At 36.2% G+C, this 119,211-nt stretch overlaps 4 protein-coding genes across 8 annotated transcripts; 3 read left to right on the forward strand and 1 right to left on the reverse strand.

Annotated features, from left to right (window-relative positions):
• Positions 1–367: 367 nt before the first annotated feature.
• Positions 368–72,776, forward strand: LOC106081228 (potassium channel subfamily K member 4). 5 transcript variants are annotated; one of them, XM_013243055.2, is made up of 4 exons: positions 368–1,301; positions 13,384–13,481; positions 13,578–13,749; positions 71,592–72,776. In XM_013243055.2, exons 1-4 carry the CDS (start codon positions 869–871, stop codon positions 72,566–72,568), a joined length of 1,680 nt encoding a protein of 559 aa, XP_013098509.1. In that variant the 5' UTR covers positions 368–868; the 3' UTR covers positions 72,569–72,776. The 5 variants fall into 5 exon arrangements, with proteins under 5 accessions (XP_013098509.1, XP_013098507.2, XP_013098504.2 ...); XM_013243053.2 differs by lacking the exons at positions 368–1,301; positions 13,384–13,481; positions 13,578–13,749 and adding exons at positions 60,384–60,411; positions 63,621–65,985; positions 66,064–66,221 and having other exon boundaries at positions 71,592–72,775; XM_013243050.2 differs by lacking the exons at positions 368–1,301; positions 13,384–13,481; positions 13,578–13,749 and adding exons at positions 60,386–60,409; positions 63,557–65,985; positions 66,064–66,221 and having other exon boundaries at positions 71,592–72,775.
• LOC106081233 (uncharacterized) lies at positions 28,675–29,374 on the forward strand. Its single transcript, XM_013243061.2, has 2 exons — positions 28,675–28,802; positions 28,867–29,374. The coding sequence occupies exons 1-2, from the start codon at positions 28,752–28,754 to the stop codon at positions 29,269–29,271; spliced, it is 456 nt and encodes a 151-aa protein (XP_013098515.2). The 5' UTR covers positions 28,675–28,751; the 3' UTR covers positions 29,272–29,374.
• LOC106081232 (uncharacterized) lies at positions 33,362–34,222 on the reverse strand. The gene is made up of 2 exons (XM_013243060.2): positions 34,099–34,222; positions 33,362–34,040 (listed from the first exon to the last, which is right to left on the reverse strand). Exons 1-2 carry the CDS (start codon positions 34,144–34,146, stop codon positions 33,615–33,617), a joined length of 474 nt encoding a protein of 157 aa, XP_013098514.2. The 5' UTR covers positions 34,147–34,222; the 3' UTR covers positions 33,362–33,614.
• Positions 40,188–48,674, forward strand: LOC131997757 (uncharacterized). Its single transcript, XM_059369277.1, has 2 exons — positions 40,188–40,735; positions 47,398–48,674. The coding sequence occupies exon 2, from the start codon at positions 47,404–47,406 to the stop codon at positions 48,289–48,291; it is 888 nt and encodes a 295-aa protein (XP_059225260.1). The 5' UTR covers positions 40,188–40,735; positions 47,398–47,403; the 3' UTR covers positions 48,292–48,674.
• Positions 72,777–119,211: the final 46,435 nt, after the last annotated feature.

Below are 119,211 nucleotides of genomic sequence, written 5' to 3' on the forward strand. Positions count from 1 at the left end.
AAAAGGCGGGGGAGAGGCCTTTTCATTTTTGACGAAATTTACTATGAGGCATTGGGAGCACACGCTTCACAGATTTTGGCATCATCGTCATTATCATCCCCACGACCAATGAAGATGTTAGACAAGCATTTTCATCTATAACGTCATTGCTTTTGGCTTTCGTGAACGCACATAGCAAGAGCATCAGCCAAAAAGAAAAAAATAAAGAAAATCTCCATTGGCCAGCCGATGTTTCGATATTTCGACGTTGCGTCGTCATCATATCCTCATCATCATCATCATCGGCTAAGGCGATGGCAGCAGCATCCACAGCGCCAGCCAGCCAGCCAGCCAAACTTTGGCGAGTGGAGGCTTTGTTTCAGTTTGATTTTCATTTAAGAACGAAACGGACGAAACGCAAAATTAATGTCGATAAACCAAACGCCGCCAAAAAAAGCCACAAAAAAAAATCGCAACACGAAAGAAATCAAAATCTGACAGCTCTTAATGTGAACATTAGCGACTGAAGCGAGAAATATTCCAATTTTTTTAAGTTCTTGAATATTTAATCCAAAAAAAAAAAAGAAAAGGAAACAAAAATTATGGACGTGTGAAATTTTAAATTAAATAAAGAAAAAAAATTGAGAAAAAATACGGCCAAGAAAAAAAAATTGTGCAATCAAGCGAGTGTTGAAATTATTATAAATCATGAGAAAATTCCCATTGAGATGGCGTTTTGAATGAACGCCTTGTTATTCCAAACACTCACACACATACAGAGTAAACCATAAAAGTGCAAATTTATTACAAAAAAATTTAAACATAATATTTTAAATAAAAAACACAAGCATTTATTATAGTCAAGCAAACTCAAAATAATTCCTACAAAATGTCTCAGTCCACCATAACACCCCCACCCGCGCCTCATCCACCCTCGCGTTTTCCCAATCGTCCTCCCCGCATTTTTATACGCAATCCACACAGCAACAATGGCTCAGCCGTGGGCTCCATGCCGCCTACAGCAGCCACCGCAGCTCCCTACACCGCCCAGACCAACAATACCTTGGGCGCCAATTCGGCTGCCGGCGCTCCCTATTGGCCACAATATGCTAATCCTTTTGCGGCCGGCAATTTTATGGCCAAGGGCTTTGAGGGATTCGTTGACTTCACCAAATCAGGCATGAGTTTTGGCGAAAAATTCACCTACAACATGTACAACAAACTGAGTAAATGGTCCAAGAAATGGTTCACCCACATATTCCTGCTAACCGTGGTGGCCCTTTACACAGTGGGTGGTGCTCTTCTCTTCAAAGCGGTTGAAAGTAAGTAGTCCTAGGTGATGCTAAGAAAAATGATAGCCAAGCAACAGGTCATGGGAAAATGAATTCCTATTTAGCAGATAGGAAAGTGAAAATTGTTTTAGCCTAGCACTCAGTATTAACAAGTTAAAAGCTTTTTTATGATCGCAAATAAAAAGAAATTTCATTTGCATATAAAAGTGTGCAATAATTTACCAGTTATAATAAATGTTTACCATAATAGGTTCATAGAAACAAATTTGGGAAAAATTGGATTCCAAGAAATTCCAAGAAAAATTTAATAAAAACGAATTAAAACAGCAAATATATTGGGTTGCCCAAAAAGTAATTGCGGATTTTTCATATAGTCGGCGTTGACAAATTTTTTCACAGCTTGTGACTCTGTAATTGCATTCTTTCTTCTGTCAGTTATCAGCTGTTACTTTTAGCTTGCTTTAGAAAAAAAGTGCAAAAAAAGTATATTTGATTAAAGTTCATTCTAAGTTTTATTAAAAATGCATTTACTTTCTTTTAAAAAATCCGCAATTACTTTTTGGGCAACCCAATAGAAGAAACACCTACTAAGGTGTTGAATTGAAAATGCAAATTTGCCCATGAACATTCCATTAGGGAACGGGGGCAAACTTCTCTCATATCAATGTGTGTTGACCGAAGCAAATTTTAAGCTCCTAAAAAGTAGATATATTTCCAATCGCCGTAACGTTCTAAGACAATTTCACGATATCCTTGCCTCTGTGTGTCCGTCTGTTGTCTGACTTCATAAACTGAGATATTGAGCTGAAATTTGCCACAAATCCATATTTTTTTCCATACGCAGGTTAAGTTGAACGGTCCAAATCGGAGTATATTTGGATATGGCAGCCAAATACACCGATTTCCCGATTGGAGTTCTTGAGCCCATTGAAGGCGCATTTATTTTCCAATTTTACTGAAACTTCAAACGGTGATTTCCTCTAAACCCATTGACATTCTTGCTTTACATGGTCCTGATCGGACTATATTTGGATACAGTTGCCATACGTTGCCATACTCTGTGTGTTCGTCTGTTGTCTGATTTCATAAACTGAGATATTGAGCTGAAATTTGCCACAAATCCATATTTTTATACCCTCCACCATAAGATGGGGGGTATACTAATATCGTCATTCTGTTTGTAACTACTCGAAATATTCGTCTGATTTTATGTCGATCTAGCCATGTCCGTCCGTCCGTCTGTCCGTCCGTCCGTCTGTCTGTCGAAAGCACGCTAACTTCCGAAGGAGTAAAGCTAGCCGCTTGAAATTTTGCACAAATACTTCTTATTAGTGTAGGTCGGTTGGTATTGTAAATGGGCCATATCGGTCCATGTTTTGATATAGCTGCCATATAAACCGATCTTGGGTCTTGACTTCTTGAGCCAATAGAATGCGCAATTCTTATCCGATTCGAATGAAATTTTGCACGACGTGTTTTGTTATGATATCCAACAACTTTGCTAAGTATGGTTCAAATCGGTTCATAACCTGATATAGCTGCCATATAAACCGATCTTGGATCTTGACTTCTTGAGCCTCTAGAGTGCGCAATTCTTACCCGATTGGAATGAAATTTTGCACGACGTGTTTTGTTATGATATCCAACAATTGTGCCAAGTATGGTTCAAATCGGTTAATAACCTGATATAGCTGCCATATAAACCGATCTGGGATCTTGACTTCTTGAGCCTCTAGAGGTTGCAATTATTATCCGATTTGGCTGAAATTTTGTGCGACGTATCCATGTCATGACCATCAACATACGTGTTTATTATGATCTGAATCGGTCTATAGCCCGATACAGCTCCCATATAAATCGATCTCTCTATTTTACTTCTTGAGCCCCCAAAGGGCGCAATTCTTATTCGAATTGGCTGACATTTTACACAGGTCTCCAACATGTAATAATAATAGCAGAGCAAATCTTTTCTTATATCCTTTTTTGCCTAAGAAGAGATGCCGGGAAAAGAACTCGGCAAATGCGATCCATGGTGGAGGGTATGTAAGATTCGGCCCGGCCGAACTTAGCACGCTTTTACTTGTTTTCCATAGGCAGGTAAAGTCGAAGTCGAAAGTTTACATGGTCCCGATCGGACTATATTTGGATACAGTTGTCATACAGACCGATCTGCTGAAAAAGGGTCTTCCAGCCATAATAAGCGCATTTATTACTCGATTTCGCTAAAATTTGAAACAGTGAGTTGTATTAAATCTCCCAATATCCAAACCGAATATGGCTCAGATCGAACCCTCTTTAGGTATATTGGGTTGCCCAAAAAGTAATTGCGGATTTTAAAAAAAAAAAATTAAATGCATTTTTAATAAAACTTAGAGTGAACTTTAATAAAATATACAATTGCCATTTTGTTCGATAACCTTTTGCCATCTTCCTGGCAAATTTAGTATTCCACGCTCATAGAACTTCTGGCCTTTATCTGCAAAAAACTGAACCAAGTGCGATTTTATAGCCTCATCATTGCCGAAAGTTTTACCATTTAAGGAGTTCTGCAAAGATCGAAATAAATGGTAGTCTGATGGTGTAAAGTCAGGGCTGTATGGTGGATGCATCAAAAGTTCCCAGCCAAGCTCACTCAGTTTTTGGCGAGTGACCAAAGATGTGTGCGGTCTAGCTATGTCCTGATGGAATATGACACCTTTACGATTGACTAATTCTGGTCGCTTCTCCATGATGGCTGTTTTCAATTTGTCCAATAGTTGACAGTAAACATCCGAATTAATCGTTTGGTACCTTGGAAACAGCTCAAAGTATACCACACCCTTCCAATCCCACCAAACAGACAGCATAACCTTCTTTTGGTGGATATCAGCCTTTGAAGTGGTCTGAGCTGGTTCACCATGCTTGGACCATGATCGTTTTCGACTAACGTTGTTGTAAACAATCCATTTTTCATCTCCAGTTAAGATTCGTTTTAAAAACGGATCGAATCCATTGCGTTTAAGGTTCATATCACAAGCGTTGATTCGGTTTGTTAAATGAATTGTAAACAAATGTAAACAAAATTTCGCGCACTTTTTTTCTAAAGCATGCTAAAAGTAACAGCTGATAACTGACAGAAGAAAGAATGCAATTACAGAGTCACAAGCCGTTGAAAAAATTTGTCAACGCCGACTATATTACTACTGTATTACCGACAATTACTTTTTGGGCAACCCAATAGCTGTCATATAGATCGGATTGTCAATTCAGGGTCTCAATGATTAGGGACCTCCTTTTTATAGCCGTGTCCGAACGGCGTGCCCCACCTTTTTGGGAAGAAGTTTTTCCATGGCAAAGTACCTCACAAAAGTCGCCAGCATTAGGAGAGGATAACCACCGCTGAAAAAATATTTCTGATGTTCATGCCAGGATTCGATCCAAGGAGTTCAGTGCCACAGGCGGATGTGCTAACCTCTATGCTTCGTTGGCTTCCCCATTTTGTTTACCCTAATAAATTTCATTTGTATCCCATATTGTCGTGATTGATCTATACATCCATTTGGGGAGTTTTGGGGGGGATGAAACCGTAGGCACCCCACCGGAACAATGGATACGAAATTTTTGTTTTTAGGTTAAATAAGAGTGTATAAATATTAAGCTTGCTTGGGCTTTCAATCTCCGATATCAGGCGTTTTTTTAAATTAGGGTAATAAGGAGTTAAACAGACATTTCGTCTTAAATATGCAAATCAAATTCGTGCTCTACTCTCAAATATCTTTAATTTGAGGCCCATTCTCATTGTGGGTAAATATGTATGATTTGTGGGTGTTTGGATATCTGGATATATGATTCGTTTCTACTCTCAAATACTATTCATTTGAGTTCCATATTGACATGATAGGTCAATCAACCTATTTTAAGTGATATTAGAAGTTAAATCGCCTTCTAAGACACAAATTTTAATGTCATATTCCTTACCTACTTCTAAGTAACCTTAGCCGGGTTCGGCTAATATGCCTATTTTGGAGGTAGGGGTTTGATTTTTATGCCATATTCGTAATCTACTTCTCAATACCTTTCATTTGAGCCCCATATTGACATGAACTCTAATATGTCTATTTGAAGGAGTTTTGGGGTTGGAGCGTCCCCCAGGGTACTTCAACCCAAGTTTCAATATCATAAACGTATTACACACTCTAATACCTTTCATTTGACATCCGTATTGTCTCGATAGGTTCACTTTTGTTTTTGGGTAATGTTTTTGGGTTCTTTTTAACTTTAACTTTTTAAAAACTCTCCATTTCGAGTAATTTTTTGGTATTTTTTTCTGCAAAGATCACTTTGGTAACTTTGGCAACCATTACTAAAAATTTGTTGAAGAAGTAGATTTGAAACTAAATCCATTTCGACTTTTTTCTAATATTTGATGTTTTTGATGTTTCGACTTTCCTAACTTTTATGGATTCTTTTTGACCTTTTTCTAACTTTTTCAATTTTTTTTGACTTTATCGACTTTTGATTTTTTTTTGATGTTTCGACTTTTCTAACTTTTATGGATTCTTTTTGACCTTTTTCTAACTTTTTCAATTTTTTTTTCGACTTTATCGACTTTTGATTTTTTTGATGTTTCAACTTTTCTAACTTTTATGGATTCTTTTTGACTTTTTCTAACTTTTTCAATTTTTTTTTTTTTGACTTTATCGACTTTTGATTTATTTTCAATTTATTGACTTTTCGACTCTTTTTGATTTTTAAGTGGTGGTTATCCCCTCCTTATGTTGGCGACATTTGTGAGTGACTATGCTCTGCATGGAAGTCATGTAAAAAGGAGGTCCTTAATCATTGAACTTTAACTTGAATCGGACAGGAATCATTGATATGTGTTAAATTGGCCGCTGTTCTTTAATGAAATGGTTATGGGAAAATTTTGATCTACTCCCTTATTCCTTTCGGGAGTGCTAAACTGTCAAATACTTTTTGTTTGAGCCCCATATTACCTCAGTCGGTAAATATTGGGTTGCCCAAAAAGTAATTGCGGATTTTTTAAAAGAAAGTAAATGCATTTTTAATAAAACTTAGAATGAACTTTAATCAAATATACTTTTTTGCACTTTTTTTCTAAAGCAAGCTAAAAGTAACAGCTGATAACTGACAGAAGAAAGAATGCAATTACAGAGTCACAAGCTGTGAAAAAATTTTTCAACGCCGACTGTATGAAAAATTCGCAATTACTTTTTGGGCAACCCAATAAGTCCTGTTTCATTTGAGCACTATATTGTCGTGATTGGTCTATATATCCATTTGACGGGGAGTGTTTTTTGGAGGTGAGATGGTGCCTCAGACATTCCGCCCAAATTTGGATGCCAAATTCGTGCTCTACTCTCAACTATCTTTCATTTAAGTCCAAAATTGCCATGGTTGATAAATATCTACGGATTGGCGCGCGTTTTGGGGCTGGGTCTGGCACTCCACCATTTTGCCCCAAAAGAGAGGTATCAAATTCGTTCTTTACTCCCAAAAATCCTTTCATTGGAGTCAAATATATCCATGATTGGCTAATATGCTCATTTGGGAAGTTTTTTGGGTGTAGACACCTGCCATTACATGGACTTCATTTATTGACAGTTTCGAAATCTATTCCCAAATACCTTTTATTTGAGTCCCATATTGACATGAACGTCCAATATGGGTGTTTAGGGGAGTTTTGGGGTTGGGGCGGCTCCCTGGGTACTTAGACTCAATTTTTAATACCATACTCGTATTTTACCCTCTAATAACTTCATTCCGATTGGTCCACTTTTGATTTTGGGGTAAGGAGGAGGGTGGGCTTCTCCTTACCCCATAGGCCATATCGAAGAATTATATGGCCTATTTTTCCTACCGGATCAACCTACACAATCTGTGAAAATTTCGAGAAAAACGGTTCTGCTGTTTTTGAGTCTGTACGGAACAAACATAAAAACCCAAAAAGTCCCATATAATCGTGATATGCCCATTTAGGGCGTTTTTGTGGGGGTAAGGTGACCCCCTATACTTCGACCAGATTTTGTATGCCACATTCATGATCTACTCCTGAATACCTTTCATTTAAGCCCCATATTGATAGGAGCGTTCAATTTTTCTGCTTAGAGGAATTTTGAAGTAGGGCGAATTCCTGGGTACCTGTAACAAAATTTTAATACCATATTCGTATTCTAAACTTCGATAACTTTTATTTGAAACCCATATTGTTCTATGCGGTCCACTTTTGATTTTGGGTGGTGTTATTTGGGGTAACGGGGTGGGTCCAGTTCAGATATCAACAAATTATAAAGCCTATTACTCCTTTCTGACCATATTCGTAATTTACTCCCGAATGCCTTTCATTTGATGATCGTTAAATAAACTTATTTTAGGGGGTTAGAGGGCGGGCGCGGCCCACCCCAGTTACTTGGACCCAATTTTTAATATGATATTCGTTTTCTAGTCTCCAATACCTCTCATTTGAGTCTCATATTGTCCTGATCGGTACATTTGTATTTTTGGGTAGTACTTTTGGAGGCCGACGTAGCGCAGAGGTTAGCATGTCCGCCTATGACGCTAAAAGCCTGGGTTCGAATCCTGGCGGGAACATCAGAAAAAAAATTTCAGCTTTGGTTTTCTCCTCCTTATGCTGGCAACATTTGTAAGGTACTATGCCATGTAAAAGCTTCTCTCCAAAAAGGTGTCACACTGCGGCACGCCGTTCGGACTCGGTTATAAAAAGGAGGTCCCTTGTTATTGAGCTTAAACTTGAATCGAATTGCACTCATTGATATGTGAGAAGTTTGCCCCTGTTCCTTAGTGGAATATTAATGAGCAATATTTTCATTTGTATTTTTTGGGTAAGGGGGAGGGTCCCCCCCCCCCCCCCCCTCCGATATCAAAAAATTATATAGTCTATGTTTCCTTCTAGACCAACCTACAAAATCTTGGAAAATTTCAAGGTAATTGGTTCAGCCTTTTTTTGAGTCTGTACGGAACAAATTCATTTTATTGGGTTGCCCAAAAAGTAATTGCGGATTTTTTAAAAGAAAGTAAATGCATTTTTAATAAAACTTGGAATGAACTTTAATCAAATATACTTTTTTAACACTTTTTTTCTAAAGCAAGCTAAAAGTAACAGCTGATAACTGACAGAAGAAAGAATGCAATTACAGAGTCACAAGCTGTGAAAAAATTTGTCAACGCCGACTATATATATGAAAAATCCGCAATCACTTTTTGGGCAACCCAATACATATAAAGAATATTTGTTTTAAATTTTCAAAACCAAGCAGTCATTTGGGCATGGGCAAAGCTATGGTAATGAACAATAAAGTCTAGCCACCTTTCGAAACGGAACGTATACCAAGAGCTGCTATGTCTGTGTCCAAGGAACTCTTGACCAGACCATTTCTTTTCAGTAACTTTTCAAGAATCAAATCCGCTTAATCTTATTCTCATGGTCTTTAAACTTGACTCAACTTTGGAGAAAAAACGACAAATTTTTTTTTTTGGAATTTATTCTTTGTTAACACTTTCAGCTTTTGTTTATTAAAAAACTTTATTAGAAAAAATTGAAAAAAAAAATTACAACTATTTTTCAAAAAAACTCTCCATTTTCGTAGAAATAAGATTTTTGTCACAAATTTTGTCAACATGTTATCTTATTAAAAAAATTTTAAAACTGGTTATTAATTGTCAAAATTTTATTTTTTTAAAAATCTGGAATGTCTCCCCTCAACTTACATTGTTTAATCCTACTTATCAATCTGAAGAACAAAAGTCGCTTCATAGGGTCAGAGAACCCTTGAATGCACTTTATCTCTTAATTTTATAAACTCATGTTTGCAGCTTCCCGTTTTCGCTTTAAGTTAAGTTGAAGTTTCTTGTTTTATCTTTTAACCTTGACCCTCTGGCAATTGATGTGCTGTAATAATAAATCACAACTACAAGTACGAATACTATATATTAAAATGCTTTTTTTTGTTGTTGTTGTTCACTTAAAGCCTCTGACATCATAGGGAAATAGTGTATGGGAAAAATAAAAATCTTTATGGAATTAAATGCTTTTTTGGCACATGAAATGGGATGCTGGAAGAAGAAAGGCGATTAAAAAAATTCGAATGAAACAAACTATAAAAATAAAGATTTTAGAGAATGTATAGCTACAATTATGCAGTTGAATATGAGATATGAGTATAAAAACATTGAACGTAATTGAATTAATTGTTAATTCAAAACTAGCAAAAACGCATTAAGTTTGGTCATGTCGAACTTTGTGCACCTAAGTAATTTTTTTCGGGTAAGAGTGTCGAGGTGACCAAAACTATTCATTATTCTAAATTTTGTCAATATCGAGTAATAAAAGTCGCTTTATTCAGCCCATGACCAAAATTGGAAGATCGGCTTATATGGCAGATCTATCCAAATACAACTGTTTGTTCCAAACTTCAGCGGCAGATCGGTTTATTATATTGGGTTGCCCAAAAAGTAATTGCGGATTTTTCATATAGTCGGCGTTGACAAATTTTTTCACAGCTTGTGACTCTGTAATTGCATTCTTTCTTCTGTCATTTATCAGCTGCTACTTTTAGCTTGCTTTAAAAAAAAAGTGTAAAAAAAGTATATTTGATTAAAGTTCATTCTAAGTTTTATTAAAAATGCATTTACTTTCTTTTAAAAAATCCGCAATTACTTTTTGGGCAACCCAATAATACTAGAAGTCGGTGCCCACAGGATCAATGCAGGGACGGGCAGACAAACAGACAGACGAACAGTCTGCCGTCGAAAAGGACGTTGCCAGATCGATTAAATGTCATAGCAAAGAAGAATGCCGAAGGTCGCTATATCAAAGTTTTGCAAACGGAATAACGAACTTAGTATACCCTCCATCCTAAAGGAGAGGGTATTATAAATAAAATTTGTTAAATTTGAATAATGAAAAATTTGAAAAATCGACCAAATAATCTAAACCGTTATAAATGTGAAACAATTAGGATGTGTTGATATAATAATGCTTTAAACATGCAAACAAATAATTAATCACAACGGATTTGGTCTATACTATGTAGTGGTTGAGCTATTACAAATTTTGTTATGATCACTGGACATTCATTTGAATTAAAATTTGAATTTGAAATCCATACGGAATACCTTAGAATAGTGGAATCCAATGCATGTGCGTATGGGAGTGATTGATTTGTGTATTTCCACAAGCGTTTTGTTTGCTTTCAGAGCCAATTGCCGTCGATTTGAACATCATCATTAATTAAACATTTCTCAGGGGTTTCTCTAAGCAAATCACAAGTAATTTGTTTGCAACTGTGGCGGTGTTTCCGTCCTTCATTACGTCTATCCGTCTGTCTATCTGTCTGTCCGTGTATTTGTTCGCACTTTTAGTGTTAATTTTTAGAGTTCAACAATTTATGCTGCGTTGTGTGATTTCCGCTGAGAAAAAAAAAAATGTTTTGTTTTGTATTTTTATACAATTCCACATTGTTTTTATTACAGAAATCTAAAAATATCACAAGTGTCCAAAATTGGAAAAACAAAATTTATGTTATGAATATCATAAAATTAATTTGTAGAATTTTTATGAGTTTTTTATATGATAAAGCGGAAATCTAAGAAAAAAATATATATTTTTTATTTAGGTAAGGCTAGGTTTAAGTGGCAGACTCACTTAGACGTTTTCGTCCATTGTGATTCACAGGAACAGAAGAAGAAGGAAGATGCCTTCTAGTTTTGTCCGTTTAACCATGCAGATCGCCTTAAAAACCCCAATTACTTGCGAATGTTCATATCCGCTAAATCAGACAGGTTCTCAAAGAAATGAGAACCTAAAGTGGAACTCCTTCTGACTGCTAGTGCGGAAAACACACACCCAGAAGGTGTTCTATAGTTTCTTCTTCTTCGATGACCTGGCAGCTTCCTCAAAAGTCGTTGCTGGCAACCTTCAGTTTTCTGATTAGACAGTTACCTGTCATGACGGACACATTACTGAGACGTCTTTTCTAGCCAATGACAGCAAAGCAGTAGACCTCTTCAAATCTAGATTAGGCCACATAGTATTGGAATGCTCACAGCCTCCTCTTCTTTCCATCTATCACTCTTTTTCCTTCGGGCCTGCTACTGAAAACTTAGCTTACATGCCACTAGAGGCATACCCAAAGATTCCACTATCTCTGGAAAGTGTAGGGTAGTTCCTAGTCTCGCAAGCTCGTCTGTATGGCCCGGCACCCAGAATAGGTAAATTTTGAACAGTTCAGCCCATCGTTGAGAAATCTACGACAGTCGAGATCGTTTTTTTTCAGAAATGCGTTCTTCAGGGATTTAATGGCTGCCTGGCTGTCTGAGAAGATATATATGTCAATCGTCGTAATGCCATTATATGTTAACCATTCCACCACTTCCTTAATAGCAAGGATCTCCGCTTGATACACACTGCAATAAACAGTTAATCTTTTCGATACGACTAGTTCTAGATCCTTAGAGCACACCCCCAAGCCCACCTGGTCGTTTAGTTTGGAACCATCCGCATAGAAGCCTATGTAACTTCTGTTACCAGGGATATCGTAGTTCCAATCGGTTCTATCAGGAATAGTGGTACAGTACTTTTTATCAAAAACCGGCTCAGATAGGGCATAATCCACACTGCCTGGAACATCGGATATTATATCAAGGATAACACAGTGTCCGTAGCCCCCACATGACCAATGAGTAAGCTGCCTTAATCTGACGGCAGTGATCGTTGCAATTTGGGCAGCCACAATGTCCAGAGGCAAATTCTGTGTATCAGATGGTGTCGTCCTCAGTGTGGCTGTGATGCACAAACAAGCCATCCTTTGGATCCGATTAAGTATTGAACAGTAGGTGGACTTTTGGAGCGACGTCCACCAGACCACAACACCATATAGCATTATAGGTCCGACAACTGCAGTATATACCCAATGCATGACACGCATTTTAAGCCCCCAGCTTTTGCCAATGGCTCTCTTACAGGTGTATAGGGCAAGAGTCTTTCTTGCTCTTCCAAAAATGTTGGATTTGAAGTTCAATTTCCTGTGAGGTATTTTGAGCTTTCTGTAAATGGAACATTCCCTCCTCCCAAGGAGACAGGTTCCACTGCAGATAATTTGTATCTCCTGCTGAAAAGAAATACTTCTTTCTTGCACGGATTTATACCTAGACCACTTTCGGTAGCCCACTTTGCTGTTGCACGTAGAGTTTCCTAAAGTATATCTCTTAGAGTCATCACGCCACGTCATCAGCAAACGCGACCACTTTTACACCATTTTCTTTCAGAGACAATAATATATTGCTAATGGCTATATTTCAAAGTAGAGGAGACAGTATACCTCCTTGAGGTGTTCCTCTACTGACCCATTTAGATCCACAAATCCCAAGCCTGCCATAATGCATCTTTTAGTAAGAAAGTTATTAAGAAACTTTCTTACGGTAGATTTGATGCTTAGTAACTCCAACTTCTTCATGATTGACGTCGGTTTTACATTATTGAAAGCACCTACAATGTCAAGAAATTCTATCATTATACATACCTTGACAGCGAGAGAACCCTCTACTTAGCCGAGTAGGTCGTGAAGGGCTGTGTCAGTGGATTTGCCTTTACTATATGCATGCTGCTGCTGCGTCAGGCGATATCCAGGCATCTTTGCCCTAAGATATGTTTTTATCAACCTCTCAAGAGTCTTCAGCATTAAGGATAACATATTAACCGGACGAAAATCTTTCGCCTTAGTGTGGTAGGGCTTTCCTGCTTTCGGAATGAAAATGACCTTCGTGTCCCTCCATCCTACGGGTATATATAAGACATTCTGATACAAGCAGAGTATATCTCCCTAAGCCAGGGAACCAATCTATCAGACATAGCTTGTAATTCAACCGGTGATACATCATCAGAACCTGGCAACTTAAAGGAGACGAAACTTCTTATCGCCCAAAGGATTTTCAGTTCAGACACAATTTCCCTAATTTATTTAACAAAAAAAAAAACAAAGAAAATAATTTAAAAATAATTATTGTTTATTCATTATTATTCGTATTTTATTTTATTATAATTTTTTTTTATTATTTTTATTTTATATAAGTTTTCATATTATTATTTTTTCAGGTCGCCAAGAGCAAACGGAACACATCAATACACATGATGAACAAAAGAAATTATTTGCTGCTCTAAAAACTTTAGCCGAAGATCATGAACTAAGAAAGGTAATATTTTCCCAAATCTTCGATTAGGAATTTGCACGAAAATAAAGAAAAAAAAAAAACTGCCAGCTTCAACTCATGTGAAAACATTTCTTATAGTACAGTCCAGGAGAGTTTGATGGCAAAGTGATTCGTACCCTAAGAAATCATCAGTCAGGTGTTGAATCCTTATTGAATAACAACAAAACAATGGAAGAATTGGCTGCACCCACAACCAAATGGTCCTTTTGGAATGCCATGTTTTTCTGTAGCACCATCTATACGACAATAGGTAAGTGGCATCACCAGAGTGAAAATAGAAAATGTTTCATTTTTTCTTCAATTTTTGCTCTAAGAGGAAAATATGGTCATAAATATTTGATAAAATTAATTGACAATAGCCATAATCTTATTATTATTAATGTGATTATGGTCATGATGATGACGTTGATTATATGAAAGTCGTATGGTTCTATAGCCACACGCATATTGTGACTTAAAGATATCAAGGGCATTGTTGAACTGTGGGGAAACTGAAGCATTTGTTTAGGATTTTTTTTTAGAAAAAATATGTAGAATTTAGAGTTTGTTGAAATTTAAAATTCCTTATCTAAGTCCTACGATTTCATCATTAAGGTAATAAGTAGGTTAGGTCAGGTTGAAAAGAGGGTGCAGATATTAAGTAAGTAATCAGCTTGTTGTGCGCTCTAAAAACCAAAAAGTAGCTATGAAAAAGAAAATTTTAAGTTAGGAATTCCATGCTACTTACAAAATCCTTAATTGTTGCCTATACCTCTCCCTTAAGTTGGTTCATGTCTCGTATCGTGTCCCCAACTAAGTACTGGTGTCAGTTAGCCGCGAAACCGGGCAATGACATAGAACATGCTCCAACGTATCATCATCTCCCTCACATGCCCTACACATCGATTTTGCATAAGTAAGCTCGTAGTCCTATGAGTCCCGTTATGATAACGAAAGCTTTACTGACCTCCTTCTTACTTCCTTTCAGTAATAGACTCGCCCTCTCATGTTCCGGATCCTCCAAAGGATTTTAGCCGTCCTACCGAAACAATGTGAAACAGCGTTTATCGCTCACACCCTTAAATCGGAATGCGTCGACCCGAAAGGCTTTGGGTTAACCAAGTTTATCGACGGCAGTTCTTTGGTGTTCATTGCCAAATCGTCTGCCCTTTCAGTTCCCCTTACTCTGTTATGGACCGGCAACCAAACGTTGCGAATTGTGCCATCCTCAGACACCGCTAGGCTGTTCGTGACCTTACCCTCCTGGTTGTTATTTCCCCTATGGCCATTTTACTGTCCTTATAGATGTTTGAACTCGACGTCCTCGCGTTAGTACCGCACCACCTCACGCATTCCGTGATCTCTGGTCAGGCAGTCTAAACCAGATCTCAGTGCTTGGGTTCTCAATGTAGACCCCCAGGTCCACTCTGTCCCCTAGCTTTAATCCATCCGTGTAACATGATCTTCCAGACGGCAATACTAGGGTTCCGTCAGTCCAAGATTGTGCCGCTAATAGTAAACTAAGGACCCTTTTTTTTGGTCCGGAAAATGCATTTCTGCATGCAGAGTTGGTATTCTACTGGCTAAATTCCCAATGCGTGGGTATTTATTGGGTATTTACTCAATAGAGACCTTTCTTGGGTATTTATAAATTTTGAGATTTTTTGAAAACATTTTGTACCAATTTTTTATAATTTCTTATTCTTTGTGTATAAACCTGACCTTTTGATCTCATAAAATCGGACTATAGTTATATAGCCGCTATCTAGACCAATCTCCTGACTTAAAGTTTTGAGGCAACAAGTTGCTCATTTTCATCCTCATAGGGTATTAGGCCAAAAAAACATCCATTTATTACCCGAGTTCGATGAAATTTGGGACAGTGAGTTTTGGAAAGCCCGTTCCCATTCCTGTTAGATGTGGTCCAAATCGGACTATATTTTGATATAGATGCCATATAGGCCGTTCTCCTGATATAGAGTATTTTTCAAACGATTATAATGAAATTTGGCACAGTGAGTTTGGCAGACCTTAACACCTTTTTGTTGAATGTTGTCCAGATCGGACCATCTTTGGATATAGCTGCCATATAAACCGATCTGCTGATATAGAGTTTTGAATCTTAAAGAGGAGCTTTTTTCATCTGATTTCGATGCAATTTGGCACAGTTAGTTCCGAACCACATTTGCCAATGGGTAGGGATCTTCCATAGAAATTGGGTAAATGGACATTCACATAAAAAGGTGTTGAGGTCTGCCAAACTCACTGTTCCAAATTTCATCGAAATGGTATAAAATATGCTCCTTTTATAGGGTCAACACTCTATATTGGGAGATCGGTCTATATGGCACCTACATACAAATATTGTCCGATCTGGGCCACATTTGACAGGAATAGGTAGGGGTCTTCCAGAACTCACTGTGCCAAATTTCAGTGAAATCGGATGAAAAATGCTCGAATGAAAAATGCTCTTTTGGTGGGCTCAACCCTCTATATCGGGAGATCGGTCTATATGGCAGATATGTCCAAATGTGGTCTGATCTGGACCACACCTCACAGGAATGAGAAGGGGTCTAGCAGAACTCACTGTGCCAAATTTCATCGAAATCGGATAGCTTACGTCCATGCTCCCATCGTTGAGATCACTTTTGCCACTCCAAGATCAGTTTTCATTCCCCTTAGGACGTCCAGTTGTCAATGCTTGTCGACAACATTTTCTTCAGTTATTCATCCGATCTGGCCTTCAAGGTACGCTCGTAGTTCATTCTATCATGTGCAGTGGAAGAAAGTATTTTCAGCATCATCCAAGTGTTCTTCATCTGCGAGGAGGCAAAAAGGAGTGCCACATTTTGTGCAAATATTTCCCAAAATATCCATGTCCGGAAGCTTAGCGTTATGTAAATGTTTACATCCCTATCCCTATCCCCTATCTCCTTTATACTAAGTTCTTGATATCTGGGAAGGCTATCTGCCCAGATTTCGCATCCGTAGAAGCGGATGCAGTTACAAGCTTCCATTAACAGTTTCCTCATTTTGGGTAGGGGCTCTCCTATGTATCGAATTTTGGGTTCAGCTGAGCTGTTTGGAACCCGTTTATGGGAGGCAGATGCGCTTGCTTTCCCTGTCTCGCACCACTAGCTAGCCGGGAGGCAGCTTTGCTTTGTGACACGGGTTACTCTATCTTCTCTTACCATGTGGCCAACTGCGAATCTTTGGGTATTTAAAGAGTGATCAAGAGATCCATTCCTTGTCTTTCTCGACAGCGGATCCGGAGACTTGTGGAGAATCTTACGGTGATCGGAGTATTTTCGATTTCCTTACGATGATTGTGGAGAATCTTACGGTGATCGAAGTACTTTCGATTTCCTTACGAAGATCGATTCCATCTCTACTGCTGCTTTGTTCCATGGTATATCCAGTTGCATTGGGTCCCAACTTAAAGCCGTTATCTGTGTCCGAAAATATAGTCGTCGCCCTTCATATTGACCCCGAAGGTGCCTTTGCAAGCAGTGAGGTCCTCGAGAGGGTTGACGCAAAACCTTGTGAGTACTTGCGTTCAGAGCCAGATCGGACATTAATCTGGATATTGTATCAACAGAACCTACATTACCAGCACAATGAATGAGGATTCATTAAAGACTAAAATTCTTTAAAATCAAATACAGGGTGCGCCAGAAAACCGACTTATTTTTAGTTCTTTTTTTAGTTCTTTTTTTATTTGAGAATTCAATATTCCAATTTTTTTCCATGCAGTCTTGAAAATGACAATGGGTAATGGCGACTCCATTGCGCATACAATGTTTAAGTGGATTTTTGAAATTCGTGTTCACTCTTTGAGAGCATATTAGTCGGTATGCTGGCAATGGAGTTGCGAATGTTGCTCTTGATGTGTACTATGATCCGTGGTCGATGGACATAAACCAGGGTTTTCAAATAGCCCCATAAAAAGAAATCGCACGGACTCAAATCTGGAGAGCGTGCCAGCCATTGGAGATCACCTTTGAGTGAGATGAGGCGGTAAGGGAAATGTTGTCGCAACATATTATTTGAGTCTCGTGGTATGTGTGCTGTGGCTCCATCTAGCTGAAACCACACGTTTAAATTTAAGGTCTTAATGGAAAATTCGTCGAATAGTGGTGTCAGATTTCCCCACAGCAGCTGTGGGTTTGCGAGCCGAACGCCGGGGAGAAAGCACAACATATTGTCTCACTCTTTCGATATTTTCCGGAGTTCTGATGATCCGTTGAAGTCCTTTTCTGGGTTTAGCGACACTTCCACACTCCCGAAATGTGTCAGAATTTCCCAAAAGGGCTGGGTGTTTGCGAGCCAAATGCCGAAAAAGCACAACTGACTGCCGCAATCTTTCGATATCTTCCGGATTTCTGATGGTTCGTTGAAGTCTTTTTCTGGGCTTAACGACATTTGCACACTTAGGAAATAAGTTTACCCACGACAGAATCGAATTACGGCCACGGACGAGTCTGTTGCGTTGCGCAGCCAAAAATGAGGGGCCGTTAGAAAAGAAGTTTTCGATGGCGAAGGTCCGCTTTTCTTTAGACCAGAGCATGATGGCAACTGACTGGAGAGAGTAACAAACTTAGTGATGCGTCCACTCTCACCACCCCCAGATGCACCCAGTCTCGACCCCCTCCCGACCAACTCACCACTCGGGAGTTATTTCAAATAATTAAGTTTCTATGGCGCAACCAGTGTTGCCGTTTTTTAGTAGATTCCTACCAAAATTGGGAGTTTTTTATTCTCCTGGTAGGTTGGTAGATTGGTAGGCTGACCTCAAATATTGGTAGGTTTTTCCTACGCCGTGGATATGCGTTATTCGTTAAGAATGCAGAGCAAAACCATGAATGTCGATGGTGAAAGGCTTTCACTGCTTGAAATTTTAGTAAAAAGGCCGTAAGTTCTGATATTGAATAACTGGTACTAATGTTAAGGGATATATTCAAAATTTTTATAAATTTTCGATGAAATGCGTCTTTTGTGCGTTCAATGCCTTCAATCAAAAAACAGGGCTAAGTGACAGCTGCATACAAATATGGTTAAGATCTGGTTCATGCTCAGATGTTGAGACGTCCATGCAACTCATTGTAAAATGGTTGCTTTTACTAACCATTTTACAGTGCATTTCTGGGGTCAACATTTAAATCGGGATATACCTTAATCCGAACTCGGCACGGTTGTTGATTGAAATCGGGGCAAAAATTTTACTTTATGAACTTAAGAGTTCTTATCGGGAGATTGGTATAAAGGGTGCTATATCAAGATGTAGGCTATCTTTGAATGTAAAGCTATAGAGCGATTTCAACAAACAGACGGACGGACATGTCTAGATCTTTTATGAGTAACGACGATCTAATACTCCGTAGCGTTGATAAAAGATAAAAACATTTTAATATCTTGCAATGTATGTGTCTTAAAAAATTCCTTTCTATTCCATCACTTTTCCAAAAATTCACCCACTGTTCTTTGTTTTCACATAGACTAAACAAAATTTCTACGCCCACCATATTCAACTGGGTGTTAAGTATAGTTGCAAATATTTTATTTGATTCGAAAAAAAAATGAAAAAAAACCTTTATAATTTGGCAATATTTTATATTTTCCTATAAATTGGATTCAAGAAAATGTATGGTGAAAAATATCACAAAAAAAACAAACAGAAAAATAAATAATTTTTTAAAAATATCGCATCAACAGTGATGAACAAAATTAGGGAACCTAAAAACATTAAAAAAAAAAGTTTTATATTTTATTTAAACACTTTCTATGCTCTGGGTCAGTAAACATGGTAATGAATAAAAAGAAAAATAATTTTGAAAAAAATTTTATTTGACATAAAAAATTCCTTTTTATTATGTGCCAACTCGTAAATATCAAAGAAAATTGAGACGTCAACAAAGTATGGCCCATATGGCATGGCATTTGGGTTAAAATGCGAGTATATACAATGGCTCTTTGCACACAATTAAAATTGTCAATTTGATGTTTTGAAAATTTAAAGAAATATCATAGGCTGAAATGCAAAATGTTCTAAGAAAATTTTAAGAGTTTAAAGAAAAAAAATAAAAATTAAAACAAACAAAATTAAACAAATAGATATTGATAAGCTAAAATGCAAATTAGGTTGAAAATTATTAAAAAGTTGCAAATTTTTGCCAACTGAAATGCAAAAGGGACTAAGGGAAATTTTAAGAATATATATATTTTTTTTTAATTGATAAAAAAAATAATGTTTCTTGATATATGAAAATTTTACAAAAACAATTAAAGACTTGTTTTTGGAATTGGTTACTAAGTAAGCTAAAAAGCAAAATGGGACAAAAAAATTAAAAAAAAATTAAAAGACTTTACCAACTGAAATGCAAAAGGGATTAAGAAAATATGTATATATATTTATTTGTATTTTTAAATGGTGTAAAGAAATAATGTTTCATCACAATTTTCATTACTTAGGTTCATTTGTATTTTACCTAACTCCCTTTAGTGCCCAAAATTCAAATATTTTCACACTCCTCATTACATTTATGAAACTACATGCATTTTGGCAATTGCCTAGAGAGGGGGTGGTAATGGTTTGGTAATTACACTTTTCTTAATATTTATAAAAATTAATTAAAAAAATCAAACATGTGGTTTTTTTTGTGTTTTTTCTTATAATATCTTGTTTTCGAATTTTCTTTTTGTTTGTTTTTGTGGGGAGGGGGTTTTGTTGTTATTTATGTATTTTAAGTAGGCGAAGGTGAAATGTTAATGGTGACTTTTGCTCAATTTATATGAAAAGTCATTGGCTGATTTTCTTCTTTTTGTTTTCCTTTGAGATTTTGTATATGGACTGTGCCATCGAAAGTATGTCTGTCTGTCCTTTCGCCGGTTTGACTGTCTGTTTTGGACATGTAGTGTCGTTGAGTATGTGGTCCATGGAGTGGTACCAATGACGACTATTCATTGGTTTATTTTTATAAAAGTCCAATCATTTTGAGTTGGTGTGTGCGTTTTGTTTTATAAAATCTTACACGACTGTTGGCTCCAAATAAATTATATCCATAATACTAAGATTGTTGGAAATTCTGTTCGGATTTTTATTTCCTACTAAGTAATGACACAAGTTTTCATAAGCATGTGACTAATTTAAAATGGAATCAAAAAAACTTAAACACTCTTAAATTCATGTTTATTTTGTTTTCTTGAGGTAAATAAAAAATATCTTTTTAATGAGTACTAACGACCTTTTTGGGGGAATTTGTGATTTTGTTTTTTCTTTTCTTCAAGATTTTAAGGGATTGATCTTGAATTTTTTGTTGACCTTAGCAATTTATTAGATTTTGATAGTTTCCGCAAATTTTATTTGATTTAAAAAGAGGCAGCTGTGAGTCACACCACTAGGATGATACGAAAATTAAATGTTGACATCTTCTTTTTATATATAAAAGTCAAAGTGCTGTGCTTTATTTGCTTAGCTGTTCTGTTTTAAGAGCTTTTCCTGAAATGTTCACAAAGAAATAGGTTACTCCAGTTTTTTATAACGGAGGAATGGAGAAAACGGATTCTCTTTACCACAATTTTCGAAAGCGTAACAACTCGGAGATATAGGCATTTATTGAAGAGAAATTTATTGACTTTCCCCTAACCCTTATTTTCAGAAACGCCAGATCTCGGAGATGGGTGGTGTGATTTAGGCGCAATTTTGTGTGCTCTCTTATAGTACCCTAAAAACTAAAAATTGGTATTGAAATTTGGATGGGGAACCTAGGGGGGCCACCCCGCTCCCGAAACCTACTAAATATATACAACCACAGCAATATGAGACTCAAATGAAATTGGTATTTAAGATTAAAAACGAATCAGATATCCAATTGTCGGACCAAGTGTTTGAGGGACCAGCCCAAAACCCCCCCCCCCCCAATTGGACATATTTACCGACCATGTCAATATGGGACTCAAATAAGAGGTATTTGAGAGTAGAATACGAATCTGATATCCAAATGGGGGACTATGTTTCTAGGGGTCCACTCACTCTCCAAGACACCCCTCAAACAGGACTTGTTTACTGACCATGGCAATATGAGGCTCAAATAAAAGGTATTTGAGTGCAGAATACGAATCTGATATCTAAATGTGGGTCAAGGGTTTTGAGGGGTCCACCAAAGTGGACAAGTTTGCGACTATAGCAATATGTGGCTAAAATGAATGAAAGGTCTTTGGGCGTTTAGCACCAATCTGATATCAATGTTCGGGAAAATGTGTCTATGGGACCACCCCACCTCCATAACATCACCCAAATAGGACGCATTTGATGACCATTGCAATAATAAGTGGTATTTTAGGGTAGAACACGAATCGGAAATATATTCCCAGGGACAAGTCACTGAATGGCCAAAACACCCCCCAAACCGATAATGTTTGCCGACTATGGAAATATTGGGCTCAAATGAAAGGTGTTTGGGAGTAGACCACGACATTCGGGACCAACTGTCTAGGGGACGTTCCACCCCCATAACAACCCCCAAATAGAACGTATATGCTCACCACGACAATTTGAGTCTTAAAGAAAGTGGAACTCGTTATTGATAGTTTTAAGGGCCCGTACCCCAAACCGGACATATTTGCTCACTTTTGCAGCAAGGGGTTTAAATTAATTTGATATCCAATTTGGAGGCATATGGCAATATGAGGTTCAAATGAATGATATTTTAGAGTAGAGCACGATGGTGATATATTTTCAGAACTAAGTAATTGGGGGCCCCTTACTCCCCAAAACACCTCTATATCGGGCATACTCACCGAGCATGTCAATGTGGGGCACAAATGAAAGGTATTGGGGAGTAGAGCACGAAATTGATACCCACTTTGGTGTGTCTACCCGTTCCCCAAAACACCCCACAAACAGCAATTTTTTACAGACCATTGCAATATGGGGTTCAATTAAAGGTATTTGAGAGCAGAATACGAATCTGATGTCCAAATGTGGGACCATGTACTTGGGGCACCGCCCATTCCCCAAAACACCCCCCAAAGAGTACAAATGTACCAACCATGGGATTATGTGACTCAAATTAAATGTATTTGACATAAGAAAACGAATTTGATAACCAATTTTGTGGCCAGGTATTTATTTGGGGGACGCCTCATCCCATAAACTCCCCTTAAACCAATGGCAATATGGGGTTTAAATAAATGGTTTGGTTAAATTTGAGAGAAGAGCACGATGCTGATATTTCTTTCTGGGCCAAGTGTCTGGGGCACCTCCTCACCCCCAAAGCACCCCTAAATCGAACATCATGAGAATATCGGGCTTAAATAAAGTCGTTCAAAAATCTAACATCCAAACTTAAATGACCCTAAACCATCTGAGCGAATACATAGACCAATAAATTCCATATGGGATTTAAATAAACGAATTTATATTGTTATACTGGTCGTCTCTAAAATCTCTTTAATTGTCGGAAATAAATATTCAATGGATAATTTTGTTCCACATAAAGTAAAAGGCGGAGACGATTGTATAATACCCTACTCCTCTGCTGTAAGTTCAAAGTGTAAGTTATTCTGAACCAATTTTGATGGACTTCGCCGTATGTTTTCAGATGGGTTAATAAACAATCCGTATCACATTTCGAGCAAATATTTTCAAACTGTAATAACTACGGTTGCAAAATGTCAAAATAATGCAAATTACCCAAAATCTGATGAACATATTTATGGGAGCTATATATAATTCTGAACCGATTTCTACCAAACTTCTTACTTCTCAAAATTTTGGGATGTGAGTGAATATGCAATAAAATTGTCATTTGTTAACCGATTCTCTTGACATTTGGTAGGAAGGATTTTCTCTTGACTCTCGCCATTACTAGCGAATTTCATAGAAATCGGTTCAGATTTAGATATAGCTGCCATCAAACGTAGTTATTAATACGATTCAAATACAACATACCAGCGCACGGTCCTTGAAGCCATCACACCTAATATCATCCATCACACCTAATGTCATCTAACCAAAGACGAAACGCATCCCATAGTGGTTGGTGTGTGTTGCTACCTCTGGTTTCCATTTGCAAATAAAATCTCCAATCATCAAGCTTGTCTAGAAAGAGAAACAAAACAAAAATTAATGATCTTTGCCCTAACAGGCAAAAAACTTGAAAATAAAAAAAAAATCGGCCGGGATTCGAACCTGGGCTCACGGAGCAACAGCGAGAGCAGTTGTCATTGCCTAGCGTTCAATGTCATGTGTACCGCGGAAGTAGTGTAATTGTCGCAGAAAAAAGTCTGTCATTACACAAAAACACATGCATTGGGAAAAAGTACAGCTAATAGATAAGGTTGTCGAGCGTGGTTAATGTGTGAGGCGTTTGCGCAATTAATACGATTCAAATACAACATACCAACGCACGAAAAGTCTTCTAATCAAAGACAAAACGGGTCCCATAGTGGTTGGTGTGTGTTGCCATCTCTGTATTTCCTTTTCCACTTGCAAAGAAAATCTTCGATCACTGAGCTCGTCTTTCGAGACGAGACGGAAACAAACAAAAATTTTAAAATTTAATAATCTTCACCCTAACATGAAAAAAACTTGAAAATGAAGAAATAATGTGGTCTAAAGCTGGGCAAAAACCGTCTGAATAAAGACACTTTTCATAAAAAATCACGCAAAAAAATTATAATAAAAAAAAATTTAATCAAATAAAAGTGGCCGGGCCTTTTCGAGTTCTTTTCCCGGCATTTCTTTTTAGGCAAACAAAGGATAAAAGAAAATAATTGGTGTGCCAATTAAATTGAATGTTGGAGACTATGGTAGAAGTCATTGTGTAAAATTTCAGCCAAATCGAATAAGAATTGCGTTCTGTAGAGGCTCAAAAAGTCATGATCCCAGATTGGTTTAAAAGGTAGCTATACCAGGTTATGGACAGATTTAAACCATACTAGGCACAGTTGTTGGAAGTCATTACGAAAAACGTCATACTAAATTTGAGGCCAAATGGCGCCCTCTAGAGGCTCAAGAAGTCAAGACCCCAGATCGGTTTATATGACAGCTATTTCAGGTTTTGGATCATTTGCAACCATACTTAGCACAGTTGTTGGAAATCATAACAAAACACATCATAAAAAATTTCAGTAAAATCGGATAAGAATTGCGTCGTCTAGAGGCTCAAGAAGTCAAAATTCAATATCGGTTTTATGGCAGCTATATCAAAACATGGACCGATATGTCCCATCTACAATTCCAATCGACCCAAACTAATATGAAGTATTTGAGTAAAATTTCAAGCAGCTAGCTTTACTCCTCGAAAGTTAGCGTGCTTTCGACAAACAAACGGACGGACATGGCTAAATCGACTTGAAATGTCAAAACGATCTGGAATATATATGCTTTATGGGGTCTTAGACGAATATTTCGAGGAGTTACAAACAGAATGACGAAATTATTGGATTGCCCAAAAAGTAATTGCGGATTTTTTAAAAGAAAGTAAATGCATTTTTAATAAAATTCAGAATGAACTTTAATCAAATATACTTTTTTTACACTTTTTTTCTATAGTAAGCTAAAAGTAGCAGCTGATAACTGACAGAAGAAAGAATGCAATTACAGAGTCACAAGCTGTGAAAAAATTTGTCAACGCCGACTATATGAAAAATCCGCAATTACTTTTTGGGCAACCCAATAGTATACTCCCATCCTGTGTTTCATATAAAACATTTTTTATACTTTGTATAAAGCATTATCACAAAAATGCTGCTTAAGTTAAATTTTTATAAAACATTCGCCTAGTTATCATCAATTTATGCAGAAAACTCTTGAGAGGTTGATAGAAATATATCTTAGGGCAAAGATCCCTGGAGATTGTCTGTCGCGGATTATAGAGGATTCTCTCGGAGTGAAAAAACACCTAAAGGAGGTGCACTGTCTCCTCTCTCTGGAAGAAAAAGGCGTAAAAGTGGCCGCGTATGCTGATGACATGGTAATTGCGGTTAGGGGACAGTTTCCCAGCACCCTTAGAGAAATACTTCAGGAAGCTCTACGTGCAACAACGAAGTGGGCTACCGTAGTATGGTCTAGGTATAAATCCATGCCAGACAGAAGTAGTTGTTTTCAGGAGGAGATACAAGTTACCTTGGTGTTTTGCTGGACAGGAAATTTAACTTCAAATCCAACATTTTGGAAAGGTCAAGAAAAGCAACTCTTGCCTATACACCTGCAAGAGAGCCATTGGTAAAAGTTTGAGTTTAGACCGCGTGTCATGCATTGGATATATACTGCAGTTGTCAGACCTATAATGCTATATGGTGTTGTGGTCTGGTGGACGGCGCTTCAAAAGTCCACCTACTGCTCAATACTTAACCGGATCCAAAGTATGGTTTGGTTGTGCATCACAGCCCTACTGAGTGCGACACCATCTGATAAACTGAATTTAATGCTACATCTTATGCCTGTGGACATTGTGGCTAGACAAATTGCTGCGACCACTGCCGTAAGGTTAAGGAAGCTTTCTCATTGGTCATGTGGCGGCTGCGGACACTGTGTTATCCTTGATACAATATCCGATGTTCCAGGCAGTGTGGATTACACCCTACCTGAGCCGCCTTTTGATAAAAAGTACTGTACCACTATTCCTGATGGAACCGATTGAAACTACGATATCCCGGGTAACAAAAGTTATTGGGTTGCCCAAAAAGTAATTGCGGATTTTTTTACAGCTTGTGACTCTGTAATTGCATTCTTTCTTCTGTCAGTTATCAGCTCCTACTTTTAGCTTGCTTTAGAAAAAAAGTGTAGAAAAAGTATATTTGTTTAAGGTTCATTCTAAGTTTTATTAAAAATGCATTTACTTTCTTTTAAAAAATCCACAATTACTTTTTGGGCAACCCTATATATAGGAATCATCCGTGTAGAAACACGGATGATTCCAAACTAAACGACCAGATGGGCTTTGGGGTGTACTTTAAAGATCTATAATTGGTCATATCGAAAAGGTTACCCGACCACTGCAGCGTGTATCAAGCGGAGATCTTTGCAATTAAGGTAGTGGTGGAATGGCTAAGATATAATGTCATAACGACGATTGGCATAAATATCTTCTCAGACAGCCAGGCAGCCATTAAATCCCTGGAGAACGTATTTCTGAATACAAAAATCGCCCTTGACAGTCGCAGATCTCTCAACAAGACGGCTGAACAGTTCAAAATTCACATGTTTTGAGTGCCGGTTTACAGTGATAACCCAGGGAATTGTAAAGCGGATGAGCTCGCGAGACTAGAAACTACCCTACACATTCCAGGGATATTGGAATCTGTGTGTATGCCTCTAGCAAAATGTAAGCTAAGTTTCCAGGGCCAGGCCCGAAGGGAAACGAATAAAAGATGGCGGCTGTGAGCATTCCAAAACTATGTGACCTAATCTAGATTTGAAGAGGTCTACTGCTTTGCTGTCATTGGCTAAAACAGATGTCTCAGTCATAGTGTCCGTCATGACAGGTCACTGTCCAATCGGAAAATACGCTGACAGACTGAAGGTTGCCAGCAACGACTTTTGCAGAAGCTGTGACTGTAGAACACCTTCTGTGTGTGTGTGTCCAGCACTAGCAGTCAGAAGGAGTTCCACTTTAGGTTATCATTTTCCTTCTTTTGTTACTATGGTATTACAATGGACGAAAACGTCTAAGTGAATCTGATGGCAGACTGCCACTTGAACCTAAACTAAGTCCCATCAAAATTTTTTTTATAAAAACAAAATTTTATTTCGCTTTGATTTTCATATAATTGTTTTAATTGTAATGAGATTTTTTTTGTGAAAAAATTGTTCCCAGTAGGTTTTCATACAAAATATTGTCAAATTATTGGTTGCCCAAAAAGTAATTGCGGATTTTTCATATAGTCGGCGTTGACAAATTTTTTCAACGGCTTGTGACTCTGTAATTGCATTCTTCCTTCTGTCAGTTATCAGCTGTTAAATTTAGCTTGCTTTAGAAAAAAAGTGTAAAAAAGTATATTTGATTAAAGTTTATTCTAAGTTTTATTAAAAATGCATTTACTTTCTTTTAAAAAATCCGCAATTACTTTTTGGGCAACCCAATATTTCTACATTGTTTTTTAATATTTATTGTACATAAAAAATTCCCTCAAAAATTCATTTTTCATAATTTTTATCGGCTTTTAAGGATTGTGTCATTAAAATGCAATTTTTTTGTTAACAATCGCTTTGATTATCAGTATTTTTATAAAAATTAAATTTAAATAAATTTTACATATATTCGATATTTGTTTTAATTTTTTGTTATTCCAATGCTTTTTTTTTTTTTGTATAAACATAAATTCAGTATCATCACTTTGGGTAAACAATCTATCGCTTATTTATGCAAAAAGTTTAAACCAATGTCAAAATTTGCAGAGTGTGTGGTTCAGCCAACCCAAACAGTGTGTGTTTGCAATTTCTTTCTCACTCATTTAATTTGGTAGCCTTCTCACCCATAGCTAAGCACATTTTCAGGCTAATTATTTCAACAATTATCGACCTCATAATGTTATTGTGAAAAATAGAAATATAGAATAAATTTTTTTGTTTTATTTTGGAAAATTGTCAATTCTTACTGCTGTTGAGGTTTTTCACTTTGTTTTTCTATGCCTTAGCAGCAGCACCACCATGTGGGAGCCGTCACAATTCTAATGGATGAGTGGCCAAGCTATAAAAAAATATAATGACGTGGATGTGAAGTGATGAAGGAATAAAAATGTCAGACATTCTTAGTACGAAATAAGTTAGAATGACAAATCGAAAAAATTCTAATGTTGTTCGAGTGTCTGCGTGGGGTTGGCTATGGCTATGATGGGTATTGGAAGCAACAGCTGGTGCTGAAGGTGGGATGCTGTGAATAGCATTATTAAAAAAAAAAGGCAAGTTACAAAAATAGTTTTTTGAAAACTTAAAGGGTTTCTACACTTGTTCTTCTTCTAGCAAACAGCCAGCACACCCTTTTCAATTTTGATTTTTAGTCACTAGAAACAAGTTTATTAGTCTAGTACTCAAAACGATTCACCCTCCCACCAATATGTATATGTTAAAGGAATTTTGTAAATTTGAAAAAAAAATTCTATGAATTGCAACTCTTATCTGTCAAGTTCAAATGAGCACTCCCAGCTCATTAATGTATGTCAATAATGATTGTTTATAAATAATCGCTCACAGTAAGCTCAAATAATCAGTCATTAATAGAACAGCAAATCAAAAAGAGATAGATTTGCAACAGCAAATAATCAAGCAAAATGAAATTTACGCCTGTTTTTATGGCAATCTTACTGGCAGCGATGACTCAGGTGTTGTATAACAGTTTTATTTTAAAAAAGAATAGAAAAAAAAATGATATTCTGTTTCCTTTAGACAATTTTTGCATTGGAAACATCTCGTAGAGCCAAACGCCAAGATATTCCCCCTGTTTTGGATGAAACCAAACAATTGGCTGCCCAAAGTGATGAGGTTATAGAGCAAGTCCTACCTCTGCTGCCCAATACTCCAGCCTTTGCCAACCATCGTTCCAAATTGGAGGCTTATGAAAAAGCTTTTCATGATTACAAAGATCAAGCGGGCTACAATCGAAGATTTGCTTCAAGATTTTTTGCCACACTATTGGAATTTATGAAAACTTTTAAAAGTGATGCTAACAATACTGCCGAACATGGTGAGGTGGTGAAATATTTAAATAATGCTGGTTTAGATAAAATCAGACAGCATGTTGAGCAGAAAATGGAACGAGGAGAGTACAGGCATTTGACGAGGTTGGGTTAGATGTTTAGCTAAAAAGATAATTTCTAGGAAAAAATTAAAAAAAGGGTTTTAAATGAACTAGACGAGTAATAAAGACACCCTTCCTATTTGAGAGGTTGCTATATGATGTGTGTTTTCTTAAAAAAATTTTATGAAATTATTTCAATCAGACGGAAATCAAAGTTTGATTAAAAGGTTTAAAAAATTGATAAAAATTAATAACAAGTAAAAGCGTGCTAAGTTTGGTCAGGCCGAATCTTATATACCCTCCACCATGGATCGTATTTGTCAAGTTCTGTGAATGACTTTTTCAAATAGAAAAAAGCCACTCATAAAAAAACACCACCTTCAAAATTTCAGGCAAATCGAGTAATAATTGCGCCCTCTAGAGGCACAAAAAGTTAAACTGGGAAGCCGGCTCATATGGCAGTTATATACCGATTTAGACCATACTTGGAACAGTTGTTGAAAGTCGTACCAAAACGACATTTACAAAATTTCCACGGTATTGGATAATAATTGCGCCGTCTAGAAGCCCAAGAAGTCTTATTGGGAGTTCAGTTTATATGGTGGCTATATCAGGCTATGGACTGATTTACACCATACTTGGCATAATTGTTAGAAATCTAAATAAAACACTTCATGCAAAATTGCGCCCTTTAGAAGCTGAAGAAATCAAGTCCCAAGATCGGTTTACAGCTATATATGGTTATCAACCGATTTCAACCATACTAAGCATAGTTGTTGGAGTCACAGTCATAACGAAACACGTCGTAAAATTTCAACCAAATCCGATAGGAATTATGCCCTCTAGAGGCTCAAGAACTCTAATCGGGAGATTGGTTTATATGGAGCCTATATCAGTTTATGGACTGAGTTAGATTATACTTGGCAAGGTTGTTGCGAGTCATAATAGAACGCTTCACGCAAAATTTCAGCCAAATCGGATAAGAATTGCTCCCTCTAGAAGCTCTAGAAATCAAGACCCAAAGTCGGTTTATATGGCAGCTATATCAGGTTATCAACCTATTTAGACCATACTTGGTACAGTTGTTGGAAGTGATACCGAAACACTACTTGCATAATTTCAGCCAAATCGGATAAGAATTGCGCCCTCTAGAAGCTGAAGAAATCAAGTCCCAAGATCGGTTTATATGGTAGCTATATCAAAAAATGGACCGGTTTGGCCTATTTACAATCCCAACCGACCGACTGACCGACAGATGGATGGACGGATATGGCTAGATCGATTCAGAATGGCGAGACGATCAAGAATATATATACTTTTAGGGGTCTTAGAGGAATATTTTGAGGTGTTACAAACGGAGTGACAATATTAGTATACCCTTTGATGGTGGGCAAAAACCAAAAATTGTAAAATTAAAATTTTTTTTTTAATTTTCTATTTTAATTATCGGATAAATAAATAATTTTAAAAAGTAATTGAAAAAACTTTCTACTAAAAAAAATTGCATATTCAATTAAAAGTATTACTCAAATTTTCAAATAATTTTTAATTTTAATTGATCCAATTGAAAAAGCTGATTGAAACTTTTGAAATTTTCAATTAATTTATCCAATTAAAAATATGATTGAATTTTTTTGAAAATTCCTATTAATTTCTATATTAGGTACACGGATGTTTACCTCCTGGAACATGAATTTGAGGTGCGTGGTTTGGGCAAAGGTCCGTGGGCACCCGCACTTTCCCGGGGTGGTTCTCCAAATAGTTTCGGGTGTTGAGAAGTGGTGCCCTAAAGATTTGTTGTAATTGTTGTTGTGTATAGAGGGGGCCGCCCTTCACCGATGAAGGACCCAATCGGGTTAATCCGAAACGTATTTAGAACCGGCTACCATGGTATTGATACAGATTTGTCGGGATTTGGGATGTATTGGCCTTTGAAATCGCCTTCACTTTATATTGTCAGGGACAAAATTGCATTTAATTGGATTTACTTAAGAACCGTATTTGAAAATTTTTTAAGATTCGATTAGAAAAATGATTGAATCAATTAAGTTTTTTAATCACGATTGTGACTGAATAAATTTTCAGATCCAATTAAAAAATTAATTGAATCAATTAATTTTTTTAATTGAAAATGGCTTTTTGCTTTTGCTTTCAATCACGATTGTAATTGAAAAAAAATTCATAACGAATTAAAAAATTTGTGAATCAATTAATTTTTTTATTGAAAACAATTTTATTTTCAATTAAATTTTCAATTAAAAATTTTACTTTAAAAATCACGAATGTGGTCAAATGCGTAAAGGTAGCTGCTTGAAATCTTGCACAGATATCACAGGGCCATATCGGTTCAGATTTAGATATAGCTCCCATATTAACCGATTTCCCGATATGACTTCTTGAGCACCTGGAAGCCTCAATTTTTGTCCGATTTGGCTGATATTTTGCCATAGTGTTCTGTTTTGACTTTCAACAACTGTGTCAAGTACGGTTCAAATCGGTCGATAACCTGATATAGCTCCCATATAAACCGATCTCCCGATATACAATAACTTCTTGAGTCCTTACAAACCGAAATTTTTGTCCGATTTGGCAGAAATTGAGCATGTTGTGTTCTGTTATGACTTTCAACAACTGTGCCAAGTACGGTCCAAATCGGTCTATAACCTGATATAGCTCGCATATAAACCGATTTCCCGATTTGACTACTTGAGTCCTTACAACCACCATTTTTTGTCCGATTTGGATGAAATTGAGCATGTAGTGTTTTGTTAAGATTTTCAACAACTGTGCCAAGTACGGTCCAAATCGGTCTATAACCTGATATAGCTCGTATATAAACCGATTTCCCGATTTGACTTCTTGGGTCCTTACAAGTTGCATTTTTTTGTCCGATTGTCCGACTGAAATTTTGCAAGTGGTGTTCCGTTATGATTTTCAACAACTGTGCCGAGTACAATCTGAATTGGTCAACAACCTGGTGTAGGTCCCATATAAACCGATATCCCGATATGACTTCTTGAACCCTTATAAGCCGCAATTTTTGTCCGATTTGGGATGGAAGTTTGCATGAGGTGTTCTGTTACGACTTCCAACAACTGTTCCAATTAGGGTCTAATACCTGATATAGGGTCTATAACCTGATATAGCTCCCATATAAACCGGTCTCTCGATTATCCTTGAACGGTTCGTAAAAGCTTTAATATTTGCTGGTTTGACCGAAGTTTGGTATGTAGAATAAAATTATGCCCTTCAACTAAATTTAGTTTGTATAAATTTTTAGCAGAATCCATTGTGGTGGGTTCCCAAGATTGGGCTCTGCCGAGCTTAGCCCGTTTTTACTTATCTTTTCTATAAAAGTTCGCCAATTTTCGGGGTTTTATGTTCGCAAACTTTGCAATTCAGGTTATTATACCGACCAGTTTTTGATGAAAGGAAGTTCTTTCGGACTTTTAGCCCGCAAAATTTAAATATCCCTTTGTATTCCATTCCCATATAAATGTTCATTTGAGACCATATAAATTTTCAATGTTCCAATCGGACAACATATCTGGAGCTTTTGGTTGTGAGGTATTCTTTAACTATGGCTAGGTGAAGCATTAGCCGTTGGTGGGAGTTGAGTAAAAGATCCTCGCACTGCGTGCTCAGTACCATCTCAGCTACTGAGAGTTTTTCCTTCACGATACTAGATTCGAATTATGGGTGCTAACTAAAATTCGTTCAAATCGCTTTAAACATCTGGATTTTTGAAAATCCTTTTATGGAAGAGCATATACCCCCTTTCGGACATCAATAGTTTTTTTTGAAATTTTATAAAATTTTGTAAAAAATTATTTTTCATTCTTAAAAAAAACCTTTTTTTAACTTTGTTTTGTGAATCAAAACATTAATACAAAAAAATTCAAATATAAATATTTTACAAAATTTAGCAAACTTTTGAAAACTTTCTCACTGAGATGTTTTTTTTTTGTTTTCTGTGATATCAGATTCAATACTAGATTCGAAATACTAATAGATTCGTGATACTAGATTCAAAATTTGGGTGCTAACTAAAATTTCTTTAACTCCATTCAAACATGAGGCAAATATGGATTTTTGAATATCATATTTAGTGCTTTCAGATATCAATAAATTTTTTTTTTGAAATTGTATAAAATTTTGTAAAAATTTATTATTTCTTAAAAAAACTTTTTTTAAACTTTGATTGTGTTTCAAAATTTTAATACAAAAAATTCTAATATAAAGATTTTACAAAATTTTGCAAATTTTTGAAAAAATTTCCTCAACAATTGTTTCTTAAGTTTTGCGATAATTTCTTTTTTTATCAATTTTAAGACAAAAAAAATTTTATTTAATTATATTGATTGCTATCGTCGAATTTCCTTCCACTTGCTGCCATCTAGCAATGGCCGGCTGCTATATATTCCTCAAATTTCCTCCAATTCACCGAATCATAATCACCCTTTTTACGTTCCTCATCAATTCTCACCAATAGTTTCTGCATGCCATTCTCATTTAGCAGTTGAATAACTTCTGTGCCACGTGTAGCCTTAAGATTGCCTCTCATATACAAATGGAAGAAAGTATTTTGTGAATCGTAGAATTCCAATGCCTTTTCGCCACAATCTTCCTGGGAGGCGGATTGATATTTTTGATAGAGATCAAGATATTTTGTGAATCTCTCACGATGCAAATCATAATCGGTTTCCTTGGGTAGCTGGGCCAAGGTCTTTTCAATAAGAGATTTAACCTCTACCGTCACTGATTTGGTCTCCTTAAGAAGTTGGGCAAAGTGTTCATCATCGTTGGCTGCATCTCCCAGAGACTAAAAATAGATTAATTTATTTATTGTTTTTTCTGAAGGATCAAGGTTATCAACTTACCAGACAGAACAATGTCAAGGTGATAAGGATTGTCCAAAAATTATTCATTTTTTTATAAAAATTTTTTGGCCTGCCTGTAGTGCTTTGCCCAATGGCTACTTTGTATATGAAAGGTGATAGTGTTTGTGCTTTTATTTTATAATCAGCTCAGGTTTGCAATTTTGCAAATTTCTATATAATATTTGTTTAGAGATAAGCTTAAAGAAATAAAAGAACTGACACTGACTTTTTTCTGTAGCTAATCACAGGGTGATTCCCAAAATTCGTTTGCACAATAAGCCCCAGGCGTAAATGGACGATGGAAATGAGCATGGATTAAACCAACTCAGAAACTCTTCCCAAGAATGCCTTTTTTGGATTCGATTTACTGCTGTCTTCTGCTAACACAAGTCTGATTGAGTTGAATATTTTTAAGTCAATGATTCCATGTTCAAAAATAAGTGGCTTAATATACTCTTAAAATATAGGAATATATTTTCTAAGTCTAATGTTTATGTATCTTATCTGAAATTGATATAAAAGACAGAGAGAGATAGAGAGAGAGAGAGGTGGGAAAGGCAGGGAGATAAAGAATCTTTTACATCGATAAACATTTCTCTATATGATACACATGCTTATATCAATGTTGCGCATGCGTGCTTGTAATCCCTTATCTCCTATTTCAGTTTGGTATAGGTCTTTAGAATTTTATTCCATGTCAATAATATGTTCTACGCTTATCAATGTACGACTTAAGCAAATACATCCCTCTGAACCCAAGAGTTCGAGAAGATAAGCCATAAGTAAATATAGATATAGAACACCACATAATGTGATATGCTTAAATAGTTGTCCGACAATATGTTCCAGTAACTTAAAAACAATTTATTATCCTAAAACAAAACCTCTCATGCCGATTGCTTGCTTAAACGAAAATCAGCAGAGCCTTCTACAAATGTGTATACATAAAAATTTCGAACATTTTCTTTACCAGAAATATTTTATAAATGTAGAAAATAAATTATATCCTTTAAAGGTATAACTTTTACGGCGAAAATAGTTTTTTATATTTTTTATGGTAGGCAAAAAGTAATTTTTTACAGTAAAAAAAATTACTGTAAAATATAATTTTTTTATTGTAAAAAATAATTTTTTACTGTAAAAAAAAGTTTAAAGGCAAAAAAATATTTTTTTACTGTAAAAACCCATTCTTTTGCAATAAAAAATCAATTTTTACTATGTGTTGACAGTTTTTACTGTAAAACAAGTAAAAGTGTGCAAAGTTCGGCCAGGCCGAATCTTGGGAACCCACCATCATGGATTCTGCTAAAAAATTATACAAAATGAATTCAGTTGAAGGGGATAATTTTTGTTTAATACCAAACTTCTGTCAAACCAGCAAAAAATGAAAAGGATGAACGAGAGAGCGGTTTTCACGGGAGCAATACTAATTAGGACCGTACTAGGAACAGTTGTTGAAAGTCATAACAGATTACAATATGCAAATCGGACAAAAAAATTGCAATTCGTAACGGCTCAAGAAGTCAAATCGGGAGATCGGTTTATATAAGAGATATAAAAGGTTATAGACCGATTGGGATATTTTATAACAGATTACTACATGCAAAATTTCAGCCAAATCGGATAAAAATTGCGGCTTGTAAGGGCTTAGGAAGTCAAATCGGTAGATCGGTTTATATGGGAGCTATATCAGGATATAAACCGATTTGGACCATACTTAGCACACTTGTTGGAAGTCATAACAGATTGCAAAATTTCAGCCAAATCAGACAAAATTGCGTATTGTGAGGAAGTAAAATCGGAAGATCGGGTTACATTACATAGCGGATCACCAATTGCAAAATTACTACATGCAAAATTTCAGCCAAATCGAAGAAAAATTGTGGTTTCTAAGGACTCAAGAAGTCAAATTGGGAGATCAGTTTATATAGGAGCTATATCAGGTTATAGATCGATTTGGACCGTGCTTAACACAGTTGTTGGAAGTCATAACAGAACACGAAGTGCAAAAATTCAGCCAAATCGGATAAAAATGATGGCTTGTAAGGGCTCAACAAGTCAAATCGGGAGATCGTTTATATGGGAGCTATTGGGTTGCCCAAAAAGTAATTGCGGATTTTTTAAAAGAAAGTAAATGCATTTTTAATAAAACTTAGAATGAATTTTAATTAAATATACTTTTTTTACACTTTTTTTCTATAGCAAACTAAACGTTACAGCTGATAACTGCAGAAGAAAGAATGCAATTACAGAGTCACAAGCTGTGAAAAAATTTGTCAACGCCGACTATATGAAAAATCCGCAATTACTTTTTGGGCAACCCAATATATCTAAATCTGAACCTATATGACCCGTTTGCAATCCCTTACGACCTACATCAATATTATGTATCTGTGCATAATTTCAAACGGCTAGCTTTACTTATTCGACCGCTATCGAGATTTCGACAGACGGACGGGGGGACGGGCGGACATGGCTAGATCGACTCAGAATGGCGAGACGATCAAGAAGATATATGATTTATTGGGTCTTGGACGAATATTTCAAGGTTTTACAAATCGAATGACTAGATTGGTATAGGCCCATCTTATGGTAATGGTTATAAAAAAAAACATGTGGTTCAGTATAACAATATAGACAGTTTTTAATAATTCTGATAACTGTTAAACAATGATTTAGACTCGTTATTTTATTATTTTTTTAACTTTAATTTGTTTAGAATCCTTGTATAACAGTTACATCAATCACCACATAATTGTTATACAGTTAATAAATTTATGTTTTTGATGGCTTATTGTAAAATTTATAGCCGATCGAATAAACCTTATTTAAAAACTACCAAAAAGTTGCATGTATAACAGTTGCGTATGATTGTTATAACTGTTATACAATGGCTTAAGCTTGCAATTTTTTTGAACTCGCTAATTTAAAGATCTCTCACATGTCTTAAGCAACTTTATATAGAAGTTACATACAATTAGCATTTATTCAATTTAAAATAAATACTAATTGCCACTAGCAATGTCCCACTGCCATATAGCCGAAAAACTTATTCCAATTTGTATTGCCAATGCTTAGCTCTGAACGTTTAGCATGGATTTTGTGTATGATATCCTGCATACCGTTCCTATTTAGCAACTGTACCATCTCTTGCGAACGAGGAGCTTTTATATCTTCTCCTAAATAGAATTTTAGGAAGGTATTTTGAAAGTCATAGAATTCCAAAGCTTTTTCACCACAATCATCTGAGGTTGCCAATTGGTATTGACGATAAAGTTCAAGATATTCCCGACATCGGTTACGATGAAAATCATAGTCGCTATCTTTGGGTAACTGCGCCAAGGTCTTGTCTACGAGTGTCTTAACATCAAGGGTTAATAATTTGGTTTCCTGTAGTATGAAATCGAAGCGTGCATTTTCTTGATCTGCCGACAAAGGGGTGGACGAAGTTGTCGAAGAAGTAGTTACTGAAGATATTGGCGAAGGTGTTGGTGTTATGGGAAGCGCTCTTAAAATTGCAGGTGAAGGTGTGGGCGACATGGGTTTCTCTCCAAGGCACTAGAAATTTTTTTTTAATAAAAACTATACTTGATCATAGTTAAAAATGATCACAACAAACCTGTGACAAACACGCTATGCTAATTAGAAAGAACAAATACACGTTCATTTTATTTATTTTTAATAATAAAGCCACGTTGTCTTCGCTTGGAAGATTTTCTAGGAATTGTTAGTCCAAATGACAATATTATATTGAAGACTTCCATTTTATAATCAACTTTCGTTTGCATTTCAGCAGACTTTGATTTTGACAATTGGTTAGAGATAAGCTCAGACAAATATGGATGGTATGAAGATTTTGTTTTTATTGTTGTATTGATAATCGCAGGGTTATTTAGTTATAATTTTCATCTTATTGCGTTTTTTAATTTATATGAATGGAGTTCTAAGGTCTGTCGGATTTGTTTTAGTCTTACAATTCCGTGCTTTTGGTTCCTAGAAAATATTGAAATTTCCAGATGCCAGATTTTAACAGTATAACAGTTGTGTGATAACTGTTATACAATAGCTTAAACCCATGATATATTTTTTAATTGGTAACTATTTCTTTTATTAGTAATTAGTATTTTATTAGTAATCTAGAATGATTTTATAACAGTTATAGCAGTCATCGATTAAATGTTAAACTGTTATAAAACAAAATATTTTTAATATTTATAATCTAAATTTAGTCAATTTATTAAATACACCAATGTAACAATATTCTAATAATTGTGCTAACTATTATACAAAAACTTTAATTTTTACTTTTATATAAATAATACAATAATTACAATTATCTGCAATCATGGTAAAACCGTCGTAACAATCATCGTGAATTGTTATACTGTTATAAAAATATATTAGTTATTTTGTAATAAATACTGGTCTATTAATTTTTATTTGGACTTCTTAGTCTCACAGTGATCCAGATTTCGAATTAATGTAAAACTGTAAGGCAAGGGCTAAACTCGAGATTATATTTTTACCTGCTTTTAACAATAAATGATTTATAATATGGAATATTTGCAATATTTTTACCTTTAAATTTGTTTAGTCGTATTTTATGAAAGAAAAATTAAAAATATATGTTTATATAACAGTATCACAGAATTGAAGGTGTTGTTATATCAGTCTTACTAGGACACAGATTTGAAGATGTTGTTATATCAGTCTTAGTAGGACATACATTTGTTAGTTTCTCTTTATCAATTTATAACAGTTTAAGCAACCAACCGTAAACTGTTATACTGTTATAATATGAAATATTTGTATTTTTTAAACTTAAACATGTGTTTATTCGTTTTTTTACAAAAGATAAATGCAAAATATATGCTAATATAACAGTATAACAGATTTGGGATTGTTGTTATATCGGTTATACCAGGACATAAACTAGTTTTTTTCTCTTTTTTGCTTGTTAGCTGCTATCGTTATAATCTAAAATTATTTTATAACTGTTATAGCAATCAACCGTTAACTATTATACTGTCATAATATGAAATATTTGTAATTCTTTTACCTTAAACATGTGTATATTCGTTTTTTACGAAAGAAAAAGGCAAAATATATGATAATATAACAGTATAACAGATTGGGAGTTTTTGTTATATTAGTTATACCAGGAAATAGACTCGTTATATTCTTTATATCTGCTTCTTAGCTGCTATCAGTATAATCTGGAATCAATTTACAACAGTTATAGCAATCAAATGTTAACTGTTATACTGTATGATATGAAATATTTGTAATTTTTTTACCTTTAAAATTTGTTTATTCGTATTTTACAAAAAAATATTCAACATATGTGCTATTATAACAGTATAACAGATTTGTAACTATTGTTATAACTGTTATACAATGATTTTTACTTGTCAATTTATAAATAATTGTTTATTTAAAGCTCCTTCACACTGCTAACACATTTTTTAAGTAGTTACATTGAAATAAGTCCCTTAATTTATTTTAATTTTTTAAAAATTAAATGTGTCACAAAAATGTCTTTAATTTTTTAGCGTTTGTCATTGGTTTATTAGATTTCTGAAAGAAAATGCAAAATATATGCTAACATAACAGTATAACAGATTTGGAATAGCAGTTACATCAGTTATACCAGAACATAAACTCGTTATATTCTCTCTATCTGCTTGTAAGATACTATCATTTTAATCTAGAATCAGTTTATAACAATTATAGCAATTAAACGTTAACTGTTATACTGTTATAATATGAAATATTAGTAATTTTTTTACCTTTAAAATATGTTTATTCCTATTTAACGAAAGAAAAATGCTAAATATGTGCTAGTATAACAGTATAACAGATTTGTGACTATTGTTATAACTGTTATACAATGTATTTAACTTGTTAATTTATAAATAAATGTTTACTTAAAGCTCCCTTAAAGTGCTAGCACTTTTTTTAAGTAGTTACTTTGAATAAGTCCCTTAATTAATTGAAATTTATTATAAAAAATGTCTCCCTGAAATTGATTAAAAATAATATACAAAAATTCTTTATTTTTCTTACTTCATGCAATTAGTTTTTGTTAATGCCAAACCTTGTTCCTACCTGGTCCCCCTAATCTACTTTCTAAGTTTCGCAGCTATTTGCATTTGCATACACCCACATACCTCATACTTTATATGTGTGTGTGTGTGTGTCTCTCTTTGTACTAAAGATGTCTCGCTTTCAGCAGCCTTGTGTACTCCGTCGGCCTTTTCCTTTTCTTTTTCCTATTTCAAACTTACTTATTATCTGGGCTTCAACCACTGCTGTTCTTCCTGGTAAGAGTTTCGTTCAATCTCCAATTCAGAGCTTTCTTTTCCATCCAATAAAGAGATAATTGTAAATTCCCAATTTCTAACCCACCTGTGTTTTCATTTTTTTCCTATTCTCCCCAAACTCACCTTGCGAGGAAAATATTTCTACTCCGAGAAATATTTTCCACGACTCCAGTGATTAAACCATCCACTTTCCTCCAGAGCTAACCCCCAACATTTTCATTGTGGTCCTTCGAACCGGATTTATTACTGGAAATCATCCCTTCATCACCATTTCATCCAACATACATATCATCATCGTCATCATAGAAAAAAAGGTGAGTTTGTGCTTTGTTCTATTCCATAAAAAGTGAAAACAATAGTGCTTTTTTCCAAATATTCATTGTGCTTCAGTTGTGTTTTGCCGACGGCATTTCGACATTTCCTAAACAGTGCTTCGAAATAAAATTTTTCAAAAACCGTACTGAAAAAATTTTTTTTCCAACTATTCGGTTATTAATTTTCTTAAAATTTGGTGGAAGTGAATTTCATTAAATTCCATAGAGAAATTTAAGTAACAGTGTGCTTTGCCTCTATAAGAATTGCCATTAATTTGCAAAAAAATAACATAAGATTTTATATTTCAATCGGTGTCGCGGCAGTGTGTTCCTTTGGTTTCTTTTCTTTTTCAATCGTGGTGCATTGAAAGTGATCTTTGCCCTCTTTCATATGCTGCAGTCGCGCTGCCCATAGCATTATTTCGTCGTTGTTAATAGTTCTCGCACTTCCACAGCCTTTCCTACAAGCACAGTGATTGTTGTTATTGTTTTTTTTTAGAACTAACCAACGTTGATCTCCATAACTAACATCCAATATACATACATCCATATATACACACAACTGAACGTACATACAAACATTTCTTGTTATTCGCTTCTATTGAGTTTCGTTGCGGGTGACATTGCTACTGCGAAGAGAATAAGAGACTTCTGTGTTGCTTTGAATTTGTTCATTCGCTCTTATATACTCTTTGTTTGCCGTGCACCCTACAGTCATTCCGTTTGTGTGGTCGCGACTCGGGGCGTTTGAGACATACCTTATATTTTGGTTCCATTGGCATATAGATGCATTTGTGTGATACCCTGATCGGTCAGAGATATATATATAGTGCACCCTACAGCCGGTCATAGTCGACTTTTGGTACAAAACTTTGATTTTTTCGAAAAGTAAATTTTTTTCTGATTTTCTTCACGAGACTGTTTTCGTTTGGTGTTCGTGTAAAGCAAAAATCGTATTTGCACCCTACAGTGAGCCAAGGTCGACTTTTGGATCCAAAAAGTTCGAATTTTCATAATTTTCAAGAGAATTTTTTTTCCTCTGCTGATTTTAAGAGTTTCAATACTATAGAGGCATTTCGAACTTATTTCAACCGGCGCAACTGTTCATTCTTCTGTTTTCCGGAAATATTACGCATACGCCTACGTCATTTTCAACGTTTTTTTTTCGATACCAGTTCCATTTTTTCGGATTTACTGTTCATTTAGATAGGTTTTTTCCCTAACCTATTTAAGAGAGTTAAGTGCGTCTGGTTCAGAGCTAATTCTACTTTTTTCTTTCAAGTTCGAATATGTCTTTAGAGTCGTTCATTCGCTTAGCTGATCGCCTTGTCGCATTCAATGCTGATATAGGTGATAATACGCTTCCGCTCTCATCGATTCACTTAATTAATATACACATGACAGAGCTGAAGTCATTATGGAGCGACATTAAGTCCACTTTCGATACATTCATGGCTGATCGTGATAGTGAGCAAGACGAAGACGAGGGCGGTGCAGACGATTCCGTAAATGCATCCGAGCTGGAGACCTTCCGAGCCAAGTTTAAGAGTTCTTATGTGACTTACTGCAACTGCTTGGCGACATTGTCACAGCTCGCGGAGGAGTTTCAGTTGCCGGCAACTAAGATTTCTCCAAGCCAACGTCTTGTCGCAAATCCACCTGTTTCCGAAGGTCATCCAGAATTTCAAGACACTCCGTCTTCTACGGGAAGGACTGATTATTCCTTTCATCTCCCGCCATGTGATACAGAGGTTTTCCACGGTGATTACATGTCCTGGCCTACTTTCAGAGACATGTTTACGGCAGTGTACATAAAGAATTCCAGACTTAGTTTTGTCGAGCGTCTGTTTCACTTGACGCAAAAAACGCGAGGCGAGGCTCGTGACATTGTTCAGAGGAGCCCTTTGACGAATGATGGTTTCCATTTGGCATGGAAAAATCTATGCGCTCGTTATGAGAATAGACGAATCCTTGTTAACGGGCAGCTAAAGGTTTTGTTCAATCTTCCTTCCATTTCCAAAGAGTCCGCCAGTGCACTTAAACAGTTGCAGCGCGACCTTACTTCTTGTATCTCGGCCCTAGAGTTGTATGACATTGATGTCAGAGGTTGGGACCCTCTATTCGTATTTCTCTGTTCGAATCGTCTTCCAGAGTCCACACTTACCTTATGGGAGCAGGGTCTCGCAGATAAGACTGCAATTCCTAAGTGGTCTGACCTTGACTCCTTTCTTACGAATAGATACCGGACACTGGAGTCCGTTTCTGAAATGCGTGCCAATCCCAATGCAAGGGATCAAGATTCAAAATCCAATAGCACGAATACTAAGAGTTCGAGAAATATTAATTCATTCCAAGTGAGAGTTTCGGGTCCACAATGTCCTTTATGTCCAAGAGAGTTCCATGTGATTAGGAAGTGTCCTAAGTTCATAGCAATGGACATTAATCAGAGAAAGTCCGAGATAAGGAAGCAAGGTCTGTGTTTGAACTGTTTTTCTAAAACTCATCACGTTCGAAATTGTACAAGCAAGAACACTTGTTTCCAGTGCCAGAGGAAGCATAATACTTTGCTTCATGAGAGTTCCGCTAATCCAGAGGCCAGTAACTCAAGAGTGCAGACTCCGGCAAATACAAATTCAGGTTTGAATGCAAACTCCTCACCTTTCGCTCCTAGTCCTATACAGTCCACTAGTTCTGGTACGGGAGTCGTTCAAACCTATTTCTCTTCCAGTTCTCGTGGCGTTTTGCTGGGGACTGCTTTGGTTGATGTGTTGCACTTGGGTGTTACGTACCAGGCACGAGTGCTTTTGGATTCTGGGTCGCAGGGTACATTCATTTCAGAGAGACTTTTCAATAGATTGCAGCTCCCATATAGAAAAGTCAATGCTCAGATTTCTGGTCTGAATGATTCCATGGCTGCTTCCGTTCGAAAGGAATGTACTCTGCTTCTATGTTCGAGATATGCAGATGCTCAAATTTCGGTTAAGGCCTTCGTTATTACTAATTTATCTGGTGCCCTTCCATCTCATTCAATACCCCCCTCCATCTTCTCTCAGCTGCCCCAATTCGAGCTGGCAGATCCACTATTTCACAGGAGTTCCAGTATTGATATTCTGATTGGTGGTGACTTCCTTCCTTCCATCATGCGGTCCGGCGTGAAGCATGATATTTGTGGTTCCTTGATGGGCCAAAATACCATCTTTGGATGGATTTTGACTGGCCCCATTCCGATCCAATCTCCATCTCCATATTCCAGAATTATTTCCAACTTTTGTGAAATCTCTTTGGACAAAGAGATTTCGAGATTTTGGGAGGTGGAGAATCTTCCAAGGAAGAACTTTGTGTCAGCAGCTGATAGATTTTGTGAGGAATTGTTCGTTTCAACTACTAAGAGGGATGAAGATGGAAGGTACGTTGTTCATCTTCCGTTCAAAAGAGATTTTCCCAAGAGTATATCTCTAGGTAATTCACGGACAAGTGCTATGGCCCAATTTTTGAGAAATGAAGTCCGCCTCCTTCGCAATCTTGCGTTCAAGGATGAGTATGATTCCGTTATCCAAGAGTACGCGAATTTAAGCCACATGTGTCAAGTTGAGACTACTAGTTCTATGGGAAGTGCGTCTCATTACTACCTGCCGCACCATGCGGTTATAAAACCAGAGAGCACTACCACCAAAGTTCGGGTGGTTTTCAATGCTTCTTCACCTTCCTCTAATGGCGTGAGTCTTAATGACACTTTGCATACAGGTCCTGTGTTGCAGAGTGATCTGACTGTGTTGATTCTCAAGTGGCGATTCTTTCGGTATGTGTTCAATGCCGACATTCAAAAGATGTACCGGCAGATTAGAGTTCATCCCAATCACACACCGTTCCAAAGAGTTCTATTTCGAAGAGATCCAAGTGACGACGTTCAAGATTTCGAGTTGAAGACTGTCACTTTCGGTGTGAATTGTGCTCCATACTTAGCTATTCGCACTCTTTTCCAACTTGCTGATGACGTTCAATCCAGTCATCCTATTGCCAGTGAAATACTTCGCAGTTCTATGTACGTGGATGATGCCCTAGTGGGTGCACATTCGCTGCAGAAGGCAATGCAGTCTAAGGAGCAGTTGATATCCGCTTTGGCTTCGGCCGGCTTCCTCCTGAGAAAATGGACAGCAAATTCAAAGGATATTCTAGCAGGTCTTCCTTCCGATCATTTGCTGTGTGAAGATTTTTTGGACTTCGACGACAGTAGCACAGCAAAAAATGCTAGGAATTCGTTGGAATGCTCGATCCGATTCGTTCTATTTCACTACCAAGCCATTCCCAGATTCATCCAGAGATACTAAAAGAGAACTCCTTTCCCAGATTTCAAAGCTTTTCGATCCTGCTGGTTGGCTATCGCCATGTATTGTGGTAGCAAAGATTCTTATGCAGAGGATATGGTCAGAGGGTACGGGCTGGGACGAGGTCGTTACCCCTGGCACACTTGCAAAGTGGAAAGAGTTTCAGACGTGTTATTCGGCTATAAATGAAGTTCGAATTCCGAGGTGGCTTCATTATGTTCCTTCCGCCGATATTCAATTCCATGGCTTCTGTGATGCTTCAGAAAGGGCATACGCAGCAGCTTTGTATGTGCGAATAGCTACAACTACTTCGGTCTCCACACATTTGGTCTATTCAAAGACAAGAGTGGCTCCTGTTAAGACATTGTCCATTCCGAGGTTAGAGCTTTGTGGGGCTGTTCTATTGGCAGAGATGTTAGATACATTACTTCCGACACTTAACATTCCCAAGTATTCTCTTTTCTGTTGGACAGACTCCACTATTGTCCTTTCCTGGCTTTCGAAACCTCCGTGTTGTTGGGCAACATTTGTTGCAAACCGAATTTCAAGTATAGTTCAAGTGGTTGACCCCTCCAAGTTCGGTCATGTTCCTTCAGAGACGAATCCTGCCGACCTCGCTAGCCGAGGTCTCCTGCCTCAGGATATCGTCGCAAATGAGTTGTGGTGGTCGGGACCTGAGTGGCTCCGCGACTCCCCTGAGTGTTGGCCTAATTCTGTTCAATCCACTATTCCCGAGATAGATTTGGAGCGTAAAGCCATAAAGGTTCATCATACTTACTTTCAGAACTACCAGGACGTTCTTGAACGTTTTTCTTCCTATCCACGAGCGCTACGTGTACTGGCTTATGTGTATCGATTCTTCTATCGTACTCATCCAAGATTTCGTTCCAGCTTTTCAAAGCAGTCCACTTTGATCACAAGTTCTGAGCTTGTACTGGTTAGAGATGGATTGATTCGAGTGTGTCAAAAAGCGTGTTTTCCAAATGAGTACAAGTGTTTGTCGTCACAAGAGCAAATTTCGAAATCAAGTTCTATTCTGAACTTAAACCCGTTCCTGGACGCTGAGGGGCTAATTCGTTCATGTGGCCGGCTGGAATCGTCAGTCGGCCTTCCGTACAATGAGAGACACCCGATAATAATGCCCTACGGTTGTCAATATTCCAGGCTGCTCGTGAAGTTCATCCACCAACTTACTATCCACGGTGGGAATCAGCTTGTACTTCGTATGGTCAGATCACAGTACTGGATCCCGAAGGTCAAGAATTTAATCAAAACGACCATCAATAAGTGCAAGCCTTGCATTATCTACAAGAGGCGTTGTCAGCAGCAGCTCATGGCGGCTTTGCCGCCAGAGCGCACCGAGTTCACTCGTCCATTCACTCGAACGGGTTTGGATTTCGCGGGTCCTTTCGACATAAAGAGTTACAGTGGGCGGGCCTGTCGTATTACGAAAGGCTACGTCTGCGTTTTCGTGTGCTTCTCCACAAAGGCGATACACTTAGAGGCGACGTCCGATTTGTCCACTCCCACGTTCTTAGCGGCTTTCCATCGGTTTGTTTCTCGGCGGGGTTGTCCGTTGCATCTATATTCCGATAACGGTACAACTTTCGTCGGAGCTTCCAGGATCTTAGAGAGAGAATTTATTCATGCTGCTCGTGCTGGAACTGAGTCGAACTATGCGCACCAGTCTTTGAGTTGGCATTTCATCCCGCCTGGAGCTCCTCATATGGGAGGACTCTGGGAAGCGGGAGTAAAGAGTTTTAAGTCCCATTTTCGAAAATTTGCTGGTTCCTTCAAATTTACATTTGAAGAGTTCTCGACAATCCTGTCGAGAATTGAAGCATGCCTCAATTCGCGCCCGTTGTCTCCTATATCCAGTGATCCTAACGATTTCGCTGCCTTAACTCCAGGTCATTTCTTGATTGGTACTCCCATTCTTGCTCCGATCGATCCACGCATTGAGGAGAGTCCTGTATCGATTTTGAACCGATGGCAGAGACTTAAGGCTATTCATCAGAGTTTTTGCGTTCGATGGAAGAACGAATATTTACGAGAACTACAAAAGCGAGTTAAATGGCAAAGTTCAGAAAGGAATATAGAAGAGAACACACTAGTCGTTATTCAAGATGACAACCTTCCACCAAATGTTTGGCGTCTAGGCAGAGTTTGCAAGACGTATTTCGGCACTGATCGCAGAGTTCGGGTTGCTGACGTGGTGACTCAGAAGGGCACCATTACGCGACCCATTACCAAGCTTGTCGTCATTTCCTCTCCGAATTAAACACAGATTTTCTATTCTTTCCCATCACTTCCCTATTGTTTGTTTTGCCACCATAGATTATCATGCCCAAGTATACCAAAGAGACACAAAGGAAGTCATCCGCGGTTCCCTACAAGAAGGAAAAATACGATTGCCGTATCTGTCACCGGTCTCATGCCCTACGATCTTGCCAAAGGTTTTTGGAAATGAAAATGGCAGATCGTTTGGAAGCAGTTCGAAGGCATAGTTACTGCTTCAACTGTCTGGCTCATGACCACTTGGTGGTATCCTGCTCTAGCAGTCACCGGTGTCACCACTGCAAAAAGAGCCATCATACCCTCCTCCACGTCGATCCGAAACTACGGGATGCCCTTCTTAAGAGCGATCGGAAGCAATCGCGTCCCAACACTCCTGAGCGGAAGTCAAAGGATTCGTGCCCACCGAGGGATTTTTCGCCATCACCGTCTTCTAAGCAGAGGACATCTCTTTCGGCTATTCTTCGACAGAACAGCATTGTGTTGCTTCCTACGGTGCTCGTTAAGGTAAAAGGCAAGTCTGAACGATCCACAGCCCGGTGCCTTCTCGACTCGGGGTCTCCGGTGAGCAGGATCTCCAAGAGATTGGTAGATTCGTTGGCGCTCACGACATTGAGCCTGAAAGAGGAGACCATATGCCCACTTCGCCTGACCTCCAGATTCGACGAAACGGTAACCATTGAAGGCACATTTCGTGTGAGTAACCGCATTTCAACGGTGACGCCAGCTGAATCGCTTCCGGAATCATTTAAAAGACATTTCCCCCACTTATTCTTTGCGGATTCGAAATTTTTCAAATCGGCCCCGGTGGATATTGTAATTGGTGTCGATCTTTATCCCAGGGTCATCGCAGAGGGTGTATACGCCCAGAATGGTTTGCCTACGGCACAAAGTACTATTTTTGGTTGGGTGATCTATGGTGTCTGTTCGCACTGAGCGCACTACAGCGTTCTCATTATTCTTCGGTATCAATGAATTTAATCCAAACTGAATAAAAGAGTTATGAAATGCACTGTTGATTTTTACTTTACTAGCGAAGCACAAGCTCTATCTTTTAAACAGGTCCATTGAGCGGTTTGATTCATAGAAGGATGTCCACTACTGACAAGCTTGCCTTTTCCATGTACCAGCTGGATCCTGATGATGGAGTGATCCTTTGGCTATTCTACGGAGCTATACAACTATTATGTCAACATTTCCTTTCCTTACTAGAGTAATTAAATTCATAACTAGAGTAATTAGATTCATAACGTCCGTTTTCATAGAGTTTTCAATTATATTCCGTGCGAGTAATTGTAAGCTGGTGCGAGTACACACAGTTGCATTTTTCCTTTTTTTTTTGGTCCTTCGAGCCGGACCACTTTTTAAGTAGTTACATTGAAATAAGTCCCTTAATTTATTTTAATTTTTTAAAAATTAAATGTGTCACAAAAATGTCTTTAATTTTTTAGCGTTTGTCATTGGTTTATTAGATTTCTGAAAGAAAATGCAAAATATATGCTAACATAACAGTATAACAGATTTGGAATAGCAGTTACATCAGTTATACCAGAACATAAACTCGTTATATTCTCTCTATCTGCTTGTAAGATACTATCATTTTAATCTAGAATCAGTTTATAACAATTATAGCAATTAAACGTTAACTGTTATACTGTTATAATATGAAATATTAGTAATTTTTTTACCTTTAAAATATGTTTATTCCTATTTAACGAAAGAAAAATGCTAAATATGTGCTAGTATAACAGTATAACAGATTTGTGACTATTGTTATAACTGTTATACAATGTATTTAACTTGTTAATTTATAAATAAATGTTTACTTAAAGCTCCCTTAAAGTGCTAGCACTTTTTTTAAGTAGTTACTTTGAATAAGTCCCTTAATTAATTGAAATTTATTATAAAAAATGTCTCCCTGAAATTGATTAAAAATAATATACAAAAATTCTTTATTTTTCTTATTTCATGCAATTAGTTTTATTTCTTCATCAACAACTATTCTCCCACACACATACGCATTTCGTTACATTTCTGCCCCTCTTTAAAACATGCTTTATTTCATTGACTGCAGACTAATGAGATTTAAATCTCATTTGCAAATGATTTATGTTTATTTTTTATTGTGGTATTTATTTGTTTTTCTTAGGTTGTTCGACAACATACTTAAAATTTTCACCAAAATATTTGTCTAAAATGTTTCACCACAACCCACAATGGCACTAAATCAAATGTCAAAAAAGGAAAGTAAATAAATGAATATTTTCACATCGCAAAAAAAAATACAAAATTAGAAATTTAAAGAATTTCGGGGCTAAAAATAATTTCCAATGCAATTTCCATACATTTACACCACTGGTGGGCACACTCACACATGTGTATATTATTTTCAAGCCCATGGGCTTATGGGAATAAATGTTAAGTAGTGTGAGTATATTTGCCCATCACTGATTTACACTTAATGCTGTTGTGGTTGTCGGCCAATTTGAATTTTTTTGTTTTTACTCCTAACTGTTGCGGTTTGGGAAAATACCTATAAATGTTGACTGCATTTTGAAATGCAACTGACTGTCTATTTATTTACTTTTGGCCATATTTATTGGATTTTTGTTATTTGCGGGAAATTGCATGCGGTTTATGGGGGTGAAGCAGTGTTCTTTAGACTTACATCAGGCAGTGTGTTTTGTGTCGAATTTAATGAACACTTTTTTCCGTTTGACTATTTACTGGCAATTAACACTTGGCGTTCTACTCGAGAGCGCAAAAACGTTTTAAGTTAAATGTTTATTTTCTAAACATTTTGTTGTCAATTAGAGAATTTTCAGGAAAAAATTTTGATTAGATAAATATACAACAATTTTGGATGTTTTGTAAAGAAATTTAACTTAGGTTAGCTTAGACATCAACCATTTCACTGAACTATTAATTTCTGAAGCACTTATCCGATTTTTTTAAAATTTTATCAAATAAAAAAGTATTTTAAAAATGTACTTTTTTTAAATAATATCTGATAATTAAAAAAAAACAATTAAAAAAATACTATAAATTCTTATTAATTTGTTGAATTCACAAGAACAAAAACAAGTCAAAGCGGCCGGGCCCAATCGTGGGTACCCACCACCATAGATTCCGCAAAATGTGTACCCTTATTAACTGAGTTTGTATTTGAATTCTTTAGGTCTCAAGAAGTCATATCGGGATATCGGCACTCAGGGGGGGCCTATATCACCACAAGGGGAGCCTATAATCATAAGAAGGGTTTTGGACAAATTTCAACGAAATCTGGTGCAAATCCGGGGATCTGTTTATAGACCGATTCGGATCACACTTGCCATGTATGTTGGATGCCATAACTCACGTCTTGGTTTCAAATTTTAACCAACTCGGATGAAAATTAAGGCTTCTAAGGGCTCAAGAAGTCAAAACCGTGGATCGGTTTATATGGGGGCTATATCTGTTTGTACACCGATTCGGATCACACTTGGCATGTATATTGGAAGCCATATCTCATGCCCTTGTTCCAAATTTCAGCCAACTCGGATGAAAATTAAGGCTTCTAAGTGCTCAAGAAGTCAAATCCGTGGATCGGTTTATATGGGGCCTATATCTGTTTGTACACCGATTCGGATCACACTTGCCATGTATGTTGGATGCCATAACTCACGTCTTGGTTTCAAATTTTAACCAACTCGGATGAAAATTAAGGCTTCTAAGGGCTCAAGAAGTCAAATCCGTGGATCGGTTTATATGGGGCCTATATCTGTTTGTATACCGGTTCGGATCACACTTGGCATGTATGGTGGAAGCCATAATTCACTTCCTTGTACCCAATTTTAGCCAAATCGAATGAAAACTGAAGCTTCTAAGGGCTCAAGAAGTCAAATCCGGGGTCGGTTTATATGGAGGCTATATCTGTTTATTGGCCTATTCGGATCTTACTTGGCATGTATGTTGCAAACCATAACTCATGCCTTTGTTCCAAATTTCAGCCAAATCGGATGAAAATTGAGGCTTCTAAGGGCTCAAAAAGTCACATCCGGAGTCGGTTTATGTGGGGGCTATATCCAAATCTGAACCGATATGGCTCATTTGCAATCCCCAATGACTTACATCAATAAAAAGTATCAGTGCAAAATTTCAAGCGTCTAGCTTTACGCGTTCGACCGCTATCATGATTTCTACAGACAGACTGACGCACGGACATGACTAGATCTTAGAACAATATGTTTTTATACCGTCCATCATTGGATGGGGGTATAGTAACTTCGCCTTTCCATTTGTAACACATTGAGATATTGGTATAGACCCCACCCCATCTCGTCCATCTGTCTGTCTGTCTGTGGAAAGCACGTTTACTTTGAAGGAGTAAAGTTAGCCGCATCAAATAATTTTTATTAGTGTAGGTTAGTTGGTATTGTAAATGGGCCATATCGGTCCATGTTTTGATATAGCTGCCATTCAAACTGATCTTGGATCTTGACTTCATGGGCCTTCAGACGATCTTATCTTATCTGACTGAAATTTTGTATGAAGTGTTTTGCATTAACTTCTAACATATGCGTTAAGTATGGTTAAAATTGGTTCATAATTTGATAAAGCTGCCATATAAACCGATCTCGGATCTTGACTTCTTGATTTGAGAGCGCAATTATTATCCGATTTAGCTAAAGTTTTGCACGAAGTGTTTTGTTACGACTTCCTATCGACCAAGTATGGTCGAAATCGGTTCATAACCTGATATAGCTCCCATATAAAATGATATCCCGATTATATTGGGTTGCCCAAAAAGTAATTGCGGATTTTTCATATAGTCGGCGTTGACAAATTTTTTCACAGCTTGTGACTCTGTAATTGCATTCTTTCTTCTGTCAGTTATCAGCTGTGACTTTTAGCTTGCTTTAGAAAAAAAGTGTAAAAAAAGTTTATTTGATTAAAATTCATACTAAGTTTTATTAAAAATGCATTTACTTTCTTTTAAAAAATCCGCAATTACTTTTTGGGCAACCCAATGTTTACTTCTTGAACACAAAGAGAGCGCTAACTTTATCCGAGTTGGTTGACATTTTGTACTACGACTTCTCCTATGACCTTCAACATTAATGACAAAAGTGATCTGAATCGGTTTATAGTCTGATATAGCACAACATTACGACCCTATAGGTCGAAATTCTTATTCGATTTGGGTGCAAAGAAAAAAACTCTCCTTTGACCTCCAACATCCAAACCAAATATAGCCCAAATCGATCTATGACCTGATATACCTCCAATGGCCATCCGATCTATGGTGTAGTGTATATAAGATTCAGCCGTGCCAACAACTAAGCCAAGCAAGTTTTTACTTGTTTTTAGTCAACAATTTTATTTGGAATTAAAAACCATTAAAATAAATATGAACAAATTACATGCACTATTTACATTCAAATTAAACGTAACCGCTACATTGATATCGACAACAACATGTCTACGTGTGAATCAAGAGTTTGCGAATGTTTCTAAATAAATTTTTACAAATTACATAAAAATCCAAAAATATAATATAGGCCATACAGCTGAATAATAAGAAGACAAACAAACCAATACAGCAACACATGGGCCATGGACATAAATAAAACCCAAAAAAAAAGTGTTACCAAAAATAACAAATACGTTGAAAAAATATAAAATCTGCCAAAAGTCAATGGTCATGAGTGTCGATCGACAATAAACGCCACCGCCATCAACAGCCTGTATACCCCCAAATACTTCGTTTAGCACTTTTCAACAAATTGTTAGAAAAAAAGTATGCGGAACATCAACTATAACCAAATCCCTCATTTTTGACGTTCAATATAAGTCTTAAAAAACCCAAAAACAAATGATTTTTCCACTTATGACGTCACAAATTTTGTATTGCTCTAAGGCTGGGAAAAACTTTTCTCGCCCCAAATGGTAAAAGGCAGTCGTTACCATGAGCAGAGGAAGAAGAAAAATAAACATTTAGTGGTCATGATTTTTTGTTTTTTTTTTTCAAAAACGGAAAACATCAACTGGGAGTATTTCTCGAATGCAATATGAGCAAACATTTTTTTCAAAAAAAACCAAACAAACAAACATGGCTAGGAAAGAAAAATAATCACACAATATGGAATTAAACATTCACTCACTCAGCTTCAAGTGAATTTCCTCAGAATAAAGAATCGAAAACGATACATAACCAAAAGCCAAAAACCCCAAGCAAAAAAAAGCAAATCAATTTTCCCATCATTTTGAAATGAAAATAAACAAAATCAGCTGGCAACTCTACAATTGGGAAATTGGTCATTCCCATTGTACCCCGCTGAGTTTAAAGGAATTCAAAAATAAGAAAATTTTGCTTTTGATTTATGCATCCTTGGGCAAAGCAATTATCGATAGTGATTTGTAGATTTTCAATGTTAACACTTTGCATTTTTATGACCCCAAAAGACAAAAGGCACCTCCACCTTCACTACCGAATCGAAGTTGATGGTTGGGTCGGTCAATATCCCCCCAGGGGGTTCCACCATTTCGTTAGCAATGCATTTGGCATGTGTTTTAGTCGAAGAGGGGGAGTTTTTCCCAAAGTGTTCATTGAAATGTTAGACAATGTGCGAACTTTAATGACGCAGTCGATGCAAAATGAATTACACTGAAGCAAATAATAATTTTAGAGCAAAATCATAAAAATTTATATTTAAGGCAATTTTTATGAAATTCTTCCAATTAAGATGTGAAATGTAGAAAAATTCCTTATACCAATTGAGCTTTTAGTAATTTTTTTAATAAACTCAATTTTTTGTGATTATTCATTACGAAAATCAAATCACCATTTGAAAACATTAACGCCTTTTTAAAGAGATTACCCCTATACGGAGTTCACCGCAGAGCTTAGCATGTCCGCCTCTGACGCTGAACGCCTGGGTTCGAATCCTGTTAGAAACATCAGAAAACTATTCAGCGTTGGTTATCCCTTCCTAATGCTGGCGATATTTGTGAGGCATTTTGCCATGTAAAAACTTCTCCCCAAAGAGGTGGCGCTCAGCGGCATGCCATTCGGGCTAAGCTATCGACTCCGTTCCTTATCATTGAAATTTTTCGAGATCACATAAAATACGTTAAGAATATGAAATGTCGATAAATTATATATAAAATGTGAACATTGGGGAAAATTAATAACAAAAATCTATTTTGAGGACATTCAATGCCAAAATCAAATTTTGGGGACCTTCCTTACGAGCATCGAATTTTAGGGGAAATTTTTTATCAACTTCTAATTTTGGGAAAATTTTTCATCGACCTCAAACTATAAGAACATTAGCATCATCAAAATTTGGGAACATGTAAAGAACATTTCAATTAAACTTAAATTTTAAAGACTTTCAATCCAAAGTTAAAATTTTTGGAACAATTTGTGCCAAAATTTTACCATAATATTTTGGGGATTTTCCACCATGCAATTTTGAGGATTTTCCAATTTTTGGGGATATTTCTTACCAAAATCAAACTTTGAGCACATTACCGCCATCAAATTAGGAGGATACGCAATTTTCTATTTAACTCAAATTTTGAGAAAATTCAGTGCGAAAATCTGATTTTGGAGAAATATTTTACCACCTTCAAATTCACCATCATATTGTCCCCAAAATATTGTTGAGAAAAAATTTTGGGGACATTTTTTATAAAAATCAAATTTTGGGTACATTTTTCACCCAACAGCAAGCATTGTGGACACTACCTTTATAAATTTTTTTTATTAAACTCAAATTTTGCCATATCCAAATTGTTTTCAAAACATTTCTACCATCATATTTTGAGGACATTGCCAAAATCAAATTTTTTGACATTACCGCCATTAAGGACACTGAGGTAATTTTCTATTAACTTAAAATTTGAGGACATTTAACGCAAATATTGATCTGAGACCCTTCGAAATATTGATCTGAGACCCAACAAGGTATATATTCTTAATCGTCTTGAGATTCAAACCTGATTTAGCCACGTCAGTCTGTCTGTTGAAAGCACGCTAACTTTCGAAGGCATACTAAATCTAAGTGCTTGAAATTTAGCACAAATACTTTTGATTAGTGTAGGTCGGTGATATTGTAAGTGGGCCATAACGGTCCATTGATGAGCCTCTAGAGAGCGCAATTGCCACCCTATTTGACTGAAATATTGCATCAGATGTTTTGTTTTAACATCTAACAACTGTGACAGGTGTGGTCCATAACCTAAAATACCTTCCATACAAATAGATCTTCAAATTTGACTTCCAAATCGGTCTACAACCCGATATAGCTCTCATATATACCGATCTCCTTCTTGAGCCCCTGGAAGCCGCAATTGATATACGATTTGGCTGAAATGTATCACTTTTCTCGATAGTTCTTTAAAATTTTTTGTTTATTCTTTTCCAAAAATTTTAAATTCATGTTTTTGATTGCAATCATCGAATTTGCTTCTCCCCTTCGCCAACTAGCAATGACCGGCTGCTATATACTCCTCAAATTTCCTCCAATCCAATGATTCATAGTTACTCTTTTTACGTTCCTCTAAAATTCTCTCCAATACATTCTTCATGCCATTCCCATTTAGCAGCTGTACAACTTCAGGACCACGGGCAGCCTTAGTATTGCCGAGCATGTACATGTTGAAAATAATATCTTGAAAGTTATAGAATTCCAAGGACTTTTCTCCACAATTTGCCTGGGAGGCGGATTGATATTTACGATAGAGATCAAGATATTTAGTGAATCTATCGCGATGCTCATCGTAATCACTATCTTTGGGTAGTTGGGCCAATGTCTTTTCGATAAGAGATTTAACCTCTAAGGTTGCTGATTTGGTCTCCTCAAGAAGCTGGGCAAATTGTTGATCGTTTCCATTAGTTTCATTTCCCAGAGACTGAAAATAGCATATATTAAAAATAATTTTGTTTCTCCAAACGACTTAGGTTATCAAATTACCCGAGAGAATAATGCCAAGGTGATGAGGATTGTCCAAAAAATTCCCATTTTTGTTGGACAAATTTTTAGGTCTGCCTTTAGTGCTTCGCCCAATGGCTACTTTGTGTTTGAAAGGTGATAGTGCTTAAGCTTGAGTTTTATTTTCAGCTATGATTTGCAATCTTGCAAAATTTCTATATTTATATGACCTTTGTTTAGAGATAAGCTTAAAGAAATATAGAAACTGACAAAACCCAAGGAATTATTTTCCTGTTTGATAAATCGGTAAAATGTGTTACTTCAGAAAGTAAAAAGGTTCATGAATCAACAATCCCTTTGTTGGAATCAGTGAAAAATCTGTATGTCTGGTATCTTTTTACAGGCAAACAAAATATAATAGATAAGAATTGCTATGCTATTGGAGCAATGAACCGATTTGAGCCATACTTAGCTTGGACATTGCAGACCGTAGTAGATGTCATTGTGCAAAGTTTCAGCCAAATAAGATAAGAATTGCGCCCTCTAGTGGCTGATGCATTAAAATCGGGAGATTTGTTTATGTGGGAGCTACATCAGGTTATAGACCGATTATAGACATATTAAAAGTCGTTGTGCAAAATTTCACCTAAATTAGACAACAAGGAATTTTTTCAACATAAAATTTTGGGGACACTTTTCTCGAACATCAAATTTTGAGGATTCATATTAAATTCGAATTTTGAGGACATTTAATGCGAATACCAATTTTTGGGGACATTCTTTAGGAACGTTTAATTTGGGAAATTTTTTTATCAACATCAACTTTGAGATTATTACCACCATAGAATTTATTCGAACAACAAATTTCGGAACATATTTGACCATATTCAAATTCACCATCACGTTTTGAAAACATTTCCACATACTTTAAGGACATTTCCCCGCTTCAAATTTGTAGACAATTTTTATCAACATAAATTTTTGAGGCATTTTTTTACCAACATCACATTTTGGGAAATTTTTTCACCCACATTAAATACAAATACAATTGATAGGACACGTATGGAAATTTTTGAATTAAACTCAAAAAAATTTCATTTTTGGTTTACAAATTGTTAGGTCTGGCTTTAGTCAGTTCATGAATCAACGATCCCTTTGCCTGGTAGGTCTTTGTAGGCAAATAAATGATAGTGGATAAGAATTGGAGCTTGGACATTGCAAACCATGGTGGATGTCATTGTGCAAAATTTTAGCCACATCGGATAAGAATTGCGCCCTGAAATAAAATCGGGACATCTGCATATGTTGAAGCCATATCAGGTTAAACACCGATACTGTCCATATTTGGCATGTATATTAAAAATCGCAGGATAAGTCGTTGTGCAAAATTTCAGCTAAATCAGCGAAATATAGCCTTTTAGGGGCTCAAGAGGTATAATTGGGAAATCGGTTTATATGGGAGCTATATCAGGGTTTGAAACGATTCAGATCATACTTGGCACGTGTGTTGAAGATCATAGGAGAAGTCATTGTGCAAAATTTCAGCCAAAAAGGATAAGAAATGCAATCTCTAGAGGCTTAAGAAGTATAAAGGGGAAATGGTTTTTATATTGGAGCTATATCAGGTTATGAACAGACTAAGAACAACCTAAACACAGTTGTTGCAAGCCAAAACAAAACACTTCAAACACAATTTCAGACAAGACGGATAATAATTCCGTCCTCTAGCAGCTCAAGAAGTCAAGATTTGAGATCGGTTTATGTGGCAGCTATATCAGGTTATGAACCGATTTCGACCATACTTGGCACAGTCGTAAGAAAACATCTCATGCAAAATTTCAGACTAATCGAATAATAATTGCGCACTCTGGAGGCTCAAGAACTTAAGATCCGAGATCGGTTTATATGGCAGCGATATCAAAACATTGACCGATATGGCTCATTTACAATCCCAACTGACCTACACGTCTTGTGCAAACTTTTGTAAAGATCGAACCAAAATTCTGGCTACTAGAGCCTTAAAAAGCCATATCGGATGAAATATATATATGGGAGCTATATCAAAATCTGAACCGATTTTGTTTAAAATCAATAGTGTTCGTCCTTGGATCAGAAAAATTACTTGTGCAAAATTTTACGATAATCGGACAACAAATGCGAACAACAACTTGATTACAAGAAAGAATTACATCGAAAGAACAGTAAAAAAAATTTTAAGTCGAGAGGAGCGGATTAGGATTTTATTTTAGATACATGGTTTCTTTGGAGAAACTCTTAGAATTGTATGTAGTTTACTTAAGTACTTGTTCCAAATATCGGCGACATCGGACAGTAAATGCGCTATTTATGAACGCAAAACTTTAAGTCGATAGATCGGTCTATCCGATCTGGGCCAAATTGAAGAGGGCTGTCGAAGGGCATAACACAAGTAACCTTTCAAATTTCAGCAAAATCGGATAATAAATGCGCCTTTTATGGACCCAAGACCTTAAATCGAGAGATCGGCATATATGGCAACTATATTCAAATCTGGACCGATCTGAGCCAAATTGAAGAAGGATGTCGAGTGGCCTAACACAACTCACTGTCCCAAATTTCGGCGGCATCGGACAAAAAATGTGCCTTTTATGTGCCCAAAACCTTAAATCGAGAGATCGTTCTATAAGGCAGCTATATCCAAATCTGGACCGATCTGAGCCAAATTGAAGAAGGATGTCGAGTGGCCTAACACAACTCAAAAAATGTGCCTTTTATGTGCCCAAAACCTTAAATCGAGAGATCGTTCTATAAGGCAGCTATATTCAAATCTGGACCGATCTGGGCCAAATTGAAGAGGGATGTCGAAGGGCCTAACACAACTAACTTTCCTAAATTTCAGCGAAATCGGATAGTATATGTGGCTTTTATGGGCCTAAAACCCTAAATCGGATATGGACAAAAAAGAATCTGAGCAAAGTTTCAGCTCAATATCTCTATTTTTAAAGACTGCAGCGTGATTTCAACAGACAGATGGACGGACATGGCTAAAAATTATAAATTGGAGTTTTTAAACATTGGTTGTTTTAGTGTTAAGCTAGAAATTGGCATCTGGCAATGCCGAAACAAAAAATGAAAACCACTATTTAGTGTAGCCACAAACCTTTAACTATACTGAAGCAAGCGGTGGTGACCGTGACATCTAGCGGGAAAAGTATTAATGAGAGTAAAATCATTCTTGCCTTCCACCAGAAAGAAGGGGAAAAACAGAGAAAATTGAAAATTTTAAAATAAATCATGAAAACAGTTAACAGGAATTGTTTGTTTCATTTTTTTGAGTTTTGCTTTCATTTTGTAAACTATTAGGTCTACCAGGATTTTAAGAGATGCAACTTCATGTAAGACCTTTTTTTTTGAGAAAAGGTTTGTTTTTGTTGAAAGCGGTGTTGTAAAAATGGTCGTTGTTATTGTTTTCTTTATATTTGGCAGATTTTTTTTTGCAATTTTGCGATAATTTTTAATACATACATTTTTTTAATTATTAACTAAAAATAATATTGACAGCCTCATAAACTTACAAAACATCATTTATGTAGATTTTAGTTTCTATTTTTTTATTTAAACATAATACCACATTTTCTTGGCCAAACACTTTTTATGTGTTTACCATTTTTCGTAGTAAAAATAAACCAATCCATAAGCCTTGACCATGTCCTTGTATAGTTTAATGATCTTCATCGAAGTAAACAAGAAAACAGGTATTTACAATGGAGGAGAGCGAGAGCGAAAGAGAGACAAAGAGAGGTATTCTTGTAAAGGGCATTTTTCCTTGTGTGGCTGTTGCAAAAACAAAATTCTTTTGTTTGTACCATCAACTACTACACAACCATAAAAAAAAGAGATGTAAACAATATATGTCAAAGGCATTATGGTCTCTCATTGATCAGTTTCCTTTCTCTCTCCCTCTCTGCTGCTGCTACTGCTGCAGTTCTCACCAACCCAAATAAGCCCAATAAACATATGGCAGGCATTGTGAAGCCAGTGCCAGTTAGTGGCAGCAGCAGCAGCAGCATCATCGCAAATTATGAGAGTCTTACCAAAACAGTTCACTTATACATCTCGACGCGAACGTTTAGCATTTTGAAAGGCTAATACAAAATGTGTGCGAAAAATATTGAAATTAATTTTGAATATATATATTCTAAAATTATATATACAATATAAGAAATAAAAATATGTACATACACACCTAAAACATTTCAAAACGACGAATACATATGGGTATATGAAGGCAAAAAACGAATCTTATTTATAGCAGCAAGTGAAAAGAAATCTGTGTTTGTGTGCCATCCATTGCAAATGGAACAAATAGAGTTAGCAAAAAAAAAAATTGTGGAAAATTTTTTATTGAATTTAATATAATACAAATAATGTAAACCAAAAAATGTTTCTCAAAGTATGATATAATTTCAGAAAAGAAAATTGAAAAAAATATTGTGTTTGACACCAATCATTGGTGTCATTGTTATGCTATGTGCTTCGGTAGAGCAAAGGGGCCAGGCGGCACCTCTACCCAATGTAGAACGAATAATCATCAGCTGTGACCGAACACACACAAAAAGGCACAACCGAATGACCAAATTTGTTGGCTTTATACTCTCACAAACATGATGTTGAAAAATGAGGCTATTAAAAATAGTTCTCGGAAGTGTGCTCAATCATACCATATTTTCCCAACGAGTGACAAGTGCTAGAAAACCCATTTCGAATGAATTAGACGATTAACATCACACGAAAGTGGAAAGGAAGTGGAAACGAAGAGCATAAAAAAACATAAAAGTTTTTAACGAAAGTGAAAAGATCAAGAGAGATTGGCCATATAGCCGGGAGAGAGGCAAAACTGAGAAAGTGTGAGGGAGTGAGAGAGAAAGTTCTTTATAATGCTAAGGGCTGGAAGAAAAAATTAACAAAAATAAAAAAAAATTAAAATATAAAAAAAAAATTAAAAAAAGAAAATAAAAAAAATACAAAATATAATAAATAAAAAATATAATAAATAAAAAATAAAATGAACTTAAATAAAATAAAATGAACTTAAATAAAATAAATAAAAAAAAACTATAATAAATTAAAATAAATAACATAAAATAAAACAAATAAATCGGGTAATAATTGCGCCCTCTAGCGGCTCAAGAAGTCAAGATCCGAAATTGGTTTATATGGGAGCTATATCAGATTACGAACCGATTTGAACCACACTTGGAAAAGTTGTTGGAAGTTAGAATAAAACACTTAGTGCTCAATTTCAATCTAGTCGGCTAATAATTGCGCCCTCTAGCGGCTCAAGAAGTCAAGATCCGAAATTGGTTTATATGGGAGCTATATTAGGTTATGAACCGATTTGAATCACATTTTTAACGTTTCTTGATGGTCAAACCAAAACATTTCATGTTAAATTTCAGCAGAATCGGAAGATATTTGCGCCCTCTAGCGGCTCAAGAAGTCAAGATCCTAAATTGGTTTATATGGGAGCTATATTAGGTTATGAAGCGATTTGAACCACATTTTTAACGTTTCTTGATGGTCAAACCAAAACATTTCATGTTAAATTTCAGCAGAATCGGAAGATATTTGCGCCCTCTAGCGACTCAAGAAGTCAAGATCCGAAATTGGTTTATATGGGAGGTTTATCAGATTACGAACCGATTTGAACCACATTTTTAACGTTTCTTGATGGTCAAACCAAAACATTTCATGTTAAATTTCAGCAGAATCGGAAGATATTTGCGCCCTCTAGCGGCTCAAGAAGTCAAGATGCTAAATTGGTTTATATGGGAGCTATATTAGGTTATGAAGCGATTTGAACCACATTTTTAACGTTTCTTGATGGTCAAACCAAAACATTTCATGTTAAATTTCAGCAGAATCGGAAGATATTTGCGCCCTCTAGCGGCTCAAGAAGTCAAGATGCTAAATTGGTTTATATGGGAGCTATATTAGGTTATGAACCGATTTGAACAATATTTTGAACGTTTCTTGATGGTCAAACTAAAACATTTCATGTTAAATTTCAGCAGAATCGGAAGATATTTGCGCCCTCTAGCGGCTCAAGAAGTCAAGATCCTAAATCGGTTTATATGGGAGTTATATCAGATTATGAACAGATTTGAACCATATTTGGCACAGTTGTTAGAAGTTAGAATAAAACACTTCGTGCTCAATTTCTGCTCAATTTCTGCCCAATCGGCTAATAATTGCGCCCTCTAGCGGCTCAAGAAGTCAAGATCCGATATCCGTTTATATGAGAGCTTTATCAGATTATGAACCGACTTAGACCATACTCAGCACATTTTTTTGATGGTCAAACCAAAATAAGATCCGAGATCGGTTTATATGGGAGCAATATCAGATTATAGACCAATTTAGACCATACTTTGCACAGTTGTTAGAAGTCATAACAAACACCTTGTGCAAAATTTGAGCCAACTCGGTTAATAATTTCTCCCTCTATCAGATCAAGAAATGAAGATTCGAGATCGGTTTATTTGGGAGCTATATCAGGTAATGAACCTTTTTTGAACTATACTTAGCGCAGTTGTTAGAAGTTAGAACAAAACACCTCGTGCTAAATTTCTGCCTAGGATAATAATTGCGCCCTCTAGATGCTCAAGAAGCCAAGATCCGAAATCGGTTTATATGGGAGCTTATCAAGTTATGAACTGATTTAAACTGATTGAAATAAAATAAAACAAATAAAGGGTGTTAAGTTCGGCCCACTACCATGGATTCCGCTAAAAATTTACCATGATTAACTGAGTTTGAATTTGACTTATTTTGGTCTCAAGAAGTAATATCGGTACATAGGGCGGCCTACATGACCATATTGACCGATTTGGGTGAAACTTGGCATTAATGTTGTAAACCTTAAGATAGGGATTTGAGCCAAATTTCAGACAAATCAGGTGAAAATTTAGGCTTTTATGGGGCTGAAAAAGTCAAATTCGTGTATCGGTTAATATGAGGGCAGGCCATGTTTGCAGGATCAGGCTCGAAGGGCAACGAATGATAGATGGTCACAAAGAAGAGGCTGTGAGCATTTCAAAACTATGTGGCCTAATCTAGATTTGAAGAGGTCTACCTCTCTGCAGTCACTGGCTAGAACAGACGTCTGTCATTGTTCGCCAGGACACTCTCTTCTTTCTTCTCGTTTGGTCCTTGAAATCTTTAAGGACTCCCCGGTATTCGTCCTAGCCATTCTTAGCTTTCTCTTTTTGCCTCTTTGAAAACTTTTACGATTTTCTTTCCAGACTAGCTCTAAAACCTGTTTCCTTAGCCGATTATAGACCTTAGTATAAAAAATTATATTTTCAGAGTAAAGAGATTCTTGCCAAACTCACGATAGACACAAAATAACGAAATATACACCGAGAAAAAAAATCAAAACAAATCCCTAACACGACAACAACATAAACCTCAACAGTAGCAAAAAAAGCCAACGAAATATCTCATCAAAAAAAGTTTCCAAACTCAAAATTTCCCTTCAAAATTAAAAAAATCCAATGGTGAAGAATAAAACAAAATCGAAAAATAACAAAATTTTAAGACTGAAATCACATCGAGAAGCTGAGTTAAGCATTTAAAAATCTTAAAAAGAAACTATACCAAAAAATAAAATCAGTATTCAAAAATTCTTTTATCCACAAAACGAGAAAAGAAATTAAGCACATCACTCAAAGCTATAAAAGCCTTGAGAAATAATAACTAAATTCATAAGTCTTTCGTTGCAATTATTCAGCATGGATCGTGAAATTCGCGAAGACCCTGGTTCCTCATCTTCATCGCACATACGGCGGCGACGCCGCATTGGTCGCTCCATGCGTGAAAAAACTCCGGAGGCCAGTCGTCGCCGCCGCTCTTCGGAAGACGAAAGCAGTCTGGTGGATGCTTCCGAACCCACAGAAGCTCATGCGGTGAGCATGCAAATACGTCCTCCCCAACGTGCTCTCTCGGCTCATGAGAGTAAGATTTTAAGACGCCGTGATAAAACTTTTGCTTCTGCAGCAGCACGCTCTCTCTCACAGCCAAGAGAAGCCGAAAAGCTTTCCGAACCAGAGGCCAGTGAATTAATACGCACCGTCAAGAGAAGTCTCTCCTCGCCCCGCAACAAGAACTTGGAGTCCAGCGAGGCTGAGAACATGTCTCGTAACTTATCGCCCGAATCAAGACCCATCAGAAGGGCTCCACCTCCACCACAGCCGGTGCAATCTACAGCCGATGAGAATCTCTCACGTTTAGAACAAAATCTACGACGCTTTGAAGAGGAGCGCAAACGTTTTGAGTCAGAGAAACGACTCTTCGAACGTGAGAAGAGAGATCATAAGCTGAGATATAAGCAAATGGTGGACAACGAAGAGAGAAAGCGTCTGGTGCAGTCCTATCGCAAGTTAAGCGATCGCATTAAACTGCCCCAAGATGCGGAGGAGAGAAAACGCTTGCTGCACAGTTTGAGATTGGAGAAGAATGAAGTGGCCTTGCCTGCCGCCAGAACAGGGCAAAGGCGCAATCGCCATAGTGGCAATTATGAAGAATCTTCGACACAATTCTCCTCTTCAGAAGCCGAAATGGTAGAGGAGTCAGTTCGCATGTCTCCCGCAAGAAAACAAAACAACAACACTTTGGCCACAGCCAGTGTACGCGGGCCACCACCCCAGCCACCGGCTCGCAAGTCTGTAAGTCGCAATAATTCTCTCTCACCGGTGAGAACTCCACTAATAAGTCGCAATAACTCCCTGTCGCCGGTAAGACCCTCAAATAGTCCAAATCATTCGATTTCGCCTATGAAACCCACAGCCACTACAGTGAGTCGCAATAACTCTTTGTCTCCTGTGAGAAGCACAAAAGTAAGTCGCAACAACTCACTCTCACCCATAAGGCCGGATAGACGTTCCAAAACGCCAGATGAGAGAGCTCAACTTGGGCGCAAGATAAGTCTGAGAGAGCACAAGGAAAGAGAAATTGAGGCCAGGCAAGAAACTACTGCCACAGAGGTGGAGAGTGACAAAGAGCAAAAGCTAAGACATCGCAAACCCAGAAGAGCTGGGTCTGTGCGTCGCGAAGATGGCCAAAGAAAACATAGTTTGGATGCTGAGCGTAAGCCAAATCTAGAGTCTCATGATAGAGTGGACAGCAGCAGTGGCTCAGGAAATATTGCCCCAGCCCCTGAAATTGTGGTGGTAAGCAAAATCAATCAACAAATCTTGCAAGTTGAAAAGCAAGATAAAGAAGGTATAACCACCATTGCCAAGGAGCAGAAGCCATCATTTCTACAAAGATTTTTCGGCAGGTTCCGAAAAGCGAAAACTGTAAAGCAAGCCTCCTCCGAAGAACTAAACAAAGAGAAAGAGGAACTTTTGACACCACCTTGTGCGGAAACCACCACCAAAGAGGCTGAACTTCCTGACAAACTTCTATCGTTTGCCTTTTTGAAGGCCTTCCTAGGGGATGCCCGCCAACAATGGCGCATTATGAAATCCCAACATCCCGCGCAATTGAAGGAGATAAGTAAACTACGAAATAAATGTTTTGCCCATACTGTGGTCTTGATCTTGCTCGTAGGCTTTGGTGGCCTCATGTTTCGCTATACCGAAGGAGCCTCCGAGGATATTTACAAATGTGAGGTGCGCAAAGTCAAAAGAGATTTTGTTGATCATTTGTGGAGTAACAGCCATCGAATGAGGTGGGTTGGAATTTATGAGAGGAATGTTTTCTTTTTCTCCTTGGAGTATTTGTAATGGAGAATTTTTGTAACTTTCAGAGAGGAAGATTGGAAGACTTTGGCACGTCAAAAACTACGAAAGTTCGAAGAGGAATTGCATGCCATGGGTGCCATGGGCATACGCTATTTCCCCGGTCAACGTTCCTGGAATTTTGTCAATTGTATTTTATACTGTTGGACTGTGATAACAACTATTGGTAATGTCAATGATACGAATAATAGCCTTAAAACATACATATTGGGATGCCCAAAAAGTAATTGCGGATTTTTTAAAAGAAAGTAAATGCTTTTTTAATAAAACCTAGAATGAACTTTAATCAAATATACTTTTTTTACACTTTTTTTCTAAAGCAAGCTAAAAGTAACAGCTGATAACTGACAGAAGAAAGAATGCAATTACAGAGTCACAAGCCGTTGAAAAAAATTGTCAACGCCGACTATATGAAAAATCCGCAATTACTTTTTGGGCAACCCAAAAGTATGTATGTTACTATGAAAATCGTATTTCAGTGAAAGATTAACTAAACTTAATGTAGATTTGGAATAGGTTTATTTGACAGATTTCCTTTTTAGAACTATCAAATAAACCTATTTTGAATAAGACCGTGATACAGATATCGCTCTGTGGAAGCATGTACATGATTCGCTTCTGTTGTCATATAAAACACCAAAACAAATCCAAAACTATGATAGTTGAAACCTTTATCCAATGAAGAACCGTTGAAGAAGCCTAGCGACATCTCTTGTAAAGACATTTTAGTGACTTTTTTCAACAGGTGGGTTTTCTTCAAAACCAACATTCTTGAAAGCGATGAATCTTTCCCTAAACTCCCTTTAGGAAAACATTGGGGTTTTGATCAGTGCGTCATGCATTGTTTGCATCTGAATTTGTCTGTACTATTTTGCTATATGGTGTTGTGGTTAGGTGGACGATACTTTATTAATCCATCTACTAAACTTCAAGCTTGCTTAAAGTGAATGGGTCAAACCTTATATGCCTTGGGGAATATTAGATTTTCAGTTTCGGTTAGAATATTTTGGCTCAGTCACTGTAGGCATGAAATAGCTGTGAGCACCACTCAGGCTGGAACTTTGAGGTGCGATCTATGCGGCGTTCATCGCTGCAACGAGAAGCTTAGCTGTTACCTACCGGGCGCGTCCACAGGTTGCGGATAGAGGAATGCTCCATACAGAGTTGCTGCAACGGCAGTCGCAGACAATCAACGATATCGTGCGGAGATTCTCAGTGAGAGGCCAGGTGGCACAAGGCTTTGAAGACATTCGTTTTTTATGGACTTAATTAATATCCTGAATTGGCAGATATTGGCCGATCTGAAGACCGATGACAGCTATATCTGAATATAAACGACTCTGATATTGAGTCATAGTGCAACTCATGGTTCTAAATTTCAGTGAAATCGGGCTATGACACCCTTTACCGAGAGATCGGCCTATATGAAAGGTATACCTAAATCTATACCGATCAAGACCATATTTTGCTTGGATGTCAAGTTGTCTAATAGAACTTGTTGTTCCTAGTTTCAGTGCCATTGGATACTAAATGAGACTTTTGTGGGCATAACACCCCTAAATCGCCATATCAGTCGAATGACAGCTAGTATATCCAAATATCCCAACCGTATTTTGGTTCGTATTTCGGTAGGCCTAATACTTAAACTCACTGTTCCAAATTTTAGCGAAATCGGGTTATAAATGTGCCTGTTGTAACCTTAAGACTTTAAACTGCGATATCGGTTTATATGGCAGATATACCTAAATATAATCCCATAGGGACTTTATTAAAGCATAGCTGCCATAAAAGCATTTTTTTTAACTTTTAAAAGAAATTCTTAAAAAACTGAAAAAAATCACAAAATTTTCAATAAAAATGTAAAGTTGATAAACTCTTCCATAGCAAAATTTTTACAAACAAGTAAAAAGGCGTTAAGTTCGGCCGGGCCGAACTTTGGATACCCACCACCTCGGGTATATATGTAAACCACCTTTCATCAAAATTCGGTGAAAATTTCATACCTTATGACCCATATCAGTTATATCAAAACCTGTTCCGATTTGGACCAAATAGTAATAAGTACAGTAGCTATATCTAAAAATTAACCGATCTGAACCATATACGACACGGATGTTGAAAAGCCTAACATAAGTTACTATGTAAAATTTCAGTGAAATTGGATTATAAATGCGCTTTTTATGGGGCAAAGACTTTAAATCGAGAGATCGGTCTACATGGCAGCTATATTCAAATCTGGATCGATCTGGGCAAAATTGAAGAAGGACGTCGAAGAGCTTAACTAAACTCACTGTCTCAAATTTCAGCGACATCGGACAATAAATGCGTCTTTATGGCCCCAAAACCTAAAACCTAGATATCGGTCTATATGGCAGCTATATCTACATTTGGACCGATCTGTGCGATATTGTAGATGTATGTCAAGGGGCTTAACTTAACTCACTGTCCCAAATTTCGGCGACATCGGACAATAAATGAGCATTTTATGGGCCCAAAAACTTAAATCAAGAAATTGGTCTATATAGCAGCTATATCCAAATCTGAACCGATCTGGGCCAAATTGAAGAAAGATGTCGAGGGGCCTAACGCAACTCACTGTCGCAAATTTCAGCAAAATCGGGTAATAAATGTGGCTTTTATGGGCCTAACACCATAAATCGGAGGATCGGTCTATATGGCAGCTATATCCACATCTGAACCGATCTGGGCCAAATTAACAAAGGATGTCGAAGGGCCTAACACAACTCACTGTCCCGAATTTCAGTGGAATCGGATAAAAGATGTGGCTTTTATGGCCCTTAGACCCTAAATCGGAGGGTCGGTCTATATGGCAGCTATATCCAAATCCAGACCGATCTCAGCCAAATTAACGAAGGATGTCGAAGGGCCTAACAAAACTCACTGTCCCAAATTTCAGCAAAATCGGGTAATAAATGTGGCTTTTATGGGCCTAACACCATAAATCGGAGGATCGGTCTATATGGCAGCTATATCCAAATCTGAACCGATCTGGGCCAAATTGACAAAGGATGTCGAAGGGCCTAACACAACTCACTGTCCCGAATTTCAGTGGAATCGGATAAAAGATGTGGCTTTTATGGCCCTTAGACCCTAAATCGGAGGGTCGGTCTATATGGCAGCTATATCCAAATCCAGACCGATCTCAGCCAAATTAACGAAGGATGTCGAAGGGCCTAACAAAACTCACTGTCCCAAATTTCAGCAAAATCGGGTAATAAATGTGGCTTTTATGGGCCTAACACCATAAATCGGAGGATCGGTCTATATGGCAGCTATATCCAAATCTGAACCGATCTGGGCCAAATTGACAAAGGATGTCGAAGGGCCTAACAAAACTCACTTTTCCAAATTTCAGCAAAATCGGATAATAAATGTGGCTTTTATGGGCCTAAGACCCTAAATCGGCGGATCGGTCTATATGGGGGCTATATGAAGATATAGTCCGATATAGCCCATCTTCGAACTTAACCTGCTTATGGACAAAAAAAGAATCTGTGCAAAATTTCAGCTCAATATCTCAATTTTTAAAGACTGTAGCGTGATTTCAACAGACAGACGGACAGACGGACAGACGGACGGACATGCCTAGATCGTCTTAGATTTTTACGCTGATCAAGAATATATATACTTTATAGGGTCGGAAATGGATATTTCGATGTGTTGCAAACGGAATGACAAAATGAATATACCCCCATCCTTCGGTGGTGGGTATAAAAAAATTTAAATAATTTGCTACAAAAATATTTGTTTAATAAATTTTCTCAGGTAGGGTTTGGCTACGTCTAAAAAGGGGAGCGGATATTTATCCGCCTGATGCCACTATGGTCATACACCTAAGACAGCAATTGGGTTGTTGTGATCTAGAAATATTTGGTTGCCCAAAAAGTAATTACGGATTTTTTAAAAGAAAGTAAATGCATTTTTAATAAAACTTATTGTACTTAAAAGTAAACTCAAACCACTAAGTCAGGGATTCCATGCTATTTACAAAATCCCTAATTGTTCTCCATACCTAAGTCCTATGTCCACCCAAGTCGGTTCATGTCGGGTATTGTGTCCCCACCTAAGCCCCGGTGCCTGCAGCGAAAGCCGGCCAATGTAACAAGAAATATTCCAACGTCTTATCTTCTTCCACACCTTTCCTGCATAAATAAACTCATAAATGAACAATCCAACGTGTTCCTTTAGGATACCAAAAACCTTACTGATGTCCGATTTACTCCTTTTCAGTAATAGTTGCGTCTTGTTACTATTGGGTTGCCCAAAAAGTAATTGCGGATTTTTCATATAGTCGGCGTTGACAAATTTTTTCACAGCTTGTGACTCTGTAATTGCATTCTTTCTTCTTTCAGTTATCAGCTGTTACTTTTAGCTTGCTTTAGAAAAAAAGTATAAAAAAGTATATTTGATTAAAGTTCATTCTAAGTTTTATTAAAAATGCATTTACTTTCTTATAAAAAATCCGCAATTACTTTTTGGGCAACCCAATATTTGGATTTCCCCATAGGACTTTCGTCGTCCTACCGACAGTTTCACTGTTTCACAAGGCGTTCATTATCCACGACCTTAACTCGTACTATGTCACCCCAAAAGCCTTCGGATTGAACAAGTTTATAGACGACAGTCCTCTGGCCTTCACTGCCAAATCATTTGCTCTTTCATTTTACCTTATCCATACAATGCGGATTGTGCCATCCTAAGACAAAGCGTTCATCTCCTTCTTACACTCCAAGACTGTTTGTGACCTTACCGTCCTGGTTCTTATTTTCCTGATGGCCACAGTTTACTGTCCTCAAAGATGTTCACACTTGACGTTCTCGCGTTAACACCACATCACCTTACGCATTTCATGATCGGCCAGATCTCCGTCTGTGGTCAGGCACTCGATAACAGATCTCAGTTCCTAAATTTTAAATGTAGTCCCCAGTCCACTCCGTACTCTAGCTTTGATCCATCCTTGTAGCATTAACATTCAGATGGCAATATCAGAATTCCGTCAACCCAAAACTGTGTCACAGGCAGCAGTGCTTCGAACTCGACCTCAAATGTTGTCCCAGGTATCCGATCTGAAACCTCTTTCATTCCTTACAGGTTTCCTATCGTCGCCTCGATTAGACCGCAACGGTGTGGACTGATTTTCAAATACGCCATATTCAGTTGGTTTTGAAGCGCATTTTTTTCTAATAACCCATGACTCTACTTTCTTAAACTGATGGTTATATGCTTGCGGGGGCGCCACAACTTTTAATCTACCCAGTCAAGATGTTTTCATGGCTCAAACTAAGGGTACATGAAGCAGAGTACCAAGCTGACATAAAAATGTTGCACCAAGTGTACAAACGGTACCATTTCCAAATGTATCACACATTTTAATACAATGTTCAATTCATATCAATTTATGACATGTTTTTTCTTAAAATAAAATTTAATTTTTATAGCCAACTGAGCATTTTCTTCTCAAAAACATTGAACCTTCTATTGATCGCTGCTTTAATTCTCTTTCTTCTTTTTTCAGGTTATGGCCACATAACACCAAAAACCACATTGGGTCAATCATTGACAATTGCCTATGCCATCATTGGTATACCCATATTCCTAATACTCTTGGCTGATTTTGGTAAACTCTTTACACGTATCATTAAATTCATGTGGGGTTATGTGCGTCGCCTCTACTACACGGGCACCTGTCGCAAGATACGCAAACAACAACAGCTGAGAGATGCCATGAATGGGGTTTCCATGGTCTACGATGCGGCCATAAGAAGGCCTAGTCAATTCTTTGGCATTACCGCCGAAAGCGATGTGGAATCACAAATGTCCGACATCAATAGATCTTCACATCCCGAGACACCTACATCACCCTATCCCGAGACCATAGTTGTGGATGATGAATTTAATTTACCCATATCGTTGGCCTCGCTACTGCTCATCACCTACATACTGTTGGGGGCCTTTGTCTATCACTTGTGGGAAGATTGGACCTATATGGAGTCTTTCTATTTTGTGTTCATATCCATGTCTACCATAGGCTTTGGTGATTTGGTGCCCGATCATCCCATCTTCATGATGTGCAGTATCATATATTTGGTCTTTGGCTTGGCATTGACCTCTATGTTCATTAATGTGGTGCAAATTAAACTGAGCGATACCTTTAAGGATGCCAGCGCCAAGATAGGAGCAACCATTGGCTTTGGGGTACCCAGTGAGTTGGGTGAAGAGGAATTGCAGACCGCCAAGACACCTTCCGATTTGGCTTCGGTGCATGGATCGCGTTTGGGAAAAATCGATGAAGCGGACAATGAACATTCACCACCACCCAGGCCCTTAACATCGATTTTAAGAACAAATCGTCCAAACTCTCCGGAAGGTCTAGATGATGAGACCATTGAAGTGGAGGTGGCACCACCACCACTATTGCCCAGGAGACAGGTATCGGTTGAATCACCCGAACCCCCAGCGGATAAAAAGAAAAAGAGACGCTTTTTCAAATGAGTTAGGAGGTTGTAGAAACTAAGTGATACGATATCTGTAGCTAAGTAAGGAGACTCAGAGAAATATAGATTCTACAATAGCTTAATTTATTTCCTTAATTAATACTTAAAACAAAAGATGATGAATTGAAGAAAATTTCAAGGTGATATGAAAGATAAGAAATGCAATTTGGTTTTGTGAAAACAGCTGTTTTTGAGTTGAAACAAAATTTTTAAACAGCTGTTTTATAGACAAAACTGCTGTTTTAGATATAAAACAGCCGTTTTAGTGTTAAAAAAATAAAAAAGATAAAAAATTTGTTTTCGAACAAAACCTTTATTTTGAAAAAGCTGATGTTTTAGAGTTAAACCAGCTGTTTTAAAGTTGAAACCGCTGTTTTGAGTTAAAACAGCTGTTTGTTTTCGCAAAACACTTTTGTTTTGACAAAACTGATGTTTTTGAGTTGAAACAGTTGCTTTTGAGTTTAAACAGCAGTTTTGACAAAACCGATGTTTTTGAGTGAAAACAGCTGTTTTTGAGTTAAAACAGCTGTTTTTGAGTTAAAACAGCTGTTTCTGAGTGAAAATAGCTGTTTTTGTGTTAAAACAGCTATTTTGTGTTACAACAGCTGTTTTTAAGTTAAAACAGCTGTTTTTAAGTTAAAACAGCTATTTTTAAGTTAAAACAGCTGTTTTTAAATTTATATAGTTTGTTCTCGCGAAAAACCTTTGTTATGACAAAACTGATGTTTTTGAGTTAAAACAGCTGTCTTTGAAGGAAATTTCGAGGTGATTGAAATGACTAAAAAAATTGCAATATGGTTTGTGAAAACACTTGTTTTTGAGTTAAAACTGCTGTCTTCTCACAAAAACATTTTTTTGACAAAACCCATGTTTTAAAACAGCTGTTTTTAAGTTAAGATAACTGTTTTTGAGTTTAAAGAGTTTGTTTTCGCAAAAAAATTTTGTTTTTTACAAAACTGATGTTTTTGAAGGAAATTTCAGGTGTTTAAAATGATAGAAAAATTGCTATTTGGTTTGTGAAAACAGTTGGTTTGGAGTAAAAACAGCTGTTTGTTTTGATACATTCGATGTTTTTGAGTTAAAATAACTGTTTTTGAGTTAAAACAGCTGTTTTTAAGTTTAAGGAGTTTGTTTTCGCTAAAAAATCTTTGTTTTTACAAAACCGTAGTTTTTGTGTTAAAACAGCTGTTTTTAAGTTAAAATAAGTATTTTTAAGTTTAAAAAGTTTGTTTTTGAAAAAAACTTTGTTTTGACAAAACTGATGTTTTTGAGTTAAAACAGCAGTTTTTGAAGGAAATTTAAAGTTGATTAAAATGCAAAAAATTGCAATTTGATTTCTGAAAACAGTTGTTTTTAGGTTAAAACAGCTGTTTTCTCAAAAAACATAGGTTTTGACAAAACCGATGTTTTAAAACAGCTGTTTTTAAGTAAAGATAGCTGTTTTTGATGAGTTAAAAAAACAGTTTTCAGTCACAACAACTGTTTTGGGTTAAAACAGTAGTTCTAGTAAAAAAGCAGTTTTGAGTTAAAACACCTGTTTTTGAGTTAAAACAGATGTTTTTGAGTGGAATTAGCAGTTTGAGTAAAAACAGCTGGTTGTGAATAAAAAAAACTGTTTGAGTGAAAACGCTGAATACAGCTGATTTTTAATGAAAACGCCTCTTTTTGAAAGACAACACTTGTTTTTGGAAGAAAACGGCTGTTTTTGGTTTTGAGAAACTGTTGGTTTTGAGAATAAAGAGGTTATTTTTTTAAAAAGGTGTTTTTACTTGGTTTGGCAAAACCGATGTTTTTAAGTGAAAACAGATAGATGCTTTTTACTGAAAACACCTGTTTTTCAATGACAACTTCACAGTTGTTTTTGGATGAAAACGGGTCTTTTTAAATTAAAACTGATGGTTTTGTGTATAAAGAGGTTGGCTGGCTGTTAATAGAAACAGCAGATTTTTTGTTAATCGAGCATAGTGAAAACAGATGGATTTTAATAAAAACAGCTGTTTTAGAAAGACAGCAGTTGTTGTTGGATGAAAATGGCTGTTTTTGGGTAAACACAGCTAGTTTTAAGTAAAAACAACTGTTGCTTAAAAAAGCTGGTTTTCACTAAAAACACACGTTTTTCTTCAACACAGCTGTTTTTCTGCAAAACTATTTTTTTTTCTTCGAAACAGCTGATTATTCTAAAACGCTGTTTTAGTAAAAATAGCTTTTTTTCTTATTAAAAATGCTATTTTGCGTGAAAACAGCTGTTTTGAATGAATCTATGGATTTAGTGATTTGATTCGAAAGAAATCCAGGCTATAAAATATATTTCAATTATTGAAAACAGGTATTTTTTAGAAAAACATTTTGGTTCAATGAAAACAGCTGTCTTAGTTAAAACAACTGGTTGTGAATAAAAATAGCAGATTTTTTTTTCGCAATTTTTTTAGCGCATATAAATGTTGTTGATTGAAAGAAAGAAATCCAGGCTATAAAATATATTTCAATTATTGAAAACAGGTATTTTTAAGAAAACCATTTTTTCAATGAAAACAGCTAGCAGATTTTTTTTCCCAATTTTTTTAGTGCAAATAAATGTTGTTGATTGAAAACGGTTGATTTGATTTTAATGCAAACAGCTGATTCTCTTGATGAGAAACAGCTGTTTGCATAAAAAGGATAGATGATTTTGTAAAACAGCTGTTTTCATTAAAAAGAACAGCTGCTTGAGTGAAACAGCTTGAGTAAATACAGCTAGTTCTAAGTAAAACCAAATGTGTTTGCGTTTAAACAGCTGTTTTTATTCAAAAGCGATGATTTTTTTTATTAAAAAACTTAGCCATCGTTTTTTTTTATAAAAAAAACATTGGTTTGGAATAAAAAAACGCTGTTTAAACGCAAATACATTTGGTTTTACTTAGAACTACCTGTATTTACCCAAAACCAGCTGTTTTACTCAAGCAGCTGTTCTTTTTAATGTAAACAGATGTTTATACTCAAAAACATTAGAACAGATCTGTTTTGAATAAAAACACTTCTTTTTTTAGTAAAGACATCAGTTTGTGAAAAAAACAGTTTTTAATTAAAACACCTGTTTTTAATTAAAAAACCCGTTTGTAATTAAAAAGCCTAATTAAAACACCTGTTTTTAATTAAAACACCTGTTTTTAATTAAAACACTTGTTTTTAATTAAAACACCTGTTTTTAATTAAAACACCTGTTTTTAATTAAAACACCTGTTTTTAATTAAAACACCTGTTTTTAATTAAAACACTTTTTTCATTTTTTTTTTTTAATGTTTTTGACCAAAAACACCTGTTTTTTTTAATAAAAAAAGCTTTTTTTAGTAAAAAAAACTGTTATTAAGGAAAAAGTAGGGTTTTCCTACTAAAAAGGCTGTTTTTAAGTGAAAACAGCAGTTTTGAAAAATTTGTGGCATATGATTGTAAAAAATTCAGGTTGTACAAAAATAGTGATATTAGACACGAATTATTAAATTGGAGACAAAGAAGCCTAAAAACCTTTTATTAACGTCTGCACTTAAAGGCTATGCTTTCTTTCGCCAACTCATCGAAATCAGCTGATTTTATAAAGGGAAAATAGAATAGGAAAAATTGGCGAAAAGTTAGTGGTTTCGGCAAGTGATTTATTCTTAGAATAAAAATATTCAATAGAAAAAAATTAACAAAATTCATGAAAAACAAAACCAAATCAATAATGTAAATCAAAAATTTTCAACTAATAGTTGGCTATTACATAAATAACTAATAACATTCAGAAGTCATCTTCAACAGCGCCATCTGGTGTTAAGCAAAGAAAATAAAGTCGAATTTTTACAAAAGGGTACCCAAACCAAAAAAAAAAAAAATAAAATGCAGCAACCAATATAGCTTTTTTACTTTGAATCTCTTGGAAATCTTCACTTCCTAGCCATGAAATTGCATATTTAATTCTTCACTCTTATATCTAACTAGTTTGATAAGCTTTAATTTGAAATTATTACATTTAAGATAAATGTTGCCATTATGGTCATAGTTTTTAAGTCACCTTTTTGTTTTTGTTACACTTGATTATTTATGTTTTAGTAATACGATAAAGACCTTTAAAACAAGTAATGAATAAATTTATAAAAAGTTTCTCTTAAAACAAAAAACCTTAAATTCTGAAAAAGAATTGGTAGGGGAAACATTTGTTATGTATTTAATTGTATTCCTTAAATTAAGATTTGTTTAATGCAATTTGTAAATAAATTTGATTCTTTTTCTAAATAAATTAAAATTGAAAAAAAAATCTTTTATTTATGATTTTTTTGCAATGCAGAGAAATAATTCAGGAAATAAAAGCAAAGTAAAAATCAGGGCTGGTTAATCTAAACTCGATTACTACCTGAGGGAGTATTTACCGCAAGTTCGAGTCGGGTTCGGTGTCGAAGAAAGCTTGCTCAACTCCGAATCTGACTTCGACTCCTTTATATTCTCTGAGTCCGATTTTGATTCCGGCTTCAAAATCTCAGTTTTGTTCCACCTGGCAGCCCTGATTTAAGGAGTAGTATTTGTTGGAAAGTACTTTACTAATATTTATAACCAATAGAGCGGATTGGTACTTCTACTACTAGAAGATATTACGACTTTTGCTACAAATTGTATGTCAAAGGTAAATTCCATATCAATTTAATTCTTTACTTCTGCTCTCACGCCAACAAATTTTTATTTCTCTCCATAACTCATTTTTATATGCAAATAAGATAATAATTTTCTGGGTATTTTTAGAGCCATATTGTAAATATTTTAAAGCCTTTCTCCACCAAGTTCTAGTTTAGAGCATTCCTATAATTGGCCTTATTTGAAATTCAGAGGACAAAATGTTTGCTTATGTTACTCTGTACTAACCATAAGTGTAGTAGTAGAAACCAACCACATGCCTAATTGCATATTCAATTCACAGCAAAAAGCCCTGGCAGTTGAGTGCATCACGGCCTAGCAGGAAGCACAAAAAATGGGTAGTTTGGCGAACGTGGTTCGGTATAGCAGACAATGCGACTGCATCACCTGAAACATTGCTCTAAGGCAGCCTATAGTACAAAATTTCACCATGAACATGGTTTACGTGATAGTAGAGGTATTTACTAAAGTGGATTTTTTGGTCGATGACGGCGATGGGGCAACATACTTTTCGCGGCAATAAAAACCAAACCCATTGCAACATTTTTTGGGAGTTTAAAAGATATTGGACAATAATGGATTTATTGAAAGGTTGCATGACATTTAGCATGACTAGGAAGGTTGATAATGCTGATGCTGTGTCTAAGGTTGCTGTAAGAATATTATAATTTAAGCAGCTTAATTTTTTCAGAATAAAAATACGTTGTCAATAGAAATGCTCTAAATACTAAATAAATATATATAAAATGTTGTATAAATTGGACATGCAAAGGTGGAACTTAGGCGATCATATAAAGAGAAATAAGGTGGTTTTGGGTTGAAGTGCGTTGAGTTGCAGTCTCCAACACACTCACTTACAATTGTAGTTCTTTGTGATACCACAGTACCCTGCAAACATTTTCGATCGCCAAACCATCTTCCTCGAATCTTCTAGATGAAGGTTATGCTCGCGGACGAGCTCGTCTAAGAGTCGTACATGATTCCCCAATCGTGAGGAGTTGTGTCCTCAAGACGAATCTTCTGGAAGAATGTTCCGGGAATCATTCATATGAGTTGTTTAAGAGTACGCTAGAATATTCTTGGAAGATCTTAAGACGATTAACAAATGAGATTTATAAAAAACTCTTCTAGAAGTGTTGCGCATTACCCGCCTGGACGAGTAACAAATAAGTGTTTTGGAATATTTATTAAGTTTTGCTCTAAAAAGTGTTGGGAATTTTTCGCTTAGCTATAAAAAGGCATACCAAGATAAGTTGTTTATCAAAAACGTAACAACTACGAAAAACTCAAAAAAAATCTTTGTACTACTTGTCATATAAGTACCAATCGTTATATAAGCCCAATGAGAATTCTGTTTGGTGTTGTGGAAGATGTCCACTCAAAACAAAACATCGAATAACAAAAAAAAAAAAAAACACAAGTACTAAACGCATCAGACTTGAAAATAAAAAAAAATGTGTAGGCCAGAGGATCTCCGTCAATAAACTTGGTTAGCCCGAAGCCTTCGGGGTTAAGAGCGTGGGCGACAAATGCGCATGTAACCCTGTGGAACAGCAAAACAGTCGGTAGGACGACGAAATTTCCATGTGGAGATCCGGATCGTTAGAAGACGAGGCTATAACTGAAAGAATGTAAGAAGGAGGTCAGTATAGCTTTCGGTATTCCAACGAGATACATAGGACTACAAGCTCACTTATGCAAAATAGGTGCGGTAAGTGGAAATATGTGTAGGGCATGTGGGAAAGTTGAAGTGACGTTGGAGTATTTCCTATGTCATTGCCCGGCTATGGCGGCTAACAGACACAGGCACTTAGATGGGGACACATTGCAAGACATGAACCAGCTTAGCGGTGTGCTATGGTAAATAAGTAGAGATTTGGTAAGTAGCACGGAATTCCTGACTTAGATTTCTTTTTCGAGGTTACTTGTTAATATTTAGAACGCACAGCAAGCTGATTGGTGGCTCAGGTGTATGTCCATAATGGCATGGGGCGGATTAACATGCGGGGTGCATCCTGTTTTCAACTTAACCTTACCAATTATGCGATCTTTAGTACTATTTCTGCTTGGCTGCTTATGTGCACTATACAGATGTGCGAATCAAAAATTATCTAAATTCAAATATATCCCACCAAACTTTTTAGTTTTGAAAGCAATTTTTTGGTATTTAATTTTTTTTATACCCTCCACCATAAGATGGGGGGTATACTAATTTCGTCATTCTGTTTGTAACTACTCGAAATATTCATCTGAGACCCCATAAAGTATATATATTCTTGATCGTCGTGAAATTTTATGTCGATCTAGCCATGTCCGTCCGTCTGTCCGTCCGTCCGTCCGTCCGTCCGTCCGTCTGTCTGTCGAAAGCACGCTAACTTCCGAAGGAGTAAAGCTAGCCGCTTGAAATTTTGCACAAATACTTCTTATTAGTGTAGGTCGGTTGGTATTGTAAATGGGCCATATCGGTCCATGTTTTGATATAGCTGCCATATAAACCGATCTTGGGTCTTGACTTCTTGATCCTCTAGAGTGCGCAATTCTAATCCGATTGGAATGAAATTTTGCACGACGTGTTTTGTTATAATATCCAACAACTGTGCCAAGTATGGTTCAAATCGGTCCATAACCTGATACAGCTGCCATATAAACCGATCTTGGGTCTTGACTTCTTGAGCCTCTAGAGTGCGCAATTCTTATCCGATTGGAATGAAATTTTGCACGACGTGTTTTGTTACGATATCCAACAACTGTGCCAAGTATGGTTCAAATCGGTCCATAACCTGATATAGCTGTCATATAAACCGATCTTGGGTCTTGACTTCTTGAGCCTCTAGAGGGCGCAATTCTTATCCAATTTGAATGAATTGCCAAAGGGCGCAATTCTTATTCGAATTGGCTGACATTTTACATAGGTCTCCAACATGTAATAATATAATAATAGCAGAGCAAATCTTTTCTTTTATCCTTTTTTACCTAAGAAGAGATGCCGGGAGAAGAACTCGGCAAATGCGATCCATGGTGGAGGGTATGTAAGATTCGGCACGGCCGAACTTAGCACGCTTTTACTTGTTTTATTTTAACATTATCTCTAGCTACTTGAGCCGATTATGGTATATTTTCTTCAAGTTGTTGGCTACAAAGTCTTCATTTAGATCAAGTCTTTTTTATTTTATCTATGTTCTGTAGTTTATTTCTCGTTATTGAAGCTCACGCAATGGTTCAAGAAAACCCACTTCTCAAATCTCTTTACTCATTGTTATGGGTTCAACTTGCTCTCTTTAATTTGATGTCACTGTCAAATTGTTTAAACCTCTCATAATCTTAACAAGGCAACAACAATAACAACACAACACGCACGTTGGTTTACCGAAATCATAACAAACACAGCAGCACACACACAAACGTACACGACAAAAATGCCAAACACTGCCTGCATAACCCACCACGAGGGGTTTTTTTTCCGCAACATTAAGGTTTCCGATAAATTAGCCGATTAAAATGCCGGTTTTTGCAAATTTCACCTTATTATAATATGATGCATCTCTTAACCTTGATTTTACTGAAAATATTTTAATAATTAAATAAGAGTTTAACACTTTTTGAAACGAATTACTAAAGACATTGACAATTTGCACGCGAACCGTTTAATGATTTAATAACCACTGAACAATGAGTGAGTAGATATGTAAAGCAATCAGGTGGTTGGTGAAGGAGATGTTGTTGTTGTTGTGGTTTATATGTTGTGGTGAAAATGTCAACATTGTTAGTAAAGCATTATGGGTTTTTAGATAATAAAAGTGGTGGAATGCTTTAAGATGAATATATCCTCCCCTTAGCATAAAAACATGTAAGTAACAACATATGAAAACGTACTAAGTTCATCCGAGTCGAATCTTGGGTAACCACAACCATGGATTACACGTATTAACTAACACCGGTATTCACAAAACTTGAAACAGTTTTATAGTAGGTTTTTTATAGTTCTATAAAGGAAACCTGTCAAAGAAGCCTGCTTTAACGCTACTAAAGGGGGCCAGGTAACCGAGTTGATAGCGTGTTCAGAGAGCCAGTGCGGGGGTCATGGGTTCGATTCCCACCAGAGGCCTTGGTCTGTCGCTATTGTGATATCACAATGGACTTAAAATTGTCTAAGTGAGTTTGTAAAGGACTGCCACTCTTACCTAATCCTCACCAAACGCTACTTTAAGTTTTGTTAATATGGGCATAAGTTATTATCTGGGTTAGTTTGGAATATATAAGTGTATCTCACATTTCATCTAAATCGGATAAAAATTGAGGCATAAACAGACTTAAGAACTTAAATCCCAGAATAGGTTTATGTAGGGCTTGTGAACTTAACAGGACGGGATTTGCTACAAGCATTTCAAGCTTCCAGCGGCTCAATCAAATCTCGGTAGCAGTTTATATGGAGGCTATATCTTTCAACGGTTTTATCTGGGAGAGATTTGATGTGGGTGTTGGAGGGTATGAAAGTAGTTCACATACCAAATTTCATTCAAATCGGATATGTTTCTGGGGTTTCAAGAAAATAAATCTCGTAATCGGTTTAAATGGTGGCTATATCAATTTATGGACCTTTTTAGGAGTGAGTTGGTATGCTGGTTGAAGGGTATAAACTTACTTCACTACAAAATTTCAGCCAAAAGTGAGAGATTCTAGGGACTCAAGAAATCAAATCCGGTGTTGGGTTTATATGGGGGCTATATCTGTTTATGGACCTATCAGCGCGGAATTGATGTGGGATTTGTTGGGTATAAACTGACTTCACATACCAAATTTTAGCCGAATGGGACAACAATTGTGGTTTCTAAGGGCTTAAGAATCAAGTTGAAGGACGACTTGACATGGGAGCTATATCCAAATCTGAACTTGTGTGGGCCATTTGCAATCCCCAACGTCCTATATCAATAAAAAGTATCTATGCAAACTTTCAAGGGGATATCTTTATGCGTTTGGCCGCTATCGTTAATTAAACAGGCGGACGGACGTACATGGCTAGATCGGCTTACAATGTCAAGACGAACAAGAATATGTGCTTCAATATTTTGACAAGCGGAACATTGCAATTATTCCCACTAGTAACCTAAGATTATGCTTCCTCAGCCCTATGACAAGTGCCGTCGTTTTCCTTGGAAATCTTGGCTACACGATTTTCGCTAACCTACAGTAAATGCGCGGTCATCTACCAAAAAACGTGCACAGAAATGGTTTCACCGATTCAATAGCATTTATTAGCTATACGTTTCTGATTAGCTTGCCACATTCCCTGCCACCCCTAGATGGGCTCCACAGACGGGAGGTCAAAGAGCAACACTACGGAACTGAAGATAGCATTAGTCACGATAGAAATATGCTGAAGGAGTGTTGTCTCTGGTCAAATCTATTCATTGTCTGGCAATTTATTTTCAGTAATTAATTAAATCCTTCAGTTTCTGGTGATATTCATTCTCATGATCATTAGCTCTACTCACTCCCCTTTAGAGAATTAACGTAGACTTAGTTTATTGCAGGTAACCATGTCCATATTGTAATCAAAGTGGTTTGAAAAATCGGAAAAATTTTTGTGCTCTCAAAATTTGGCAGCAAATGTAAAGTTTATAGGTGTCGGTAATTCTGCCGAAAAAATAAAAAAAAAAATAAATGTACTGCAAAAAGTAAAGAAATCAAAGAAGGAAAGATACACATATTGGAAGCTAAGACTTTTTTCTTTACTGCATGACTCATTTTGCAATATTCGAAATTTTTGCTCTTCCCCACCATTTAATGTTAAAATAGAATCAATGTGGCATCTCTACAAAGGCAGCTGCAAAATTCCTATGTATGAGACTACGTTGTGTTTTTACTTCTGCCATATTTAAGGTTGCTATAGCATCACATACACGGAGGACTGCGAAGCGTGCAGGCAATAAAAAAAGAACAACAGAAAATATACAACAATGTAAAAGCAACGTTGCATAGCTACATACTAACAAAACAGAAGTCACTCACACCAAAATGTAATGGAAGCCACAGAGACGAAAAAAGAACGAGAGTTTTTTGCAGAGCAAGAGAGAATTAAAAGTGAGTCTAACAGTTTGTCTGTAGGCAGCGCAGCAAGGATGTTAATCAACAGCAAGCAGACTGAAAATAACATTAACAGTAGTGGAATGGGAAAGGTGGGTAATATTCTCAGGAGAGAGAGAGAGAGAGTAACTTTGCAGCTGTATTCAGCAAGAGAGTGCAACTTAACAGTAACAGTTAAATGTTAATGGCAACACAACAGATAAGAGAGTGATTTCTTTTACCTCTCAGAAAGAGCGTACAGGTGTGGTGGGATTTTAAATGTAAACTAAGTGAGTAGCTGTATTCAGCATCTCTTGCTCATCTTGTGGTTGCTTCACCATGGTGCTTATCGTGTTGAAAATTAGTAGTTTAGTCCTTATTAAGCTTCGCTAAGGCAAACCTGACGATGGAGGATTATGTTGCTTAAATCTAAGGAAGTTTGAAAACGGATTTTTTTTTTTAATGGACATTGTAAACTATTGCCATTTTGGATATTTTTTTCAAAAAAGATTATATCTAATTAATTAGAAAAGTGAAGTTTTTGTTCTGATTGACTATAAATAAAATGATTCATTAAGAATTGTAGGAAAAAATAGCCAAAATTTTGAAACCACTAAAAAAATTATATGTATGTATAAAATATTATGTACAAAATATGACCATCAGTGTTAATAAACATAAAAAATATTTACCTAATGGAATAATGTGGAGTCAAGTGATTTTTATGGCAGCTTAATGACCGGCATTTTTATTGCAGAATTAACCATTTGGGGTTTTAATTCACAACGTGATGTCAGTTTCTAAGGTTAGCATGCCTATTAGCCAATGTTTATGTCTTGAAACTTTTTTATACAAGTTGCCAGATGATTAAAATTTCTAAAATAAAAGAAAGAAAAATAAAATAAGATAACACATCTTATATAGCATAAAAATTGTTTTTAATTAAAATGGAAAAAAAATAATGATTGGTGAAAAGTTTAAAGGAAATAAAAAGAAAAAAATCGTATGCATAATGAAGATGAAATAACAATACATGAAGTATTGAAGTTGGACAACGTATGCATAAAAACAAAATTTTAAATTTTTTTGATGCTTAGGAGTCACAAAAAAAAGATATGTTGAATTAAAAGTATTGAGTTAAAAGTATCATATACTAATATAAAAATATTTTATAAATAGTGGAAAACATAAAAATAAAAGGTTTGTATATTTTGTATATTTCCATAAAAACTATTTACAAAATTTTATTTTTAATAATGAGGCTTTTTAAAAAAATTCATGTAACAGAGAAATTTCAAGAAAAATTGTTTTTAATGACAAATGTTGTTAGAATTGTACTTCAAAATAAAACATTGGCAAAAGTTCTATTTAATTAAATTTTTAAAATATTATCAAGGTTTTAATTTTATAGAAAAAATTTAAAATTTTTATTTCTGTAGAACATTTAAAAAAAATCAAACCATTAAAAAATATCAAAAAACTTTACTTTTATTAAAATTTTATTTAAAAATTTATTTCATTTGATAATTTTGACAACATCTTAATGTCATAGAAAACATTGCCAAAATTTTATGTAAGAAAATGTGTTTAAAATTTAATTTTTTATGAGATATTTAAAAAACTTATCTCCTTAAAAAACTTAGTCAAATTTCATTTCTATAGAAAACGTTTGTAGCAATTTATTTTTGTTGAAAAAAAGTTTTTTTGTAAAAAATTGGTCACAATTTAACTTAAAAATAATTTTTTTTTAATTTTTTTCTATAGAAAATTTAAGTTTTATGGAAGATTTTACATTATTTAACTTTCATAAAAACTTATTAATATTTCAATCCTATACAAAATTTTATAAAACTTTAACCCTCATACAATTTTTTAATATATTATTAGATAAATTTCTATTAAAAATTTTTCTTTATTAAAAAATTTCTATAGAATTGGTTCTTAAAGTATTAATCAAAAAACATTTTAATTTTTATTTTATAAAAAGTTTTTAAAATTTTAATAATAAATTTATTAAAAGTTTAGTTAAAATTCAAAATGTCGTTAATTTTTTTTTAAAAATGTTATACTTATATACTTTTTTTTAATTTCATATATTTTCTTATAAATTTTTTTTAAAAAATTTTGTTTTTATATATTTTTTATATATTTTATATATTTATATTTTTTTACAATTTATTTTTTTATAATTTTTTTTTTTCAAAATTTTATATTTTTTATAAATTTTTTCCAAAATTAATTTTTATAATTTTTTTTCCGAAATTTTTTTATAAATTTTTTTTGAAGAATTTTTTTTTATTTTTTTTTTATAAATTTTTTCAAAATTTATTTTTTTATTTTTTTACAATTTTTTATAAATTTTGTTCAAAATTTAATTTTATTTTATTATTATATATATATTTTTTTTAATTTTTAATACATTTTTTTTTTTAATTTTTTTTGTGTATAAATTTTTATTCATTTATTATTTTATTTAAAAAAAATTTTTCCATAGAAAACGTTTTCAAAACTTTTATAACAAAATTTGTTTGTTGGTGTATTTCCATAAAAAATTTTGTTAAAATTGTATTTAAAATTTTTATTCGTCAGACTAATAAATGAGAAAGAAACGGGTAAACCAGATGCACAGGACGCACAGTTCGTCGCCAGCCTTTAAGTGAACGCCACATTTAAGTCTCAGATTCAAACAGCGACAGTTTCAATGAAACAGTCATTGCAGCCGAATCGAGAAATGACGGCAGCGGGATGACGGCAGAAGTGAGCGATGGCTTTGCTAAGCTCACAAGCAGACCGAGAAAGCGACCCGGGGCACAACGAAGGAGACAGAGGAGTATGTACTGGCAGCGCAATCGGCCGTAAATGCACGATGCTGAAAGGGATAGAACTGGTATTCCAAGCACTTCTACGAAAGCAGTATATTGAATCAAATCTCCCGAAGAGCATAACACTGCTAAAATGCTGAAGAAATAAAAAAAGAGCTCCCCGCTTTCAAGTACTGTGGGAAGACCAAGCCAGACTCCAAGCAAGGAGACACCAGATAGTGTCCTGTGGAGGGAGACAAAATCGGAACAGCAACGAAAGAAGGGCCTCGCTTTCAAGTACTGTGGGAAGACCAAGCCACAATACCAGACATGAACTAACTAAGGGGAGTGGTATGGAAAACAATTAAGGATTTTGTAAGTAGCACGGAATTCCTAACTCTTTCGAGATGAGCTCAATGATCGAAGAATTTGTACTTATGCAGTGGAAAAGTAAAGCTTGAAGATACAACAACCAACCATAGTGTGATGCGTTTCGAACTGTTGGTTAAGGAAGGTCATCTTCGGACACTTACTAGGGGTGAATGTATGTAAAAATTTATTATAATATAAAAATTCACGATAGAGCGCCACCTATATGTGAAATTAAAAATTATAGTACAGAACACCTAATACAAAAAATTCTAATACAGAAAATCCTAATAAAAAAGTCATAACAACCAAATGCAAATATGGAAAAATTCTAATATAAAAATGAGAAATTCAAACATAAATATGACGAAAACTAAAATTGTTATAAAAATCAAAATAAAATACAAGTCGTAAAAGAAATATGGATGTCGAATTTAATTTATCACCTAAAAGAAAAAATAGTCACACTGTGGTCAACTGGGAAATAGTGGGCTGAAACCGTTTACAGGAAATATAATGTGGACCACGCTCTTTCCGAATCTATTCAATTTGGAGCCCTAAGTATTAAAGAAACCAAGATATTGGCCATTTTTGGCAAATTTTGGTCATTTATATATATGATGTCTCATTTTACAGAGATAATGGCTCACTGTGGCTAACTGGGAAATAGTGGGCTGAAACCGTTTACAGGAAATATAATGTGGACCCCGCTCTTTCCGAATCTATTCAATTTGGAGCCCTAAGTATTAAAGAAACCAAGATATTGGCCATTTTTGGCAAATTTTGGTCATTTATATATATGATGTCTCATTTTGCAGAGATAATGGCTTACTGTGGCTAACTGGGGAATAGTGGGCTCAAACCGTTTACAGGAAATATAATATGAACCACGCTCTTTCCGAATTTATTCAATTTGGAGCCCTAAGTATTAAAGAAACCAAGATATTGGCCATTTTTGGCAAAATTTGATAATTTTTATATATGATGCCCCATTTTTCCAGGATACTGGTCCGCTGTGGCCAACTGGGAAATAGTGAGATGAAACCGTTTACAGGAAATATAATATGGACCACGCTCTTTCCGAATCTATTCAATTTGGAGCCCTAAGTATTACAGAAACCAAGATATTGGCCATTTTTGGCAAAATTTGGTCATTTTTATATATGATGCCCCATTTTTCCAGGATAATGGCCCACTGTGGCCAATGGGAAATAGTGGGCTGAAACCGTTTACAGGAAATATAATATGGACCACGCTATTTCCGAATCTATTCAATTTGGAGCCCTAAATATTAAAGAAACCAAGATATTGGCCCTTTTTGGCAAAATTTGGTCATTTTTATATATGATGCCCCATTTTTCCAGGATAATGGCCCACTGTGGCCAACTGGGAAATAGTGGGCTGAAATGTTGCCAGCAACGACTTTTGCAGAAGCTGTAAGGACCTCGAAGAAGAAGAGACTATAGAACACCTCGTGTGTGTGTGTCCCGCACTAGCAGTCAGAAGGAGTTCCACTTCAGGTTCTCATTTCTTTGAGAACCTGTCTGATTTAGCGGATGTGAACATTCGCAAGTCATTGGGCTTTTTAAAGCAATCTGGACGGTACAACGGTAGAAACTAGTAGGCATCTTCCTTCTTCTGTTCCTGTGGTATCACAATGGACGAAAACGTCTAAGAGAGTCTGATGGCATACTGCCACTTAAACCTAACCGATCAAAATTTTGGGTCAATAAAAAAATTCGCAAAAAAAATTTCTATTTTCTTTCTAACAACAGAGTTGTAACAGATATTTTTATAAAAGAATTTAGCAATATTTTATTTTTGTTGAAAATGTCATCAAAATTTAAAAAAAAGCTATATTTTTGTTGTAAAAATCAGTTACTAGAACTGTTTTTGGGTAAAATCTTTTCAAAATTTCACTTTTTTATACAATAATGCCAATTTTGGAATTGAAGATTTTTTTTGGAATCACCTTTAAAAAATTGGCTGGGCTAGGATATAAACAAATTAGCAATTTTTCCTATAATTTTTTTATATTTAATTTCTTAATATACAAACATAGAGCTTTTATTTGCATATTGCAGAATAATAGCCATAAATTTGCCAACTACACCAGTCTCATGTAGGCACATTTTCATAACTAAGTACATCTATATACAAATCCCACTGCCAGAGTTTATGGCAATTTAATTGCTTTTGTTTACCAATGTTAAACACACCACAAAGGGCAGAAAATGGTAATTTTCCTGTAAAGATTAACATTAGGTCGTCATAAAGCAAATACCATCACATGCCTTAAACATTTGCATTAGCGACCATGTAAGAATTTTAATTTTCTTTACATCCCACATTTGTTTGTTTTGATATGCAGTGAGCTTAAGCAGCTCAAGGGAGGTCTCTCAAAGAGAGTCTCTCTATTATTAACCACAAATGAAGAATTTTATTGCCCTAAGAGTAAGAGAGTAGGTGTGGTTGCAAAAGTAATCAAAGTAAGGCATCATTGTCATTGTGTACAAGGTACTCGGTGTAGGAGTGGGGAAGCGGGGGATGGGGGATAGCATATAACCGTTGTAATTACCACAACAGAAAACCGCCTTTACAATGACATCGACCACAACCATAACAAAAAAATGAAAGCAAACAATGACAACTGCTAAAGGACACAAAACAATAACCAAAATGGCATTGCTGTCAAGGCAATAGCACAATTGAGGACAGACATTAAACGATTTTTATGCATTCAACGCAAAAACAATTGAAAATTGGAAACAAATTACATGCACCTGGGGAAAAACAAAGCTTTATGGCTTTGTAATGTATACAGAAAAAAACTATAGTTGCCACGAGAATGGAAAAAAAAATAATTGTAGAGATTTGATTTCTATAAAAATTTTTAATCAAAATTTATGTTGAAAAAAATTAAAGTTATTCCACATTTTATTTCTATAAACTACCTCTTTAAATTTAATAAAGTTTTTAATTATTTTGTTTCCAGTAAAAACTTTTATTTTTTAATTTTTAAATTTTTTTTATAAATTTTTCTTTTTTAGTCTATAAATGAAATTTTTTAAAATTTTTGTCTTGAAATAATTTTGCTAAAGATTTCTTTTAATTTAATTTCAAATAAATAATTTTCTCAAAAATTTTTAAAATTTTCAGCCTAACTTTAAAAACAAGGTTCTTTGTTTTTATTTATTTAATAGGAGAACCTTACGGTCTGCAGCCAGAAAATATCCAATCATAAAAATTTTGATGCACTAAGGTTAGTTAGAGGACTTATTGAGCACTGCCTCAAAACAAAAGCGTGCTCTACACCGTACTCAACAGTGGATGGGCATGTAGGGCTGTTTCACAAAGGTGCTAATGAAGTTACATGGCGTAACAAAAATTACGATCCACTAACTAGTCAAAGTGTTTGGAACAATAACACACACTTGCTCAACTTTTATAAGTTCTTGGCCATGCTATTCTTTGAATAGAAAGCCTTAAATATAATCTAGAGCTAAAAGATGTTAGAAAAATCACGAAAAGATTTTAAAGATCAAAATAAAAGAGCGCAGACTGACAAAATGTTATAGCTATAGACAATTGTATCAACATTTTAAGCCTAAATGACGCGCTAATGTCAGCATTCCCGTGAGCCTAACCCAAGGGTAAACGAGCTAATGTCAGCATTCCTGTGAGCCTAACCCAAGGGTAAACAGCGACCGCCAAGTTGTCGGAGGTTATTGGGGTATTTGTGTTTGAGTCGAAAACCCTTTGGGCTATAAAAATCTCGCCTAATGTATTACCGGTTAAATTACAAGCCATGTCCGTTAGACTGGCTCCTTGGCTTTTTTAAGCAGGTCAGGATGAAAAAATGCTTTACGAATATGACGAGTACGTCTCTCGCCTTATGCCGGACTCCATGACCAATCGTACCGGCTAAACATACACCCTGTTTCACACCTGGGGATTAATTCTACCTCGGAACCGCTTTGCATTACTTCGAGTTGGATCCCACATCTGGTGATTATCCATATCATCCTAATGTCGCATTCCATTATCAACGGTAACGGCTAAGAACCCACCGTGTCACACCTGGGATTAATTCCACCTCGGATGTGGATCCCACATCTGGTGATTATCCATATCATCTTCGTTGGGTCTGCGTCCAGACCACATCATTCATACTCTACGGCGCCTGCCTCCAGGGCTAACTTCGTCTTGCGCAGTACTTGTTCGACGTATCTTATAACTGCCTCCCAGTTTTTCTTGTCTTCCAGCATCCTCTGGACTATTGTCCCAGGCGAAACGTAGCCAATCCCTGTTTTCAATTTCCTGCGTCGTTCAACCCGGCGCTCGCAGTGAAAGAAAGTGTTTCACATCGTCTGCAACTTCTTCTTCCGGAAGTAACTGTACTTCCGGAAGTAACTGTGGCCTGTCAACAACTGTGTGAGTCGTTGCCGTCGCCGGGCTTCCAGGTCGACACGACGACTAATACCCGATGTACGGCTGTGTATCTCTCTACAGCCGTACATCGGGTATTAGTCGTCGCGTCCACCTGGCCTTTCACATTCGCCCACCTTTATTGCCATCTCTCCATTGTCCCCTCTTGTAAGGCCCGTGCATGAGGGGACTACCCTGTCTCACCCTGTCCTCTCTGGGCGCTGCACTTCTCGGTGTAGAGCCTGGCATGCTCCATGGCTTATAGGTCAAACTGAACCTTTCTGACTATTACAAGGGCTACGGGCTCCGCCACTGTCCGGTAGGATGATATGACCCACCCTAAGAGCCGCGTCCTTTGTACCGAGAGCAGGGATTGCGTTTTACATGCTGTCTGCAGTGTCTGACCCCATATCTCGCTCCCATAGAGGAGCGAGATGTAGAGCCTGGCATGCTCCATGGCCTATAGGTCGAACGGAACCATTCTGACTATTACAAGGGCTACGGGCTCCGCCACTGTCCGGTAGGATGATATGACCCTAAGAGCCGTCGTCCTTTGTACCGAGAGCAGAGATTGCGTTCGACATGCGGTCTGCACTGTCTGGCCCCATATCTCGCTCCCATAGAGGAGCGAGATGTAGAGCCTGGTATGCTCCATGGCCTATAGGTCAAACGGAACCATTCTGGCTATTACAAGGGCTACGGGCACCGCCATTGTCTGGTAGGATGATATGCGTTCGACATGCTGTCTGCAGTGTCTGACCCCATATCTCTCTCCCATAGAGGAGCGATATGTAGAGCCTGGTATGCTCCATGGCCTATAGGTCAAACGGAACCATTCTGGCTATTACAAGGGCTACGGGCTCCGCCACTGTCCGGTAGGATGATATGACCCTAAAAGCCGCCGTCCTCTGAACCGAGAGCAGGGATTGCGTTCGACATGCTGTTTGCAGTGTCTGACCCCATACCTCGCTCCCATAGAGGAGCGAGGTATAAAAAAAATTTTATAGAATTTTTTTTTTAACAAAAAATTTTTTTTCTATAAAACATTTTTATTAAATTTTATTTCCTTTGAAAATGTTTTTGAAATCGGTCCTACCATCCACAGACTTTATTGTAATTATTCGATTAACAATAAAGGAGTGGGCCGAGAAAGATATCCCATATGGCCCAAGCCAGCTAGCCCGGGGTCTGTTCATATTCGAAAGAAGTCACCTCCTTCTTTTTTTTTTTTTGCTGTTCACCACATCTTGTATTCCATAGCCTTTTGAAACTTCAATATGGACGAAAATGTCTGTCTTCATTGCCTGACCCCAACTAAAAACAAAGGACATGCAATTAAAGTGTCCTTAATGAGCCATTGTAAAAGTCAAGCAAATGATAAAAACAACGGAGTACAAGTGTGTATTTCATTAAAAATGAAATAAAAGACTAAAAGAGCATATTGGACTATGGTGGCAATGTCTTACGGCAGAGGGACAAAAAAAGATGATGATAATGAAGAAACTTCTTAATGGTCAATTATTGAAGAAGCGAATAATTCCAATAATAATTATTCCAGCAAAGGAAAATCTCGGATAGGAGATGGTGAGATATAATGAGATAAGAAAATATAGGAAAATTTAAAAAATATAGATAAACATATGCGTATATATGGCCTTTTATATTTACGCATATGTATATCTATAATTTTTTTTAAATTTTTCTATTATTATTTCATTATATCTTACCACGATTGGGATTTGAAAGATTCTGGCAGTTGAATTAGTGACTTCAATACTTTAAGAGCTTTACAAAAGTTTCTGTATATTTTGTCTACTCACATATAGAAGAAAGTTTTATTTTTTATTTTTTCTTGATTTTGTTTGTCCTTTCTCTGCACAAAAACATTTGCGACTTCTACTTCCATGGCTTCCACGTTTATCATCATTTTTATAATATCCATATTTATAGTAATTGTGATAAAAGCATTATTACAACAATGTATTGACAAAATCTATTTTTGTTGACTTGCCTCCACTAGCATTCACATCCGCTACTGGATTCACTGATAAAAATTTGAGTAACAGGAATACATTTTAAGTTTTCTATACAGTTGGCAAATATTTGAGATGAAAAATACTTCCTGGAACAATTTATTTTTCCTTTTTCTTCATAAAGTATTTTGATATAACACTCTGGGAATAATACAAATAAAAAAAGGACTAAACCAGTAAAAGCGTGCCAAGTTCTGCTGGGGCGAATCTTATATACCCTACACTATGGATCGCATTAGTCAAGTTCTTTGAATGAATTTTTCAAACACATATTAGCTATACCAAGTTATTGACCGATATGGACCCTACTTGCCATGGCAGTTAGGAGTCACAAAAAAACACCATTTCCAAAATTTCAGGCAAATCGAGTAATAATTGCGCCCTCCAGAGGCTCAAAAAGTCAAACTGGGAGATTGGTTTATATGGCAGCTATATTAGGTTATATACCAATTTCGACCATACTTGGCACAGTTGTTGAAAGTCATACCAAAACAACATACGCAAAATTTCAACCATATTCGATAAGAATTACGCCCACTAGAAGCCCAAGAAGTCTAATCGGGGGATCGGTTTATATGGCGGCTATATCAGGATATGGACTTATTTGCACCATACTAGACTCAGTTGTTGGAAGTCAAAATAAAATACTACATGCGAAATGTCGGCCAAATCGGATAAGAATTGCGCCCTCTAGAAGCTCAAGAAGTCAAGACCCCTGATCGGTTTATATGGCAGCTACACCAGGTTATCAAACGATTTACACCATACTTGACACAGTTGTTGGAAGTCGAAATAAATCATTTAATGCACAATTTCGATCAAATCGGATTAGAATTGGGCTCTTTAGAAGCTCAAGAAGTCAAGACCCATGATCGGTTTATATGGCAGCTTTATGAAGTTATCAAACCATTTAGACCATACTTAGCATAGTGGTTGGAAGTCATTCCAAAACGACACATGCAAAATGTCAACCAAGAAGTCTAATCGGACGATCGGTTTATATGGCGGCTATATCAGGATATGGACTGATTTACACCATACTTAGCACAGTTGTTGGGAGTAATACCAAAACATGACTCCCAACAACATGACTTCCAAATTTCAGCGAAATCGGGCAATAAATGCAGCTTTTATGGGTTTCAGATCCTACATCGGCAGATTCGGCCTATTTGGCAGCTATGTCTATAAATTGTCCGATTTGGCCCGTTCAAGAACTTAACCTGCGTGCAGCAAATTTTAGCTCCATATCTCAATTTTTTTGAAGGGTGTAGACTGATTACAATAGACGGACGGACAGACACACGGACATCGTTCATTGCATTTTCGACATTGAGTTTTATTTCTGAAATCTTTCTTAAAAATAAATACTGATACGCTAACTGTTCTAGACCTTACAGACTTCTTTATCGTTTTGGCCAAATTAATTTTTGTTCAAATCTGAATAGGCTTAATCTAAGACCTCCCCTCATACATAAAAGACCTCAACACATGAAGTATGCTCTCTTGACTTTAGCCAAGATTTGATCAACATGCCTCGCAAACTCGAACTTCGAGTCAAAAACAACGCCGAGATACTTCATCGTATCAGAGACCGCCACATCAGCTCCGCCTACCGCAAAAACAGGCTCAAAGACCCTGAAATTCGGAAAGACAACACTGGGTCTACCCTACAACACCAACGCAGAACACTTCGACACATTGAGGCGCGACACATCCACCGCGTTCACATTTCTCTTAACCGCAATAGCTCTAGCGCCAGAGAAAGGCCCTCCTCTCATACGTAGGAGACCCCCACACATGAATTATGCTCTCTTGACTTTAGCCAAGATTTGATCAACATGCCTCGCAAACTCGAACTTCAAGTCAAAAACAACGCCGAGGTATTTCATTGTATCAGAGACCGTCACATCACCTCAGCCTACCGTCAAAACAGGCTTGAAACCCCTGAAATTCAGAAAGACAACTCCGGGTATATCCCTTATCCTCAACGCAGAACACTTCGATACATTGAGGCGCGACACATCCACCGCGAATTGTACTGGCGAAGCTCCTCTAGATAGGAGCTCACCGCCCTCTCAACCGCAGTAGCTCTCGCACCAGAGAAAGGCCATCCCCTAATAAGTATGCTCTCTTGACTTTAGCCAAGATTTGATCAACATGCCTCGTAAACTCGAACTTCGAGTCAGAAACAACGCCGAGGTACTTCATCGTATCAGAGACCGCCACATCAGCTCCGCCAACCATCAAAATAGGCTCAAAGACCCTGAAATTTGGAAAGACAACACTGGGTCTACCCTACAACACCAACGCAGAACACTTCGACACATTGAGGCGCGACACATCCACCGCGAATAGTACTGGTGAAGCTCCTTTCGGAAGGAGTTCACCGTCCTTTTAACCGCAATAGCTCTCGCGCCAGAGAAAGGTCCTCCCCTCATACGTAGGAGACCCCCACACATGAATTATGCTCTCTTGACTTTAGCCAAGATTTGATCAACATGCCTCGCAAACTCGAACTTCGAGTCAAAAACAACGCTGAGGTACTTCATTGTATCAGAGACCGTCACATCACCTCAGCCTACCGTCAAAACAGGCTTGAAACCCCTGAAATTCAGAAAGATAACTCCGGGTATATCCCTCATCCTCAACGCAGAACACTTCGATACATTGAGGCGCGACACATCCACCGCGAATTGTACTGGCGAAGCTCCTCTAGATAGGAGCTCACCGCCCTCTCAACCGCAGTAGCTTTCGCACCAGAGAAAGGCCATCCCCTAATAAGTATGCTCTCTTGACTTTAGCCAAGATTTGATCAACATGCCTCGTAAACTCGAACTTCGAGTCAGAAACAACGCCGAGGTACTTCATCGTATCAGAGACCGCCACATCAGCTCCGCCTACCATCAAAATAGGCTCAAAGACCCTGAAATTTGGAAAGACAACACTGGGTCTACCCTACAACACCAACGCAGAACACTTCGACACATTGAGGCGCGACACATCCACCGCGAATAGTACTGGTGAAGCTCCTTTCGGAAGGAGTTCACCGTCCTTTTAACCGCAATAGCTCTCGCGCCAGAGAAAGGTCCTCCCCTCATACGTAGGAGACCCCCACACATGAAGTATGCTCTCTTGGCCTTAGCTAAGATGTAATCAATATGCCTCGCAAATTCGAACTTCGAGTCAAAAACAACGCCGAGGTACTTCATCGTACCAGAGATCGCCACATCAGCTCCGCCTACCGTCAAAACAGGCTCGAAGACACTGAAGTTCGAAAAGACAACGCCGGGTCTTATCCCACACCACTTCGCCAAATAGAAGCGCAGCCTCCACCGCGAATAGTACTGGTGAAGCTCCTCTAGATAGGAGTTCACCGCCCTCTCAACCGCAGTAGCTCTCGCGTCAGAGAAGGCCAGCAGCACATTATCTGCGTAGGTGAGTAGAAATCCTCCAAGTGGCGGACTAGGAACGTCATGGGCGAATAGGCCCTAGCAGAGACCCCTGGGCGGCACCTGCTAGCACCTGTCTCTCAGACGAGAGACATTCTCCCACATGTACCCTGCCTCTCAGGAAGTCGGCCGCCATTCTACGCGATTGAAGGTCAACACCAATCATCTCCAGCTTATAGAGCATTTCATCGTGCCACACGGTGTCGAACGCCTTTACAAAATCCAAACTGACAGCAATGGTACCTCGCCCTCGATCGAGGCCCCCAACCACAAAATCGCCGAAGACAGCCAAAGCATGGGTGGCCGAGTGACCAATCCTAAAGCCGAACTGTGATTCCACTAAAATCCTTCAGCCATTAAAAAAATCCGCTATCCCAAGGAGAATGAATGGTTCCAGCAGCTTGCCAAACGCTGAAAGCATGGACAACAGCCAATAGCTCCCACAATTGGCACAGTCAGCGTCAGGCTTCAAAACCGGCGCCACCTTCGCCCTCTTCCAGGCGATCTGGAAGTAGCCCAGGTTGAAGCAGTGCTTCAGCAGGACCTCCAGAAAGCCAAAGATCACATCGCCCGCCTTCCGAAGCGCAACACCAGGGATTCCATCAAGCCCACAGGATTTCTTCGCAGGTCTGACAGAGATCGCCCCAGCAACTCCATCGCCTCTCTCCAGGGAACCGTTTCGCAGACCACAGTGCCATCAGCCGAGAGAGAAGAGGAGAACACAGCGACAGAAATCCTATCGGGGACCCTCTCTACAGGCTCAATAATGAGGCTGTGAAAAGAGTCTCCAGGAGGGACTTCGCATCCATATGTTTAGCCAGCACTTCCGTCTTGTTCGCATACCAAAGAGCAGCAACACCATCCAATCCAGTCTGGGCATCCACAGGGGACCTAGCAGACAGGCCCTCTGTCCGATTCACTCGGAATATGCCCCCTTTCCTATGGTGGTGGGTATAAAAAAAATTTAAAGCAAAGAAATTTTGATAAAACTATTCAAAGGAAAGAATTTTTGACAATATTTCTCACGGCAACGAAATTAAAAAAAAGTAAAAGTATACTAAGTTTGGCAGGGCCGAATCTTATATACCCCTTCACCATGGATCGCATTTGTTGAGCCCTTGCCACGGTATCTCTTTTTAGGATTTTCAACCATATTCAGCACAGTTGTTGGAATTCACAATAAAACACCTCATGCAAAATTTCAGCCAAATCGGGTAATAATTGCGCCCTCTAGTGGCTCAAGAAGTCAAGACCCCAGATCGATTTATGTAGCAGCTATATCAGGTTATGGTCTGATTTCAACCATACTCAGCAGAGTTGTTGGAAGTCATAACAAAACACGTCATGCAAAATTTCAACCTTGGGAAAAAATATTTAAAAAATGTTTTGCTTTTAAATATAGCTACTCAAAACTTGTCATGCCAAAGGCAATCAATTTCTTGGCAAGTAAGCTCAATAAGCACTTCAGCCATTTCCACCCCCTTAAGCTTATGACGTCATTATTTGTTCGAATTCATTGTTTAGATAGCATTCAACTCAATAAGGGGAGAGGAAAAATACTTGACAACCAAAGTTCAATAAGCTGGTCCATGCAGGCTCGCATGCATGACCAGCTACTCACAGCGCAACGATAACAACTAGAAATTCTCCATAAACAATCATAGCAAACTATTGACAAATTCTCAGGGGAGGACTTGTTTTTTTTCTTTTGTATTTATTTATTTACCATTGTTATTGTTTTCCTTATCCCTGGTCCAGGACTCAAGGAACTGCAGCAAAACTCGAAATGATTGCTTGGTTCCTTTTTGCCATTGTTGAAGGTGAAAATCCTCGAAACGAGACAAGTCGTCGCATCGATTGCATTCAAGTAGGATTATGAACACAACACCAGTATAAACAAAATTTTTATTGCGATGGGATTTATGGCCAAAATAGGACAAAAACTTTTGAGAACACAAACAATGATTGCCGATGGAGAAAAAAAATCAGTGTGTACAAGGAAAATACCACACAGATTATAATTGTGGCCAGACTGTAATGTGAAAATATTTCATTGGAGTATAAGGGCTTGATAAGGGCTTTCCATGTATGTGGAAGCCTAAACCTGGTTAACTGTAGTCGGTTATGATAGCAAGAAGGAACCGCCAATTCATACTTTCAAACAGTAATTGACAAATAACTCAAAAAAGGGTAGAGTTGACATTCCCCTCTTGCAGCGTCGTAGACTGTGTAGCAATCGTTGTAGAAATCGTTGTAAAGGGGTTAACCCTTCGCTGTGAATGGGTTTGAAAGTCAAGTTAATGATGCTCACAGACATCAGGTTTTTTGAATAACAACTTAGGATAGTACCAGAGAAAAGGTTTCAAAGTCTCTTTAAAAAAACTAATTTGTTCTCGATTTCCTCTGCAGAAATATTGAACTTCTCTCTGTGGATGATTTTCAAAGAAGCCATCGAGTGTTGAGGCCACTGTCTCGCGAAGGTTTGCATGTCCGCCTATGACGCTGAAGGCCTGGGTTCGAATCCTGGCGAGACCATCAGAAAAAATTTTCAGTGGTGGTTTTCCCCTTCTAATGCTGGCAACATTTGTGAGGTACTTCTCTCCAAAGAGGTGTTGCACTGCGGCACACCGTTCGGACTCGGCTATAAAAGCGGGCCCCTTTTCATTGAGCTTAAACTTGAATCGGACTGCTCTCATTGATATGTGAGAAGTTTGCCCCTGTTCCTTAGTGGAATGTTCATGGGCAATATTTGCAACTTGCATAGTTGATGGCGGCGTTTGGCTCAGGTTGTTGCAATTACTATAGAATTCCTTGCGTGGCATATCAATTCTCTGTGAGTGAACATGGAGGGTTATGAACAAGCAGATGCGACTTCTGGCAGGGCGTACTACTCTAAACTTAAATAGCGGTAACATATAATGGTGAAAATAAAACCTCCCCATGTCATTTAACAAAAATTTGTCCCATCGAGTCCCCCATATTCGCCCTTGGCGTTGTCTCCTGCTTATGGGACTTTGTTGAGTTATTTGTTGCCAAATTTTTGGCAACTGCTGACTAAGAAAAAGATAATCCTTCACTATGGCTGTTATTTTTTGTTTTTTGCTTTGGCAGCCAAACTGCCAATCCCTATATAATGCCAATATCACATCAAGAAAGGGGAGGACATTTGTGCAACATTGCAGATTGCAGTCACAAAGAATGGCAAAAAACACCGTACATTAAAAGCAAGCATTTGAGTTGTTTATTGGTTTGCTGATGTTTATGTTGTATGAAGAACTGCAGAAAATTTTTGTTCTTTCTCCGCTGCCTTTGGCAATAAACATAAATTTGAGGAATTTTTTGCATGTAAAATGAAAAAAATAAAAAAAAACATGGTCAATTCTCAATTACAGGGGATAACTAAATAATCCTCAAATTTTGACAAAATTTCCAATAGAAATGAAATTTTGACAAATAATTTCCCATAAAAATAAAATTTTCACAAAATTTCCTATAGAAATTTAATTTTGACAAAATTTTCCATAGAAATGAAATTATGACAAAATTTCCCATAGAAATAAAATTATGACAAAATTTCCCATAGAAATAAAATTTTGACAAAATTTCCCATAGAAATGAAATTTTGACAAAATTTCCCATAGAAATTAAATTTTGACAAAATTTCCCATAGAAATGAAATTTTGACAAAATTTCCCATAGAAATGAAATTTTGACAAAATTTCCCATAGAAATGAAATTTTGACAAAATTTCCAATAGAAATGAAATTTTGACAAAATTTCCCATAGAAATGAAATTTTGACAAAATTTCACATAGAAATGAAATTTTGACAAAATTTCACATAGAAATGAAATTTTGACCAAATTTCCAATGGAAATGAAATTTTCATAAAATTTCCCAAAGAAACGAAATTTTGAAAAAATTTCCCATAAAAATAAAATTTTGACAAAATTTCCCATAGAAACGAAATTTTGAAAAAATTTCCCATAAAAATAAAATTTTGACAAAATTTCCCATAGAAATGAAATTTTGAAAAAATTTCCCATAGAAATTAAATTTTGACAAAATTTTCTATGGAAATGAAATTTTGACAAAATTTCCTATAGAATTTTAATTTTGACAAAATTTCCCATAGAAATGAATTTTTGACAAAATTTCACATAGAAATGAAATTTTGACCAAATTTCCAATGGAAATGAAATTTTGATAAAATTTCCCATAGAAACGAAATTTTGAAAAAAAAAATCCCATAAAAATAAAATTTTGACAAAATTTCCCATAGAAATGAAATTTTGACAAAATTTCCCATAGAAATGAAATTTTGACAAAATTTCCCATAGAAATGAAATTTTGATTTGATTCCTATAGGAATGAAATTTTTAAAAAAATTCCAATGGAATTGAAATTTTGACAAAATTTCCTATACAAAAAAAATTTTGACAAAATTTCCTAATAAATGAAATTTTAACAAAATTTCCTATAGAAATGAAATTTTGAATTAAACTTTGCCAAAATAGCCTATTGTTGTAAAATCTTGACTTTTGGAATGAAATTCTAAAGAGGTTTTCCCACATTCCTAATTGGGGGAGTTTTCCTTTTTCCCATGTTTTTGTTAATTAAACATATCTTTTTGTCCATGTAATGGGTTTTACACACAGGCTTTATAAAGTGAACGGATACTTGAATTCCAGTCCTTATGTGGAATAATCATCACCGCTATATAAAGACCACTTAGCTCTTTATGAAGATGTTTGTTATGAAGAAGGGGGCATGATAAAAGAGTACTGCTTTTACCAAAGACAAGTGCTGGGAAAAACTTGTCACATAAAGGAAAAAGGATTTTAAATGTTAAAGTGAAATGATATCCATGAAATGTTACATAAGTATTGGTGTGTATATGTGTGCAAAGACCTGTGTGTTGGGTTTTGTTCAACTATTTCTTCTGCCCACGCCATACATTTTAAATGTCGTCATACCCTTACAAAGCGCTTTTTACTTGAGTACCTTGGTAAATAAATTAGTGGTTTTCAAGCATTATTTTGGCTTTTTTTATAATCTCTGTAAAAAACACGTTTTCAGTGCTATTGCAGAAAAGAATTCCCACAAAATTATACAAAACTATAACTCGAAAAAAATTTGCCAAAATTAACAAGTCATGATCGGGTCTAAAGCTAATTATATTAAACGTTCAACAATAACTCAAGTTTCAGTTACATTGCCAAAAAAAATTGCAAAAATAATGGCCAGAGCAGTTTAAATTCTGGTTTTTTCCCTTTTGCCCAAGGTAGTATGGGACTTTGGTGAAAAATATAAAACACGTTTGTATTGGCGTTGCTGCACTCGACAATTAACGACCAAGAGTCCAAAAAACCCCCATCATCACAACGACCTTTAATGGCTTATTTGACTTTTTGCCTCAATTTCGGTCATGTTTTGTTTTATACATTTTTTCTCGTTTGATTACCCGTTTCTGGGTCATATTAATTAAAGGCCCAGTGCTGGCCAGGCTTGTTTATTCATTCGAAATCCTTCACTTCCAACATACATTGTATACCATATTTATTAGCCAAGTTTTTTTTGTTTTCTGTTGAGTATAACTATGGTAGCAGTTTTCACTTCGTTTATTCGTGTGGCGAATGATTGAAAATTTTAGGGTCTGGTTTTTTCTTGAAATTTATTTTTTTTTTCAGTTAAACTTTGGCAGGCGTTTTATGATTGTACAACACAAACATTAATGTGGATTTAAATGGGAAAAGTGTGAATTTTGGATGACAAAAAAAAAACATCGGTGGAAAAAAGAATATCTTGAAACTTTTAAAGTGAAAGCGGAATAAACTTTCCTGAAGCAATAAGAAATGTTAAATAATAAATTTTGACAAATTTTTAATAAATAGATATTTAGCCAAAATTTCCAACAAATATCAAATTTGTACAAAATTTCCTGGGAAGTGAAGAAATGAAGTGCGGCAAATTTATTTAAAAAAAAAATCACAAATGGTTTTTTTTTCGAAGATTTTGTAGAAAAATTTCTAAAAATTTCAGTAAGAAAAGTCTAAAGTAGGGTGGAGCCGAATCAATTCTATAGGAAACTTTGTCCAACTTTCATTTCTAAAGGAAATTTTGCCGAAATTTCATTTCTATAGTAAATTTTGTCAAAATTTCATTTCTATAGGAAATTTTGTCAAAATTTCATTTCTATAGGAAATTTTGTCAAAATTTCATTTCTATAGGAAATTTTGTCACAATTTCATTTCTATAGGAAATTTTGTCAAAATTTCATTTCTATAGGAAATTTTGTCAAAATTTCATTTCTATAGGAAATTTTGTCAAAACATCTTTTCTATAGGGAATATTGTCAAAATTTCAATTTTATAAGAAATTTTGTCAAAATTTCATTTCCATAGGAAATTTTGTCAAAATTTCTTTTCTATAGGAAATTGTGTCAAAATTTCTTTTCTATGGGAAATTTTGTCAAAATTTCATTTCTATGGGAAATTTTGTCAAAATTTCATTTCTATGGGAAATTTTGTCAAAATTTCCATTTTGTCAAAATTTCATTTCTATAAGAAACTTTGTTAAAATTTCATTTCTATAGAAAATTTTGTCATAAATTCTTTGGGAAATTTTTTCAAAATTTCATTTCTATGGGAAATTTCGTCAAAATTTCAAATTTATTTCTTAGGAAACTTTGTTAAAATTTCCATTTTGTCAAAATTTCATTTCTATGGGAAATTTTGTAAAAAAATTCATTTCTATAGGAAATTTTGTCAAAAATTCACTTCTGTGGGAAATTTTTTCAAAATTTCATTTCTATGGGAAATTTTGTCAACATTTCTTTTCTATAGGAAATTTTGTCAAAAATTCACTTCCATGTGAAATTTTTTCAAAATTTTAAATTTATTTCTATAGGAAACTTTGTTAAAATTGCCATTTTCTCAAAATTTCATTTCTGTAGGAAACTTTTTTAAATTTCATTTCTATAGAAAATTTTGTCAAATATTGTCAAAATTTCATTTCCATAGGAAATTTTGTCAAAATTTCTTTTCTATAGGAAATTTTGTCAAAATTTCATTTCTATAGGAAATTTTGTCAAAATTTCATTTCCAAGGGAAATTGTTGTCAAAAATTTTTTTCCAAGGGAAATTTTATCAAAATTTCTTTTCTATAGGAAATTTTGTCAAAATTTCATTTCCAAGGGAAATTTTGTCAAAATTTCATTTCCAAGGGAAATTTTGTCAAAATTTCATTTCCAAGGGATCTTTTGTCAAAATTTCTTTTCCAAGGGAAATTTTGTCAAAATTTCCTGTCTATAGGAAATTTTGTTAAAATTTCCTTTCTATGGGAAATTTTGTCCAAATTTCATTTCTTAGGAAATGTCGTCAAAATTTCATTTCTATGGGAAATTTTGTAAAATTTCATTTCAATAGGAAATTTCTACAGGTTTTTTTTGACAAAATTTCATTTCTATAGGATTTATTTTTGTCAAAATTTCATTTATATGGGAAAATTTGTCAAAATTTCCTTTCTATGGGAAATTTTGTAAAATTTTATTTTTCTAGGAAATTCTATTTTCTAAGGCGAATATTTTTTTTAAAACTTCCTTTTTGATTTTTTTTCCACATTAAAACCTGTCTGGAGTTCTGTTATACCCCATTTTTCCCACAGTTGGGGGGTGTTTAAAAGAGAAATATAAACCTTTCACCTTTCTTAATTTCCCCAAGAGAGTCTGGAAAAGAAATTAAAATTTCAAATAAAAATGGGGGAAGAGAGAAACTTTTAAGCGAAATGAGTTCAAAATAAGAAAAGTTTTGCAGCAAGTCAAATGATACACTTTAATTAAATATAAACATTTTTGCATGAGCAAAAAGAAACAAAGGTGAGAAAGAACACAAAACAAAGTAGTCTAGTTCTGAGCCATGGTTTATGACATTCTCATTGAAAAGGAAGTTGAAGGAAAGAAAAAAAACAACAACGAACTGACATAATTTTCGTTTGTTTTTGATGTTCGCCAGCAATTAAGAAAACGAAACGAATAGAAGAATGGAGATGCTACCATCACACAGAGGCGCATAGTAGCGCGTAGTGGCCGAAGAGAATCTCAAAGGAAATAAGGTAACCTTTGAAGTTATGGCTGAGAGCAGAGAATTGAGTTTTCACTGTGAGAGCCTGAGTGCCTGGCAAAGCGGTGTTTATTTTCTTTGACAGAAAATAACTCCTTTAATGTTAAGTCACAGAAATACATAAAATTAAACACTTTTATGAAAGTTTTTGGAAGGGAAAAGAAAAGAAATAGTTAAAACATGGTCGCAGCCAGGGTGATTGCTTTCTCAGTTTCTTGAATTTGATGACAGCAAATATCGCTCTGGGTAAAGTACAGCTGTAAGTCAGATGTGGGGAAGGACAAAGACAAATCGAAGCCCATTTCATAAAAATTTTTCTTTTTTTTGCATTCACGGAATGAGAGCGTATAATGCAATCACCTTGCAGGCATACATCTTTGGTAGACCCAAGACTCCCATTGGACATTTTCAGTATGTCATGCCAATCATCATAATTTTAAGGTAATATTTATATTGATTTTGTTTCGGGTGTTGCCTACAAAAACCACATAATGTCTATTTTTCTATACCCAAAGAAACGCCATCAATTTTTGAGACAGCCTTTAAACTCTTATCAACCATTCTCACACACACACACACACGTATATAAACAAATCCATTATTTACTCACTCACACATATTCTCAATAATTATGTCTCCTTACATTAAAGAAAAATTCTTGACTGTTCTTGACACTTAAGAGTCTTTTGTTCGAAATGCATCTTGGTTGGATCTCTGAATTACCCAAACGAAAAATTGGGAAGAAATAGTTTACAGAAAAAATTCAATACACAAAATTTTTTACACTGAGGATAAAAAATATACTCAAAATCATCTTTGAAGAAGTACCGTCCAATGATCCCACCAGCCCATAAACCGCACCTAACTGTGATTATTTCGGGATGTATTGGTAGCCCTTGCAATGCTTCTGGCTGATCTTCACTCCAAAATCGACAATTCTGCTTATTTACGTACTCATTGAGCCAAAGATGAGCTTCGCCGCTCAATGGGAGAAGCGCGCCATGAACATTCTTAACAGAGCATGCATTTTGATAATAAAATTCAATAATTTGCAAGCGTTGTTCGTTTGTAAGAGGATTCATGGTTATATTATAGATCAGACTGAAAATATTCGACAGTGAAACAAAACACGAAAAGTGCGTGAGCTGTTTAAACCAGTGCTGCCAAAAAGATAATAGCTAAAAAATCACCCTTTAAATTGCAAAATTTTTTTTACAAAATTCAAAAAAACTTCCCCTGTACTTTGACCAGTTTCACTTCCCACTCTCAATTTTTCCCTATTTAGTCATGCACTATATTCACCGCACAGCCTTTTTACCATCTCAATCAAAGTCACTTAAACTCATTTGTAGACTGCATCACAAAAGAGCTTGAGAAAATTAACTTGTTCGCACACACACACACACACACACACAGTGTTTTATATATGCACCAAACAAATGTGTTTTTGCATATGTGTGCTGAGATTGTGTGACACCTTTGGCTTGTCAGCCACATGTAGCGAAACAATGGCAAATAAATGAACACGTTGCACTAGTGCTGGTGACAGCCTATTGTCAATGATTATGCAGAGAAGCAAGCCAGGCACATGCACACAGCCATATGTACTTTAAATACCTGTCAACAAAGCCAGCAGCAGAGATAATTGATATAAATTTTTCAAATAGATTGAGAATTTTTTCTTGTTATGACTTTAAAGAAAATATGTCATACAAACGGCTACATGAAGAAGTGAAGGAACAAATGGTTTAAATTTGTAATAAAATTTTTTTTGAAATATCAGTTTCAAGGGAAATATTTGTCAAAATATGGAAAAATTAATTAAAAAAATTGGTTATTTAAACCAAAACAAAATTTATTAAATTTTCATGGAAAATATTGTCGACATTTAAATTCCGAATGTTGTGTAAAAAAATCCCAAAAAGGGAAACATGTGTGATTTTTTTGTTATATAGATTTTCTGAAAAATATATTCCAAATTTCGTTTTTTTTTGAAATATTGTCAACATTTTCTTTCTTCAAAATTTGAATTTATAAAAATTTTTTTTTCAAAAATTCACTGGAAAATTTTTGACATTTATATTCCAAAAAACTTTTTTGGGAAAGTGGGATTTAACTAACAGTTTTTCCTGGAATCTGTTTATCTTAGACATTTTTTTCGAAATTTGAATTCCTAAATTTTTTGAAAAAAATCTTTTAATTCCGAAAATTATGAAAAAAAATCCCCAAAATCCCAAAAAGGAAATATCTCGCAACGGGGATATGTTTGGGAAAATTAAGATTTGTCTACAATTTTTTCTTAAAAATGTTTTCCTGGAATATATTTTTCTTAAATTTTTTTTCTAAATTTTAATTACAAAATTTTTTTGCAAAAATCCCTAAATTTCCTAACATAGGAAAATATGTTTGATTTATTTTTATACCAACCAACATAGGATGGGGCTACACTTATCAAGTCATTCCGTTTGTAACACCTCGATATATTCGTCTAAGACCCCATAAAGTATATATATTCCTGATCGATCTGGCCATATCCATCCGTCCGTCTGTCGAAATCACGAAAGCGTTCTAAAGCTTAAAGCTAGCTGGTGAAAATTTTTTAAAGATTATTAGTATTGATGTATGTGGTTGGGGATTGCAAATGGGCCTTATCGGTTCAGATTTGGATATAGCTCCCATATAAACCGATCCGCTGATTTGACTTCTTGAGCCCTTATAAGACGCAATTTTTGTCTGATTTGCCTGAAATTTTGCATGCAGTGTTCTGCTATGACTTCCAGCAACTATGTCAAGTACGGTCCAAATCGGTCCATAACCTGATATAGCTTCCATATGAACCGATCTTCCGATTTGATTCCCTGAGCCCTTACAAGCCGCAATTTTTGTCTGATTTGCCTGAAATTTTGCACGACGTGTTTTGTTATGGCTTCCAATAACTGTGCTAAGTATGGTTGAAATCGGTCTATAACCTGATATAGCTGTCATGTAAACCGATCTTGGGTCTTGACTTCTTAAGCCTCTAGAGGGCGCAATTCCTATCCGATTGGGCTGAAATTTTGCATGACGTGTTTTGTTATGACTCCTAATAACTGTGCTTAGTATGGTTCAAATCGGCATTTTACCTAATATAGCTGCCATATAAACCGATCTGGGGTCTTGCCTTCTTAAGCCTCTAGAGGGCGAAATTCCTATCCGATTTGACTGAAATTTTGCACGACGTGTTTTGTTGTTACTTCCAACTACTGTGCTAACTATGGTCTGAATCGGTCCATAATCTGATATAGCTGCCATATAAACCGATCTGGGATCTTGACTTGTTAAACCTGTAGAGGGCGCAATTCTTGTCCGATTTGGCTGAAATTTTGTGCAACGGCTTCTCGCGTGACCTTCAACATACGTGTCAAATCGGTCTATAGCCTTATACAGCTCCCATATAAACCGATCTCCCTATTTTATTTCTTTAGCCCCCAAAAGACGCAATTCTCATTCTAATTGTCATTTTACACAATGACTCCTACTATGGTCTTCAACATCCAATTCGATTAGGGTCCGAATCGGACTGTTACTTGATATAACACCAATAGCATAGAAATTATTTTCTTTTATCCTTTGTTGGCCTAAAAAGAGATAACGGGAAAAGAACTCGACAAATGCGATCCATGTTGGAGGGTATATACGATTCGGCCCGACCGAACTTAGCATGCTTTTACTTGTTTTAGCTCCCTTTGTTGACCTGTGACCAAGTGTCAAGGTTTTTTAAATGGCAACATCACCATCTTTCAATCTCTTATCTTTTATAACCATCACTAACGATAATGCTGGTCATTGTTCGTTTAACTCACGTTTATTTAAATGCCAAGCAATTTAAAGAAAGCATACAAAGTGTTGCTTTCAAAAAAACGAAGCCCGTTTTACCTCCTGCTCTGAACGCTTTTCTAATTCTTTTATGACGACTTTAACATTAATACCCTGCCATTCGTTTGCCTTCTTTGTGCCAACAGCTATTGTTTTCTTTTTGTTTTTGGTTGTCAGTCCTATCGGAGTCTGTTGTCGGCTTTTGTTGATTATGCAAATTTTGCTAGAAGGCTTAGGAGATTTGTGGTCGTAAAAAATGAAAAGTAAATCCTTATTGTGTTGCTTCTAGTTTGTTAGGAATTGGCTTTTGTTTTGTTTTCGATAAATCCCTGGTGAAAATAAAATGATTTACCCATGATTGGCTGTTGAATTGTAAATTTAGCATGGGATTATTGACAGATTTGGATAAGGCATCTTTCAATTTTAGCTGGTTGAGAATATAAGGATATACTGAAGGATAAAGGGTTTGCTGGATTGGTTTGCCTTTAAATGTCAGTAAGCGGTAAAGAGGTTAGAACTTGGGGTTCTGAAAGTTTTTAGGGTTCTCCAGAAGACTGACATCAATGCTTGAACCATATCCGATTCTTCAAATCATTTAAAAATTTTTACCATTTTTGTTTAATCGTTTTAAAATGTTGTTCATTTTCCAACAACTTTGTCCTAAAATTGCCCAATATATGTAGCCATGTTCTTAACTGCTTAAATTTGAAACTCCCATAAATTTCCATTGACAAAACAATTTGGCTAAATTCTTTCCAAAAAACGAAAAACATCAGGAGAAAAATTATGATTGTCTTCTCTCTACTATGTTGGTGAGCCAAAATGGCTTCATTGCTTTATAAACGTGTCAATGGCATAATCACTGGCACTTGCTTTATGTCTGGCCTGTGTGTGTCTGCCTTTTTATGATATCCATATTTCCATTTTATGAGTGTGTGTGAGTAACTATGCCATGCTTTATTTCCCGGGTAATCATGCTCGCCATTTATGTCATATTTCACAATTTCTGTTGAGGGGAGAAACCAGAAACAGAGACTATGAACAAATTGCTTTAAGCTTTATAGCGTCATTTCCGTATCCGGCAAACTGCCAGACAAAAACCTACAATTTACAAGTGACTCTTTAGTCTATTTCCGCTTACCCCTTTATGGCGTTAGAGAGAGAGAGAGAGAAAGAGTGATAAAACTTTCAGATAACATTTAAATGGAAATGTAATCCAGTTCCTCCCAAAAATTTTCAAATTTATTTTACCAAGTGGTGCAGAAAAAAATTAAAAAAATTAAAAAAAAAAATTGCTGTACTTGTAAAAAAAAATACCAAACCAATTGAACAAAATTTTCTATAAAAATTTAATTTGAAAAAATTATTTATCGAAATAAAATTTTGACAAAAAAAAAACAAGAAGCAAAATCGGGAGATCGGTTTATATGGGAGCTGTATCAAGCTATTTATCGATTCAGACCATATAAGACACGTATTTTTAAGGTCTTGAGAAAAAAATATATTTCACATCGAATTGCGGCCTCTAGAGGCTCAAGAAGTCAAGATCCCACATCGGTTTATATGGCAGCTATACCAGATTATGAACCGATTTGAATCATACTTAACACAGTTGTTGGAACTGACACCAAAACACTACGTGCAAAATTTCAATCTACGCCCTCTAGACGCCTAAGAAGTCAAGACCCAAGATCGGTTTATATGGCAGCTATATCAAAACATGGACCGATTTGAACAATACTTAACGCAGTTGTTGCAAGTGACATTAAAAGACAACGTGCAAAATTTCAATCAATTCGGATGAGAATTAAGCCCCCTAGAGGCGCAAGAAGTCAAGCACCTAGATCGGTTTATATGGCAGCTATATCAAAACATGGACCGATTTGGCCCATTTACAATCCCAACCAACCTACACTAATAAAAAGTATTTGTGCAAAATTTCAAGCGGCTAGCTTTGCTCCTTCATAAGTTAGCGTGCTTTCGACAGACAGACGGACGGACGGACGGACAGACGGACATGGCTAGTTCGACTTAAAATGTCATGACGATCAAGAATATATACACGTTATGGGGTCTTAGACGCATATTTCGAGGTGTTACAAACAGAATGAAGAAATTAGTATATCCCCATCCTATGGTGGAGGGTATAAAAACGAAAGAATGCACAAACAGCACGTCGAGAAATATGGCTCATAGTGAAAAATTATTCTATGCCAAGCTAAGTTTGTCTGGATAACAAGTCTCGCCGTTAGAATTTTACTTTTCTCTTACTGCGCTATTAGAAAAAGTTACAGACCCAACATTTCATTCAAAGGGATAGGATACCTGGGTGTTTTGCTGGACACCTGCAAGAGAGCCATCGACAAAAGTTGGGGATTTAGACCGCGCGTCAAGCATTGTGCATATACTACAGTTGTTAGACCTATAATGCTATATGATGTTGTGGTCTGGTGGACGGCGCTTCAAAAGTCCATCTACTGTTCAATACTCAACTGGTTCCAAAGTATGGCTTGTTTGTGCATCACAGCCGCACGGAGGACGACACCTTCTGATGCACTGAATTTAATGCTACATCTAATGTCTCTTGACATTGTGCCTAGACAAATTGCTGCCAACACTGCCGCGAGGCTAAGGGAGCTTTCTCTTTGGTCATGTGGCGGCTACAGATACTGTAACATCATTGATTACAACCTACCTGAGCCGCATTTTCATAAAAAGTACTGTACCACTATCCCTGATAGAACCGATTGGAACTACGATATAACTGTTCCCGGCACGGTTTAGCTGTGTGCATCTCACAAACTGGCACTTTGAGGTCCGATCTGTGTGGGTTTTCTTTGCTGTCACGAGAAGCTTAGCTGGGAGCTACTGGGCGCGTTCAAGTTACACGTTTTTTTTTATAGAGATAAAATTAGCCACGAAAGCCGGGCAATGGCATAGGAAATGATCCAACGTCTCATCATCTTCCCCCCATGCCCTACACATGCTATCACTTGCCGCAATGAATTTGCATAAGTGAGCTCGTAGTTCTATGTGTCCCGCTATGATACCAAATGCTATACTAACCTCCTTCTTACTTCCTTTTAATAATAGCCTCGTTTTCTCACAATCCGTATCACACCATATGATTTTCGCTGTCCTACCGACTGTTTCTCCTCGTCGCCCCCGCCCTTAAATCGGACTGCGTCGACCCGAAAGGCTTCGGGTTAACTAAGTTTATTGACGGCAGTCTTCTGGCCTTCACTGACAAATCGCCTGCCCTTTCATTCCCCCTTACTCCGTTATGGCCCGGCACTCAAACGATGCGGATTGTGCCATCCTCAGAGAAGGCGTTAATCTCCTTCTTACACTGCAAGACTGTTCGTGATCTTACCGTTCTGGTTGTTATTGCCCTTACGGCCATTTTAATCTCCTTCTTAAAAGAGTTCTCAGTCCTTTGATTCTCAATGTAGACCCCCAGGCCCGCTCTGTCTTCTAGTTTTGATCCCTCTGTATAACATGATATTTCAGATGGGTACTAGGATTCCGTCAGTCCCAGACTGTACCGCTGGCAGCAGTACCTCGCACTCGACCTCAAGTGTCGTCTTAAGTATCCGATCGGCAACTTTTTCCCTTCCTTCATGGTTTCCTATCGCCACCTCGATTATACCGTGATGGTATGAGCTGCTCCCATCCTCATTCTATTCTCCCATCGCCTTAAGTCTCATAGCCGCAGTGGCAGCCTCACACTTAATCTGTATGTCAATGGGTCTCATATTTAGAATAGTCGCCTAGAATAGTGGGCTTGGTCGTCATCGCTCCGCCTATGGCAAGACAACATGTTCTCTGAAACTGTTGTATGGTCCTTATGTTGACTTTTTCTCCATAGCAGTCCACCAAACTACTGAGACGTAAGACCAATACTTAGGTCTAACCACGTTCCTGTAGAGCCAGTGGACTATCATCGGATTCAGGCCCCATTGGCCTTAATCCAACCTTTGTCTGTTTTTTTTGAAAAACATCCGCTCACACTAGCTGAGATTTTTGGAAATTTCATTTTTTAACACTCCAACATTAAAGTTATGGTCCACTATTGTTAAGATTTATTTTATCTTGCTTCCTCTGTGAAATCTTGTTACCTTGATAGCTTAACAAAAGTTCATAAAGAAAGCAGTGTAGAGTGTTAGCTCGAATCGTTCTATGGAGCGTATGATTGTTTTGATACACAATTATTAACAGTTATACGACCCAGTGTACCACCAGAACAATTCGCTGTGGCAGAACATAATTCAATTTTCCATTAAATAGAATTGAATTGAAATATTCAAACAGAGCAGACGTGTTTCCTTGACACAAATAATAAATAAAAAAAATATTAAAACTAAAAATTGAATTTTCTTTGAAATAAAAATTTAAATTTGTGGATTTTGAATTTTGGAAATGAATTTGGACCAACTAGGCATGGACGTTTGCGATCCTGCCGAGAATATACCCCCTGATAAAAACAGCCATAAAAGCAATTGTAAGTCAGCCATTGGAAAACTTTTGCATGAAGCCTGCTTTAGTGGACATGGACATGGATATGGCTCGCAAAATTCTGGATGTTTGGATCAAGACATTACTCCTTCGACGTCTGCATCATCATCCTCTAAATGCAATAAAGGAATGTCTGCTAATTTGGTAATGAATGTTGAAAAATTGCCTTCAATTGACATAAAAAAATTGACAAAAACAAACGCAACGCAAGTCAATACATCAAGACCTTTACCATCCAACATTGAGAGCAATATGGATCACAACGAGTTTACCCCCTCTGACAAAGAAGGTTTTCAAATGGTGCAAAAGAAACGGAAAATATCTGGTGATACTAACTTGCGTAAGATAGATTTAAGCAATTCTGTTCTTAGTGTTTCAAATAATGCATCTGGCCAATCGCAGGATTCTTCCAATAGATTTGCAATATTAGGAGATTTAGATATTAAAACTAACAACACTTATCATAAGAAAATTCCAGCACAAGAGGCTTTAGTTGTAGAAAAATCTGTCGGAAACAGGAAGTCTTTCTGCCCTCCTATTTTTCTTTTTGGTGTTGATATGAATAATTTAATTAAAGATTTAAAGGCTAGGCAAATTGTATTTAAGATTGTCAACAAGAGCAGACACAAGAGTAAACTTTATTTGCAAGACCCAAAAATACACACTGAGCTAATGTGCCTTCTACGTGAAAAGAAATTAGATTCATACTCTTATACACCAAGGGAGTTAAAACGACAAACCATTGTTTTGCGTGGCCTTTTGTTTGACACAGCAATAGAGGATATTAAGTCAGAAATAGATATGTTAGTCCCTGATACAGTGCATAGTGTCTCTAAATTTTCCACTTCATACTCCAAGAAAAACAATATTGACACAGGTCTTTTTTTGCTAACACTGCATCCTGGTAAATCCGTATCTGAGTTGAAGGCGCAAAGATATATTTTGCATCAAAGGGTGTCTTGGGAATTACCGAAGAAAAATATGAGGGATGTTCAATGCTGGAGATGCCAACAATGGGGGCATATGTCCCAAAATTGCAACAGGGATTTTGCGTGCGTAAAGTGCGGTCAAAACCATGCACAAGGTGAGTGTAAATTTGTGCAGGGCGATGGAAATTTACCATTTTGCATCAATTGTGGAAATAGCGGCCATCCCTCGAGTTTTAGAGGTTGCCCTGAGTATAAAAAATATGTTGAGCTTAAGAAGAGAGCTAGATCAGTTGCCCTAGAGAGAAAAGAGAAGGCAAAAAACAATGTTTTTAGTGCTTTAAACTCTTTTACTCAACCGAATGTATCTTATTCCGATGCGTCCCGTAACGGTACTTCTAGTTACACTCAACCCTCAACGAAACCGAAAATCATTGAAGAATTTTTGAAAATTGCTAAAGAACTTTGCCCTCCTAAAGTGATTTCGCTGGAAGACAAAATTGCCAATTTTATAAGGGAGTTTCAAACCATTTCAAAGGAAGAGGCGATACAGCGATGTATAGGCCTCTTACGCGAAGTAAACCAAGTCTATGGTCCATAATGTTCTGGATCTTATTACATTTAATGTCAGGTCACTCATTGAATATGGCCGTAGATTTGAATTACACAGTTTAATGAAAAAGTTTGATATTGACATTGCTTTCCTTCAGGAAACTCATTTGAGAGCTGGAGGTAATATTAGTTTTGAAGGCTGTCACTTTCTAAGGGATAACAGCGCACAAGGTGTGGCCATACTACTTAAGAAACATTTTAAATTCAGAAAAGAAGTCATCTTAGGGTTTCTCTTCCCTAATTTATTTATTTCTATTGATGTTTCTATTAATGGCGTTCTTAGGAAAATTTTGTTAGGCTCAGTTTATATTCCTGGCAATTCAAGCCAATCGCAAATTTTAAGTTCTCTGTCTTCTTTAGGTAATTATTCTGGGGGATTTGATTTCACATTTATAGGTGGTGATTTCAATGCTAGACATATTTCATGGGGTGATTCTATGAATAATTCAAATGGAAACTGTTTTTATGACTTCCTTCAAGTAAATCCCCACTTTTTTACCAGAATATCTTCATCCTGTCCAACGTTTCCAAATGGTTCATCTTACTTGGATCATTTTCTCTTTTGTTCTAACACATCTGACCTGCCAAATCCTGTTTGTTCGACCTCATGTTTACCCAGTTTTTCAGATCACTACCCTCTCAAACTTAACGTCATTCTTCCTAGCTTCGAAATTGTTTTGCAGCCTCCTCCTACATTTACAAGCTACGAAAGCACAAATTGGGATGATTTCAAGCACGATATAACTCAGGGTATTTTAAGTAATTATCCCCCTTCAAATAGAAATTTGAGTAACAATGAAATTGATCAGTACATTGAAGGGTTTGCTTCTGTTGTGAGTTCTGTCTCAGAACTTCATTCTAAGAAAATTGAATTGGGTAACAGAAAATTCTTGATGTCTGATAGAATTAAGAATTTATATAGAATTAAATATAATTGGCAAAAAGAACTTAAGAGGCTTTATCGCGTGTCCAATAACAGATTCAGTCCAGAGTATCGCATTTTATCCAAGCAAATCCAATTATTGAGTGTTATTATTAAGAGGCAGGTTGAACTAGAGCAGATTTCTATTTTTAGAGATAAACTTAGAGGAATTAAGCCGGGGCCAAGAGCACATCGGGACTTTTTCAAGATTATTGGGCATCGAAAATCTCTACCTTTGGATAAATTATCAATTGATAGTGCGATAATAACAAATGAGTCGGAATGCCTTTCCCATTTGAAATCGTATTTTTCTAATATTTATAATAGCTCTGTTCATCTTTCGTCTGTAAGGGAAGATTTTGTGAATGACTTCATTGCAAATGTTCCTCAACACTGCTATTCATTTTCAATTGATTCAGATGCAAAAAATCAAGACAGGTTGGAAAATCTTACAACTTTGGGTGAAATTCTTGATATTTCCTCATATTTAAAGAATAAGAAATCGTCTGGCATTGATACTATTTCTAATTTTATTATTCGAAAACTTTCAATTAAAGCATTTGAATATTTAGTTATCATATTTAATAACTGTATCTCCAACGGATATTTTCCAGATTCATGGAAAACCTCAAAGATAATTCCAATTAAGAAAAAATCCAATAGTAATGAGATTTCTAACTTGCGACCTATATCTTTATTGTCAAATCTGGGTAAACTTTTTGAAATGATTGTCCGTACTAAAATGGATAAAGGAATCACTTTACCATATATTCCAAACTCACAATTTGGTTTCCAAAAAGGGCATTCCACAGTTGATGCTATGACAAAGTTCACAAATGATATTGTATTGAATTTAAGAGCAAAGAAATGTACTGTTGCAGTTTTTCTTGACGTTGAAAAGGCTTTTGATCATGCTTCCCACTATGGTATATTAACTAAAATGATAAGCATAGGGTTTAGTCCTCCGATTATAAAGCTTTTCAAAAGTTTTTTTACGAATAGACAATTTGGCGTACTCTTCAAAAATCAGTTGTCGGAATTTTCAAATGTTAATTGTGGTGTCCCGCAAGGATCGGTTTTAGCTCCACATTTATATAACATTTTTATGAGTGATTTTCCCCACAACTCCGAACATTCCTCGGGTATTTTGTATGCGGATGATTCCCTTTTATACTCTCACAATGAATCGCCAGCATGTGCTTTGGTCCAAGTCTCGCAATACCTCCATGAGGTTAAAAATTTTTATGATAAATGGGGTATAAAGATAAATACTTCAAAATGCGAAGCCATTTGCATAAGAAATGCATCGGGAAAATGCAAGCGCTTTGTTGTACCTGAGAGTAAATCCTTGAAGCTATTTTTAAATGGCATTGAAATTCCATTTAAAGAGAAAGTTAAATATTTGGGTGTAGAGTTTAACAAACTTTTTAAATTCAACGTACACGCGCGGAAGGTCCGTAATAAGGCCCAGGGAATATTCGCATCGTTTCAAAAAATTCTTGGATACAAATCTTTGCCTGTAAATACGAAACTTTTATTGTACAAGACTTGTATTAGGCCTGTTATCTTATATGGTTTTCCAGTTTGGTTCAGTATATCCCCCATTGTTATGAAAGAACTTGAGATTTTTGAGCGGAAAATTTTGAGACTTTGCATTGGGAAGAATTTTAAGCGCATTAACAGAAGATATTCAAATAATTTCATTTATTTGAATTCCAAGTTAAAGCGGCTTTCTTCCTATGTGTGTGATCTTTTGGAGAAATTCAATTTAAGATTAGGGCTTCATGAGAATTCTCATATGATTGACGCTATGAATAGTCAAGCGAACATTGGTTGGTATAATGCTCAGTATTTATCTCCCTTGGGATATATAAATGAACCTGAATCGGGTACTATCGCTTTTTACGAAAAGGCACTAGCCGGTACTCACCGTGGTTAGCTACATCTTAACCTACTTTTCCTTGTTTTTTTTTTTTTTTTTTTTAGTTATAATTGTTATTATTTTTTGCTTATTTTATTATTTGTAGCTTTAAGTTCAAATCCTAGATTAAGATTTTTCTATTTAATGTAGTAGTCTCGGGAGCAAGGACGTCAATAATTCTAATTTCATGTATCCATATTACATTTTACCTTTTATGCTAAAGCCAGGTGCTGAAACTACCTAATATGTTATTGCGATAATACATTATAGTCATAAGTTTTCTTTATTATGTTTCTAATTCTACTTCAATGTTTAAAAAAAGACTCAATAAATATAAACTTCAAAAACTTTCCATTAAATAAAAAATAAACAAAATTAAAAAAAAAATATGATTATTTTTATAAACGTTTGATAAATAAATAAATATATGGTCATAATGACATATAGATAAAATACTTATTTTGTTTTTATTAATCTTTATAGAAATAAAAACTATGAGCTTAACAGAAGTCTAGCCATTATTTTTAGATTTTCCCAACATTTTTTGCTATGAAAAATCTGTATTCTTTGTTTTTTTAAATCCAGCATTAAAAAAGGTCGTATGAAAGTATTTCCTTTTTTTGCTAAAGGCAAACAGTCACAGTTGAAATGTCAATTTTAAAATATGCTGATGGCATGTCGAGGGAAAAACCATGAAAGGCTTTTCTCATTGTATTTAATTGCGAGTGGAAATTTGATTTAAATCGAACCACAATAACCAGAGATGAAACATACCAAAGAACAAAATGCAAATTTAAACAAGCCAAAATATCAAATAAAAATAAAAACACATGGGAATTGAAATAAATGCCGCAGAGAGCTCACAAAACCTCAACTCACACAAATCAAATTAAATGAAATAGAAAATCTAAAAAAAAATCCAGATCAAACAATTTAATTTTAAAAATAAAAAAAAAAATAAAATAGACATGACAATTAACAGCCCGAAGTCATAGAAAAAATATATAATATATCTATATATTTAAATTGAAAAGAAAAAACATTTCCTAATTTAAAAAATAAAAAAATAAAGTTTTGACAAAATTTTCTACAAAACATAAAAATCTGATGATTTTGGTTGAAAACGAAATCGCGATAAAGGAAACCAGTCAAATGCTTCTAGCAACAACACACTTTTTGCTGACTTTTTAAATGTTTTTGCTATACTATGCTTCGAATAGAAAGCATTAAACAATGGTCTAAAGCCGGACAATAGCCTGCAATGGAATCTCAAAAAAAAAAATAAAATTTTGACAAATATTTCTATAGAAGTAAAATTTTAACAAAATTTGCTAAGGAAATAAAATTTTGACAAAATTTTCTACAGAAATGAATTTTGGATATAATTTTCGGAAGAAATAAAATTTTTAAATATTTTTTTTTTTATAAAAACAAAATGAATGCAAAGGCCATAGAGACGAGTTTGAGTTTGTTTGAAGAGATATTGCTCAGTGAAAAAGCTTACAGCTTACAGAACAGTCGCAGTTGAGATTTCACATAGAATTTGTACCTATGATCTCAACTGTAAGTACAACGAACAACAGGCTGTGAACTGTAGACCGGTCAGACGGACGGACATAGTTCATGATGGTGCCGATGAGATAAAGGAAGCCAATTATCGAAACGCGTCCACCAGTGGGGTGATATGTGTCCAGCCCTGTTTGAGGAGCTGGCAATTCCTTTTCTTCAAGACTCACTTAACAATTTCTCCTTTGGGTGTTGCATTCGCTTGGTCATTAAGCTCGACTTGAAAACAATGACGAATAAAAATAAAATTTTAATAAAATTTTTCCACAAATAGAATTTTGACAAAATTAGAAAATGAAAAGCATATGCGTTAGAAAGGAACAGCTAGTGTCAAAATTTTCCACAAAAAATAAAAATGTTGACAATTTTTATATATAAACATCAATTTGTGTTTATTTGTCGGTTTATTGACGGCAGAACC

The sequence above is a fragment of the Stomoxys calcitrans genome, chromosome 5 (genome assembly GCF_963082655.1).
Source record: "Stomoxys calcitrans chromosome 5, idStoCalc2.1, whole genome shotgun sequence".
In the NCBI taxonomy this organism is placed as follows: domain Eukaryota; kingdom Metazoa; phylum Arthropoda; class Insecta; order Diptera; family Muscidae; genus Stomoxys; species Stomoxys calcitrans.

Excerpts from the sequence above, each read along its gene's own strand:
- LOC106081233 (XM_013243061.2), top strand. The coding sequence starts at position 28,752 with ATGAAATTTACGCCTGTTTTTATGGCAATCTTACTGGCAGCGATGACT. Across the intron at positions 28,803-28,866 it reads TACTGGCAGCGATGACTCAG|ACAATTTTTGCATTGGAAAC; the intron begins GTGTTGTATAAC and ends TGTTTCCTTTAG.
- LOC106081232 (XM_013243060.2), bottom strand. The coding sequence starts at position 34,146 with ATGAATAATTTTTGGACAATCCTTATCACCTTGACATTGTTCTGTCTG. Across the intron at positions 34,041-34,098 it reads CCTTGACATTGTTCTGTCTG|TCTCTGGGAGATGCAGCCAA; the intron begins GTAAGTTGATAA and ends ATCTATTTTTAG.
- LOC131997757 (XM_059369277.1), top strand. The coding sequence starts at position 47,404 with ATGCCCAAGTATACCAAAGAGACACAAAGGAAGTCATCCGCGGTTCCC.
- LOC106081228 (XM_013243053.2), top strand. The coding sequence starts at position 64,046 with ATGGATCGTGAAATTCGCGAAGACCCTGGTTCCTCATCTTCATCGCAC. Across the intron at positions 65,986-66,063 it reads AGTAACAGCCATCGAATGAG|AGAGGAAGATTGGAAGACTT; the intron begins GTGGGTTGGAAT and ends TGTAACTTTCAG. Across the intron at positions 66,222-71,591 it reads GACTGTGATAACAACTATTG|GTTATGGCCACATAACACCA; the intron begins GTAATGTCAATG and ends TTCTTTTTTCAG.